The 138728-nt window shown below is 61.6% G+C and overlaps 1 protein-coding gene across 10 annotated transcripts; it reads left to right on the top strand.

The window, feature by feature from the left end:
* The first annotated feature begins 53754 nt into the window (after positions 1–53754).
* On the top strand, positions 53755–137248 carry FBRSL1 (fibrosin like 1). 10 transcript variants are annotated; one of them, XM_082640008.1, is made up of 20 exons: positions 53755–54439; positions 69693–69893; positions 84329–84433; positions 86627–86662; positions 104874–104903; positions 123360–123405; positions 125881–126208; positions 126302–126519; positions 127307–127375; positions 127547–127746; positions 128481–128531; positions 128745–128840; positions 129625–129654; positions 129857–129928; positions 131151–131280; positions 132737–132880; positions 133345–133422; positions 133627–133710; positions 133975–134173; positions 135747–137248. In XM_082640008.1, the coding sequence occupies exons 1-20, from the start codon at positions 54161–54163 to the stop codon at positions 136579–136581; spliced, it is 3231 nt and encodes a 1076-aa protein (XP_082496134.1). In that variant the 5' UTR covers positions 53755–54160; the 3' UTR covers positions 136582–137248. The 10 variants fall into 10 exon arrangements, with proteins under 10 accessions (XP_082496134.1, XP_082496135.1, XP_082496132.1 ...); XM_082640009.1 differs by having other exon boundaries at positions 126299–126519; positions 129860–129928; XM_082640006.1 differs by having other exon boundaries at positions 126299–126519.
* The last annotated feature ends 1480 nt before the right edge of the window (positions 137249–138728 follow it).

The raw sequence follows: 138728 nt of genomic DNA, 5'->3' as shown, positions 1-138728 counted from the left end.
CAACACTCTTAAAGCCGCACGGTTAGTAAGGGCAGAGCAAAAACTGGAGGCCTGAAGCCAGGCCAGGCTCAGCAGGGAGGCACGGCCCAACCCGAGTCCAGTCCCAGGGCTCTGGCTGCCCTGGCTCTGGTCTCCCACTGGTGAAACAAGAGAGGCAACGCCGGGGGCACAGGCAGAGCCAGCCCCCCGCAGCCCACCCAGGCGGGACCCTTGCTCCAGCTTCACTCCCAGAGTCCGCAGCACCTCATCTGCAAAGTCTCGGCATCCCCCCTTGTAGACCAAGCTCCCAGCTTTGCCGAAACTGAGAGTGTCTTGGACTCCAGTTCTGGATACACTTTCTCTGTTCTACCAGCTCCCTGACCCCTGGCTGATATTCTGCTCTCAGTTTGCAGGACAATAAGTTAGGGACCCAAACAAAGCAAGAGGGAGAAGGTCGCTCCACAGGCTGGGTCACCTCGTCCTAGAGCAGGAGCCATTGACATTCTGCCGGGGTTTTGGGGGCCGTGGCTGGAGCAGGACTCCGTGGGGCGGAGGGGCCGTGCCTTGGGCTCCTGGGGCAGGGCTGCCGTGGAGGCCTGCGGGGTGCGGCCCCATACGGGACCTCGCTTGTCTGGCAGGAAAGGGAGGGGTGAGTTCCTCCAGCCTGGGCTCCTTTCCTGCTGGGATGGAGCCATGATGAAATATTCCCAAGGAATCTGGGGAGATGCTATTCACAGCCCCCGTGGGCAGGCTTTCATGTTCCAGACTGCAAATGCTCAGGCCACTTCTGACTGTCCCAAGGGAGACTGCGCGGACATCCTGTGTATCTGCCCCCTGCCCCTGCCATGGCCCGTTGCCTGTCGGGAGCCCAATAACTTTTTTTTTTTTTTTTTGCGGTACGCGGGCCTCTCACTGTTGTGGCCTCTCCCGTTGCGGAGCACAGGCTCCGGACGCGCAGGCTCAGTGGCGATGGCTCACGGGCCCAGCCGCTCCACGGCATGTGGGATCTTCCCGGACCGGGGCACGAACCTGTGTCCCCCGCATCGGCAGGCGGACTCTCAACCACTGCACCACCAGGGAAGCCAATGCCCAATAACTTTTCATCAGAAGTCAGGCGTGACCTTCTCTTTGTATCTCTTCTGTCAATCATCTACCGTCTCTCTTCCTCCCTCCCAGAGTCTCTACTAAGACAGTAAGTTCTGGGTTGGGTTTTGGATTGGGTTGCCAGAGCCCTTTTCCTCTGTGGCAAGATCAAGTGGTCTCTCCATGAGGCTTGTCCATGTGGCTTTGTTACCGAACCCGCCTTGGGTCTGCTCACCTGACGCACAGCAAAGCCAATCTACTGACACAGGTTGTGGTGAAGGAAAGGGCAGTGTTTACTGCAGGCGCCCAACGTGGGGCCCAGCAAGGAGCAAGGCTGGCTAGTGCTCAAAAGACACCAACCCCCGATGGCTTTCAGGGAAAGGTTTTTAAGGACAAAGTGAGGGAGGGGGGTTTCCAGGTGTATGATCACTTTGTGGACCTTCTTCTGATTGGCTGGTGGTGAAGTCATCGGGAGTCGGCATCATCAACCTTCTGGTTTCAGTCAGTCTGGGGTCTATGTACTTGTGGGCAGCAGACGGTTAACTTCTCCCACCTGGTGGGGGTCTCAGTATCTGCAAAACAGCTCAAGGACACGGCTCAGCATAGTATCTATAGCCCTTGAGGAGGAACTAAAGGTCCTTGGCTTTGTTTAATGACTAAACTATTATTATTTTATGTTGTTTGACTGTTTTCCTTTCTTTCTGCATTTTCTCACTTCTCTGATTAAATTTGTTCTTTGGAACGGGGGGAAGGCCTAGCAGGCTAAAGTTTTTCTACAAACAAGAGGCAGGTAGAGGGCATGGGAGGGTCTGTCCCGGGAAGGCCCCGTAGGGTCCTGCTCAGTAAAAATTCCCCCTTTTCTTTGATACTCCTCAGTCTTGAGGGGGAACAAGCACAGGACAAGAAAAGGAATAGTTTTGGATAGAGAGGTTAATCATAAACTCGACAGAGGTACTCGGTTTTAGGGGGACTTGGCTTCAGCTTCTCCACCTGGTCTCTCCACGTGGTCTGGGTAGCTGAATTTCTTATATGGCAACTCAGGGCTCCCAAGAGTGTATGCGTGGAAGCTACCAGAGCTTCATAACTGGCGTGGTGTTGCTCCCTCCACCTTCTTTTGCTTAGAGGAGGGCTGCAACCTAGTAGGACTCTCCAGTACCTTCCTGGGACAGACCCTCCCCCACATCCTCTGCATTAGCTCCTCTCTGACGTACCCAGATAACAGCATCTGATGCACATTCCTGAGTTGTTTTACAGATGCTAAAACCCCCACCAAATGGATGATGTTAACTGCTTGGTGACCATGAGCACGTAGCCCCCAGACCTACTGGCATCTGAGGATTGATGGTGTGAACACCTGTGACCCCTCCCTGTTACCTCACCATCAACCAATCAGAGAATCGTGCACAAGCTGATCACACACCATGGGACCCCGTTCCTCAGCTGGCCTTTAAAGATACTCACCTGGGACTTCCCTGGTGGCGCAGTGGTTAAGAACCCGCCTGCCAAGGCAGGGGACATGGGTTCAATCCCTGGTCTGGGAAGATCCCACATGCTGCAGAGCAACTAAGCCCGTGCGCCACAACTACTGAAGCCCGCACACCTAGAGCCCGTGCTCCGCAACAAGAGAAGACACTGCAATGAGAAGCCCATGCAGCGCAATGAAGAGTAGCCCCTGCTTGCCACAACTAGAGAAAGCCCGCGCGCAGCAACAAAGACCCAATGCAGCCAAAAATAAATAAATAAAAATAAACTTATATATATATAAAGAACTGCTCCCCTGAAAGCATTTAGGTGAGTTTAGGGGTCTCGAGCACTAGCTGCCCTGGACTCCTTGTTGGGCGCCTGCAGTAAACACTGCCCTTTCCTTCTCCACAACCTGGTGTCAGCAGATTGGCTTGACCGCGCACCAGCGAGCAAACCCAAGTTTGGTTCCGTAACGGGCCCAGTGATGAACAGCCTCTTCATGGCAGACTGAACATCCCAGGAGTCGGGGCCCCCAGACCCACCTCAACCACTCCTGGCCCTTCCCCTCCCAGACTCACAGGTTTTCCAAACACTCCCAGGACGTGGCTGTAGCATAGGCTGGACTTTGTCCTGGGTGGAGCACACCCAGGCACTTGCCTTCACCAGGGAGGTGCTTCGGGGTTCAGCTTTTCTCTAAACACACATGAAGGAGGAAATGAACAGGCCCAGCGAGGAGAGCGCAACCAGGTCTCCTAAGCAACCACCCGTCTGTTTGGCTCCGGCCAAATCCTGAGTGGCGAGACTCATGAGACCGCCTTGGGAGCTCGGGCCGGGGAATTAGGGTGTTGCAGCTAAATGCCTGCGCTGATCTCCCCTACCTGAGCCTCTCTGTCCGGTGCTAATTAAGAGAAGCCATGATGTGGCAGACAGGCACGCAGGTAACACCTCTCTCTCCAGGCTCTTTGAACAGCCTTGGTGACCGTGCGTGCAAGTTCCACCAGGAGTCCCCCGCCCCGCCCCACCTGCACCCCTACACACCTGCACGCACACAGGCAGAGGAACAGATGTTGACTTCAAAGCACTAACAGTCATGCAAATGTTTAGGCAAAATAGAAGTTACTTTAAGCAGAATCTACACCATATGGCAAACGGGGACCTGCTAGGTGAAGTGTGCTGTCAGCAGGCAACCAAACCCTCGTATCAGCTTATGGAAAGGAACAAAGAGCAATTTGGGTCACGTAACTGTATTCAAAAGAGAAGAGGAAAACGGGATGCTGGCATCTGGGAGGAAACCTCGTTTGCTGTAAGGTAGAATCAACACTTAAAAAGAAACTGCATGGTTCCTCATACCTGAAGTGTAAATTCGAATCCACTGCAAATCTTTTTTCTATTTGTAGGTTCAGAGCCTAGTGAACCACGGGAGGGGCACCGGGCGCAGAAACCAAACTGTTACCATTTTGAAAACAAGAGTTTCCCCCGAACAGGGGAGATAAACCGTAACTTCTCTTGGAAAAAGATGGAAAACCTTCCACGCGACCAAGGCAGCTGGGATCTGCCTTCCGTCTGGTTTCCACCCAGAGCTCCGGAACCCGTCCCTAACCTGGACAGGCCTGGTTTAGTTCCTTCATCACTGTTGCTATCAGATGAACCAATTGTCTCCCTTCCCGTAAGCCGAGCTGCGCGAGCTGGGTCGGGGGAGCAGCCTGGAACAGAATGCCTGGGCTCACTGTCTCTCTAGCCGTGTACCTGTTTCTTCATCTAAACGTAGAGGATGAGCCATGGCACCCACGGTGCCTGGGCTCTATGGGGTGACGTGTGCGATGCACTCAGCCCGTGCTTGGTCCTGCGTGTCTGCCGTTAACACTGAACTGACGGGTGGCCCAGGCTCCGTGAGCCTCCTGCATTTGGCGGCCCGTGAAAAAACCCAAAGGTTGGCTGGTAGGGATTTGGATTGGTTATAACTGACAGAAACTCAACTCAAACTGCTTCAACAAACACACAAATAAAAGCCAAGGGAGAGATCATCTGCATCCTGTATGAGGGGCAAAAACATCAGGACCTGTCTGTGTGTCTCTGCTTCTCTTTATTTCATTTTTCTCTTTTGAAAACAATATCTATGTGCTACTGTAGTAGGGAAGAGCTAAGTCAGACTCCATGTTCGATCTATTTCTATGACCTTAACGTTTGCTTTACGTTGCTCTTACTACTATAATCGTATATAATGGCCTGCCTCGGGGAACCCTGCCCACCTGGGGATGGCTGCAGAAAAGAAAAAACTAACACGTCCCCTCCCCGAGGCTGGACATTCCAGGAGATGTTTTGCAAGACTGGTGGCCCTTTTACTTGACTTCCTCACCGCCTCTCCCTCTCTGACTCTATAAAAGAAACTGTCATCCAGACCCAGATGAGATGGGTTTTCGGAGACACTCGTCTGCCATCTTCTCAGTCTGCCGGCTTTCTGAAAGAAGTCGCATTCCCTGCCTCAGCACCTTGTCTCCGATTCATTGGCCTGTCGTGCGGTGAGCAGAGCGAGCTTGGACTCAGTAACACCATTAGGAGATGGCTGTAAACTCCAACTGACCTCCTTCTTATAGCCTTTAATTCCAGATGAAGAGACCTAGGTAGCCGTGATCTAATCTCAGGGTAGACCCTGATTGGTCCTTCTTGGGTCAATCAAGAGGAAGGGGAGCTCTGATTGGCCACCCTGGATGTGAGCCCACCTGAAAACTCTAGGAAAGCGATGGAGGGATGACCCTGTTCCCAGAGCAGGTGAGCAATTCCACAGACATTAAAAATACCACCTGCCCTCTGTGTCAGGGGAGTGGGAGAGAACTTGACAGTGAGGAGGGGGCTGATGCTCCCCTGGCATAACGAACCCTGGTGATAACAAACCCTGGTGACTGCAGTAGGAGGAATGTCTCTCTGGACAAAACGAAGGTTTTCTAAAGAAATTGATTCCTGTAGCTGGAGTGTGCTCATTCTGTGAACAATTGCTGAGGATGTAAAAACCCAGGACCTGGAGGGGCAAAGTCAGGCTCCGCCACCACCACACACCCACCCCCCACTCCTGTCCTTCCTCACCACAGACTCCATCTCCTCCTCGGCCAGAGAAAACAGGGAGAGGGAACTCCATTGATTGAGCAGACCCTGGAGGCGCAGAAATCACATCAGAGAAGGGCCTTGGGCCTTAATTACCAAGGAAGGGGTAATGCTTCCTAGAAAATGAGAGAAGCAGGAACTCCCTGAGGATGAGGGCTTTAAGGAGACGGGAGAGAAGGAGCCTTGCCCCGGAGAGGCAGTGTTTGCAGGGGTGGTGGTCAGCTCCATGCCTGACCGCTCCGCCACTGAGCACCCACTCAGAGGGGCAGCCATAGCTCCGCTGGACCCTAATGGTGCATCCTCCCAACTCCTTACTAGGGTAAGTTAGCCCATCTCTTTGGATGTGTATTGATTAGCTCATACTAGGTTGCGCTGCGGTAACAAACGATCCTCACATCTATAGCTTTATTTCTCACTTCCATTCTATGTTGGCTGAAGGTTTGCTGCAGTTTTGCTCCCATTTATTCTTCATTCCCTTTTATTCTTCATTCCTCAGGCAGGGGAAACAGCCAGGCTGGAGCATTCACTACCACGGCAAAGAGCAGAAGTGGAGCCAGGTGATGGTTCTCAAACCTCTACCTGTAAGTGGTCCATCACCCTCCTCCTCATTTTTCAATAACCAAAGCAAGTCCAACGGCTAAACCTGATGTCCATGGTGGGGAATGGCATCCTCTCATGGGAAGGAGCAGGGAAGATTCCAGAACAGCACAGTCCACCCCAGAGTGGCAGCCTCTTGGCCCCTGTCCCACCTCTAACCTGAGTGGACCCCTTCACAGGAGCCACAGGGTTCCCCAGCCCCAACCTCCCAAGGCCTGAGACAGGGCAGGCATTACCCCATTTCTTCCTGGACATGTGTGTGTCACGGTTCCTCCAGGCTCTGATGGCACAGGGCTCTCCTTTGGGCAACTCCAGACCAGAAAAGAGCTCTGGCCTCTGTCTACTGCTGCAATTATTCATTGCTCTATAAGAAATACCTCAAAACTTGATGGCTTAAAACAGTCATTTTATTTCACAATCCTATGGATTGGGAATTTGGCAAGTCTCAACCGGACAGTTCTTTTGCTCCATGGGCATTGATTGGGGTCACTCACTGGGCTGCATTCAGCTGGGAGCTCGGCTGGGGCTGGAAAGTCCATGGTGGCTCAGAGTCTTCCTACAGGGCCTTTCTTCCTCTCCATCAGGTTGAGTTTCTTACATGGCAGCCAGCATCCAAGAGACAGCATCCCTAGTAGAGAAGGTGGGAGCTGCGGGTCTCTTAGGACCTAGCCTGAGGCGGTCACTTATATCACATTCCGTTGGTCAAGCTCCATAGGGCCAGCCCAAATTCAAGGGGAGGAGAAACAGACCCTACCTCTTCACGGGAGTACAAGGGCTTTGCAGCCATCTTTAATCCAGTATATTCATACATGTCCCCAAACTTTACATGGCATGTGGTGAGAACATTCTCACCACACTGTTCTCTAGCCACAACCTGGGTGGCCTGGTAGGTATCCTCACTCCGAAAGCATGAAGCCAGGGAATGCATGGCAGCCTTCCCTTCTTGAGACGACTTCTCACAAGATATTCTCTCAGAGCCCTCTGACTTCACTTTGGGGGAGGGGATCCTGCACTGCCCCAAACGCCCGTGACCCTGACCCCCTTCCCTCCCCAGCCCCTTTTACATAGACTCAGTGGGCAGGGGGATGGTGATGGTAGGACAGGATATGCCACTCTTGAGCCAGTCCCATCTCTTGGTAGCTCCTTGGTGCTTTCAAATAGGGGGAATTTGGCTCCTCTGTTCTAATCCTTGGGTATTAGTTACTTCTCTAAGACAACAAGAGAAAATTCACCTCAGCATGCTGTTACTCTAGACTAAGGGCACACAATCTCATGATCACCATCATCCTCACCACCACCACCACCATCATCACCATCATCCTCACGATCACCATCTTCACCATCATCATCACCATCATCATCATCACCATCATCATCATCATCCTCACCATCACCATCTTCACCATCATCATCACCATCATCATCATCATCCTCACCACCATCATCATCATCATCACCATCACCACCACCATCATCATCACCATCATCATCATCACCATCACCATCATCATCATCATCATCATCCTCACCATCACCATCATCATCATCATCACCATCATCATCACCATCATCCTCACCATCCTCACCACCATCATCATCATCATCATCACCATCATCATCATCATCATCACCATCATCATCACCATCATCATCACCATCATCACCATCATCATCATCACCATCATCATCATCATCATCATCATCACCATCACCATCATCATATCATCATCATCATCACCATCATCCTCACCATCACCATCTTCACCATCATCATCACCATCATCATCATCATCATCACCATCCTCAGCATCATCACCATCACCATCATCATCATCATCCTCACCATCACCATCTTCACCATCATCACCATCACCACCATCATCATCATCACCATCATCACCATCACCATCACCATCATCACCACCATCACCACCATCATCACCGTCATCATCACCACCATCACCATCATCATCATCACCATCACCATCATCATCATCATCATCACCACCATCATCACCATCACCACCATCACCATCATCACCATCATCATCATCATCACCATCATCATCATCACCATCATCATCATCATCATCATATCATCATCATCATCATCATCATCCTCACCATCACCATCATCATCATCATCACCATCATCATCACCATCATCCTCACCATCCTCACCACCATCATCATCATCATCATCACCATCATCACCATCATCATCACCATCATCATCATCACCATCATCATCACCATCATCATCATCACCATCATCATCATCATCATCATCATCACCATCACCATCATCATATCATCATCATCATCACCATCATCCTCACCATCACCATCTTCACCATCATCATCACCATCATCATCATCATCATCACCATCCTCAGCATCATCACCATCACCATCATCATCATCATCCTCACCATCACCATCTTCACCATCATCACCATCACCACCATCATCATCATCACCATCATCACCATCACCATCACCATCATCACCACCATCACCACCATCATCACCGTCATCATCACCACCATCACCATCATCATCATCACCATCACCATCATCATCATCATCATCACCACCATCATCACCATCACCACCATCACCATCATCACCATCATCATCATCATCACCATCACCATCATCATCATCACCACCATCACCACCACCATCATCATCATCACCATCACCATCACCATCTTCACCATCATCAGCACCATCACCATCATCATCACCATCACCACTAACATCGTTCCATAGCTGAGGAAACCCAGCCACAGGGAGCTGAGTGATCATCACATGATAAAGAGATTAAATTAATCTAAAGCTCAAAAAATCCTCTTTTTCCTGGGTTCTCCTAGGCCAAAAGGAGCAGCAGTGAACCCAGGCTGACCGGTCCTCATTCGGCCAGTGGATGGGATGAGTGGGAGGGGTTCAAATAATGTCATCAGAGCATAATCCTCTCTCTCTTTCGGCCTCTCTCCTCCCGCTCTCCCTCTTGCCCTCCTCTCTCCCCCGCAGCCCTGTTTGTCCCATGGTCAGCTCCATCCTCAGCCAGGACCTCCCCCAGGTGACTTCTGGCAGCTGTCCTGACCCAACCCCACCTGCTTGCTGCCCCCAGGCCTCTCTTCCTTTGTCAGCCCCACCCAGAGCTCCAGGCAGCTCGGATCACAGGCTTGTCCCGCACCAATCAGAGCTCTGAGTGCTGTCACCAGGCCTGGGGCAGGCGCCAATCAGCAGAGCTGGACAGGGGGTGTGTCCAGGCCCCAGGACATCTGGGCTCAGGAGGCAGAGGTGATTCTAAATGGAGACACTGGGGCTGTTAGCAGCAGCTGGGGCAGAGGTACAGTCAGGACCACGATCTGCCCCCGATGGGGTGGGGCCTTTGCCAAAGCCTAGCGGGAGAGAGTCTGAACTGCTCTGGTTGAGCACGGCCTGCTCAGCCACTCGCTGGCTGTATTGCAGGAAGGGGACCCTTCCAGGGCCCGAGAGTGGGCTCTTCTCTAACACGCGAACATGAATTGTCCGAAGAGACCCTCGTGCTGACGAAGCAAGAGACTTTGTTGGGAAGGGGCGCCCGGGCGGAGAGCAGCAGGGTGAGGGACCCCAGGAGAACGGCTCTGCCACGAGGCTCGCAGTCTCAGGTTTTATGTGAGGGGGTTAGTTTCCGGGTTGTCTCTGGCCAATCACTCTGACTCAGGGTCCTTGCTGGTGGCGCACGCATCGCTCAGCCAAGATGCATTCCAGAGAGAAGGATTCTGGGAAGTTGGTAGGACATACGGACTGGTGTTTCCCCTCTCTTTTGGACCTTTCCCGAATTCTTCTGGTTGGCGGTAGCTTGTTAGTTCCGTGCTCCTTAACGGGACCCCCTGTTGTAAGATAACTCACGCAAGCGGTTACTATCGTGCCTGGCCAGGGCGGGCAGTTTCGGTCAGTGGTTCCCCTAATAGGTGTGTTGTCCTGGATAAGTTACCCTCTCTGTGTCTGTTTCCCATCTGCAAAATGGGAATAGCAGTATATCTACATCTCAGGGATGAGTGTGCATTAAATGATGAATGTGTGCATACGCTCAGACATAGCTGTGTGCCTTGAGGTTACCGTTAGGACAGCAGAAGCTTCATCCCACCAGGGAGAAGAATTCACCTGGAACTAATGGGGCTAACTCACAGGACTGGGACACTCCTGACGGCCCCAGAAAAGACACTGGAAAGAGCTCCTCCCACCATACCCCAGCAGGGTGCAGGGAGAAGGGGCCCAGGGCAGACCCTGAGAGGTGAGATGGCCTCAGGCCGGCGGCATCCCGGGACACGACCTCCAGGCCCAGGCCTTACTGTGTCTCCTTCATGCCTAATTGGATTCCGTTGTAAAGAGATAAAGGCCGTTACTTTGTATCAGCAAGGCATCTTTTTCTGCAGGATTGAGTTCCTGAAAGGGGGGAGACTCTTGAGAGAGACACAGCCGGGACATGGAGGGAAAGAGCCGGGTGTGAATAGACTTTGGGATAAAATCCTGACAGACTGAAATTGATTCTGCCGCCAGAGAAAGCTGAGCGCAGAGGGAATTAGATTTATGCCCTGTCAGATGTAACTGTCTCCTGGTGTCTGTACCAAGAGCTGTTAAAGTGGTAATCTTTAGAGATGTATGGAAATTGCGTGTGAATAGACCCATGCTCCATCCGGGGAACAGGCTTCTTCTGTGGGGATGTACATAAGACGGCATCATGATTATTAATGACACGATAAACACGATGCACTGTGGGTGGAATTTAATCAGAGCATCTCAAAGCACAGCAAAGCTGAGGCTCCTGGCGACTTCTCCATGTCTGTGGTCACTCGGGAACTCTGCGGGCTACTGAGGAAGGCTCTGGGTCCATCGCCCCGGGCAGTTGATGGACTGTGGGGTCCCCCAGCTGAGGGTGGGGAGGGCAAGATTCACTGTGCATCCACCAGCCTCAGTCCAGGACACGCTCATGAGAGGGCTCAGACCTGCCCCTCCCTCGTGACGGAGCCCTGGGACCCTCATAATCCCAGTCCTCCAGACCCCTTGCCCCCCACAGCCAGAGCTGTGCCTCCACCCAGCCTTGCCCACACCACACAGAGCACCCCTGGAGCCTTTCTTTTCATTCTCTCTGACACCCTAGAAGTAAGGTGTTTTGAACCTCACTGAGAAGCAGACCTGTGCCCACTCCCTCTGAACCAGGAGCAGAGAGACAGCTGCCTATACATGTTTGGGGGAGTGTATCAGTCAGGCTGGAACAGGGTCTGCTGTGTAACAAACACTCTCCACACCAGCGGCTGAACACATCAAAGGTACACCTCTCAAGAGGGTGTCGGCAGCGCCCAGGCGTGTTGCGACGACTGAAACCGTTCCCACGTGTAAGCTAGAATATTGTCAGCCGAATGGATCGTCTTGTTTCACAGGGGGGAAACAGGCCCCGGGAAGAGGAGCCACTTTGAGGCTTGCCCTGTCATGATTAGTTCATTAGAAGGTTCACCTGTAAAAAAAAAAAAAGGTACACCTCTCGCTCATGCTATGTGTCCAATGTGGGTTAGCAGGGCCCTTTGCTCTGGGTAATCACATGGGATCAGGAAACCAGGCTGACACAAGCTTCCACAATCACCAAAGCAGGAACTAGGAAACACCATAAACTGACCTTTAAATGCTCACATGGGGTTTCCCTGGTGGCGCAGTGTTTAAGAATCTGCCTGCCAATGCAGGGGACAGGGGCTCGAGCCCTGGTCCGGGAAGATCCCACATGCCGTGGAGCAACTAAGCCCGTGCGCCACAACTACTGAATCTGCTCTCTAGAGCCTGCGAGCCACAACTACTGAGCCCGTGTGCCACAACTACTGAAACCCGCGCACCTAGAGCCCGTGCTCCACAAGAGAAGCCACCGCAATGAGAAGCCCGCGCACCGCAACAAAGAGTAGCCCCCGTTCGCCGCAACTAGAGAAAGCCCATGTGCACCAGCGAAGGACCCAATGCAGCCAAAAATAAATAAATAAATAAATTTTTTTTAAATAAAAAAAATAAATGCTCACGTTTCATTGTCCAAAGCAGGTCACATGGCCAGGCCAGACTTCAAGCGAGCAGAGAAGCATAATCTCCCCAGGTGTCTGGAAAAGGAGGCCAAATGATTGGTGAACAGCTCAAACGACTCTGGGCCAGCTCATTCTATTCTCCCTCATCTCCCCAAGCAAGACGACCCCAAAATTCCAGCCACATACAACCAGGACCTCTGGGCGAAGCTTTGTACCCTGTCCACATGGGCCCCACTGCATCTAAAGACCCCAAAACTAGAAAGATAAATCCTTTCCTTCCACACACTCAGTGTTGCATGGAACAGAGACAGGAAAACCACCGTAAGCGGGGGAAGGACGGAGGTGCAGCTGTCGTAGAGGAGGAGCCCTCCCTCCTGGCGGACACTCTGAGCCCCTGCAGTGGGCCTGTTTCTTCCTGGTGGCCAGATTTGGGACCTGCCTGGAAGCCGCCCCCCAGCTCTGCCCGCTGGGAACTTCCGGACTTTCCTCTGGCCTCTGGGCCAGTGTGACGTGGGACTCGGGTGGACGCCGCCCAGGAGCGGCAGTTTTCTCAGCGTGTTCTCTGGTCGCAGGCGGTTAGTGGAAGTTTGTCTCAAACGTCCCCATTGCTCTTTTCTCCTAAACGGGTCTTGTTTTGTCATCACAGCTGTCTCGGAACCTTAGCAGGTGTCTTATTTCTAATCCTGGTCAGCTCTGATGCCAACAGCACCCACAGTTCTTTTGCCAACGCCCGCAGGTTTGCATGGTTGGGCGCCTCGCCCTCCTCTGTCAGCGGGTGGCCACGTTCCCCGCCCCCGCACCATGTCCAAAAAGCGCGTCTGACACGCCTTTAGCCACAGGGAGATTTTAACAGAGGCCACGATGCCACACCCTTAACTTGGCTCTTGTCATATCTGTGTTTTAATTGAGTTTAAGTTGGGGGGTCTTAAATTCAGTCCGCTTTTCCAACTTGGTGGAAGCCCTTTTTTCACTTTCACTCCTGCTTCAAGATGGCCAGTTCTCCTCTGAGTTTGGCAGCTGACAGCTGCCACCAGATACCGCTACTGGCCTCTCGCCCCAGAGCTATGGTTTCACTAGGTTCACGGTCTGAGGTCCAAGTCGCTGCAGTCACGTCCGACCAAACACTTCCCACCGCAGAGCGTGGAGCTCTCTCTCCATCTTCCGACTAAGCCAGTCCACACGCTTTCCAGTGTTTATTTTCTGTTACAGCAGCACCGTTTCTGGGTGTCACTTTCAGTGTTAGTCAGGGCTGGTTAGGTTCTGCTGCACCTACTAAATGATCCCCAGTCCTCACGGATGGAAAGTGACGAAGGCCCACTTCTCACTCACATCACTACCCTCCCAGGACCTCAGGTCACCTGCGCCTTGAACTCACTCAGGGGCCCAGGCTGACGGGCACCCCGTCCACCCATCCGGCCATGACTGTGGGCAGGAAAAGGGGACATGGTGACAGGGTGGCTGCTCGAGGCCTCTGCTGCCCAGCCTGTGGTCCCGTCTCATCTCCTGATGGTGTCTGCAGTTTCCTAACACACATCAATAGGGGAGTTTGGTGGGTAGTTACTTGCTGTTATAGAATTTTTTACAAGAATGATTCAGGCATAAACTTGTGTGGTTAAAAAGTGTTTCTTGTGATTTTTAAGAAGAAAATTGGGAGAAAAAAATTGGAGTGTTGTTGCAAAGTACACATTTGTACAACGCGGCAAAGGGAAAGAAAACAGTGGAGGCCCCCTGCACAGCTCGGCCGGCTGCCGCCAGCCCCGTGGTCAGAGGGCTCTGGGGGTTCCCGACGCCGCGAGCTGGCGCTCTGAGGCCCGCCTTTCTTCATCAGAGCCTTATCAGAACAGATCTAGGTAGTGTCCGTCTGAGGATTAAGTTTCTTCTGATAGGCTCAGAGTTTCACATCCTCACCTGTGTCCTGTGGGACAGATCCACTCAGTACATATGTGTGGGGCACCTGCTGTTGCTGAGCACGAAAGGGCGATTTGCTGCTGGATTCGCTCTCTGCTCCCTCTGTTCATTCATTTATTCAACAAATACTTATTGAGGACCTGCTCTATGTCAGACATTGATCTAGACCGTAGGGATGCTGCAGGGGAGAAAACACAGGCACACACAGAGAAACACCTGCTCTCATGGCGTGCACATCCTAGCAGCAAAAGGGGGAGCCAGGAAACAGAGTGCCGAATGCTGGTGACAAATGTGCAGGAAGGGACAGGGCGGTGGGAGGGGGGTAAGCTTAAGTAGGGGGTCGTGCGAAAAGTGAGAGGGTGACCTAGTCATATAACTCAGGGAAAAGCATCCCAGGCAGACGAGACAGCCAGTGCAAAGGCCCTGAGGCAGCTTGGACTGTCCAAGAAGAACACAACATGCACGGGGCTGGAGGAGAGGGAGCAAGGTGGAGGAGAGTTCAGATCGAGGGGTGATGAATGAGGCGGGGCCTGTGGGCTGCTTCAAGGACTCGGGCCTTTGCTTGGAGTGTGAGGGGGGCCCTGGGGACTGTGTGCAGACAAGTGATGTGAGCAGTCTGGCTGCTGGCCGAGAGCAGGGTGTGGGGCATGTACCAGTTATCTGTGGCTGCGTAACAATTGACTCCAAAATTAGCAGCTTAAAACAACTCGAGTTCACGCCCTCACATTTTCTCAGGTCAGGAACCTGGCGTGGCTTAGCGGGCTCCCCAGCTCAGGGTTCCTGGCAGGCTGCAGCTGGGTGTTGGTGGGCTGAGGCCTAATCTGAAGGCTTCACTGGGGAAGGGTCCACTTTCAGGCTCACTCACAACTTCTCAGCAGGACCAGTCCTCCGAGGGCTCGGCTCCTGGCTGGCTTTCAGCAGGGCCATCCTCGGTCTCTTGTCACATGGGCCTCTCCACAGGGCTGCTCTCAACGTGACAGCTGCTGACTTCATCAGACTGAGAAGCAAGAGCAAGAGAGGGGGAGAAGGTGGAAACCAGAGTCTTTCTACAACCCCACTTAGAAGGGACCTCCCATCACTTTGGCCACTTTCTATTCGTTGGAGGCGAGTCACAGGCCCCACCCACACTCCAGGGGCAGGGATACACCGGGGTGTGACCAGCATCAGGTGAGGCCCCTGGACAAGCTGGAAGCCCGCGCAGGGGGCAGGGTCAAGCAGGCCTGGATGGCAGCAGAACGGAGCAGAGTGAAGGTGGTAGGAAGTGGCCAGATTTGGCCACTTTTGGAAGGTGCTGAAAGTGGTCTTTGGGCTGTGAGACCACGAGAGGCGTCTTGGTCTGATTGTCTTTCAGCTTGAAGGGGTTTTGTCCTGACCTAAGATGGGACTAGCCGGGACCCACTCTGGGCGGGGGTCCCTCCCATACTCTGCGACCCTCCTTCCAGCAGAAGAAGGACGTGAGAAGAACGTGTGGGAAACCCCAAGTCCCAAAGCCCCCTGAGAGCAGATGCCCACCCAGGCCCCAGCTCCAATCACCCCACCCGCTCACATCCCCCAGTTACTAAGTGAGTTAATCGCTGTGAAAAGGGAGCTGCAGAAGCCTCAGAGGCCCCCCTGAGGCCCTAAGCCAGCTAACCCTCCCACTTAATCTGCTTTAAGACTGAAGCCTCAAGGGGAGGACCAGTAATCAGTTTTTAAGGTTACAGACAGCATCCCCACTCCAGTGGTTGCCCAGGGCAACCGTGTGGGGCTGAGCACGGGGCCTGAGATTGGATTACTTGCCTTGTGGATTCATCCTTACAGTTTATCCCGTTCTGCCTGAGGCCGAGAAGGGATCTGTGGCTGTGTCATGAGAGCGCGTGAACGCAAAGAATGTACGTGGGAAAACATGCAGACCGACGACAGGGATTCATCTCAGCCAGTTCTGGCTTCCTCGTGCACCTTTCGGTTCAAAATATTCCCTGAACTGATTGTCTCTGACAAGGACCCGGCCAGCGGAGGGGGTGCTCAGCACCTCCCCCAGGAAGACCGGGTTCTGAAGGAAACCGATCCAAGACCTCAGCCTCCGTTCTCTGGGGACGCAGGTTAAGGCCGTCTTCCCAAGGCTGGAGAAAACAATCCTGCCCCAGAACTCGGTCTCTGAGGGCTCTCGCAGGGAAGGGGACCCCCAGGGGCTTCCACAGCTCCATCTCCCCACTTCCCTGACCACATGCCTCCTGTCCTCTGCATCAGCCATGCCGGCCTCTGCCTCGGGGCCTTTGTGCTTGCTGGGCGATTCCCGCCTCCCCCTTTCACACGCCCGGTGCCCCTCCGCAGGTCTCAGCTCGCCGCCTCTTCCTCCTGGACGCCCACCTGATGCACCGCCAGCACTCTAGAGCCCATCTCAGGGCACTCGTCCCCTCCTGAAATTAACTCGTAGTGAAATTCCTTGCCCAGCACCCGGCTCCCTCCCCAGGATGGATGTCCCAGAAGCTTACTGGCCTTGCGCAGGTGTTCTCCCTGATCCAGGGAGGGCCTGGATGAATGAGTGGGTGGGTGAATGAATGAATGAATCAGGAGGACATGTGGGGTTGGACAGGAGCAGGTTGAGAGGCAGGGTCTTCTCTCAGCCGGAAGTGGGCATGGGCCCAGCACCGATGGGCGGCACCTTAGCGGACCACGCTCGAAAGGCAGCCCAGCCAAACAGTGCTGGGGTCAGGGGCAGATGAAGCCACTCCCACCTCTTCAAGGACACAAGCCCAGTCGCCACCTCAGCCTGTCCTGCCAGCGCCCTGTCCCACGCTGGCTGGGTGACCCCTGCACCCTCGATGAGGAGTCAGCCCAGGCACCCACCAGGGGACGGAGGGAGCTGCCTGGAGTGGAGGGGCTCCTCCCTGGGCTGTGGCGGCTTCGATGGGGTGGCTGCAGGGACATCGGCTTCCTGGAAACGTCCTCCCGTCCGCGGCACTTTGTCACTGTGTTAGGCAGAGGGTCTGGGTGCTTCCAGCCCAAGTGTTCCAGAGGGTCCTGCCCTTCTTCAGTCTCCAAATCCTTCCCAAAGCTCCTGCAGGACGATGCCCAGTAGAGGATGAAGCAGAAGTTGAAGGAGGCTGGGGAATGAGGCGTCTGGGCCAGGCCAAGTCTTGTGACCCGTGAGACATGCCCCTGCCAGCAGGACTCTGGGCAGGGACCACCGCTGAGTCTGCATCCTGTCCTGGAAGAGCCCCAGGTGTGCTGGGGCCAGCCTGGGAGGGCTGGAATGTCCCTGCGCCACTCGGGGCAGAGACCACCAGGTGGCAGTGTGAGAACATCCCGCCTGGGTCCAGCCCCTCAGCCCTAGCTGGGCCAGAAGAGACTTGGAGCGGCGTGGCCGAGAATTGGGGAAAAGTCCCATCTTCTTCCTGCGCAGGTGGTCATAAGGCATCAGCAGACCTCCCACACTAGACCTCGGGCCTCAGGAGTCTAGGGTAAGACATGCTGAAGTGCCTGGATTCCTGGTCCTGACACCCAGCACACCTGCACACACCTGGGTGCACACCTGCACCTGCACCTGAGCACACCTGTGTACACCGGCATACCACCATGCTCTTCTCATTTGGCTGTGGCATCCTCCCAGGCAAGCCACCAAAGCTGAGGCCGCACGAGAAAGCGAAAGGAGTTGCAAGGCGGTGAAGAGCCAGTTGTGACACAACAGGGAGTGGTGGGGACCGGAACATGTCAGACCGGGAGCCCACGTGCGGGGGCAGCTGCTCCACGCAACACCAGCTGACCGTCACCCTGTAGAAATGACCAGCATGCCCACATCTGGCCCTTCGAGAGAAACTGCAAGCCTGGATCTGGGGGTGAAGATCCCATTTTTAGAATCATCCTGTTGGCCAAACAAAACATGTCTGTGAGTTGGATGTGACCTGACAGGCCCTGGAGTGTGACTTCTGTTTCAGAGTCCAGGTGGCATGTGGATTCCACGTCTGCACTGACCACGTCCTGCGTGGAGGGCCAGGCCTCCAGCAGGCCTCCACTCAGTTTTCTCATGTGTCAAAAGATGTCATCCCCTGACCGGGCAGCTGTAGGATGACAGCGATGGTCCAAATAAAACACCTGCACCTGCCCTAGGGCCTGGCACACAGCTGGTGCTCAATAAACCAATTTGTGTTTGAGAGCATGGGCCCTGGATCTAGAAGGCCTGGGTTTGGAACTCACGTCTATTCCCAGATTGTAGGTAGATTGCATCACAAATGGCCAACCCAGTATTTTTCAGTCCCCCACACTCTTCCAGAAACTGCCACACCCCTCGTCGCCATGAGGCGGAGCCTAGTCCCCTCCTTTGAATGAAACTGGATGGGCCCCAGTGGCGGCCTCATTGAACAGAGCTGTCAGAAGGGATGCCGCAGCCTTCTGAGGCTTGGTTGTCTATAGCCAGAGTCTCCACCTGGTTTTCTCTCTGTGCTCGGGATGCTTGTGCCTGGAACCAGCCGCCAAGCTGTAAGGAAGCCCAGGTGACATGGTGAGGCCAGGGTCCAGCTGAGGTCTCAGCCGACAGCCAGCGGACCCACCAGACCTGGGAGAGGACCTCACCCCCGCTCCTGCCAAGTGGAGCAGAGACCAGCTGTCCCCACCCACCAAGCCCTGCCCAAGCTGCAGATTCACGATCAAGATCAATGCTGTCATAGTTGTATGCCACTAAGCTTGGGCTGGTTTGTTAGCTCAACGACAGGGAGCTGAAAATGTCTGCTCCCTCAGGGACCTTGGACAAGTCGCTTAGGGCCTCTGTGCACGTTTCCACGTGTGTAATTACAGATAATAAGGTGCCCACCCCTCGTGAACATCATGAGGATTAAGTAAGAATGTATATGTGATGCACTGGGTTGAATAGTGTCCCCTGAGCATGCAGGCCCCTCCCGGAATTTCAGAATGCGGCTTATTTGGCAGTAGGCCCTTTGCAGATATAATTAGTTAAGGTGAGGCCATCCTGGATTAAGGTGGGGCCTAAATCCAGTGACTGGTATCCTTACAAGAAGAGAAAACAGAAACACAGCAGAGATGCAGGGAGGAAAAGGCTGAGTGCAGGTGGAGGCTGGGCTGGAGGGACGTGTCTGCACAGGGAACACCCAGGCCCCAGAGCTGGGGAGGGCAGGAGGGACCCTCCTGGAGCCTGCGGGGGGAGCCGCCCTGCCCGCACAGTGATCTGGGACGTGTGGCCTCCAGACTGGGAGAGGATAAACTGCCCTTGTTTCTAGTTTGTGGTGACGTCACAGCAGCCAGGGCAGCCGCGCTTGGAGAGACGCCAAGAAAGCATCCGCTGTCACTCAACCTGCACCCAGATCTGCTGCCGGATTCCAGCTGGGGTGAAAATGCCAACTTTAAAGCAATTATAAAATGAATCCCCCCCGCCGCAGGCCCCCTGGCTCCTAACGGGACTCCTGGGATGGAATCTTCTAGCGAGCACCTGCTCCTCAGTGGATGGGGCTGTTCTCGTGACAGGTGGCATCAAGCACGGCGTCCACGGGCATGGGGCCGAGGGCAGGAGACCAGCCCCCGCCGGCCCCGGGCACACACTGCTGCCGCCCCACGCCGAGCCCAGGTCCCCCGCGGGGAAGCTCAGCCACGGGGTGGGCGCAGCCCTGGAGACCCCGTCGCAGCGCCCAGGCCTCTGCCTCCTGGGTCGCCTGGTGGAGGGGGTGCTCGGCACTTGCAGCCCTGCAGCCCGCTCCTGCATTTCCAGGGCTGGCAGCTCAGAGGCTGTCCACCTCGGGGAGATGTCGCCACGTGGGCCCAGGGCAGGGCTGGGCTGCAGCTGCTCGGGGCTTTTCCTCCGAAGCACAGCCTGCCTCCGCTCCTGCCTTGGGGAGTTTTGCCAAAGGCATTTAAGCGTGGAACGTGCCCCTCGCCCCACCCCCAGGTCCTAGCACAGAGCCGGTTGTTCAATCCAAGTGGAGGCAAAGACCGCCCCAGAGGCCAGGGAGCCAGGCCCTGGTGTGCACGGCCCTGCGTCCTCGGGCCCATCTGTCTGTGAGCACATGGGCCCACATGAGCACGCGTGCACAAGGAGATGCAGGTGTGTCTGTGGGTGCACACATGTGTGCCTCTGCTTATGGACGCATGGAGGCCCACGAGGCACGTGCGTGAGTCAGGCGTGTGAGTCTGAATCTGGACGCCCATGTGTTTGTGGGTGTCCGGAAATATGCGTGGCCATCTGTGTCCGGGTCTGCAGCTGGGCCCGGATGGGCATGAGCGCGAGTGTGCGTGTGTGAGCACGCGCGTATGTGGGGGGTATTTGCATGTGCACAGGGTGTGTGACGTGCATGTGCGCATGTGTGAGAGTGTGTGTGTGCAGGCGTGCTCGTGTCTACCTTGGCGGGGTTTCTACATTTGAAGGACACTCGTGGGTCCGTGTGTGTCCTCCTGTCCAAATGCACGTGTGTGCTTGAGGCATGTGCAGGATGGGACAGCGGGGGGGACAGAGAGGACGCACCTGCAGGGGCGGGTCCTCCATGGTCGGGGGTCTGTCCTAGCTGCCGTCGGAGAGCTGGGGTCGGCAGTGTCCTGGGCATGGCCTCTCCTCTGCTGCGCGGCCCACCCAGGGCGGGCGTTTCTCCAGGGGGTGCACAGGTTGGGGTGGGGAGGGGGCACCTGCCCCAGCACCCGGATCCCCCTGCAGAGGTCCCCTGACTTCCCAGGCATCTGTCCCTCTGCCCGAAGCTCAACCTGCAGGAGGAGCAAAGTGCAGAAAAGGGAGAGGAAACCAAAAACCCTCCAGAGAAATGGAGCACAGGTGCCTGAGAACAACTTCCAAGGGGCCCCCGCCCCGCCAGCCTCCCCGAGTCCCTGCTGGTCCAGGCTGTCTCTTCCTCCAGGGCCCGTGTCCTGCCCCAGCCCCAGGATGGAGGGGAGAGCAACCCTATTCACCGCCAAACCCTTCCCATTACAAACTTCCCTTTGGAGGAATTTGATGGCTTAATCCTGTCACTGCAGGGATGGGCTTATCATCAATAAAAGGAATTTGCCACGTTTGAGGCGGGGCTGGCTGGGAGCTGGGGCCTGGTGGGCTGACTCAGAGAGGTTGCTGTGAAACAAAACAGGAGGGCCGGGGTGGGAGTGAGGGTTATGGGAAAACAATAGAACAAATGAATTGGTGGAACCTTAATGCTGCTTCCTGATCTCCGTGTGACCAACCATGCTCAGCGTCGTGGGGTCCTGAGAGCCCAGGCCTGGGCCGGATGGGCCTTCCCTGAGGCCTGAGGTGGGCGCCCCGCTCTAGAATAGTAGGGCCTCAGCTGGGGGACTTCGGAAGCTGGGTCTGAGATCACGGGGACGCTCCTATCTGCCTTCTTTCCACATCACGACCCCGATGCCCCCAAAGGTGGATGGGAACCCCGTGAACGGGGTCCAAGATCACTTTCCGAAAGCACCGTCCCCAAATTTGCTCCAGGTTTTCCCCACAAACGTGACGGGATGCTGGGATGGTCCTTCCTGGGCTGGGTTGGTGTGCGGCCGGTCAACGTGGCACACATCCTCCCTACCGCCCAGTCCATTCTCTGTCCTGGGCCGCCTTGCCGTGCCACAGATGCCTTAACGGCTGCACTTCCCAGACTCCCTGTCCACTGGCTTCTGCACTGGCCGGCCAGTCAGCTCCGTGGGCATCCCCTCCCGGTCCCCAGCGCTCACTGGACTCACGTAACCAGTGCTCGCTGGCCAGTTACTTTGGAGGCAACGCCTCCCGCTCTTGTCAGTCCCTGGGTATCCCAGCATCCCTTAGCCTTGCCTGAACGTCTGCAAATCGTCAATTTATACGGTTTCTTTGTTTGAATTCTGTTTCCTGCTGGTAGCCTGAATGTTACAGGCAGAAACCCAGCAGGGCTCCACCACTGCCTGGAAAGAGCCATGAGCCTAGACGCGTGAGAACTAGAGACGCGTGAGAACTAGAGACGAGGGTCTTCATGTGAGTCCTTTTCCTAAAAACCAAGCAGATAGGGACTTCCCTGGTGGTCCAGTGGCTAAGACTTCACCTTCCGATGCAGGAGGTTCAGGTTCCATCCCTGGTCGGGGAGCTAAGATGCCCACACGCCTCGTAGCCAAAAAAACAAAAGAGAAAACAGAAGCAATATTGTAACAAATTCAATAAAGACTTTAACAATGGTCCACATCAAAAAAAATCTTTCAAAAAACCCAGAGCAAGCAGACATCCGCACTCCCTCACCACCACCACTGTCACCCACTGTCACCAACAGCCACGCCATTATCCACAGCACCCCAAACACAGTGGTACCGCTATTGCTGACACCGCTTTTGGCGTCCCCCACCCCGCCCCACCGCCAACAGCGCCACGAACCAATCATCCATCTACCGTCCCAGGATCAGGAGCCAAGGTCCGCACCCTCAGGTAGCTTGCCTTCCAGTGACATGGGACAGAAGACGAACAAACCTCCACGCAGATACACAGCACTTGTGGGCCGGCTATGTGGGCCCGGTGTAAAAATTGAAAAGCAAGGCCCCTTGCTCAAAACACAGGGGGAGAGGGTCGTAGGCACTAAACTCTTTTCTTTTTTCTCTTTCTTTCTTTCTTCTGCTGTTTCTCTCTCTCTCACTGTCATAGTGTTTTTCACTTGCTATTTAATGTCATTCTAACTAAATAAAATATTGACACTATTTTGCTCTTCATTTCTGCATCATGCAGCGCACATGCCAGAGCATGTAATCTACGGGCAGCGTCACCAAACTCACATGATGTGTGTGGCTCCTCCCTCAGCCGGCCCAAGAGAAAACACAACCTAGACCAAGGGAAGTCACAGGGGGAAGAGAGGACCCCCCAAAGCTTGGAGCCTGTCTGAGGGACGTTGTAAAGCACAGTGTACTGATGGGAATGTGAGGTGCCACCAGGCCAGTGGATCAGGAGACCACGTCCACTCACGGGAGGGGGTTACTCCCAACTCCCAGGAGGAGGAGCCCCGGGGAGGTCAGGAGGCAGATGGTGGGGTGCACCGGGGTCAGAGCCTTGACTGGACTTCCCAGGGGAGGTTGCCACAGGGGAGCCCAGCAGTGGCTGGCTGAGCCATTCCCGGGGCTCTGGGGCACGGGGCTGGCCCTGCCCTGGGTGTGAGAGCCCACAGAGGGGGTCAGGGTGGGGCTCGGGCTGGCTGGGTTACACGTGACAGGGGCGCTCAGGTGAGTGGTTTACAGCCTCCTGGAATCGGGAACCTGGGAGAGGCCGTCCCTCCAGGTCAGTGAGGCCCCAGACACTCATAATTACAGAAGATGGAAGGCGTGGTTGATACCAGGGAGCGTACCAGGCATGGGGACGTCTGTGGGGCCTGTTCCTGCCACACGGGCGTGTGCTCGGACCTGACGACTGAAGGGCCTCCTCCTGATGGTCTGACGGCCAGCCAGGGTCTGGGGGTGTTGGGCCAGGTGTCTCCCCTTCCCAGAGGCCCGCACCCCAACAGACCATGCAGACGGGTGATCCCCCAAGGAATTTAGACTTCTGCGCTGGGACGCATGTGCTTCCCTGATCAGGGTCCCTAGGGGCTTGCGTCCACCAGGCTTGCTCCCATGCTGCCATCCAGGTGGGGCGGCCACCGCCACCCAATGCTGAGACACTGCAGGGTGGACTCCCAGCCTGATCTGACCCCTCTGCCCACACCAGGCCCCGTGGAGGGCAGGGAGCCAGGGCCTGGGGCCCTGGGGTGGGAGAGGGGCACTCTCCTCCATCCCATCCAACCCCACTCGCAAAACAAGCTCAAAGACAAAATCATTAGACGTTTCAAGGCAGGGACCGCAGAGCATTAAACTTAAGTGTGGTCCCTTGGGTTGGGGGCCCATGCGGTGCTCGGGTGACACTCTGTGACGCCAACCCGAGGTGGTGTTTTGATCAGAGGAGCCCAGGGGGAGAGCTGTGCTGTTCAGTCCTGGATGGAAGATGGTTCCCGGCCGAGGCCCTGAGGAGGGAGCGGGGTGGCCAAGCAGGTACAGGCGGGAGGACAGTGTGGCCGGAACAGATGAACAGGGTAGAGGATGAGCTCAGACAGGATGCAGGGAGGAGGGGCTCAGCCGCGGACAGACAGCAGGCCAGGGGAAGAAAAACAGAAGCTGGGGGCTATGGAGGGAGAGTCACGTGTGTAGATGGAAGAGCGCCTAGAGAGAGACTGTGGACAATGCAAGAAAGAGGCAGCTGCTGGGGGGCCACGCGGTCCAGGTGAGGGACGCGGGCCTGGGCGCAGGAAGCCAGAGGATCCGGGCAGCTGCCCCTTACGGGCGGGCAGGCGGGCTCCCAGCAGATCAGGAAGCGGGCGGACGCAGGGTGCGGGGCTGGGGAAGTCCTCTTCCAGCTGCTGGAGCAGGAGACGAGGGGGTGGGGCGAGAGTGAGGATGGGGAGGGGGCACCTGATGTTGGAGAAGGGGAGAGACGGACGCCGGGAGAGAGACCAGGACTGGGAGATGCAGGACAGACAGCTGCGGCTGCACCCGGGGGTCAGTGGCTGTGGATCTAAAGCGAGAACAGCCGGCACGCTGTCCTTATCTCCCCCGCAGCCAACTGCAGCTGAGCGATGCAGAGAGCGGCCCAGGATGATAGCTTCTCAGCAAAGCGCGATGAAGAGAGAGCTGACGGGGCCAGGACACCCGTGCAGGAGGGACCGTGAGGGCTACCCGCCGAGGAGCAGTGGGCAGGAGAGGCGGGGGCAGCGAGAAGGCAGTGGTCCTGGGGCAGCAGAGGAAGAAGCGGGACAGCCGGATGAGGCTCCGGAGACGGGGCTGGAAAGTGAGCTGCCGAAGGACGGGGCGCTGCAGACGAGGCTGAGCATGGGGGGAGGTCAGGGGACCCGGCACATGCCGGAAGGTCACCTCTGTGCACCCTGAAATAGGCAGGGGGGCGACCCAAGTACAGCGGATGGGTGTGGGGGGAGCCAGACCTGAACGCCTCAGGGAGTGAGGGGCGCCCAGCAGTGGGCAGCCCAGACCCCGGCGGGGAGGGCAGAGCGGGAGGGCAGCCCAGGCCCCGGGGAGGCCGTTCAGGAGGGGCCCACGGAGGCTGCACAGTCACACCAGCCGGTCTGACTATGTCGACTTGTCAGGGACGCGGGATGCTGTCCTGCTCCTGCCCGCTCCACCAGGGAGACCCCACGATGCCAGAGCAGCAGGTGGGCACATGCAGGGCGCCAGAGCCCACGTGGCAAAGGCACCAGGCTCCAATGGGCTCAGGTCTCCCGGCCTGGAAGAATCTGATGTCGCTGCTACCCACGTAGCCAGCAGAGAGGCGGCGGGGAACAGGAGTGTCCCCGAAGCCTGCTGCTCTGGGGTCAGAACAAGACAAAGGCAGATCCTACACACACAGAGGCAGATCAGGACCTCGTACCTTCATGTGTGAGACTCTGGATCCATCATTTAACAGTGGATGGACCTCCCGTGACTTGGGGGGGCGGAAGCACCCTCCTGTGTTCAGGCAAGTCCCCACAAGCGCAGGGGTGGTGAGGGGCGGACCCTGTCTCCCACTGTCTATGCTGACAAGTCCAGACGCCGCCTCTCAGCCCCCGCGGCACGGGACCCAGCTCTGGCCACCCAGACACTCCTATGCCCGTCTTTGATGCAGAGCAGAAGTTGTGCTCATAGTAGCCGTGGGCAGGAAAGGGTTAACTCAGAAGGTCCCGCTTGTCCATACTCTGCAAGCTCCCAAGGTCCTTAGGACTGGCCCTCGCCAGTTTCAGGGCAGTGACCTCTGAGCCCTGGGGAGGTCCTGCCTGATAAAAGTGTCTTTGTTTACCTGGGGCCTTGAGCCACACCACACTGTCTCTGCTGCAATGTGATTTATGGTCAGGCCTTTGGCCACACAGCATCAGCTCGACTTCCAGAGGGGCGGGAGGCTAAGAGCAACCACATGGGCAGGCAGCTATGTCTATGTGATCAAACCCAGTGAGAACCCTGGACCCCAAGTCTCGGTGACCCTCCCTGGTCGGCAGCACTGCACGTGTGGTCACTCATCACAGCTGGGAGAATCCAGCGTTGCCCACGCGACTCCCCGGAGAGGGCAGGACCGGGAGCCCACGCCTGGCTTCTCTGGGACTTGGTCCTGTGTGTTTCTTCACTTTGCACGTTCTGACCTGTACCATTTGCTGTAATAAACTGTAGCCCTGAGCATTACAGCTTTTCTGAGTCCTGTGAGACTTAGCAAATCATTGAAACTGAGGGTGGTCTTAGGGACCCCCAGACTTGCAGTGGGTGTCAGAAGTGAGGTTGTCTTGAGGACCCCACACAAGCAGGAAATGTGCAGGTGTTTCCAGGTGCCTGAGCCCCGGCACAGGGAACCTGTCATGCTCTGGCCTCTGACCTCCCCGCGTGTCTTCTGCACCTGGGAGATAACCAGCATCCTCTGTACTAAACTCGTTTCCTGCGTAGATCACCGAGTCCATTTCTGCTGCTCCAGATCCAGAATGCTGACTGATCCAAAGGATGCAGTCTTGCCAGGACCTGAGACGGGACCACTGAGAAAGGTCGTCATGCCAACGGCAAATCCACCTGGAGACCAGGAAGGAGCAGGTGTGCAGCCCTGAGTGGGAACAGGTGTGCCACGTCAGCAATCAGCCGCAGGTGAGATGGCTGGTCATGCTCTTTGAGGCAGAAGGAGGGACAGACATGAAGTCCAGAATGGGGTTTCTCACTGAGACACCGGGAGCCTTCCAGGCCCATGACGGAGTCAGGGACACGCTCGGATGAGGGCTCAGCGGGGCAGCTTCATTCAAGGTCGGCTCAGCTATTTTATCTAATTCCTTCCTTGTCACCTGCAGTTTGGGGGTCCCCGAGACCACCCTCGCCCTAACCCTGATTCTCTCCAGCAATCGTGCATGACGTGCATTTGTTTACTTATGGTCTGTCTCCTGCACAGGGGCAGCCACTGAGGGTGGAGGCGTCCCTGGTTTATGCACTGCTGGGTCCTGAGCGCCTGGCGAGGACTCGGGGAAGGAGGGGTGGGGACGCCAAGTTCCCGGGGCTCAAGACCACCCCCACTCCAGCCTGGTAGGGAGGACTCACCAGGGGTGACAGGCCCAGGCCACGGCCAGAGAAAAGGCCTGGAAGGTGCCCTCCATCACCGGGAACTCACTGAAGGCCCTCTTGACCGGCAGGTGTGGGGCAGGGCTGGGTCTGCTTTGCCAACACATGGTCATGGGGACATGTTCCCGCTCAGCATCACCACGCCCCGGGAGGAGGATGCCCCAGATACCCCCATCAGCCGTGCAGTCTGAGTGGGGCACCTCGGGCGCTAACCCAGGCCTAAGGTGTTGGCTCGTGACACTCCCTGGCCGCGTGACCAGTTCTGGGATGGACACTATGGGAGCCAGTGTGACGAGTGAACCGCAGGACTTGGGAGGCTGCTGGGACAAGGGCTTCCTCTTTCAGGACCCTCCACGCCGGCAGGGCCAAAGCCCTCTCCCTCCCCCGTGCAGCCGCCGGTCACCAGGGCACCTCTCCCTCCCCGCTGCTGCCCTTGGCCCTGCCAGCACTCTGCTGGCTGCCCCCTGCATCCCACTGCTCTGTTTGGACCCCCCAGAGGCTCCTGACTGACAGATTGCAGCCACAGCTCCCACGAGGAGTCCCGACGCCTGCCCTGAGCCCAAGGTCACAGCGTCTCCCTCTCTGTGCTGTTGGCACCCGTCCACCCGCCCCCGGGGCCACCCCCTCGGGTCCTGGGAACACAGCCCGTAAGTGTTCTGCAGAGGACGGCTCAGTCCTGAGCCCCCAGGAGAAGTGCTACTCCACCAGCTCTGCCAAGAGAATCCAGTGTTAACCCACTGGCCGCTGCTCAGAGCACCCACCGGAAGCCGTGGCCCCCATCTACCAGGCGAGCTTTCCAGCTGCATCCTGGCACCCGCTGCTCACGCTGTAGCCCCGGGGCCGCAGGGGACTGAGAGGCCAGAGGACCCTCAGGCGGAGGCCACAGGTGCTGAGTGTGGCCGAGCTGGGCCAGAGGTCCTGCGCAGAGTCAACCTCCCGGTAAATTCTCCAAAGTTCAAGTGTAACATGCTTCCGCTCAGCTTGGACTGGCGACCAGAGATCTCCGGGCGGTGACAAGTGACTTCCTCTGAGCTCACCACCCAGGAACTGGATCTTCCAGCAGGACCACTTGAACGGGAGGGTGTCCCGGGGACCCCTGGGCTGACGTAAGGGGTGTAGATATCTGGGTCTGGGGGTCAGACTTCCCCCGCCCCGGTGTGTGGACACACCCTGTCAGGGAGGGCTCTCAAGGCAGGCACTGCCAGTACAATCCCAGACACCCGAGTGACCCCCATGGGAGGGCCCCCAGGAGCCAGGGCCAGACCTGATTGCCCCTGGGAGACGCCCCCTGGCCTGTGAGAAGAAGCCACGCAGAGCCCAGCAGAGAGGAGGCCAGGCCCGCTGCGCAGCCCTCGCCCAACGGAATAAAGGGTCCCCAGGAGGCCAGGCAGGACTGAGCGGTCCCCGCTCAAGAGGCCAATGGGAGGAGGGTGAGCCCAACCGGCTCGGGATTGCAGGGGGCAGTGAGGGCCACCCGGCACCGCCCGGGAGCCTCCAGGGCCTGCCCGCACCGCCCCCATGCCAGGACCACATCCTCTCTGGTGCCTCCTGCCACTGGTCAGAAGTGTCTGAGTAAAGAGTTCCCAGGGCTCGCTCTCTGGGGGATTCGCTGAGGATTTCACTGGTTTTCCTTCTGCAGCGTCAAGAGTGATCTGAACACCCTCTTAAACAGGAGAGGCTGGGCAGGGGAGGCGGGGAGGGGCGCTTGGGGGGCACACCCATCCCTCCTTCCACTGGATGTGCAGCGGCCCAGGGGACCAGCCAGGCGGGCTCGTGTCGCGGCTCTGAGGACACAGGCCCCCCCAAGGGCAGGCTCAGAGGCCAGGCCGGGGTCCCCACAGGCTGAAGTGCACGGAGGCTGGATGGATGGTGGCCCCAGAGGTCAGGCCCACGAGTCACAGGGCAGGATGTCCACCGCTGGCGAGGAGTGGCCAGGCCTGGAAGAGGCGATTGCAGCACCCGCAGCGGGGCTGTGCTCTCCTGCGGCTCCTCCGGCCCCTCCTCGCAGCCCTTAGGTCCCTGGGAAGGGCATCCAGGGCTGCAGAGCCGTCAGGGGCAGGTGTGGAGCAGGGGGGTGGGGGGGGCAGGGCCAGGCCCAGCCTCACCCCAAGCGGCTCCCACCACGGGGGCTCGTGCAGGTGTATGAGGGGGTGTGTGTGGGTGTGATGGGCCCCATCCCCAGCCGCCTTCCCCCAGGCTGACCCCAGAGCCCCGGTCAGGTTGCTGTCAGGGCAGCTTAGCTCCTACGCCCTCTCTATCAGGGCTGCCGGCTCCCCTTTCTCAGCCCAGAGCCCACGCAGGTTCTCCCTTTTCCAGAAAGTTCTAGAATATGGACACATATACCCACAAGGAGATAATTTCTGAAAGTGAAACCACTAGGTCAGAAGGGTCTGAACCACTATGAAACTGCCCTCAAGAAGGGCCGGGTCCATGTAATTTGTCTGCTGACTTCCATACTGAGCTCCTGTGCTAAGAGACAGAAACCCACAGTGACCGCCCAGCAGGGCGCCCATATCTCTCCCAATCAGGGAGCCCTACTTGTCCCCCCATGGCCGCACCCGGTACCTGCTTGTATGTTTTGTTTTTTTTAATAACTTTACTTATTTCTTAACTTATTTTTGGCTGCGTTGGGTCTTCGTTGCTGTGTGTGGGCTTTCTCTAGTTGCCGCGAGTGGGGGCTACTCTTTGTTGCGGAACGTGGGCTCTAGGATGAGTGGGCTTCAGTAATTATGGCACATGGGCTCAGTAGTTGTGGCGCACGGGCTTAGTTGCTCCGCGGCCTGTGGGATCTTCCCGGACCAGGGCTCGAACCCGTGTCCCCTGCATTGGCAGGCGGGTTCTTAACCACTGCGCCACCAGGGAAGCCCTATTCGTATGTCTATATGCGTGTTTATTCACCCTGCTGACTCTTCCAGCGTCCCGCGGCTCCTGCAATCTCTGCTCCGTCTTCAGGGGGCCTTCTCCTCTCTGTGTCTCCGTCTCTGTCTCTCCTCTTATAAAGACCCCAGTCTTTGGATTCAGGGCCCACCCTAATCCAATATAACCCCATCTTAGTTACATCTGCAAAGACCCCATTTCCCAATAAGGCCACATTCTGAGGTGGACATGAATTTGGGGGGTCACTCTCCCGCGCAGCACATTATGGAACCACAGTCCGTATACAGGCTTTGGAGGCCTGCTCCCTCAGCCACCGGCTCCCCACGCTGTGCTCCGGCCTCGCGTCCCCTCAGGGTGTGGCCAGCATTCCGGCTTCGTGTCCGAGGGCCTTTGCATGGGCTGCTCCCTCTGCCCTCTGCCCCCATGGTCCCGGGGCTCGTTCCTCACTGAATTCTAATATCACCTTCCTGGTCATCCAAAGCAAACCAGCCGTCCTGGGCCTCCTGAGCCCCACTGCGAGGCACTAACCTCTGTATGGCACACAGTGTGGCTTCAGGAGGCCACATGTCCCTCTAACTGGATGGCGCCCCCAGAGCAGGGCTCTATCTCTGCTCACAGAGGCACCCCAGGTGCCTGAGCAGCATCAGGCACGTGACCTGTGTGGAGGGGGTAAGGGTACCAGGCAGAGCCGGCAGCTGGCAGGTCCCCCAGAGCAGGCCCCTCAGCATGCCCAGCAGCAGGAAGATGGCTGATTTAATTGAATTCCAGAATACCTGCAATAAGCTAGGAAATTTATACCTGCAATTTGTGGGGCCGAGCTGAGCAGGCAGACGCCTCAGGCCTTGTTACGCATCCCATAGGAGGATTTACTGGGGCCAAAGTCACTGCAGCCTGGCTCGGCTCCAGCCCACCAGCTCGCTCTGGGTGGCTGAGTGGCAGGTTTAGGGGCACCCGCCCAGCCCTGCCCAGCAGGCCTTGGGGGGTCAGGACGAGCTCCCAGCCAGTCTGGGCAGTTCTCTCCGGTCTGCTCCCTGGCCTGCGTGAGAAGGGGTTAAGGGAACATCTGTCCAGCTACTCAGTTGTGCCAGTGTCATCCAAGGGACCAAGCGGGGACACACCTGCCAGCTGGCAGGGCAGGACCAGACTAAGGCTCAGTCCACAGAGTAACCGGCGTCCCCAGATGGACACGTCAGAGCCCCACGTGAGACCACAAGGCAGCTGTGAGGCCAGCGCCCAGCGTTCGGAAGGATCTGTCCCTGTTCCTAGGCCCAGGGGGGCCTCCTGCCACCCAGGGAAGAGTGCCAGCAGAGAGAGCTGTCAGCACAGAAGCCCTGAGGAGGCCACCTGGCCGGGACACAGGAAGGTGGGGGCCAAGGAGGCCGCGAGAGAGCAGGGCCACCCAGGCCATTTATAAAGACTGGCTTTTATTCAAGTCGGGGGACCGCTCGGAGAAGAGGGAGGGGTGCTGAGCAGTGCAGGGTCTCGCCTTTTATCTGCTCAAAGGCCCAGGGCAGAGGGCAGGGATGTGCTTGGGGGTCAGCCAGGGGGCACCAGGATGAACCTGAAGGGCTGCCCCCCGCCCTGCACCGGCGCTCTGACAGGTGACGCGGGGGAGGGGAGCCATTAATTTGGAATCAATAGGGGTGTGTGTGGTTTTACAGGTTACGGCTTTATAAAGAAGATTCTGGGTCTGTTTGTGAGCATGTGTGAATGTGTGTGCATATGTGCGGGAGTGTGTGGGCATGTGTGTGAATGAGTGTGTGAGCATTGAATGGTGGGTGTAGTGTGTGAATGTGCTGCCTGACTGGGGTGGCCTAAGGTGACGTGTGTGACACACCCTTCCTGAAGTTCAGAACAAAAGAACAATCGAGTGCCCCCCTGGGCTGTGGGGCGAGGCCGCCTGTGTGCCGGCAGACGTGGCAAAGGCGGCCAGGGTGCTCCAGACCCCTGCACCCACGCCCCGTGACTTGTGACAGTCTTCCCATCAAGGTGGTGGGGGGAGGTATACTTCCCCTCCCCGGGAATCAGGGCTGGCCCGTGTCCCACCTGGATGGTCAGATCAGGGAGTGTCATCGCTCGAGCCCCGGACCCAGGCCTCAGGAGGCCCCCGCTTCCGGGGAGCCCCTGGGGAGGTTTCCGGGGTAGAAGACCTGGGCTAGGCAGCCGAGGCGAGAGGCCACCGCTCCACACCCCCCGTGCCCCAACAGAGCCCCGACAGACCTGGAGCAGCACGTGGAAGGGGTTTCCTTCCCAGCACAGCCGAGCAGCTGAGGCCGGGCCCTCTGGAGACCGAGGGGGTGTGCGGGAAGCCCCGAGAGGATGAGAAGGCCGACCCCAGGCCTCCTGCTGCACGAGCTTGCGGCCAACATAGCACAGCACCGGCGGGCGTCAGCACTCATCTAAGGACTTGTTACGGGTCGGAGGCTTGAATGGCCTCTTCCAAAAGGACATGCCCAGCACCTGTGGATGAGACCTCACTTGGAAAACATCTTTCCAACGTGCTCAAGTTAAAATGAGGTCTTCCTGCCGCACTAAATCCCCAGGACCAGACGCGGCAGGGCACGAAGGCTGCTCATCGGCTGACCTCAGAATAAGATGACCCTGGTGATCAGGCGGGCCCAGCGCCACCCCCAAGCCCGTAAGTGGGAAGGGAGGAAGGGAGGGGCTGTACGTAGAGCGGGTGTCACTCCTGCCACCGTGCGTGTAAGTCGGAAATGTCTCTAGACATGCCCCGGGGGCAACGTCACCCCAGTGAGACCCCTGCCCCGCCTGACGTGCCGGCTGGGGTCCCCACGACCCACACACCCTGAGCCACGTGGGGCTCAGCTGCTGGAGGTGAGGGCCCGAACACAGAGGAGGCGCAGGCCAGGCGCCCCGCACCCACCCCTGCGCGCCTTGCACTTACTGAGCACTTTCCCACCGAGCTAAGTGCTTCATGCGGGCCCTCAGTTCTCTGTCGCCACCTGATAAGTCGCCCAAACTCGGTGGCTCAACCCAACTGCACTCAGTTCTTTTGCTCATGCGCCTGCCAGGTGGGCAGGGCTCAGTGACCACACTTGCCTCTGCTCCACACCTGGGCAGCTCGGCTGGGCGGGAGGACCCACTTCCAAGACAGCGCCGTCACATGGCTGGGGGCCAAGGGCCTTGGTTCCTCCCCACGTGGCCTCTCTCCACGTGAGCTGCTGGGGCTTCCTCACAGCATGGCGGCTGGTTCCAAGTGCAAACATCCAGCGTCACACAGCCCAGCACACGGCCCGACGTGCACTGTGCTGTGTCAGCCAAGGCAATCACGAAGGCCGGCCCGGTTCTAGGGCAGGGAGCAGGCCCCACCAGGACCAGAGGAGGGCATGCAAGTGGGAGATGCTATGCTGGCATCTTTAGAGACTCGCCGGCTACACGTGGATCAAATCACTGTAACCCTCACACCCCCATCTGAGGCAGATGTGTGCTCCTGGTGAGCCACCGAGGATGCAGCGCGGTCAGTAAGTTGCCCAGGGCCACGCACAAGGACAGCGGAGCTGGGATTGACACCCAGACCATCCGTCCCCAGGGGGTGGGCATTCCCTTGGTGCAGCTGAGTGGAATCTTTTGGACCATCAGCACGATTACAGCCACGAGGTTGATGAGTGTCCCCTAAGGATCCTCGTCCACCTTCAGGACTGGCGAAGGGGCGGCCTGGTCGGCACACCCCGTCCGTCCCCAGGCGGCAACCCGCGGTCCAGCGGTCACTGTCTCCTTCAGCATCCAGCCTTGTTTGCTGTTCGCCACAGAACAGGTTGGAAGTCTGGCCAAACGCTAAAATTCACACATGTTTCCCCAGCCGCCTTATTCCTCGCTGGTCTAGCACGGGGGTGGGGGGCAGAGTCACAGCCCCCAGAGATGCCAGGTCCCAAACTGTGGGATCTGTGAATAGTTACCTTATAAGGCAAAAGGGCCTTGGAAGAGATTATGAATTAAGGTCCTCAAATGGGGAGATTGTCCTGGGTGATGAGGGTGGGCCCAGTGTCATCACAAGGGTCCTTATAAGGGGAGGTGGGGGGTCAGTCAGAGAAGGTGACATGACGGCGGAAGCAGAGGTTGGAAGGATTGGCTCTGAAGTTGCAGAGGGGCGGAGCCAAGGGTGAGGACAGCTTCTAGAAACTGGAAAAGGCAAGGAAAGGACTCTCCCCGGAACCTCCGAAAGGAATCACCTGCCCAGACCTGACCCCCCAGACTGGGATTCGCGGGGAGAAGAAGGGCGGGTGGCTGTGAGCCACGAGCTCGTGTGATTGTTGTCATGCAGCAGGGGAGCCTGCCACCCGGTCACTGTCCCCTCTCCCAGGGCCTCCAGTGTCCACTCAAGGTCTGCCCTGGAGTTGTGCCCAAGACCACATCCACCTCAGAGGCCCGAGGGCTTGGCCCCCATCCTCTCCACCCTTTTGGAAACTGAAATCTCACTTTGTTTGGTCCCCAGCCTCCTCCCCTGGCCGCAAGGTCTCTCCCTGAGCTGCTGGCTGGGGCGCAGTCAACACCGCCAGGCCAGAGGTGCCCCTGGGGAGGGCTTCGTGGAGGGGTCAGGTGTCTCTGGCTATCAAACCGCGTCAGTCCGATGTTTGCTGGGAGGGCTGGAGGGCCGGGCTTGCATCCCATGGTCTGATGGTCACAGGCTGGGGGTAGTGGGCAGGAATCAGGAGGCAGAGGCAGGGAGCCAGCCCTCCTCGGGGCCCCAATGCGGCAAGCCTGGGACCCCCATAAAGAGGACTTCCTCTCCCGTGCCGCCAGCTCTCCCAGGCCAGCAGCCTCCTGCACCTGCAGCCAGGCCACCTGGCGGCCAGCAGCCACACCCCAGCTCCCAGACCAGGATTGGCTTTGGGGGACGTCGAGGTGCTGGTGTTTGCACCTTTCTCTCCTATTTGTAGGTCACACTTCGAATTTAATTTTTAATCTGCATTTAATTGCCATCATTGTCCAGATATTATATGCTCAGAAATGAAGTCTAAGATGGAACAAGATGAAAATCGGGGTCATCCCCCCGACCTCCGGCATCCCCATCTCTCGTCCCATCCCTGAGAGGCCCTAACAGAGGTGGCTCTTGATTTACAGTGAAAGCAGCCTCCCCCTGGTGCTACCCGTATCACGCCTGCATTTACGAATTCATTTATTCCTGGGCTGGGGGACTCCCGTCCTCCTGAATTCCAGCTCTCTCACTTACCATTTGGTGGCCCCCAAAGGTCATCAGATGAGAAAGGGAGGGGACACAGAGAGGTGGAGGTGACGTGATGACGCAGGCAGAGACGGGGGCAACGCAGCCACCAGCCCAGGACAATGAGGATGCTGGCAACTCCAGGAGCTGGAGGAGGCCCGGCCCAGATTCGCCTCGGAGGGAAGGCCCAGCCCTGCAACCCCTGATCCCAGAGTTCTGGCCTCCGGGCTGTAAGAGGACAAAGTCTGCTGGACCCAGCCCGCAGTTTGTGGCTACTTGTTGCCGCTGCCCAAGGTGACCTGCCCAGCTGGATGGCGGGTGTGAGCTGGGTGGAGAGCAGGTCCAGTAAGTGGTGCAGCCGCGTCTGGACGATGGGCTGTGCGTCTGCACTGGAACGTTCTTTCGGCTTCCCCGTGTGATCAAAAATTTTTCATGACAAAGTGCTGGGGAAGAAATGAAATGTTAGCAAAGTAAAAAGCTGTCTCTCCCCACCACCGCTTAACAAAATCTGAACAAATGTTTAAAGACTAGCAGTCTGAAGGACAGCTGAACTCTGGCCAGCGGATCCAGGCCACCTGGACGTCCCCGTGCTACCTGTGCAGAGGCCTTCCCCTCCCCGGCTCCACCTCAGCTTGGCCTCCCACTCCTGCACCCCAGCCTGCCTGACCTCCATCGGGTCACCCGTCCTGGTGGGGCCTTAGCAGGAGGACCCTATTTCTCGCCAACGTGTGAGGCTGGACATTCTAGGGACGGAGGGCAGGGCCACGTCCTGCTCCGCTCATGGCGGCCACCCCGAGAGCCCTGGAGCAGGACAACCCCATGGGAGCAGGGCCTCTCCGTGCCTGGGCTCTGCCTGCTGCCAGCGCCCAGACCAGGGCCTGACCCACAGGCCGCAGTCAGCACTTGCCCATTCAAGTGACAAGTGAATGAGAGCGTCAGCCACCACCCCGCCGTTGCCTGGCCTGGGGACGCCGTGGTGGACACGAGGGCTCTCACAGCCACTTAGGTGAGTCCTTGTCTCGGGCGGAGAAAATATCTCTTAGCTCTTTTCATGTCATTGCTGTTGTTATTCAAGCAGAATAAATATGACCAGCCACCAGCTGGAGGCTGGCCTCCTGCCGCCCCAAGGAGCCGGTGGGCCTCCACCAAGAGCGGCTCTGGTCCTGTCCCCTCCCCTTTGCGATACGGCCTGGGAGCAGGACACAAGCCTCTGTTTGGACCTCAGCGCCACAACCTCTTGCTGAGCAATCTCAGGCAAGTCGCTTTGCCTCTCTGGCCCCCATATTCGTCATGAAATGGGTACAGCGCCACCAGCCTCGGAGGCGACCTGAGAGCCAGGGGTGTGATGCACGTGAAGTGCCGTAGAGAGCCTGCAACCAGCTGAGCAGCGTTGCTGTTGCAGGTGCTCAGATGGCCACCTGGCGTTAGACGTTTTCTCCCGGAACGAAGTCCATGTTGGGGTGAAGGAGGGGAAACCCCTGTCGAGAGACAGGCCACACCCCCACAGACAGATCCAGGTCTTATTCCCGAGCCCTGGGTAAGTAAGCAAGATGCCTGGGAGGGGCCTGCACCCCGGAGAGGAAAAGGGCGGGAGGAGGGCTGGGCAGAGGAAGAAGTCCAGGTGGGTGCAGGTCAGAGACGGGAGTGATGGGGCCACAAGCCCGGGGCACCTGGGGCCCCCAGAAGCTGGAAGAGGCACGAAGGATCCTCCCCTGGAGCCTCTGGAAGGAGCGTGGCCCTGCACACACCTTGACTTCAGACTTCGGGCTTCCAGAATGGTCAGAGAATGCACTCCTGTTGTTTCTGGTTTGTGGTGCTTTGTTACAGCAGCCCCAGGAAGCAAGCACGACACCCCGAACCTGCCCCTCACACAGCGCCCCCCCCACCTTGAGAGACGACTGCTCCGTCCTGGTTTCTTAGGTCGATAGGAGGACCTTCACGCCTTCGCATATTCCTGTCCTCCCGGCCACGTCCAGGACATTGGCACGTGTTGGCGCATCACCGGCAGCTGGGTGCCGGTGCGCACAGTGGTCCAGGGACACGGTCTCGGAGCAAGTGCATCCGACCAGGATGAGAATGACTCGTATCCAGACGCACGTCCCCAGCCCCGCCTCTTCTGCCTAGGTTTGCAGTGGCGTTAGCCGGCCCCCTGCTTGTATTCATTCATTCATTCATTCTAGGAATGAGCTCACGTGATTATGGAGGCTGGGAAGTCCCACAACCTGCCGCCTGCAAGCCGGCGGCTCAGGACAGCCGGTGGGGTAGATCAGCCCGCGTTCTAAGGCCTGAGAACCAGAGGAGCCGACGGGGTGAAGCCCGGTCCGAGGGCAGGAGGAGATGAGACGAGGTGTCCCTGATCGCCAGTGAGGCGGGCAGAAGGGCCGCGTGCTCCTGCCTGCACCTTGGGTGCTCTTCAGGCCCTTCTGGATTGGAGAGGCCCTACACCCGCGAGGCCTCTGCGGCAGGGGCCCGCCCTCAGAGGCTCATCGCTGACCCTGAGCGGTGTTGGGTGTGGGCTCCAGGGCCAGGCGGGCTGACACACGAGGCGCTGTCTCCGCCTCTCCTGCCTCCCGGGTCTCACGCCCTCCCCGGCGCCCCTTTGGCTCAGAGGCCGCGTCACAGCAGCGATAGGGGACGGGCCTGTGCACACGCCCCGCTGCTTCCCCACTGGGCAGCCCGCTGGCCCCCGCTGACCTTCCCCGGGCATCACGTGGCTGGCTCCCTCACCCCCTCCAGATAAGGCACCTTCTCAGCTGGCCCTGCTCTGCCCTTTGAGTACCCTCGTTCCCTACCCTCTTCCTGCTCTATTTCTCTGTGTGACACTGGACAGGACACACAGCAGGCCAGCTGCGTCCTGGGCCCAGAACATCAGCACACAGAGGGCACCCAAGCCGTGCCACCCGAGGGAGTGACAGCTGGAGCCCGAGGCACAGCGCTGGGGCAGCGCGGAAGCCCCACACCATGTGGCCACTTGGTGTGCCCCTGCCCCCGCCCTGGCCCAGAGCACGGGGACGGGACCCAGAGGGCACTGTTGGCAGTTGTAGCCGTGAGGCTGTGCCTCACGGAAGGACTTTGCGTGGCAGGTGGCACCTTCTGACCCCGCCTCGGGGAGTCTCCGTCGGCTCCAACCTCAGTCTGCTCCAACCAGAGGCGCTTTGCAGAGACTGTAGAGCTAACCACCCCCCAAACTGAGGGCTGGACTTTGTCCGGCTCCAGGAGGGACCCGAGGCCCCGGGCGTCCTGATGGGAGCGCCGTCTGCGGGGCCGCGGCCTGTCAGAGTCCCCGATGGGGGTCACGGCGGGGCTTTGGGCTGAGTGGCATCTGCTCCCCCTCCGGAGGGGCTGGACACTGGGGGCCGCCACGTGGGTCCCACAGCCCCGGTAAAAACGGGACGCCGAGGCGGGGAGCCCCCGGCGGGCAGCACCCCGTGCGTGTGTTGTCACACGTCAGGGCCCACGAGGAAGACACCGGGCGCTCGGGGTCGGGGATCTCCTGGGTCTGTCCTGCGCCCTTCCCTTGGCTGAGGCTACTTCACGCCCCCGCCCTGCAGTGAAGCAGGACCGTGAGAACAGAGCCCTGAGGGGGCTCGGGTAGTCCTCCCGGGGGGTTGTCCAACCCGAGGGGATCTCCGGGGCCTTGGACTTGTCGTCGGTGTCAGAAGCAGGGCTCTTGTGTGCACTGGGCTCCCCCTAACTTTGAGGGTGGCTAACGCTCACACAATAGCCAGCACAGCTGCTTCCAAAACTCACACGGGGGCACCTTCTGTGCTCTGTCGCGCTGCATCCCAGTAATGAGAAGAGGGCCTGACACAGAGCAGGGGCTTAATCAGTATCGGTTGGAATCAGTCAATTGCCCGGTTGGATGTGAGGGTGGGGGACAAGCAGGGGTGCCTTCCAGATTCCAGGAGCGCTGTCTGGGCCTGAGGACCCAGGCACTGGGTCACAGCGACAGAGAGAAAGGCCAGGGGTCAGGCTGACCCCTCTGCTAGCACCTGGCCCCTTGCTGCTTCCCCGGGAAAGCGTTGGCCCTGTGAGAGTCGGAGATGACCTTCTGTCGCATCTATGTGGACGGCGGGTCCTCCCAGGCTGCAGGGGCTTCCTGCTCCGAGGGCTCCGTCCCAGTCCTGGGAGCGCCAGGTGGCCTTTGATGAGCCAAGGGTCCCTCAGTGCACGGTCTGACCTTGACCCAGGCTGCAGTTCACACCCAGGTCACATATGCTGAGCCCACTGGGCGCTGGGCCGTCGTCCCCTTGTACTCACAGCCTCTGTCCTTCACCCAGTTGTGGCCGCGTGTTCACGCGCTATCCCCACTGCCACAGCAGGGGCCGCTCCTCAGGCCTTCACCCAGGCCTCTATTTGATGCCACCCCCGCCCCAGCCTCCTTTTTAACTGTGACCTAAGCCCCCTGGGCCCTGTCTTTGCCAGCCCTCACCACCGACTGTCACCCATCTGACTCACTTATTGTGTCTCACTGGGGTGAGGATTGGGGCCTGACTGCAGGCAGCCCTCAAGAGCAGGGCCAGCCGGCTGCCTGGGGCGCCTGCCGACTCCTCGACCCCTTGGCCCCCGTGAGACCTGCGTCGGGCTCCTGGCCTCCAGACCAGGGAGTGCCTCTGGCGTGGCCCTCCCTCTGGCAGCCAGGAACCCGCACGCCCGGTGACAGTTGTGAAAGCACATTCATCCCACGGGCTTTGCCAAAATCAATCTGTTTGAACAACAACCCTCTGACAGAGCCCTGGGGTAGGGGGACAGACGGAAGCAGCTGTCACCAACAGCTGGTGGGTGCCAGGAGCCTCCCCCAGGGCCTCCCCACAGCCCCAGGATGGCCCTGGGCCGTCCCCACCCTCTGGCTACATCCCTGCTTCTACTCGCTTGTGGTCGCCTGGAGGCTGTGGGGTGGAGAAGGCTTGCATTTGTTAGATGAGTAACGTGGCTGATTAAATTTGCTGGGCAGGCTCCTGGCACACCACGTCGTCTCTCCCTGGTGGGCAGAGCATCTGTTTGAGGTCGTTAAAAAGACGGTGATTGAAACATCCTGAGGACTAGGTCCAGCCCTGAGAGAGCACAGCTCCCAAGGACAAGACCCTGGCCCCGTCACTTAGGCTCCAGACCCCCCAAGGTGGGGCGGGGAAGTGAAGCCCAGGAACAGAAACAGGCGTCTAGCAGCTCCCGGCTACTGGGAACGGGGGCAGGTCACCATCTGTGCCTTTCCTGGAATTTCCCTGCCCCACACTTCCCCATCCTGCCGTGGGCCCGGAGAGGGCAAGTCACGGGCTCCCTGCCCTCCGGCCACCACTGAGTCCAGCCCAGGGAACGTCCGCAGGAGAGCAGGGCCAGGGGCAAGAGAGGGAGGGCCCCTGGCTGCCGCCCTTGACCTACCTGGACAACAGCTCCTGTGGGCATCCTGCCCACGTAGGGTCCCCTCCTCTCTCCCTCCCCGTGTGTCTGTCTCACTCCCTCGGTTCCCACGTCTGTCCCCTCCCCTCCGCCCTTCAGCCCCAGGTGGGACGGCTCCTCCTGTGCCAGCCGCACCTGTGGACGCCCACGCCCCAAACACACCTGTGTCCCTTTGCAACACGGCAACTGTACTTCCTGTAAAAAAAAAATGTTTGGTAGTTGCCCTAGAGTTTGCAATGTACATTCACAACCAATCCAAGTCCACTTCCAATAACACTGCCGGGCTCCACAGGCATGTCAGCACCTTCATGGAACACTGCTCTGTTCACATCCCCATAAGCTATAATCACCCGATACATTGTGCCGGTATCATTTTGAAGAAACTGTTACGTGTTAGGACAATTAGAATGAGAAAAAGCGAAGATTTTATTCTGCCTTCATTTATTCCTTCCCCAGCTCTCTTCTCTTCTGCAGACCTGAGTTCTGGCCTAAATCGTTCTCCGTCTGCCTGAAGGCCGTCGTCCGCCATTCCTTTCGAGGCAGGTTCCTGGCGTCTCTTTTCTATACCTTCCTCAAAGGGCCCCGGTGGAGGGTGCCTGACTCGTTCCATTTCATTTAAACCTACGATTTTCAACAACCCTATGACATGGGCATGATTTTTCGTGTCCTACAGGTGAGGGAACTGAGGCCCAGATTGCTGTGTGCACAGCGTTGGAGGTCATTCACCCACACGATGACTTTAAAGTCAGGCTCTGAACCACTGCACCTGTGCCCAGGAGACTGCAGGATGGGTGAGAGGTGAGCTTCGGTTGGTCCAGCCCTGCCTGGCCCTCCTGGGAGCCCCCAGCCTCCTTCCACCTCCTGCCAGCCGTGTCGCTAACGCCGCTGTGGGCCACACCCTCAAGCCTAGCTTCTTCCCTCATCAGGATGCAGGACACGGCCTCATGTCCTCTGAGAGGCTCGTGAAGTGCCTGCCCAGCTGCCAGCTGGCCCAGTTGTTGCCATGGAAAAGCCCAGAGCGTGTGGGCCGCCTGGCAGCCCGACACCCGCTCCCCTGGGACCCCCCGGCCAGGCTGCTGGCCCAGTGCCCAGAGCACACATGTGGCTGGGGACCTGCTCCCAGCGGGCCTCACTGAGGAGAGCCAGGGGCTTTCCCTGGAAGGGACAGGCGATGCTGGGCCCCTCTGCATCCGTCAGGGCCAGGGGAGCCCCACTGCGGGGGACAGGGCTCTTTCTGCCTGCCTACCTCCCTCCCCCTTTTTGCTAATGGCACCCCAGCCTGCTTTGAGGAGCAGCCTCCCCCTGTGAGTACAGACTCAGGGGCCCCACCCTCACCTTGGTCGAACCCAGGCCTGGCCAGTCAGCAGGTGTCACTCCCCCTACCTCTGGCCGTGTCACACAGGTTGGTCCAGGTCTGGGCAGGTAACCTTAGTCAGACCAGTGATACTCCTGGATACGTGCAAACACCTAGCAAAGGTGAATGGCTGAGCACCGAGCCAGAGAGACTCAGATGTGTCGGCCTGGGTTGACCTCTGGTTCAAGCCATACCTGAAACCAGTATCCCTGGCATCTCCACTTGCCTGAGGTTGCACAGTTCCATTTGTATTCATGCCTGATTGGGTTGGGTTTTTGTCATTTTGGGGAGAGCCCTCACTAACACTCTTTGGGTCCTAAAGAGATCCCTACAGGTAGGCTGTGTCCTGGCTCCACCCTGACCCACCTTGTGTGCCTTTAAACAAATCACCCCCCAGGGGCTTTGGTCTCTATGTCATGGGGACTGGGTGCTCACAATGGCCTCTCACGCTGAGCATCCTCCACTCTGTGCCATCCGGAGAACGTCAAAAGAATCTCCTGTGACGTCAGCCTTTCCCCATCTTCAGAAAAATGTCAGGGCACCCAGGGAAGCAAGAAGGGCTGAGCGTTATCTCTTTAACAGAGGTTTGAGCTGCCTGCCTCACTGCAGCAAGAAGAGACTTGTCTGTGCGTAGCCAGCCAGGAGGTTCTTTCTTGTTTCCACCCTTGTGTTCCAACTTGTGCCCAGCTCTTTGCCCTGGGACTCATTCCTTGCCCATTCCTGACCCTGCAGGTGGGGCCTCCCAGGCTGGCTTCTGCCTGGGCTCAGCCAGGAGCCTTTGGTGGGAGACTGTGTGTCCATCACCCTGGATAGGAACACACGGCCCTCAGCACTTCCTGCAAGACCTGGTGTGGGTGTTCCAGGTGGGGCTTGAGGGACTGGGAAGGAGTCACTCCACATCCAACTCTGCCTTCTTGGAGGAAAATTCCACAACTTTCCCCAGCTGTGAGCAAGTCCTCATGTCCCCCCAGCACCTCACATCTATGAGTAGTGACACTGCAAAGAAAGGGAGCCTGAAGCCAATATATTGGTCCTTCAGCAAAGGCTTGATATTCCCAACGTGCTTCCCTGACCCTCCCCATGCAGGCAAAGCACTCTTGCCTGACATCTGGGCTGGAGACCCCAGTGCCAGAGAGGTCTTCCCTGCGACCCTCACCACTATCACCACCTCCATCTCCACTTTCACTCTCAGGATGCTGATGATGGTGGTGGAGACGATGAGGAGGAGGAAGATGGTGAAACAGGTGATGAAGAAGGTGATGGTGGTGATGAGGAAGGTGAGGTAATTTGGGACCCATGATGCCTGGCTCATGACTAAAAGCTATGTGACTTCTAGGTCAAGTTATTCAACCTCTGTGTGCTTCAGTGTCCTCAGTGATAAAATGAGGATAAAAAAGGATTGATCTCACTGGGTTGCTATGACAATTAAATGTCTAGGTAGGAAGATGGAACTCTGGCCATTGATGAGCACTCTAACTGCTAACTATTAATGTCATTGTCATCATGCCCCCAGTCACAGTGTTTGATCAAGGATCCCCACGTGAGTCCAATCACAGTGAACCCTGGGATTTTACTAGGACCGTCTCACTGGGGTCACTGCCCTGGTAGAGTGTGATCGGGCAGCTTCAGTTCCGGGCCATTTTTCCCCAACCTGCACCCCAGGGTGTGAGCCTGGCCAAGAACAGGGCCAACATAGGGGACACCGGAGCTGATGGAGGGAGGCAGGGTCTTGGCAGATTATCTGAAACCCTAGGTCAAGCTGGGTCTGCCCTTTTCAGCAACATGAATAAAGTCCTTTCGTTCTACGTACGCCAGTTGAGTTGGGTTTAGGTTCTTCACAACAGCAGGGGTCCCAATGGATCCTTGTGAGCCTCTGCTGAGCCTTGAGCACAGGTGATAAGTGAAGGATGAGCCATGTGAGGTCTGAAGGGTGAGGGAAGGAGGGAGAAGAGGACATGGCCATGGGCAGCAGCTTGAGCTTCCTCACACCGTGGTGGCCAGGTTCCAGAACTGGCCCATCTCTCATTCCCTTCCAGAAAAGGGTCGTCGTGTACACCCACACAGGTTGTACACTGCACAACTTCAGGAGACGCCAACCTTCAGCACTTAGGCTTTCCAGCCTGTATTTGGAGTGACAATTTTCAGCCCAAATCTCTAAAGGTCAGCTCTGGTCAGGTTAATCATCAATTCTCTGGATCCACCTGAAACAAGGCTTAAAGAGTAACCTGGACAAGCAGATAAGGAAATCCAGGGGCAACAGATATCTGCGGAGACAGGCAGGAACCAGATGAGCGAAGCATCTGGTGGAAGGGAATAGGGAGTGGTAAGGATTGTGGCAGGGAAGCACGGACTCTGCCTAAAGGTGTTCAAATGCCTTGACCTTCCACCTGCCCAAAAAGTGAGCCCACAGCAGAATTCAGATCAAGTTCAGAATCTTTGAAATAAAGATGCTATGCCTTAAGCAAGGATGGAGTCTTACGTTGTCCCTCAGAGAGCCCAGCAGAGCAGGTGCTCGGTGATAACACGGACCTGGGGTAACCTGAGACTCGAGACCTCGTGTGATCTCTGAAGGACCAGAAAATAGGGCTTCTGCGTACGAGTCCAGAGAGTTATAAGCGCAGCAGCTGGTGCGTATCGAGCCCTGTCTACGCTCCAGGACTCGTAAACGCTGTTGGAGAGACATCTACTGCTTACAGATACCTGTGAGCTCCTCTCACTTCCCAGCCCCCTCGTGTTTGGGGGACCCATGTGGCTGCTCTGCCCTGTGTCACTTCAGGGCCACCGCACGACGGGTTGGGGCCTTCCCTCCCAGCACCCTCTTACACGGCTCGGGCAACTGATACCGTTCCAGACAGTAGACCCTCCACCGGCCTGGGTCCCTGAATGCCCACGTGGATAGGAGTAGAATGAGCCTGTGAGAAGCACTGCACTTCCAGCTCCAGCCACACCGTAAGCTAGCCTGTCGTGGCCTAGGCGCTCACCAACAGTTCAAGGCAATGGAGAGGGCAACAGCGCCAAGAGCAGCCGCCGGCCCTCGGAGCGCGCGTGGACGTGCGCCCGAGCCCCCATCCCGGTGGCTCCTGAGCGCCCCCGCCCCGCCCTCCAGGGGTGATTTGCCCAACCTCCCTCCCGTGTCCTCGACGTGCTCCTCCGGCCCGAGTCAGTGGAACCGGAACTTGGGTGTCTGCCGTTTGCAAGAACAGCCAAAGAAAACCCGACAAATCCAAATCCTGCTCTTCTCTGGATTCTCCATAACCGAAGGTAAGTTCTGGAGTTCCAAGGAGCTCAGGAAACGTTTGCTGGACAAACAAAGAAGCCGAGCGTGGCACGGGTGCCTGAGAGCTGCCGGGGCCGGACTCCTCAGGGGCCACTTCCTGCCTGAGGAGGTGGTGGGTGGCATCAGCCCTGACTGAGGGGCAGCCAGGAGCCTGGGAGGGAGTATCAAGCTCCAAGGCACAGGGAACCAGAGAACCCGGGCCCCATCCCCTTGGCTGGGGTTTTCATGCGCTTTTGACAGGTAACGGGGTCGTTTCAGATGCACTCTTTCAGCAAGATGTGCTTGTGACAGAAGACTCAAACTGGATTAAGCCAAAAGGGAATATATTGCATCATGTGTATGTGAAGTCCATGCATAGCACTGGCTTCAGGTACAGCTGGATCCGAAGTTAAAAATGTCGTTAGATCTCAGTCCCCTCAGTCTCCTTGCTCAGTTGTCCTCCATGTGGGATCCAGTCTCTGGCAGGCACTCCCCTTGTGACGGCAAGACCCCAGCTGACACCTGCCTGCCCCCAAGGCCTGAGGGAAGGAGGGAACCTCCCTTCCATGGTCATCACCAAGGCCCTGGGTCATGTGCCCACCCCTGGACCAATCACTGGGCACATAAGTGAGATGTTCCAACTGGCAAGGCTTGAGTGACACACTCACACCTGGAGCCAGAGATGAAGTTAACACCTCCTTAATTTCATGGACTGAGTACAGGAGAGGAGGGATTCCCCAGAGGAAAATCAGGGTGCCAGCACCAAAGACATGCTGCACAATGTATGATGGACAATGCTCACTGTCCACCAAATAGCCATCCATGCCCCTCTTCCTGGCTCACAGAGCCCCATTTTGTTCCTTTAGAGGCAGAAACCCCAGGACCACAGGACAGTCTGACCCCCACCCCCAGCTTTATGACAAATCATATTTGGTTGAAGACTGTCATTAGTAAATCCACCCCGCTTTGCCAGATTTTCACTTTCCCAGCTTCCTTTACAACAATTAATGGCCATGAGACACACTATTCTGGTGATGAGGACTCCTGGGACTTGGCACCACTGTTGCTTTCCTCTCCTCATGGGGTGCTGGAGTGAGGCCATGATGGCTGGAACTGCAGCAATCATGTTGTATCAATAAAACATCAAGTAAGATAAATAAAAGCCAATGCTGTAAGTAGCGTTCTACTTCTTGATTGTTACATGGGTAACACGGAACACATAACATTTTATGAGAATGTGTTGAGCCCTGCACTTTTCCAGCTGGAGACAATTAAGAATTGCAATTAAGAATGGCAACCTGTAATAAGAACACCTACAAAGAGCCTTGTGTTAGCTCAACTAAGAGATTAAATGAGTTAATGCAGGAAAAGGACTTGGAACCACATCTGATAGGTACATTCTCAAAAAGCGATGGCTATTAGTGTCCTTGTCACCATCACCACTGCTGCGCCACCGCACGGTGCTCCCTCCATGGGGAGCTTCTCCCGGCCCCACCTTTCTCTCCAGGTACCGTCCCACACCATGTTCCCCTTCACTGTCACACTCACTGAAAGAGGTGCCTGTGCTTCCTAACCTCACACCCACAGCCAACCAGCCACGGCAGAACCTGGTAACTTCGAGTGTAATGACTTGCTAACTACCCACCTCCAGTGCTGACCGCAGGCCCCCGCAGGCCAGGTCTGTGCCCCTCGAGGTCACACTGCCTTTGCTGCACACACAGATGTCCTGAAAGTCACTGCAGAACCAACAGCTGGCTCCCACAGGCTGGCAGAGCAGAAACGTTTCAGTCCCTGACCGCTGGTCTCATCACAGTCCATGCCTGAGGCACCAAGCTGTAGCTGAGGAGCTATGTGAGGTCTTTTCTGAGCCTGGCTGCACATCCCCTCTACCCTCCTCATCCCCATCTGCATCAGTCAGCTAGTCCACAACATGCTGAGTAACAAACAGCCCCAAGATCCCAGCTTCTTTGGACAAGTGTTTATGGTTCATGTGTTTGGACATTGGCTGGACTGCTCATTTCAGCTGGACTCACTCTACGATGGGCATGCCCAGCACTGTAGCCAGGGCACTCAGTCCTGGGTGTGTCTCACCCTTCCTATCCTCCTGGGTCCAGTGGGCTAGCCTGGGCACAGCCTTCTCACGGCCCTGGCAGTGGCGTAAGAGAGCAAGTGGAAACACACAGGGTCTCCTGAGTCTAGGCTCAGAATGGGCCCATGGCCACTTCCATCCCTTCCATGGACCAAGGCGAGGTTGTAGGGGGCTCAAGGAGGGGGTGCTGGTAGGGGAAGCAACAAACCCCCCTCAGGGTAGCAGCCTGTAGTCATTTCTTGTGGCCACAAAATGGGCAGCTTAAAGCAACAGAAACTCACTCTCTCCGAGTTCTGGGGGCCAGAGGTCTTAGATCAAGGTGCCAGCGGGACTGTGCTCCCTCTGAAGGCTCTGAAAAGACTGCCTCTTTACTGTTGACCTGAACTTAGCAGGATGAGACTGCTGCAACCCTCACCTGCCCAGGTGAAGCCAGTCTGAGTCCAGCCCGACCTGAGGCCCAGGTGCACATCTGAAGCTCCACAGCAGAGGAAGCCAGGCTGGGTTTGGGCTTCTGTCCACTTCAAGTGGAAAAGCCCCAGGGGTCCCCGTGGCCCCGTCCTCCCTCCCACAGGCTGCCACCCCCAACCTGCTGTGCATACCACTCAGGGCCATGTTGGGGACACAGGGACAGTACAGACAGGATCTCCCTGCCTTGCAAACACCCCTTTCTTTCTTTTTTAAATAAATTTATTTATTTATTTATTTTTAGCTGTGTTGGGTCTTCGTTGCTGCATGCGGGCTTTCTCTAGCTGTGGCGAGCTGGGGCTACTCTTCATAGCAGTGTGTGTGCTTCTCATTGCGGTGGCTTCTCTTGTTGCAGAGCACGGGCTCTAGGCACGTGGGCTCCGTAGTTGTGGCTCGCGGGCTCCAGAGCGCAGGCTCAGTAGTTGTGGTGCACTGGCTTAGTTGCTCTGCGGCATGTGGGATCTTCCCGGACAAGGGCTTGAACCTGTGTCCCCTGCATTGGCAGGCGGATTCTTAACCACTGCGCCACCAGAGAAGTCCCCAAACACCCGTTTCTTGCATGAGCCTTCCACTCCTCCAAGGCTGGACCTGCTGGAAGACACCTTCCAAGGAGAATCAGGAAGCCAGGACTCCTGGGGCACCCCAGACAAAGGATACTCAGGGCCCCCAGTATGTGCCGGCACGGAGTCAGGCCCACAGCTGCTCTTCTGGAACTGACGCACCCACGAAGGAGAGGATACCAAGATGGCAGGAGGGAGCCTGTGCCTGGAGAGGCCTCGGGGCCAGGGAGGTGCACTGCCTGTGGGACTGGGCACCGAAGCCTGGCCTTCCGCGATGGGTGGATAGGGGTGGCGGGGACAGCGCTACGGGGTGTTGCCTGTGTGTCTCTAGCATGGCCAGGAGGCTGGGCAGCAGCTGTCAAGATAGAGCCTGGACAAACCCGAGCTCCAGAGGGACCTCTCACAGCCGTCCCAGGGAGCCAAGCCCTTCCTCGGGGCTCCAGGAGGGGCAGGAGATGGAGGAAGCCCCCGGGGCTGCAGCCCAGAGCTGCCTGAGCCTCTCAGGGACGGGGGCTGGTGGATCCTGACTCCGTGGGTGACGCTGGCAGGCCGGGCGCCTTGCAGGGCCCCCGGAGGTGAACTGACGGCTCTCGCTCTCACTTCTGCCTGCCAGAGTGCACGGACTTCTCACGTGGGCAGCCCTGACCGGCCACTCGGGGAGGGGAATTCTGAGAAATGTTCCCACTCAGCTGGGCCGACCCAGCACGAAGCGCCCAACTGCACTTCGGGAAGGAGTGACATCTGAGTTAGGGCTGATGAAGAGGGAGGTTGTGGACGGGGGTGGGGGGGCAGTAGGGGGTCAGGACAGCTGGGAAGCCGCCGAGCAGCAGTGGCTCAGAGCCCAAGCACAGAGCAGGTCCCGAGCAGCAGGAATGAGTGGGGGGGCACGCTTGGGATAAGCACATCCAAATCCCAATCCCCTGGATACCCTGCTCAAAACAGATTCTAGGGACTCCCCTGGTGGTCCAGTGGTTAGGACTCTGCGCTTCCACTACAAGGGACGCAGGTTCCATCCCTGGTGGGAACTAGGAACCCACAAGCCTTGCGGCGTGGGCAAAAAAAAAGACAGAGTCTAATTTCAGAGAGGCCATTGGATTGGCGTAGCCTGGGCCCCTGCTGTGACATATGGGAATATGGTCTCCAAATCTCTACTTCCTTCCTGTAGCAGGGCCACACACACACACACACACACACCCGCCATGAGAATACAGTGCCACCCTCCCCTCCCCACACTGGAGCGGCAGGCCTCAACTTCCTGCCCCATGGGTGGCAGTCTTGGCCGAGAGACTTGCTTTGGACGGGATGTGAGCAGACATGATGAGGCTCAAACATAGACTTTCAAAGTGCCTGTGCGGTGTGGCTTGGCCCCATGAGTTTTGCAAAGAAAATGCCTCAGGTAGCTCACCTCTTGCAGCCTGGGTCCCAGAGAGAGTCCCTTGAAACAGGCCTGAACTTGACCCACAGTCTGAAGCTGAGCCCCTCCAGGAACCTGCAGCCCCACCGGCAAGAAAGAAAGAGTTATGTTCCAAGTCACAGAGATTCCAGGGGCTGTTTGTCACGCAGCAGTAATATGGCAGGAACTAGGACACCTGCCCGTTCCTGGGCTAGGAGAGGGGGGAGCATGCAGTGAGCTGTCCACCCCTCCCAGCCTGCGCCCATGGAGGTAGGCTAAGTGTCCAAGTACATTGAGGCGCTCTGGCCAGAAGGAGGTGGAACGGATGCCGGGAAGGTGGAAACCAACATCATCTCTCACTGTGCTGGAGCAAACAGCTGTTCACAGACGGGGCAGCAGGAGCTGGCCTGTTAGCAGGAGCTCATTTTCTGGCTGTCACCCTACAAGCGAAAAGTATGTTTGAACCCCAAAGGAACAGCCGACTCGGATGATTTATAGGGCCTGAAGCGGCTCTGTGAGGGCAAACTGCATTCTGAATACAATTCCACACCAATTAACTCTGCTCAGAGCCTGACAGAAAAGCGGTGACTCTAACGCAAAGCCAAACAGCGGAGACTGATGGGGCTGACAGGCCACCCTGGAAGCAAATAACTTGCAGCGATGCCTCTCAAAGCTCTGCTGGGGAGGGCACTCTGCTGTGTGTGGTGACCAGGCGAGGGCCTGGCTCTGGGGATGAGACCAGGGGAAGGCTGGGCTTCTGGCCTCACAGCAATGGGCCAGCAGGCTGGGGGTGGGATGGGGGGCTTCTCTCTGGCATTGTCCTGCCCTTGGGGAGGGTCCCCTTTCCCCTGTTGGACTGGGAGGGATGAGTCCTCAGGGATGGGATGAGGCAGGAGAGACCTGGCCTGGCTGCATGCCAGAAAGCTGAGCCCCAGGGGCCTGGAGGGAGCTCGTGGGAAGGCAGAGAAGAGGGAGGAAATCCAGGTCATCAAGAGCCAGGTCCCGCACAACCTGTGATCCCCAGACCCTCAGCCCAGCTTGTTGGAAAGGCAAATCTCCAGGACCGGATGAGTCTCTGGTAGGTTAACAAGCCTCCTGCCCCTGTGTCACTCGAGGTGAAGCTCAGACCACCCACCACAGGGAGCATCGTCATCACGCCCCCACCCAGGGTTCATGGAAGGGACAGCTGATGCAGAGCAGTTAGACCACCTGCCCACAGTCCGATGACAGAAGCTGAGGTTGGAGCCCAGGTCCCAGATGTGCCCTGCCCAGCAGAGTAGCCACCAGCCACAAGGGGCTATTTCATTTCAGATTAAAGTTAATAAATAAAATGTACAATTCACTTCTTTAGTTGCATGAGCCACATCTCAAGGGCTCAAGAGCCTTGTATGGCTGGTGGCCACTGGACTGGACAGCATAGATCCAGAAAGTTCCCATCACTAGCATGGTCTAGAAGCTATCCCTTAGCCACTGTTGGTGTCCGCACTCCAAAGCCCTGCCATGTCTCTCCAGGAACAAGAGGGCAAATGTGTGTGCAAGCAAACAGGTCAAAACGAGAGGCACAGGGGCCCTGCCACCCGTTACACCAGCAGAGAGTGGAGGAGTCAGGCGCTCAGCTCTGCAGGGCTTCTGCGAACCCTGAGAAGCAGGTTTAGAGCCCTGGGAAGGGTACCCAGTCATTCTGTTACGATGTGCATAGCTGGGGGAAAAATGAGCACAAGGCAGGCAGCAGGCTTCGGCCTCAGATCGCCCCACCCTGCCCCTCTCCAGAGGGGAGGTTCCCTGGGCCCAGAATCCTGAGGAGATGGCGGCAGCTGGTCCCTAAGGTGCTGGCTAGCCACCTGGAAATGAATCGAAGGAGGGGGGTTGCTCCCCAGGAGACCTAAGAAACTCAGAGAGGGGTTCCCACAGGGGTCTACAGAGACCCCATCCTTCACCCTGAACGCACATCCAAGCGTCTTCAAGAACAGATGAGCAGACACAGTCATTTCTACACTTGAAAATTTCAACACTAGAACCTGGACCTTCCCAAGCATTGCTCTAGGAGGGTGGGGAAGGGGTGACAAGGAAGGGCCCATAGGAAGCCCCTACAGTCCCCAAGGTCAGTTCAGCAGCCCAGGCTGCAGGTCTCTGAGGCCTCCGGAGCAGGTATGGGGCCTGGAGGCCCCTCTGGGGATGGGCAGGCAGGCCCAAGGGCCTAGATCCAAATGAAACCCGAAAGCATTTCCCCTGGGACCACCCCCCAACACAGGTTTTCTGGCCTTCTGTCCTCAGAGGGGAATTACGGGAGGACGAATGCAAAGCAAGTTTTCTGTGTTCATGACAAGGCTCTTAAAAATCAAAAGGGATGCTGCTGGGGGAAGTCAGAGTTATAACAAAATCTGGAATGGGAAGAGGGGGAGGGGGACCCTGCCCCCACCCCAGAGAGGCTAGGAGAGGCTGCGGGGAGGGCCCAGAGCAGAGGGAGCCTGGCAGGATGGGCCTGGGAGGACTGGAGGATGGTCTGGAGGCCTGAGCTCCCCACCCCCTGTATCCAGAAGTTTGCAGAGCAGCCTTCCCAGCCACCCCCAGGGACAACCCTGCCAACAGCCTGTGACAGCCCGGACCACACAGCTCCCTGCCCTGTGCACGCTGGGGCCCTGGTCTGGCTGCTGGCTGGCCCCTTCTCATCTGGTGGGTCTCAGCTCCGATTGCCACTCCTCAGAGGCCTTCCGGGACCACCCCATGCCCACTTCCTATGACACTTCCCTGTTGGTTTTCTTCAAGTCACCCTTCCATATTACGTTACTCGGCGCTGTGTTCATGTCCTCTCTCACTTCCAAAAGAGCCATCCGTCTCGTCGACTGCGCCACCGACAGTCCCGGGATGTAGGGCATTTGGTAAACATGTGCGAAATGAATGGATGACCTTAGGGTCTGAGGAAGACAGCTGGCCCCTCCCCACCTGCGGTCGGTCCTCACCGCAGCCTCCACCGGAGAAAGAGGAAGGTCCTCCTATACCTAGCTTTCAACTCTCAAGCTGCCCTTTCTCACCCGTTCCTGCCATGATGCAGCCCTGGATGGGGAGCAGCCCCTGCACCCCAAACTGCTGTCTCTGTGCCAACCAGGCACGCCCGGGGCCTCCCACCCAGAGGGGTGAGGTGGGGAACTTGACCCGGGAGAAGGGAGAGGGGCTGCACTTCGTGTAGAACTCCCCCTTCCCAGACTAGAACCCAGAGGTCGGGGTGCCTGGGCAGGGGCCGGTGGAGAGCACAGGGAAGCCGTGGAGGGGCAAGACCAGCCTGCAGGAAGACCCCGGGGGAAGAGGGTCAGGAGACACGTGAAGAAGTCCTGGACTGGGGTGCAGGGTAGTGAGGGGCCTAGAAACTCTCACCCGACTTTCACACGCCCCCACTATGGGCGGAGGTGGTCTGTGCCCCTCCACAAGCAGAGTAAGACCCTTACCCTCCCCTGTATCAGGAATTGGCGGCGAGGACGCCCCACCCTCGGCCCTCGCATCAGGGCTGGGACGAGGACGCCTCATCCATGCTCACCCTGCGGGGGCGGGGGCGGAGGGGGGTGACGGTGAGCGTGGAGAGGCCCCCACTTTTCTGCTCATGCGCTCCCATTTAAAGATTCTTCGGAACGAAGCTGCGCCTGGGGAGGCGCAAAGACGCCCCCCCACCCCGCAACTGAAACAGCGGGCAGCGATCCACCACCCCACACCTCCCACTTTCAGGGACGCTGGCCCAGGTGCAAGCGGAGGGGCGGGAAGGGGGGGCGGCCTCCCAGCTCCCTCCCCTGAGGGGCGGGGTGAGAGCTGGGCGGAGCGCGGCTCGGGCGGGGCGGGGCCGGAGGCGGGGCGGTGGGGCAAAGCCGAGGGGCAGAACGCGGCCTGGGCGGGGCCAGAAGGGGCGGGGCCAGGACGGGGCCAGGGCGGGGCGGGGCTCGCGTCGGCCCTGCTGAAGCGCCCATTTCCTCTGGCGCCGGCTGCCTGGCGGAAGTACGTCAGTTGTTATCCGCTCGGGGCGCCGCTGCCACCGCCGCCTCACGAGCCCAGGCGCCTCATCCCCGGTCTGCGCCCCGCCCGCCCACCGGGCCTCCGCCCAGCCTTCGCCCGCCGCCAGCTGCCCGCCGCCAGTCGCGCATGGGGCGTGCCCCCGGGGCCGCGGCCGAGGGCCGCTGAGCGCCGGCCTCCCCGCCGATGCGCGCGGCCTCCCGAGCCGAGGCGCCCAGGCCGCGCCGGGCCCGGGGCTGAGGCCACCCGCGCGGCATGTCTGGCCCGACCCGCCGCCCGCCGCCGCCCACGGCCGGAGTCGGCGCGATCCGCACCGAGCCCGGCGGTGCCGCGTAGCGCAGCGGCAGCGGAGCGGGAGCCCGACGGCGCGGTCGCAAGGTCACCGCGCGCCATGGAGGCCAAGGTCCGCCAGAGCCGGCGATCGCGCGCGCAGCGGGACCGCGGCCGGCGCCGGGAGGCGGCCCGCGACGCCCGCGATCAGAGCGCGTCGTCGGGGGACGAGCCCGAGCCCGGGCCCGGCAAGGAGAACACGGGCCTGCCCCGCGCGCCCCCGCCCCGCGCCGCCGCCGCGCGTCCCCCGCGCCGCCGCCGCCGCGAGTCCAGCTCGCAGGAGGAAGAGGTCATCGATGGCTTCGCCATCGCCAGCTTCAGCACGCTGGAGGCCTTGGAGGTAGGTGGGCCCCCCGCGAGTATGCTGCCGCGGGGTCGCGAACGGGAAGCCCCTGGGGCATGGGCACACCCACCCCTTAGGGCTCCCCGGGCTGCGTGGGCCCCGCGCGCCCTGCGGGTTGCTCCCGGAGGACCCGGCACCCTGCGTTGGGTGCAGGTGTGTTTGTGTCTTGAGGTGCTGGGGAGAAAAGTCTCTAAATTACACTGTCCGAGCTGGGGGCTGTCTGGCTACTCAGCCGGTCTTTTTTCAGTTGTGTTTCTGTTGCCAAAATATCACTTGATTCGGTTCAGGATGTGCTAGGGAGGTGGACACTGCTGGACTTGGTGGAGGCCGTGATAAAATGGATACATGGGGAATTCCTTCTGTTCCCCTCCTCCTCCTGGAGGTTTCTGTTCAGACGGGGAGAGGGAGGGTCATGTTTTATCCCCCTCTCTGCGACCGCTGTTTGCTGCGTGGTTAATAGGAGGGCAGAAAACTATTGTTTGTCTGGTTGAGTTATCATGGACAATATTTGTTGAGCAAATGCTTCCGTTCTCGCCTGGAACCAAGTGAGTGGAGAAGGAAATGGATGCTGTCAGAGTTGGCAAGTGGACTGGCTGGGGGCTGCGGTCTCCTAGAACCGGCCTGGGGAGGAATGCCGCCTGGCTGCGGAGTCCCGTGGGCCCCAGCCAGCTGGCCAGCCCCTCCCCCCTCCAGGGGCCCCAGGCAGCACTTATTTTGGGGGACCGGCACCCGCTGGGTTTGGGGCCCCAGGGACCGCTCAGTTAACAGCTCCCCTTTTCCTGGGGGTTGGGGGCCAGTGGCCTAGGACTCACCAGTCGCAGAAGCTGAGCTTTGGGGGAAGGGAAGTCCCCACAGTGCCGGTCTCTGCAGTGAGCCCCCTCCCAGGGGTGCCCCGGGTCCGTAGAGAGCCTCAGGGTCAGGTGCTGGCAGCCAGGGAGAGGTGGCCCAGGGACAGGTTTGCCCCTTCTTGTCTGGGCACATGGATACACAGAGGTGGGGCGCCTGTGTCAGAGCTTGTGCGAACGCACAGCCCCAGGATCGTCTGTTGTGCACATCTGGGGGGCCTGAGATGGCTCCTGGGCCTAGGGGTCCTCAGCGAACGCGCTTTGGTGGGGCGTGGTGGCACGTGCCTTGGCTCCGTACTGGGCAGGGGAGGTCCCAGGGCTGTTTTCTGCCTTTGTACAAGCCAAGTCCTGCCCTGCGGCGTCTGAGAGGGGATACACCACCCACCTTCCAGAAGTGTCACCGCTCTGCCCCGTGGGGAAAAGACAAAACCCCTACTGCGGCCTCCAAGGCCCTGCGTCCCATCAGCTGGCCTCTGCCACCTGACATCCTCTCCCACCAGCATATCAGCCCCTTTCAGGTTTTGCCTCAGGGCCTCCGTACTTGCTGTTCCCTCTGCCTGGGTGGTTTGGCGCCTTCATGTCTCCGACGCAAATGTCACTCTGAGAGGCCCTCTCCGGGCATGGCCTGAAGCAGCATGCCTTTCCCCCCAGTGTCCATCTCCCCGTTTTATTTCACAAACTTTCTTTGCTGTCAGTTACCACTCTTTCCGAAGCTGTCTGCTCTGTTGTGAAGCCCTCCCCGCCAGAACTTGTAGCTGAAAGAGAGCAGGCACCGTGTCTGTGTCTGTGTGTGTGTGTGTGTGTGTGTGTGTGTGTGTGTGTGTGTGTCCCCTGCGGGGTCCTAGTGCCCTATACGTGTTTGTGGAGTGAACCAGTGAGAGGAGAAACTGAGGTTCAGGAAAGCTGCGCCCAGGGTCACTCAGTGCACCTGTTGGGTCCACACGCTGCCTGCAGTGGCTCTGGCTGCACCCCTTCTGCATCAGGGGCCAGAAAGTGCAGCCTCGGCTTTAGGGGACTTCTGCAGGCTCAGACCAGTCCCGGCCGGGTCATAGTGAGACTGAGCTTGCTTTCTGCTTGGCATTCACACAGCCGCATCACCGCAGGGCCACTCCATGCACCTTTCTCTGCCCTTCTGAGCCAGGGAGGAGTCTGCCTGCCTTGGAAAGTACGGGGCTTCTGGACGAGTCATAACTTCTAGATCAGCCCCGCTTGTTTGGCCTCATTTCTTGCTAAAGTGTAGTGGTTTTCCCCCAGAGTTCAGATAGTTGATAATGAGGCTGATAGTGACAGCTAGCACTCAGCAAATGAGTGCGCTCTACCAGGTGCTGTTCTGAGGCCTGCTTGTCCCCACGGCACAGATGAGGACACTGAGGCCCGGCACCATGAGCGTTGAGGCCTCAGCCTGCCTGGTCTCAGAGCTCTGCCAGGCCCTTGGGAGTCCGTCTTGGCCTCCATGCGGACACGGGCTACCACCTCTGGAGCATAACCTAATGTTAGGTGTGGCCCTGCTCAGGAGGTGGGACCTGTGCGCGGTGCCAGTGTCCCTCAAGTCCTCCTTACCTTTGTCCTGAGGATGCAGGCCCCCTCACCTCTGCCCGGGTAAGGCCTTCCTGCCCCTTGCGTCCCGGGCAGGTCCCAGGCACCCTCACCCTCTACCCTGTGTACCTGAGTCTGCCCCTGAGGGAGGATGAGACCGATCCCTGCCTCTAGGGTAGCTGAGAGGATCACCGCCACCTCTGTTAGGTGCTGTGGACACAGCAGGAGCTCCACAGTGTGGCGGTGATGTCGGCTGAGGGCAGCACCTGATTTGGCCTGGCTCAGGATGTGTCCACAGTCCTGGGGATAGAGTTGTCTCCTGGAATCCTGGGTCGGGCGGCTGGAGTCCAGCGTCTGAGCTGAGGGTGTTCAGAGGCCACAGTCTGGACAGGGGGTCACACACCTGAGCCCTCATCCCCATCGGCTTTCTGAGTCTCTATCTGTCCGTGTGGGGGCACTGAGCAGGTAGCAGCGGGACAGCAGTCTTGTGGTTGGGGCAGGATGGGGGCTCTTTCTTCTGTTCTCACTGACCAGGGACATTTGGGACAGACTGATGGACAGCCTTTGCTGTCCCTCTGATTCCTGTGATGTCACCACCTCCCGGTGTGTTGACCAGAAGCGATGGGAAGGCCCTTGAGGGCAGGCCAGAGCAGCACTGTGGTTCTCTCCCCAGGTCCTCTCAACCTTTCTTCCCTATGGCAGATCTGCCCTCCGACCGCAGGGCAGGTTGTGCGGGCCCCGAGGTCTCCCGGGAGGTCGCCTCACGGGCAGTCAGGACGTGCCCAGCAGACCTACTGTGCACCTCCTGGGGCTTTCCCTCAGGGCCGCCAGCCCTTGCCCTCAGCACCATCTCTGCAGGTCTGGAGAGAAAGCATTTGCCGCTAGAACCACTCTTCTGGTTGGGCATCCATATGATTCTTTGTTAATTTGCTTTTAAAACAGCAAAACACTTTTACGTGCTTCAAAAGTCAAGCTTTATGACAAGGTGTATTTTGAAAAAAGTCAGCTCCCAACTCAGCCTCCTTCAGTGACTACTCTCGCCAGCCCCTGGCTTTTCCAGAGCATGTTGTGCAGCTGTAACCACGCTTTCAGTCTCGTGTCTCCTTTTTTGCAGCAGGAAAAGGTTATTTACCACATCTGTACACATGTCTGGGAGGTGTGTACCCGGGAATAGAGATGGAAAGGAAAAGACCCCACATTTTAGCTGTGGTCACAGGTGGCTGCCTTCCTCTAATTCTGTTTCCTACACGCTGACCAACACGTGTTACTCTTATGAGCACAGAGCACACCCCGAGGCTGCACGTGAGCTGCTGCATGTGGAGTCGTGCCTGCGGAGCCCTGCCGCTGCTGCACACCACGCGGGGGCTGCCCAGGGGCTTGCTGTGCATTTCCCCTAAAAATAATGGCGCTTTTCCAGCTTGGGAGGCGAGCCTCACGCCCGCTGAGCGGTGGGGTCTGGTCTGGACCTGGCCCCGTGGGGGGTCGGGGAGTCGGTGAGGGGTGCCGAGACGCCCCCTACCCCCGGCTACATCAGGAGGCTCAGTGGTGGCGGTCTGTCTTTGGGCCGGGTTCAGCGGCCCACGGGGGCGGAGAATGCGTGGTCTGTGCCGGCTCTGGGTGCTCAGGGAGCTGGGGTGTAGCCCCCGTGGCCCATGGACGGAAGCCCATGCTATTGGTTTGCCTGGGGGGCCACGTGTCCAGCCCAGCCCTCTGACGGGGAAGCAGGGCTGAGACCACGCAGATGATTGGGCTCTGTGAGGAGAGCCAGCAGCCAGAGAAGCCTTCAGCTTGGAGAGCGTCCGAGCCTCCAGGCCAGAGCACCTCCTCCAGGCTGCCTTCTAGTCTTCAGATGGGGAGACTGACGCTGGGCGGGGGGACAAGTCCTTGCCCAGGATCTGCCCGCCACAGTCCCAGTCCACAGATGGGAAGAGGCAGGGGGTGGTCCTGCGTGACATCGAAGGGGCGGCCTTGTCCTGTGCCGCAGGAGCACCGCTGTGGCCCGGGCCGGCTGTCCCACCTCTAGGGAAGGGCCGTCCCTTCTGAGCACCGTGGGGACCGACGCCAGACTGCAGAGCCTGAGGCTGCAACAGGCTGGGAGGGCTCAGCTGCGTCCCCCGCGTCGCCATGTATCCATCACGGGCAGTAGGATCACAGAGTGAACACGCAGAGGTGACACCCAGCGTGGAGGCAGCCACAGTCCTGACGGACGGTCAGCTCATTACCCTCGCCTGCCCCTGAGCACAGGTGAGGGTCTTGAGCCCCGTGCAGGGGGCCAGGGCCATCTCCTGCGCTCCGGCACGCTGGCCCACTCCCCTGCTCCCATGGCTGGGGCTTGCGCGCACAGCACTTGTGGCCCCTGGGCCTTGGTTCCCCTGTGTGTCCCACCCACACTGTGAAGGCCGGCGGGGGACTGATGACAGGAAAGGTGGCGGACGTCTGTCTCCCCACGGCCGCCCTCTCCCAGGCGCCTGGAGGCTGTGCTGCGCCTGCGGCAGAGCGCCGTGGGCCCCCGCGGCCAGCAGCCTCCCCTTCCCACAAGCTGCGTTTGCCCCAGTGGTGCGGCCCGGGGGCAGCTGCACCCCGCTTTCCCTTTGCCCCACCCTGGCTTCTGGGCAGTGTGCGCATGTCTGCGCCGCGGAGGGCTGGGGACCCGGGTACGTGTGTCAGGCGGGCAGAGTCGGCCTTCTGTAGGAGGGATGCTGGCACCTGGAAACCACCCTACCATGGGCGTGGGGTCACTGTGAGCTGGGGGCCACCAGTGACAGCAGTGGCACTCAGTGAGACACCTGCTGGGGACACCACCATCCTGGCCCTGACCCGTGTGGTTCACGTGCTCTGCGCGGAGCCCTGGGAGCGGGGAGCCATGGTCACGGGGGCCCTGTGCAGATGGGGAGACTGAAGCATTGGCCTGGCCTCTGCCACTCACCTGGGGCAGGGCCCAGGTGCCTGCTGTGGTCTCGCTGCCCAGGCCGTGCTGCCCGCCGGCCCGCCGGCCCGCACTCCTCTGCCGAGAGCCCCTTTCTGCCTCCTTGGTGACCGGCGTACCTGCTGGCCCTGGTGCCCCTGAGGACGTGTCCCCGGGTGCAGTCTTGTGAGGCCCCTGGGCAGCCGGGCCGCCTCCCAGTCAGAGGTTTTCAGCACCGTGGGTTGCGTAGCCGAGCCGCGGCCCCCCTCAGCCAGCCCTGGCGGCCCCCCCACTCCTGGACGCCTGCTCTGGACCGTCTCGTCGCTCTTGCTCCTTGCGGCCCAGGCAGTGGTGACCCCGAGGCAGGCGAAGGCAGGCTCGCATGAGTCTGCCGGGCCTCTGGCAGCGACCGCCGGCCACCAGGGAGGGCTCTGACCCGTCCTTCTCTCCTGACTCACTGAGCATCGATAAGCAGTGCCCGTGCCGGCTGCAGGCTTGGCTCCAGGCAGATAGGTGACTAGACTCGCCGGAGGCTGGGGGGAGGTCACGGGCTGTCGTGACAGCGTCCGCAGTGCAGGCCAGGCGGCTGCTGGGCGGGAGCCGGCACGGGTGGGGCTCTCAGGTGGAGACGCCTGGGGAAGGTGGGTGAGGCGCTCGGCAGCTGGGGTGAGGGTGGGGACATGGGTGGTCACTGGGGTCACCTGAGGCGCTTTCTCCCTCGGGAGCTGGAATCTGAAACCTTCATGGGGTCAAGTGCTTTGGGGACTTGGGCAGATGTACTTGGCTCCAGCTGGGTGTGGAGAAGCTTCCAGTGCCCTGGTTTCCCACAGTAGTCCTGGAAGGAAAACACGCTGCACTGCGCTGCTCCCTTCGTTCAGCTCCCCAGGCCTCTGTGGGAATGTGGCGGGCGAGCTGATGGGATCCCGGTGGGCACGGCAGGCACATGAGGGCGGGGACTGCCGGGTCACCCCCTGGCCTGGGGAAGCGTCTCAGTGGCCCAGGCGCTGCTCCCTCCTTGGAGCAGCCGTCTGGGGAGGTCGCTGCCCTCTGGACACCGCACGGAGCAGCACACGCTGACCGGCCGCGGGTGCCTGCAGGTCCCAGACAAGGGGGGCTTCTCTGGTGAGAGCTTAGCGTCAGCCAGAGACTGGTGAGCGGAGCCGCCATCTGTGGAGGCACACGTGTGGCCCTGGCAGGGGGCCGCCGCTCACACGCCACTGCCAGGGAGGAGTGGGCGGCCCGAGTCCGGCCCCGGCTGCGGTGATGCCAAGTCACCGAAATAGGAGCGCCGGCCTTCGGGGCCTCGGCTCACTTCATCCTCCCAGCAGTCCTTGCAGTGGGTGCTTGCTGTTCCATTGTATAGACGAGAAAACTGAGGCATGGGGGTTAAGTCACTTTTTGAGTCTACATGGCTGGCAAGTGGCAGAGCGGGATGGGAACCAGGCACAGGGCGTAGGTCTGTGCTGCGCCTTGGGGGCTGGGGGTGGAGGCCATGTGACCAGAGAGCGGCAGGGCTCCCACCTGTCCAGCCTGGGCTTCACCTTTCTGGCCTAGGGCTGCGTGTCTGGCCACCCTGCCTTTCCTGTCCTTGCGAGGGAGGGGCCTCACAGTTTCACGCTGAGTCAAGAGTTGACCCTGTGAGGATCAGGTTCCTGGTGGGTCCTCCAGACCAGCTTCCATGGGAGCTCCAGCCCTGCGTGGCCATCAGCCACGTCCTGAATCCTCTCCCCTGGCCCTGTCCCACTGGTCGCCCCCAATCTGACATATTGTGCCACCTCGGGTGCCTGGCAGCTGCCACCCTCCCTGCAAATTCTGCAGCCTTGGGTGGAGTGTTCTTGTGGCCCCAGGGCTCCCGTCTCTGTACGAGCCAGTCCCCACAGGGACCGTGGGTCTGCCACGACCCCATCACTCAGCTGACCTTACACACCACAGCTGTCCCTTCTGCCCCCCAGCCCTGGACCCACATGCTGGTCCTCAGACCCTGGCAGGCCCCTGGCCGATGCTTTTCCCACGTGCTGCCTGGCCTGCCCTCAGCCCTGGCTCCGCCCGCGGCCCCAGTGAGGATTTGTCAGACAGGAATGTTCATAGACTCGTCTGGATACAGCCAGGGGCCCCTGGCTCCGGAGATCACATCTCTGCCTGGCCCAGATCCCCTAGGGGTCCCTGTCTGTCATCTGTGGAATGAACCCATGTTCCCCTCGAGGCCTGGCCCTACCCATCTCCTCACCTCAGTCCCTGCACCCAGGAACGCCTGCCTTGGGGCCTTGGCCCAGCTCTCGCCATCACCCAGGAGCAAGTTTAGGATGCTTCTTCCGAGGCCCTACCAGCCAGCTGAGGTGGCCAGTGAAGCTAGTGAGTGTCTCCCTCTCCTCACGTGTGGCCCCTGGCAGCCCTGTGCCTGCTCCGGGTCGCAATTTCCTCGTCTAGGGAGTGACAAGGTGGAAGTACCTGCCGCGTGGTCCTGCGCCCTCCCCATCGCCCCCTCGAGGCCCTTCTCTGAGCTTGTTTCTCTTTGTGCCCCGCCCGGACGGAAGGCAGGCACGAGATGCTTCAGCAGCAGCGGCCCCGGCCCCCGCAGCTTCCCCTGCCGGGCCAGGCAGGCCTCGGCAGCAGCTGTGCAGGTTCTGGGGCCGAGGGGGAGCTCCCAGGGCCACGAGCTTGAGAGCGGCTGTGGCAGTCGTGGGCGAGTGTGGGATGTGCTGTCTGGGCGCGGAGGAGCTGGCGGTCAGGCCGAGAGGGGCCTGGACAGCCTGACCTCGCAACGCCACCGTCAGGACAGCGGCTGTGACCGTAAATCCCAGGCAAGTGTGGGGCAGAGGGTGGCCCAGGCCATCGGCCAGGGTCACGGTGGGAGACCCACACGTGGACGTGGTCTTGGGTGGTGGCTCAAGCGGATCCACAGGGCGCAGACCTGGGCAGGCCGGCCGCCTTCTTCCACCAGGCGTCGTCTGGCTTGTCTTCAGCAATGGGGTAGGTCTGTGTTTTGTTTCCAGGTGACTCTTCTTTGTCCCGGCACACTGCGGGGGCTCACTGGATATGTGAAGGGGTGGGTACAGTGCCTGGGAGGCGCCTCCCTCCTGGAGGGGCTCCCCACTTGCATGCAGGGGGCTGGTGCTCGGGAAGCACTCCAGATGCCGTGGTCGTCCCGCTGGAGGCCCGGCTCCCGACTCCCAGCTCCCTGACCATCTGCCATCCAGCCATGCCGGCCTCACCAGGTGTTCAGCGGGCCAGCGGGAAACGGACCCAGAGGGACCAGGGTGCAACGAGGCAGGTTCCGGAAGCTTCTGGAGCAGCTGAGGTGTCAGTGAGGCCTTCAGGAAATGGTCCTCAAGGGCCAGGTGACTCTCAGGCAGGATGACTTACCTGCGGGGTTGGCACACTGGGCGTGGGGTTGAGGAGAAGACGGGCAACGGTGCCTGTGCGGTGTGAGTGTGACTTAGGCGATGGACGGGTCAGGGAGGACAGTTCTGTCCCAGCAGCATAGCTGGAGGGGGCGACTGGACCTGGTCCCCACGCCAGGGTGGGGACAGCCGGGCCAGCTCCCAGTTCAGCGTTCAAGCCCGGAGAGAGGTCAGCCGCAGGTGCCGGAGGTGTCCCCGGCCTTCCTGTGCCTGGAGCAGGGCCCAGGGTGGGGGTCAGGCCAGGCAGAGGGGCCTTCTCACCCTTCCATCCTGGCCCCCAGCCCACAACGTGGGCAGGGAGGGGCTCTGGCGAAGGCTGTCTAAATGAAGGAAGATGCTGTCGTCGTGGTTCACGGGTCCTCCCCAGTTTCTCTAGGACTTCCCTGATTTTGGCACTGAAGTCCCACGTCGTCGCCAGAACTTTCTTAGTCCCAGGCAGGCATGGAGGGTTGGTCACTTGGGGGTGTCGGGCACCAGTTGCTGGCGGGTGGTGCAGAAGCTGCCTCCTATCTGGCTAGGGCGAAGGGGAGGGGTTCCCGCTTCGGGAGAGACCCTGCGCTAAGCCACCTGCTGCCCCGACCACAGGAAAGGAGCACCTGCACATTGCGTCTCTGAGGCATGGGGAAGGGGGGGCGGGGCATGGGGGCTGCGGTTTTACCCTGGGTGGGGTAGGGGGAGTTTGAGCCAAAACTTGCAGGTGAGGGGGAGTGAGCCATGTGGGTGCCAGGGCAGAGGGAACAGCCGCGCCAAGGCCCTGAGGCAGACGTGCTCTGAAGGGCATCCGGGTCGGGGCATGACAGCCTGCCCAGTGAGCCATGGGTGAGGCTCTGAAGGTAGAATGGGTGGGGCCGCACTCAGACTGGACGTGGGTGGGATGTGGCATGAGCTCCTGGAACCATGGAGAGCAGGGGCCTGAACCATGAGTCGGGAGGGCTGCTGGGGCCCTCAGGTCCAGAGCTTCTGGGAGAAGGCAACCTCCGCCACCCGCAGCCTCCTGGCCCCTTATGGGGACGGGTCTCCAGGCCCAGGGTGACATGGACATCCCACAAAGCCTTCCTCCAGGAGGTGGAGGGACAGTGGTGAGGGCTCAGGTGGGCCCTCTGCCTTCTTGCTCCTGGCGGCGAGAGTTGCCCAAGTTTGCTGACGAGGGGTGAGCTCTATGGGCTGGGGCCCAGGGACTGGGGAGCAGACCCCAGCGTGGTTCGCAGAGTAGAGGGGCCTCGCCTGGTCAGAGGGGTGTGGCCGCGCCTTTGCCTGCAGGGTCTGGGGACCTGAAAGGGCCTGATCCAGGTGGGAGCAGGCAGCCTCAGCCCCCAATGAGGGGAATCGTTCCGAGTCTGTGTTTACTAGTTGTAATTGCTTTTATCTCTCCATGGTCGGTTTACAGAAGCGAGTGAGAAACTGTATCGGTGCTGCATAGCAATCGTGTTGAGGGGAGCTACAGGTGGTCACGTAAAATCGCTGCGGGAAGATCTAGTCTGATTTCACAGCAACATGCCCACCCCCGCCCCCGTGGTCCGGGAGGGTCAGAGGGCCTGGCTACTGCCAGGGGCTTCGCTGCAGGGCCATTGCCTCAAGTCAGTGGCGGCCCGCAGTGTGGCTCAGAAGTGTGGCTGTGGGTAAAACCCCCGCACGCCTCAGCCTCGCTTCTCCCTGCAGGCCTGGGCACAGCCGCCGCGCCAGTCTACAGATGAGGAAACTGAGGCCAGTGAGGGCAGAACTCTGGCACTGCGTGTGCCCAAGCACGGCTGAGCCTTCAAAACGGGCCCAGACACCCCCCCACGGGGCTGGCGTCACAGGCGAGGGCAGCCCCAGCCTTGGGCCCCAAGCTCAGGCCTGGCTCGCGCTCACCAGCAGTGTGGACTGAACAGAAGCCCAGGGAGCCCTGCGCTCATTCTCACGGCAGCGGCTTGGGGTGGGAGCGGCTGCATCTGGACCCTGGTAAGCCCTGCTCCAGAGAAATCCTCCTTCCAGGAGAGGAAACTGGCAGGGCCGTTGGCTTAGAGTTCATCCTCTCGAACCTTCAGGCGGGAAACACTATGGGCCTCTCTTGGAGCCGGGACGTGTGCAGCACGAGGCCTCCTGCCTGCGGAAGCCAGGAGAGAGCCCGCAGTCCTGCCGTCCCCTCCGTCTGCACAGGCCCGCGCCTGGTGCACCTCAGCCCGGCCAAGGCAGGTGGCTTTCCTGCTCCCCCCATTCTTCCAGATGCAGAAGGTCCTGCCCTGGGCCCCACCTGCCACTGTGGGCTGTGGCCAGGATGGAGCTGGACTGAGTCCAGGCCAGGGGAGAGGCACTGGTGTTTCAAAGATTCTGACAATCTAGTTGTTTTTAACGAAAAACAACAGAATGCCAGGTTTACAGGTTTACAGAAGATGTGACGAGTTAGAACAGTCTCTGGTTGACAGATGCGTCCTTTTTAACCACATGAACGATGCGGTGGCCGGATGTGTCTGGAGAGATGACCTAAAATTTTCCTGAGGCCCTTCCAGAACCTGTGGAGGGGCCGAGGTGGGTCCCGGAGCGCGGCGGGGGCGGGTCTGTCTGAGGCGCTCACCACGCGAGTCAGCACCACGCTTGCTTCGCTGCACGTCTGCCCTGTCCTTCTTCTTTGTTCACAAATGCTTGTTAGAAAGGTCCCGTGTGTCCCCCCCGGGGCAGGCTGCCCCTGTAGATTCATGGTTAGTAGTGGACACGTTTTCTGTGTTTGCTCAGACGCACCACGGGCAGCCCTGTTCTGTTCCAGGGCTCAGACATGAGAGCCCAGAGGTTATCCCCCGGGCTAGAAGCAGTCTTCGTGACTTTAGCCAGGTAGGTCAAAAGTGGCCTCGGGTGGCCCTAGAAAGACCGAGGAGGGTTCTTGCTCCCTTCCTGCCCTGTAAAGGCAAGGCTCACCCTGCAGTGCCGCGGGACGTGCGCATCTTGGGACCAGGTCACACGGCGGCAGGATGGCTAGTTACTCTTTCCGGAAGGAGGTGGCCCATGGGGAGGTGGGGAGAGATAACTTGCCACTTTCTGTGGTGATGAGAAGGTCAAGGTGGCCCACGGTGGGGGGGCTCCGAGGTGGGGAGTCGAGAGGCCCGTTGTCAGGGCAGGCTTGGGCCCAGGGCCTGACCAGCATGGCCACAGCCCAGAGACTCACGTCCTGCCCGGGGCCCCAGGGTCTCCAGGGTCCCGGGTGTGCGGGGCGGGGTTGCCTCAAAGCCCCGCCTCCCGACGCCCGCCGACGCCTGCCCGTGCCAGCCTGGCCCCAGACGGGAGGCCGTGTGGACGGGGCTTCATTTCCACCGCAGACTGAGTGCGGCAGGCGTCCCCTGCCTGCGGGCGGGCCTCGTCCCGTCTGCTGAAGGCCTGTGTGGAACCGAAAGGCCCGTCCTGCCCCGAGGAAGAGGGGAGTCCTCCTGTCTGACGGCCTTTTCCTCCACCTTCGGACTGGAGCTACTCCCGCGGCCCTCTGGGCTCACGAGGCCGCCTGCAGCGGGTCTCAGGACGCCGGCCTGCACGGTCGTGCCGCCGCCTCCTAATCGAGCTTCGCCTGCGTGCGCACGCTGTGGGTCTCTTTCTCTGGAGGGCCCTGACTGACGCATCCCTTACAGCGTGGTGCCTGGGGACTTTCCTTGTGTCTTCCCTGGGGCCTCTGAGCGCAGCCTGCTGGGCCCACCCTCTGCACCACGATAGGGCTGGGGGGAGGTGGGCACCCACAGGTGGGCAGTGAGGCTCTGAGGTAACTGATCTGCAGGCTGGCGCCCCGTGGTCAGGAGGTGACATTCAGGGTGGACAGGTGGGGACTCTGGGGGCCTCGCTGCTCTCCAGGGCCTGTGTGGGAGCAGCCTGTTAACAGTGAGACCTTGTGGGCTGGGTGACCAGGAATATTGCTGGACCTCTCTGGGCCTTGGCCTCTGTCTATAAGGGGGATGACAGTCATGTGTCATGGGCACACCAGGAGTCAATACGTATTAAGTACTCTGCGTGTGGAACGTGAGCCGTCTTCACCAGTGCTTCCTCATCACCGGAGGGACAGCCTCAGCGTTCTTCTCCAGGGAAGCCCGTGGCCATATGCTGGGCCAGCTGCTGACCAGTAGAACCTCCCTCCTGGCATCACCGTCCTGAGGAGACGGGCACCAAAGAGGGAGCATGGAACTCCTCGTTGCCTCAGGGACTTTGCACTGGCTGCTCCCTGAGGGAGGCTCCCTGGGCTCTGACCAGGGGTCCTCCCCGAGCATCTCTCAAGTGGCTCCTTCCTTTCCGCCTCCCTGCCTGTGTTACCCTCCCGCCTTTTTGGGTGTCGTGACAACTCGCCTGTTGGGCCAGCTCCCTCCTGATCTGGTCCCAGGTGCCTGGAGCCAAGTTAGCATAGAGTCAGCGCTCACTGCCAGTTTAATGAGTTGGCCTGTGGGCCGGGCAGGCGCTGGGAAGTCCTGGGGTCAGCAGGGACTCTGTCGGCAGGGCGTGAGGGAGAGTGACCCCCTCGGGCTAAGATGAGCTGGTGCCCTTGGGTGTTCTGGCAGTGGCCACGGAAGTGCAGATGACCTGTGGGTGTCCCTGGGGTCTGATAGCCCAGAGTGTGAGCATGGGGAAGGGTCAATCCTGCATCCAGGACGTTGGGGTCCCACCTGCTGCCCAGGTGGAAGCCTGTGGAACTTTGGGCCGATCCATGTGTGGTGGGAGTGCTTCTGTGTGGAAGGGTGTCTGACCTCATAGATGCACCAGGACGAGCGTCCTGCCCGCGGCCTCACGGTTCAGCTGACCTTTAGGAGCCCCCAACCCCACTGGCACAGCATCCCTCTCTCTCTTCCTGGTTGACGCTGAGTCAACCCCTGAGTTGACACTGGGGACAGGGCAGGGATGCAGGGCGTGCAGGAAGGTGAGTACGCCAGCCCTTGGTGTGGGGTCAGAGGTCAAGGGGTGCCACATGCCCCCTCTTGGGAGGCCGTGGATGGCCCCTCCCTCCCCAGGTCCTGCTTGGGCCGCAGGTCTGTGTGCCAGTGGATTTGGGCCTGGGAGAGGAGAGGGATCTGCCGGCACCGCCTGTGTAGCCACAGTTGTGTGCAGCCGCCGAGGGGGGGTCAGTCAGCCTGCGACTGGACGTGGCTGCTCCCAGGCCGGGCCACGGGCCACACCAGGCGGGGCAGCTGGGGGGCTTCCGTGCCTGGAGGGACAGCCCGTCTGGCTGACCTCATTGGCACTCCCCTCGAATTCTGGGAATTGTGGGCCCCCTTCACTGGACGGGAGGAGGGACGTGGGGAGTCATCTGGAGGTAGCTGCTGGCTCCAGGTCAGAGGACCCCACGCGGGAAGCACAGCACATCCCTTCCCCTGCTGCCCGTCCAGGGGACCACAACAGGCTGGGACGTTGGTCCTTCCTGCCACCTGCTGAAGTGGCTTAGGGACGTTTCCTGGGGGGCCGTGAGGGTGTCACCTGGGATGAGTCACCATTGCCCTCGTTCAGGCTTTCCTCTTCCCCTCCTTCTTGGGCAGATGCTTTCGGAACCTTCTGGGTCCCTTGTTGGCATTTCCTTAGCTCTCTCTTCAGCAGCCCAGGGGCGCTGGCGCTGCCCCTGGTTCCCCCATGGACCCAAGCAAGGGGCCGGTGGGTGCACCTTGCCTCTTCACCACCAGTGAATGCCAGGCACCTCTGGGCACTTGGCAGAGCTGCAGGTGGGGCGGGTCCAGGCCCCCTTCGCACAGTAGGAGCTGTGCAGGCAGTGCAGAGGCCTAGCCGCCCATGGGGATGGGAGACCATGCTGCCGTTGTCGGCATCGTTTTAGCACGTGCTTATTAAACACCCACTGTGTGTCAGGCCCGGCTCCAGGCACTGGGCACAGCTGTGAGCAAGGCAGGCCCAGGTCCCTTCTCTAGGGATGACATCTGGGGTCGCTGAAGCTCTGCACACCTGGCTGACATGGAGACTGCTTTCCCAAGACAGGTTCCCATTGGGTCAGGATGCCAGTTGGGCATCCTGGAGTTGGGCTGATAAACCCACGGGTGGCTCAGGACCAGGAGATGAGGCAGCTGGAGTTGCAGCATCTCTGCCTACAGCCAGCCACTGCGGTGATGGCCCTCAGCCCAGGGCTCGCCCCGGTCTCAGACCAGGAATCCAGAGGGCACCCCCAGGATGGGCCATGCCTCCTGAAGGCCAGCACAGCTGCCAGTCTCAGCAGCTGCTTCCTGCTGAGCTTAGGTGAGGCCTCACACTGGGCGAAGGATCAGGGCCCCACGTTACTGGCTGGGCTCCTTGGGAAAGTCACCCCAGTCACCCTGCCCAAACCCCCAGTCCTGACAGGCCCACCCACGCTCATCAGACCCGTCTCCCGCCTCCGCATTCATCCACCTCCCTTCATTCCCCTTCATGTGGCCCTCCCAGGATGGGAGGCTCCTTCCCGAGGTGTGGCAGCCTGACAGCCCACTGCGGGGGGGGTGGGGAGAGTGGCACCCCCAGGTAGGTGCTGCCACAAGCCCAGGGCCCCACCTTCGGCACAACGTGGTCTCTCATGGTGTCACTGGTGGGAGAACACTTGCAATCGTGTCACCGCCGATTAACTGGCTTTGTCCATCCTCACCCCACAGAAGGACATGGCCCTGAAGCCACACGAGCGGAAGGAGAAGTGGGAACGTCGCCTTGTCAAGAAGCCCCGTGAGTCAGAAAACTGCCCGTCTGCAGAGCCTGGTGAGAACGGGCGGCCCCTGGAGGCAGGCAGCTCCGAGCAGGACCTGGAGCCCACCTGCGACCGAGGGGAGAAGAAGGCCCCGCTGCAGCCCACCAAGCAGGTGAGCGCTGGGCCCTCCCACTCCGAATCAAGGGCTCCCGGGCGGCCTGGGGGCCACAGCAGCACCTGGACACCACCCATCGGCATCTGGGCCTGCCTGGCAACGTGCTCCATCGTTGTTGGGTGTGGGATTAGGGGCACACGTGGATTGGGGCCGGGGGCAGCCGCCTGCCTGAGGGTTCTGAGCGGAGGCAGGAGACACCCCGGGGTGGGGGTGGTCACAGCCAGAGAAAGGCAAGCCAGGCCAGGAACCCAGGAACTGGGGGCAGGGGGTGCTTGGCTCAGGCGGGACTGGTGGGTGCACCCGCTGATAGGCTGGCCCCGTTTCCCCATTGCGTCTGTCAGGCTCCGCCGACTATGGGGTGTCCAGTGTGTCTGTAACGCGTGGGGACCAGGCGCATTGCTGGGTGCTCTCCATGTGCTACAACGTATGCGAAACGCGGTGGGTCTGCGAGACAGGGAGGGAGTCACGTCAGTTGTGGTTGGTGGACCAGGTGCAAGGAGCAGCCCCGTTGGGAGGGGCCGTCCTTACTGCCACCCAGAGCCCAGCTGGCATGGGGCAGGGAGACTGGGGCCAGGGGCTTTCTCGCAGGGTGTAGGGTTCTGTCCTAGGTGTCGGCTCAGCACTACAGCTGTTTTCCTCTCCAGGGACTCACTGATTTGCGCCTTCTTTTCAGAGAGGGGTTCTTCTTGGTGTTTCACACTCCACTTTCAACTCCCTTGGGGATTGGAATGCTGGTGAGGGGGCAGCATGTCTCAGGGGCCTGGGCTGGATGGGGGGTCTACAGGCACACCTGCCCAGGTGGACACGTGCTCTTTCTTCCATGCAGGTGTGCTCCCCAGAAGGGGGGCCGCTCCCAGCCAACCACTGGGACCAGAACGGCCCGGCCCAGCGCCAGCAGCAGCTCCAGCCCAGCCAGCCCCAGGGGTCACTCCCAGCCCCGTGTCAGCGCTGCCAGCCCCGTCGGGCTCTCCCGGACCCTGGGCAGCCCTTCCAGCCCCAGCGGCCACTCCCGGGTCAGCGCAGCTGGCCCCAGCGGTCACTTCTGGGCCCAAGACAGCCCAGCCAGCCCCGGCGGTCACTTCTGGGTCCAGGTCAGCCCTGCCGGCCCCAGCAGCTGCTTCCAGCCCCAGATCAGCCCTGCCGGCCCCAGCGGTCACTCCCGGCTCAGCCCCGCCAGCCTCGTTGGGCACTCCTAGCCCCCAGGCAGCGCTGCCGGCGCCTGCGCTCCCTCCTGGCCCCGTGGCAGCGCTGCCGGCCCCTGCGGTCCATCCTGGCCCCGTGTCACCTCTGTCGACCCCTGCGGTCCATCCTGGCCCCGTGGCACCGCTGCCGGCCCCTGCGGTCTGTCCTGGCCCCATGCCACCTCTGTCGGTCCCTGCTGGCCCTCTGGCACCGCTGCTGGCCCACGCGGTCGTGGATGGGCCCGTGTCTCCGTGGCCAGCCCAGCAGGGCATCCTCAGGACAGCGGTGCCGGCCGCTTCGGTCACTGCTAGCCCAGTGCCAGCGGTGCCAGCCCCCACAGTCACTCCTCATGCTGCGTCCACGCCGCCGGCCCACCAGCTCGCTCTCAGGCCAGTGCTGCTGCCCCCGGCGGGGGTTCCTAGCCCCATGCCAGCCCCGAAGGTCCCTCCTGGGCCAGCCCAGCCGCCCCCGGCGGTCCCTCCTGGGCCTCAGTCAGCCCCAGCAATTAGTCGAAACCCCAGAGCAGCCTGGCCCCGCCAAGCCTTCACTGCTGGTCCCTGGACAGCCGTGCCAACAAAAGCGGCCACTCATGGACCCAGAACAGCCTCACCCGCCCAAGCGGCCACTCTTGGGCCCAGAACAGCCGTGCCGACGAAAGCGGCCACTTCTGGGCCCGAAACAGCCCTGCCAGCCCCTGCGGTCACTCCTGGGTCCGAGCCAGCCCTGCCAGCCCCAGCCGTTACTCCCCATACCTGAGCGCCCGTCACTCCTGGGCCGGCCAGCCCCACCCCGCCGGCCTCTCCTGGGGCCCCCGAGCCAGCCACGGCAGTCCCTGCTGGACCTGGTCCGGGTCCATCAGCCCCAGCTCTCCCTCCTGGCCCCAGGCCAACCCTGCCGGCCCCTGAGGTCACGACGGACTCGATCCTCCACCCCTGCAGTGGCCCGCCAGGCCCCATCTGTGAGCCCCGGAGCCTGACACCCGTTTTCCCAGACCACCCCAGGTGTGGCTGTGCTGGGCTGGGCCGAGGCCCCCTCAGCCTGTGGCCCGAGGTGTGTTGTCAGACTGGCCGGAGGCCTTCTCCGGACAGGCCGGGCCGTTTGCGGCTGGAGGCTCGGGCTCAGCAGAGACAGGAGCCCCTGCAGGGCCACCACCGAGCCGAGGCCCCCCACGCCGGGAAGAGAGGAGAGGACCGCAGCGCCTTCCCACCTCCCGCCAGGCTGGCCCCCGCCGTGCCCACTGCTTTGTGACGCGCACGCCCCCGGGAGAGAGCACACAGCCACCCCCAGGGGCTCAGGCTTGTGGGGTGGGGGGGTCCTTTAGCATCTCTCTGTGCCTCTAAAGTGCCCACATGTCCTTGAATGTTGGACTTCCGTGCCCAGGTGTGCTGCCCAGCCAGCGTGTGAGTTTGTGTGTGCATATACACGGCGTGTGGTCTGCACGTGTCTGCCTGTGCGTGGAGTGTGTGCGTGTGTGATTTTGGGGGGCGTGCCAGCTATAGGCCTTGCCCTCCTTGGGCCCCACCCCATCTGGCCAGTGTGCATTCCCGTCCCCCACCAGGCAGAATGTGGGCACACCCAGAGCCAGGCCTGAGGTCCTGCTGCTTCCCTCTGCAAAGGGTGATGTTTGTCCAGCTCTAGAGTCCTGTGACTGTGGAGAGGGGACACGATGGATGCTCAGGGCTGTCTGTGGTTGAGCAGCAACTGCTGGTGAGACAAGAGGCTCCCCCTCAGGACTCTTCTTCCACCCCAGTGACTGAGCACTGAAGCCGGGGGCAGTCTCCTGTCCACCCCCCCAGCTTTGGACCAAGAAAGCCTGCAGGGCCTGAGGCCACTCCCAGAACGTCCCCTCCCAGCATCCCACTCGTCCCCTACAGCTTTCCGGCTCCGGGACCCCTAGGACGTCCCCAGTCAGGACAGACCTCACACTACAAAACTTTCTCTGCTTCCCCCCCACTCCCACCCGACCCGCACCTGTGCTCAAGGGTCACCACCCCTTGCCCCTGACCTCTGGCTCAGGGCAGCCCCGCACCTAGTGCTCCTGGAGTCCTGGGCCCAAGGTGGGAGAGCAGCGTCGGCCCCCAGGGGTGCCCTGGCCAGGCTCCCACGCAGTGCTCTGTGCCCAGTCTCATCCGGCTGCGACAGCCACCTCTAATACCGACCCGGCTCACGGAGGCCACGGGGGTGCCCCCCGGTTTCCAGACCCGAGCCTTCCTCCCTGCTTGGTCATGAGGACCCTGGCCCTCCGGGGGTCCTGACACCCAGAGCAGAGCCTACAGATCCCTGGTCTCCCTCCCAGAAACATGGGGCTTATTTTTATGATTAAAGAAAATAAAAAGTGCTGTGCCATTATTTTTATAACAGCATCAGTGTTTGTACTTTAACACAGTATGTGTCGTGCTGGACGCGCTTTGCTCTGACAAGGGGTTTTCTGCACACCTGGACTTGCCTGTCGTTCATTCCGGCTGAGCTGCAGAAGAGCCGCCGGTGGTGGGGGGGTGGGGGGGCGGTGCCTGGCCGGGACCTGGCTCACTGCGTCACGTGGTGTGGGCTTGGGGGCACTCGGCTCGCCATGATCACCCTCCAGGCCCCCCTGGCAGCCTCCTTGATGGACCAGCTCCACCTGACCTGTTCTGGAGCCCCGGCTCTGGAAGGGGTCTTTTTCTAGATGCCACTGAAGGCGCTTCTGAGGTCTTGTTGACCCTTCACGTTTGTTCCCACTGTTCCCTGTCGTCATGCGCTGAGGGTGGCAAGGCTTCAGGCCACCCCCTCCCTCCCAGTGCCCTGAACTCCCAACCCGAGGGGCAGCGTGAGCATCTCTGCCCCGCCCACGCCCCTGGCCCCGTGCTCTTGTCTGGGCGTGGCACGGGCAGGCCAGAACTGGACGGGTGCAGCTGCTGCCTTTCTAGGCCTTTCTGCTCTGGGCATGTTGGCTGCAGTGCTTGGGTGCCACTTAGTGGAGGAGACAGGACTGTCGGGGCACCCTCTCTGATGGCAGAAGGGGAGTGGGGAAGAGGGCTGAGTCCACAGGGACACCACGGCTGGGGCCGCCCTCCTTCCTCCCCTCCGGAGCTCCGAGGTGACTGGGGTGGGGCTGTTCCCTGTGTGATCGCTGCTGAGGAAGGGGCTTGGCTTCCGCCTGAACCTGCAGGGGCCCTCTAACCCCTATGGGCCTCCGCACGGCCGCGGCTGGCCTCAGGTTCAAAGTACTGAGACCCTGAGGGATGTGCACTTTGGCAAGGCGCCCGCTGGCCATGGAGGGGACTGGGCTGCGTGTGTTGTGTCCTGGGGGACCCGTGTTGCCATGAGAAAATGTAGGTCCAGTGTGGCCAGATCTTTGTTTCTGCAAACAACTGGAAACCTGGGTTTTTCTGTGGATTCAGGGATTTTTGAAACTTTGGTGGCTAATTCTAATTTGATGACTCACCTTGTTGGCCAAAGGACACAGCTGTGTGGGTTCTGCATGGCCTGGTGGCAGAGGTTGGGGCCCTGGCAACTGACCTGGCCCCGAGGTCGGGGTGTGGGGTGTGGCCCACCCCGTCACAGGGAGAGTAGGGCAGCCCAGCCTGGTGGGTGGGGCTGGAGTGAGTCTTTGGGGGTGTCATGGAGCTCTGGGGGAGGCCCCATGCTGCCCCAGGGAGCCCTCGGACGGAGACCAGAGCCTGGGCACAGTGCTCTACTGGGACCTCTCCTCCGGCCCTGCAGCCCACCCCCCCTTCTGCAGACTGGGCCGTGGGGAGGGGACAGGCACCTTCTGGGCAGGAGCCCCTGACTCGGTGCCTGGTCCCTGTTAAACCTGTGATGGGCAAGGGCAGTGGTGCTTGTGATTTGCTGCCAGGTTAGATCAAGCAAAAAAGAACACAGATTACCAGTGTTAGGAACGAAAAAGGTAATTCCCCCGCAGGCGCTACAGACACGGAAAGGATGGCACAGGAACGATTTTATTCCAGTAATTGAACAACTTAGGTGAAATGAACAGATTTTTTGAAAAATACAACTTGCCAAAACCGACATAAGATGAAATAGGTGATCTGAATAGTCCTGTACCTGTTAAAGAAACTGACTTTGTCACCGGACGCCGAGCCTGCCTGTCACGGCCAGCCCACCACCATCTCACCAGCAAAGAGAAGCTGACCTCACAGTCGGCCCAGGGACTGTGTCCAGCGACCACGCCTGTGAGGCAGCGTGTTGCTAGTGCCATTTTCAGATGAGGGCACTGAAGCAAAAGACAAGCAGCAACAGCAATAACACCACGAGGAAGCATCTCCGTAACTTGCCCAAGACAAGCGGGAAAAGTGGCTGAGCCGGAATTCAAACCAGGTGGCTCGGCTCCGGAGTCTCTGCCCTCGACCCTGACCTTTCCGTGGTAGACAGCTGCAGCTGGGCGGCTCCGCCTCCCTGCCTGTCTGCAGGCAGCGAGGTTCCTCTCAGGAGCTCACTTGAGCATGCCCTTCCCTTGCTGAAAGCGTTCTGGAAGGTCCCCTCCACCCTCGGGAAGTCCTGGCTCCTGGCTATGGCCTGAGCTCCCCCTCCCCCCACAGCCTGCCTCCCAGCTCACTCACCCTGTGGCTCAGCTCCCGCACCGCCCACCCCTCCGCGCGCGCCCTCCCTCCCCTGTGCCTGTGCCCCTCCCGCTTTTTTTTTTTTTTTTTTAATTTTTATTTTGACTGTGCTGGGCCTTCGCTGCAGCACGTGGGCTTCTCTAGTTGCGGTGCGTGGGCTTAGTTGCCCCGCGGCATGTGAGATCTTAGTTCCCTGAACGGTGATCCAGCCCGCGTCCCCTGCATTGGAAGGCAGATTCTCAACCGCTGGACCACCAGGGAAGTCCCCCATTCCCCTCTCTTTCAGCTCACCCTTCTGCGGTGTGGTGATGACCCGTCTCTCATCTGCACCCCTCCATCAGGCCTGGAAACCCCGAGGCTAGCAGAGGGCTGGGCCCCTGGAGCCTCAGTAAACGCCGAGAGTGAGACAGAGAGTCGCAGAGTTCTGGGTGCACTCCACGCTGGCCCGTCCGTCCTCCTCACCATCACACCTGTCGGCTGGGCCCATATTTGTTTGCCAGTCTGTTTAGGGGTTTTCTAATCACTTACAAGACAGTTTCCAGACTGGGCCGGGTAGAGTCCTTCCAGAAGATTCACACTTGGCCTCTGGCAGATGAGCATCGTGGTGGGGAATAAGCTCTGACACCTACTAGCGGTGTGGCCTTGGGCAGGTGACTGCCCCTCGGTGCCTCAGTTTTCTCATCTGTACAGTGGGGTAATGACACCCCTCCGTAAGGGTTTTCGGTGAGTCAATTTAAAGTCAGAACCGTTCTGGGTCCTGGCTAGCTGCTGTAAATGCCTGGCTCCTTTAATGTGGATGGTTTCTCCCACCTCCACCTGTTCTGAGGCCTGGGCTGCAGCTTGTGGGGAGGGGCAGCCGCGGGGGGCTTTCCTGGGTCGCTCCTCATCCTCTCCCCGCCCCCAACCGTGCCGTCATCGTCATCCTCAGCTCTGCGCCAGCCTGGCTGGGACCACACACGCGGAGGTGCAGTTCCGGGGTTAGGGGCCCGGGCTCTGCAGTGGCCCCAGGCAAGGACTCCTTCTTTTAGATGGCCTGTGTCCTCTGTAAAGTGGGGCTGTCAATGCTGCATGCGCCTCAGGTTGCTGAGATGAAAAACTGAGTTGGCGTGCACGGCCCATGCTAGATACGCTTGTTTGCTGCTCTTATTGTGGTTACTGCTTTATCGTTATTCCCTGTAGAAGGGTTCCTCCTGCCTCCTGGGTGAGGCCTGGCCGGGCGAGGCTCAGCTTTGGCCTCCTTGGCAGGCTCACCTGGCCCCATCCTGCGGGGGGAGTCCGGCGGCCTGGCAGGGCCTAAGGGCAGAGTGCTTGGCCTTTCCGTGGCTTTGGCGCCTGGGCCCGGGGCCTGCAGCCTAGGGAGCAGTAGGCTGGGTGCTGAGGCGGCCTGCAACACGGGCCCCCACCCCAGACAGGACCCTCACGTGGACGGAGCATGGGGGACTTGCTGAGGGGCGCTGTTGGGAGGAGGGCGGAGGGGAGTGGACGCCTGGGGCGCGGCCGGCACCCACCCCACATCCCCGGCCCGCCGTGCTGTCACAGCCCGTTCGGCGTGTACTTCTTTGGGCTCTGTTGTCAGTCCCTGTCTGGGTCCGGGAATGCCTCGGTGACTACGACACCCGTTGGAGTTCCAGACAGGCGTGACAGGAGTGGGGAGATTTGGGGGTGACAAGAGGCCTGCCTGGAAATGGAAGGGGGCTGCTTTAGACCAGGGGATCGGGGCGGCCTCACCCAGGAGGTGACCCGAGCTGAGGCCCGAGTGACAAGGAGCCAGCTGGCCAGTACCCTGGGATAGGGGTGGCACAGGGCCTGGGCAAGTGTGAATGCCACTCGCCCACAGAGGGGCCACTGGGGGGGTTTAAGCTGCGCAGTGACGTGAGCTGAGTTATGTTTTTCAAAATTCACACTGGAGGAGGGCTGGGCAGCTGCAGGGAGGTGCTTGTGGCTTGACTCAGCAGACAGATGGGGACAGCAGTGGAGCAGGCTGAGTTGCTCAGCCAAAGAGTGGAGGTGAGATGGAGCCCAGAGGACCCTGCTCTGGTGGCACACGCACCCAGAGTCCACTGGCACGACTGGGGGCAGGACACGGCACACCATCCCGGTGCCCCAGCAAGAGGGGCCACACTCAGGCACAGGCAGGGTGTCGCGGACACTCACATGCACTTGCTTACATAGAGCTCCCAGAGCCTGCTGGCTCCTCGGGTTGTAGCCTCAACTCAGCCAGCATCCCGTACACAGTCTGTTGTACGTCTCCATCCCCCATCTGTCCATCCATCCATCAGTCACCCATCTGTCCATCTGTCCATCCGGCCGAGTCCCAGGGGAAGGACGTGGAGCAGCGGGAGGGGTGGCCGGCCTCCGAGGGCAGCAGCTCGCCCCCTGACCCTGTGCTGGCCGTGGGACCCTCCCCACTGTGCCGGGCCCCATGCCAGGTAGTGGGGACTTAGGACGGCCCCTGCCGATTGGGCACTCGCGGTCCAGCGACCCTGCTTCGCTCTCAGAGGGACACCTGGTGACGCAGGAGTGGAGGGAGCGTCGGGAAGGATTCCTGGGAGAAGCAGGGCCCACGCCCGGAGCCCGGGCTCCTTACGGCTGACTCCATGGCTCTGGAGCCTCCACCCCTTCGCAGCCCGGAGAACCGCCCCCCTCCCTCCCGCTTCCCCGGGTCACCCGGCAGCTGCAGTACCACACTTCACCAGCAGGCGCTGCTGTCAGTCGCGGACGCCAGCCTGCAATGCTGCACTCGGGGTGACCGTCCTCCACGCGGAGCTGTGGGGGTGTGCTGTGCGCATGCGGAGGAGAGGCCGTGCAGGCCGCCTTGTCGGGTGGGGCGGGGGCCCTGGCCTTCCTCGCCCACCCCAGCGTCGGACCCTCCCACCAGCCCCCTCGTGGGTGTGTTGGCACGGTCTGTGAGCAGGGCCCCTCCCTGGGCCAGCCTTGCTCTGTGGCCCTGCCCGAAGCCCGCGCTCCCCAGAGTGGGAGGTAGAGCACAGACGCGGAGCTCGGAGGGCGGGGCCGGGGGGCGGGGCGCTGAACAGAGTAAAGGATGTGATGTCCTCACTGCTGTCCCATGCCAGGTGCGGCGGGGTGCAGGTTCACTGGGGTCAGGCGGCCCCCTGAGCGACAGGGAACGGGGTACAGAGCAAGTAGTCGGGGCGGCAAGGGGCTTCCTGGGCAGAGCTGTGGGTTTACAGCCCTGGGGCACTGATGTAGCGGGGGTGACAGAGGGGCTAGGGGGCGGGGCACCATGGGGCAGGGGGCCCCATCCCCGGCACAGCCTGGGCCTCGGACCCTGCTGCAGTCCAGGCTTCAGGTGGACCGGACAGGCTGTCGCCCCCCACTTAGCCGTGCCGGGCACCTGCTCCGGGGGCTCATGGAAGGCTTCGGAGCCCACAGAACGCACTGGGCACTGGGGATCGGCTGGAACGAGCAGGGACCATGAGTGGGGGGCGAGAAGGCAGATGGGTTCTCATGGGTGAGCGCAGCTCGGCCTCCCAGTCCAGCCCGCGGGGGCCAGTCAGGGCCATGGGCTTGACCTATGGCTGCCCACTCGTCCTTGAGGTGCCCAGGGGAGTCACCTGGGGCGCCCAGGAAGGTCTCTGAGACCCAGACCCACGGTGTCCAATCCCTGAGGAGGCCCAGAAGCCCTTGGTTTGCACGGGGGTGGTCCCTGAGAGGAAATTGGGGTGCTGGGAGGAGTGGGGAGTGAAGGAGGAGGGGCCTCCGCCGCAGGCCTGGGTTGCCATGTGGCCCCGGCACGGAGAGGCCCGGTGTGTGCACACTCGTGTTTGTGTGTGTTCGCTGAGTGGACACGGGGTGGGGTGCCTGGGCTGTCGGGAGCCTGTTTCTGCAGGGGCGTCGTGGAGTTGGCCATGGCGGCACTGTTCCTGACTCCCTTCTCGCTGGGATGTGCCTGACCCTTGCCCCACCCCCCAGAGCCTGTCCCCTGACTGGTTTGAAGGAGGCTCTGGGTGGCCTCCGCCGCGGCCCCCTTCTCAGGGTCCCCCAGGGTCTGCACTAGGCCATCCTCCACCCCTTCCCCTCCCAGGCCTGCAGGTGTGGAGGCCAAGTGGGTCTCTCCGTATCCTGGAGGCCAGTGCAGACCAGCCGTGGGTCAGAGGGCACCTCCCACCCCTGGGGGCGGGGGGAGAGGCGTGGGGCAGAGCCCAGAGCCCCTGAGAGGGTGTGTGTGCTCGTGTGCACTCCTGAGAGCTCCACGGGCTGATGCTCGTCTGCGGGCAGAGCCGTCTGGTGGGGCGTGGGCTCCTGCAGGGGCTGTCGCGTGCGGCTGTCCGGGTTGTGCACTGCACAGCTCCAGGGCCGCCACCCCACTGCCTCCAGAGGGGGCGTGTGCACCTGCACGGGCGCAGCAGTCGGGTGTGCGGAGGGAGGGCGCCTCTGCCCCGTCTGCGCGGCAGGGCTCTAGGGGTCGCGGGGGCCCCGTGTGCGCCCTGCTTCAGCCAAGGGTCTCAGCAGGGTGGTGTGCATGCGGGGCACCGGGCAGGTGTCAGGAGCAGGTGGGCGATGGTCGGGATGTGGGCAGGAGAGGCCTGGGTGGGTTCACGCAGGGCCGTCCAGGGGTTCTCAGTAGCCCTCGTATCTGTGTGCTCTGGTGGGTGCTGGTCTGTGAAGGGTCTGGAGTCCCGGTGAGCCTGCTCACTGCTGGAGAGAGGGGTGCTGGGTGCCCCCAGCCAGCCCCAGGGCATCCCAGGCCCAGGGCGTTTCCTCTCCCCACCAGGGGGGAAGCCACCTGATGTGCAGCTTGAGGGGCAGCCTGGGGACACCGCTGGGTCCCACCTCTTGAGCCCCTTCTCAGCCGCACCCCCTGGACTGGCCGCCCCCTCCCCACACTCTGTGGGTCTGATCACCAAGTGGAACCACATGCTGCCTCTCTGTGGCCAAGTGCGTTTGGCGGCCGGCCCGGGAGACAGACGCTTCCTCCTGGGATGTGCCACAGAACCCAGGGCCCCAGGTGCTCTGGTGGTGTCCCTAACCCTGCTGGTCTGAGGGAAGTGTCCTCTCCCCACCCTTCTGAGGGCCGTGCCCTGACCCTGCCAGCTGGAGAGCAATGCCCTGCTTCCACATATCCACCCGTCTAAAGGGGAGTCCTGGCCCCGCCAGCCTGAGGACATGTTCTGGTGGTGTGCCACCTTGCACGAGCCAACTGTTACGTGTTCAGGAATTTTGCACACCTCGCGGAAGCCACCAGTGCTCCCCGTTAGGGCTCTCCTCTCCCCCAGGGAGCCGCACTGCTCCCAGGAGTGCCACCCCCCTGCCCTCCCCAATAGCCTCGTGACCCACCTCCTCACCTTTCAGAAGTGTCACCTGCTCAGTGAGGCCCTCCCTGGCAACCCTTCTTTACTCTTCTCTGCTGTTGTCCTTCCAAAGCACCTGTGGCCATCTGCCGACCGTGTGCTGGCCTCTCTGTGGGCTTCAGGAGGGCAGGGGCTTGTGTCTGTTTGTGTTCATCGCCCAGAATAGAGCCAGTTCATAGGCACTCAGTAAGCCTTGGGTGGGTGGATGGATGGATGGGTGGACAGGTAGATGGGTGGATGGATGGATGGATGGATGGATGAATGGATGGATGACTGGGTGGATAGGTAGATGGTGGATGATAGGTGGATGGGTGGATGGACGGGTGAGTGGATGGCTAGATGGGTGGGTAGGTGGAAGGGAGGAGGGATGGATGGGCAGATGGATAGAGCACAGGGCCCAGGGGTGGGCACAGGCTCAGGGGCTCCCAGCTGCCCTCCCAGGACAATCAGTGCCCAGGGAATCTGAGCTTATCTCTCCAGCTCCAGCTAGAAATGGAGGCATGGCATCCCTGGCCTTCTGGCATAGCTGGCTAGCAGCATTTCTGAGCCGCTAGGAAGCGGACAGGGCTACAGGACAGCCAGACCCCAGCTTGGGCTGTTTGGGGTCCTGGCCTAGGAAGAGAAGGTGACCAGCCATCCCAGGCCAGGGTTGGGGTGGTTCCCAGGGCACAGGACTCAGTTTTACAGGATTTTCTGGGAAATGGGGCCTTCAGAGCTAAAACCGACTGCCTGAGGAAGGATGACAGACCCCAGCCTGCCCGCCTCTGCAGGGCACCACCGAGGAGTCAGGATAAGGCATCCTCTCTGAGGCCCAGCTTAGAGAGGAGACAACTTGTGTGAATGTATGAAGTGGAAGGTGGCATCCTCCCTCCTCACATTTCAGCTGTGTGTGGGTTGTTCTTCAGCCTCTGCTTCCCCTCCTGCTTCTCTGGGTGTCCTTGTGCAGTGAGCAGCCTGCACAACTGTACACAGCGGCCCTGCGCCAGGCCTTTCCTGTCCTTGCAGTGTCTCTGGGTCCAGCCTTCTTCTTCTTGGGCAGGGACCCTGCTCCGAGCCCAACCCAAAATACCGTCCCCCAGCAGTGAGTGTGGGGCTTATGGGGGTGATTACTAATGATCAGAGCTGTGAGTCTCAACTGGAGCTGCAGCAGAACCCCCCAGAGGGCCTGAGGACACAGCAAGTCTGAGGTGGGGCCTGAAGGTGCGCATTCGCACTGCTAACAAGCTCCCGGGTCCTGCTGCTGCTGCTCCTGCTGGTTCAGGGACCCCACTTTGAAAGCCACTGGACGAGGTCATTTGTTTTCTTGCAGAGGCTCCTGCCAGCAAGGCAGTGAGCAAGGTCCCCCAGGTTCCCATATTCCCTCCTTTTGGTGAGACCTGTCACGGGGTCCAGAGGCAAGAAAGGCCCATCCTTGCAGGGCAGTTAGAGCCCACTGGGGGCAACAGGGACAGCTGGTGGCTTCTCGGTGCTGGAGAAGGGTTTCGGCTCACACACAGAACCTCTTACCCCCATAGTGCCTGTGAAGGGCTCTGTCGGCACCCCCATTTCACAGATGAGAAAACAAGCTCAAGCACAGTCAGAAGAGGCAGCGCTGGCCCAGGGGCTGCGCATTCACCGCTTGGCTGAGCACAATGGAGCTAGTGAGGCTGGGGTGCCACGGGCTCACGATGGGGGTGCTCCTGCCTGGGGTAGGGCTGGAATCCCACCCTGGGCCTGCCTTGGGGCCTGCCCGGGGGTGGCTGTTCCAGCTTCCCAAGAGAGGTTGCCCTCTCCTGGGTCCTTGCACCCGGGGCCCGGGCTGTGGATGGACACTGGCTCTGTGTTTTGTCATTACACTCTGCGGGCCACACATGTAGGGGCCTGTGGCTTTGGGGAGTTGTACCCCATCTCAGGGCTTAGGTTGGCCCTGGGGAGCAGGGGCTCTGAGGGGCTGCCTCGAGAGAGGCTTCTGGCTGAGCCCACCCTGGGGTCTGCAGGAAGAAGGGCTCAGGCCATAAGCGGGTTTCCTGGGGACTCGAGAATATTCCAGAGCATAGCTGGTGCACCTTGCTGACCCGTCCTGACCTTCCGCCCCGGCTGGGGTCTCTGGGGCTGAAGGATACTTATGACAAAACGGCTGGGTGTGGAGGACTGGGCCTGCCTGACCCTGGTCGTGGCACAGGTTCTGAGCGCCCCTGAGCTACGCGAGCTTGTGCACTGGGCTGGGAGGCCTGTGCGTAGAGAGGAGGGCAGGACGTTCGCACGCCCTGCACGCCCCCCAAGCTGCCCCACAGGGACAGTGGCAGCCCCTGGAGCAGGGGTCATCGGGTGCTAGGCAGCGTGCAGGCCGAAAAGCACAGCCTCGGTGTGCTGCTAGGAGACGTCAGACACGCAGACAAAGGCTTGGGCTGTCAGTGTGTGTCCAGACGAAGCTGTAGGAATGTTCCAACACGGGGAGGCTGGAGAGACCGGGAGGTGGTGGGATGGCCGAGCTCAGTGGGTCCTGCCAGGAGGGCACCAGGAGCTGGCAAGACATGGGTGGAGGCTGGCCTGGTTCAGGGGTGGTGACTTCCTGGGCCTGGGAGGGTGGAGGTCTGGGGCTGTGATGTGCGTCCCTGCCCCGCAGTTTTGTGAGGTTTGAAACTATTTCCGAGTAAAAAGAAAGATGCAAGCAGGATGCTGGGTCCACTTTCCACACTGTCACTTAACCTCTCCAGGCCTTGGTTTCCTCCTCTGTAAAGTGGGCACAAAGCATCTAACAGGGCTTTTGTGTGAGGAGCAAAGAGCTGAGGGCCCGCCAGGTCTACAGAAATTCCGGCAGGTATATGACACAGCAGCGCCCGTCCTAGTGAGTACTACTTGCTTCGTTCTGCAGATGAGAGAACTGAGGCGCAGAGAGGTTGAGTCATGGCCCAGGACACAGAGCGGGCAGCGGCTCTGCAGGCCTGGCAGCCCTGACTGCCCACCTTGGGTTGTGGTGCGGACTGAAGGGGCCCCGGAGCGATATGCATGCCGGGAGCGGGGGTGAATCGCCGCCGGCCTGTCTTGACGCCCCATGACCGGCCCTGCTGGAGTGGAAGAGGGCAGGGCGGCCCACCGGCCCGCTCCCCGTCCAGGACTCTTCACGGTCGTCCACTGGGCCAGCGGGAGGAGAGGACAGACAGAGCGGGCAACAGTTTAGGCTGCTGAGGGCTCGCCCTTTGCTCTCTGAGGCGTCTTTCCCCTTCTGGGTAGGAGTGGGCGGTGGTGGGTTGTACACGTTCGACTCCGCCCGTGCCGCCCCCTCCCCAGGTTTCAGCCCAGAGGGACCGGGTCGAGGAAGGGGGAGGAGGCCGAGCCTGGCTGTGCCCCGGCCCCACCCTGCAGGGTGTTTGCTGAGCCCGTCTCTCCCGTTCCCCAGATGAAGGTCACGGTGTCCAGAGGGGGCGACCACAACAGTGACGGCGACAGCGTCCGAGAAGCCACCAGCTCCCGGAGGAGCAGTTCTCGGGACCAGCTCAGTGATGTGAGTAGCCCAGCCGCTCACCGGAGCATTTCTGGGTCCCTGGGGTGACTGCCAGACCAGCCCCCAACCTTCAGACACTGCAAGCCGTTTGCTTAGGGCCCCAGAGTCTCAACTGAGGGTTCTGTGCTCACAATTAGCATCTGCCTTCATTAAAACATGATTTTTCACTAATTAGGGCTTCCCCGTTAGGAGAGATTTAAATGAGGAGAAACCATGAGGCACTGGCAGGGGCCCGTGGAGGCGACCGTGCTGGGGTGCAGGTCCTGTGTCCCGCTGGGGGCAGGCTCTGGGTTGGTGCCAGGCTCGCAGCCGGCAGGGATGTGGATGGGGAATGACTCCCACAGATGTGTTTATTAAGAAGGGCAGGGGGAGCGTCTCTGGCCCGGTGAGTAGGTCTGGAACTGCAGGGAACAAGCTGGAAGCACTCCCACCCGCCCAGGCGGACCAGCCTGTCAGCTCAGGCTGGCAGTGGCATGGGTGTCCAGCAGTCCAGCTCTCTGCCTGGATGCTGAGGCAGCCGCTGGGGGCCACACGGAGGGGAGGGTGCCCCACCGAGGCGCAAGCCGGCCTGGGTCTGGGGACACCCTTCGGTGTCCTGCCTAAAAGACGGGTCCCTGAGCTCAGGTCCCGGGGTGGGTGTTCTTGGGGCCCAGTGTGGGGATGACCCAGGCAGACAACACACAGGAGCTCCCGCTGGGATTTGGCCCACAGTGGGGGTGCTGGGTAGCCCTCCAGGGCCCCCGGGTCTCCCTGGACCGTGGAGAAGGGGATGGGCAGGTGATGTAAGGGCTAGGGGTGGGGACAAAGGGGCCCCAGGGGGAGGGAGGGCTCAGGCAGAAGGGTCCCCAGGAGGGGGCACTGCTCCTGGAAGAGGCCTTTGTCTTCTTGACCCCCAGCTGCAGAAGTGGCCGCAGAGCAGAGGTGGGTTTTCTGCAGGGCTAAATGGAACGAGTCGTCTCTCATTATCATTTAAATGGGGGCTGGGGAGGGCGGGCACGGGAGGCCAGGAGGAGGGCCTAATTGCCCGGCTCCGATCTTGTTGCCACAAGATGGGAAAATAGGCTGGTAATTGTCTGGGGCCGCGGGGGCCGCCCTACTTCGAGCTCCTCTAATTGCCAGCCGGGGTAAATGAGCGGAGACCGATTCTGAGCACAGCGCCAGCGGCGTGAGGGCGCAAGCTTGGGGGCAATTATGGCACCCTACCCCCCTCCCCGAGCAGCAGGGCCTGGGACTGGGCCACCCCTGGTGGTGAGGGACCCCCACTGCAGTGAGCTCGGCCTGGCAGACCCCCAGGGGCTGGCCCGGGCGGCCAGGGTCTGCCTGGGGAGGGGAGGGGTGGCCTGGCCTCAGCTGAGCAGAGCAGAGTGGTGCAGGCTGCAGTGGTCACCCTCCCAGAAGAATCTTGGCATCTGGACCTCAGTGCGGTCTGGACCCTGGTCTGTGGGTCCCACACACCTCAGACAAGCCCGCCCTCGCTGACTGCGCCAGTGTCCCCCGCACACACACCTGCCCGGTCACCATGTCCTGTCCGCCTGGACCTCAGGGCTCAGCCCTGGTGACCACCGCCAGCCCTGGGGAGCTGGTGAAATGCACTTGACTGGTCTCTCCCATTGGATCCGAAATGCCCTTTTGAACCAGAGGGAGCTCCATCAAGCATTGTTGGGGTCACCCTCACAGGACCTCTGGGGTGGCTGCCAGCCTCCAGGCCACAGCTGACCCCCACATCTTGACATCTGAGGCCCCAGTTGCCAAGCTCCTCCTCCAGGAAGGCTTCCCGAGGTTTCCCGCTGGACCCTGTGACCTGGGAGTCTCGTGGGTGGTGAGGGCAAGGTCGACCTGAGCACAGAGAGGGGGTCGACCCCTGGCCCAGAACCCCATGTGGAAAGGTGGGGTTGGTCCTCTGGGAGGGGCTAAGATCTGGCCAAGGGCTGAGCCCATCCCCGAGGAACGTGGGGAGACCCCGCTGGGCTGGACCACATCTCCAGGTCTGGGGGTCGGAGGCTCCTGGTGCGGGTCTTCAAGCCAGGCCCCAGGCTGATCTGGGCTCCATGGTGTTTGGCGTGGCCCCAGGCCAGAGTTCCAGCAAAGACCCCAGAGGGGGCTGCCGGGCTCTGCCGGCTCAGGTCCTCGGAGGAGAGGGTGGCCATCAGGGGCGGCCAGCGGTGCCTGACTGTCCTTCTTCCTTCCCTGCAGAGCTCGGCGCAGGCGGTCTCAGGCAGAGGTTACTCCGTAAGTCTCCCGCCCTGCTTCTGCTGTCTGCTCCCCCCACCCCGGCCCTCAGGAGCCCCGACTGTGCCAGGCGCTGCCCCCAGGCTGGAGGGGGGGTTGGTGCAGGTTGGGGGTGGGGCCAGAGTGGGCAGAGGCTCCAAGGGAGCGTCCCTCCTGGGGTCCTGCCCTGCAGCCCTGGCCTGCGAGGAGTGTGGGTGGGCCGGACACTCTGCCTCTGGGTCCTGTGGGGCAGCGCTTGGTGTCAGGGGTCCCACCCGTGGAGCAGCTGCCCCCCAGCGCCCTGACACCATCTCCCGGACCATAGTCGGCTGGGCCGGAGAGTCTGGACCGAGGTGTGAGGCCCCAGCCCCTTAGCTGTCGTCTGGGGCCCAAGGGCAGGAGGGGGACGGCCTGCTGCTGCCTGATACTCCAGCCAAGGGGGGGCCCCATCCCTGTCCCCCAGCCCCCTCCTCACGACTTTATTTCATTTCCTCTTAAGTATCAGGAGGACTGTTAATGACACCATAAATCCCAGAGCTCCATAAAAGCCATTTCTGCAGATTTACAGCCGTTTCGGCTCATTGGAGGGCAGGGTCCTGGGCTCCGCCCGCCTCATCCCCACATCCCCTGATTTACTGCGAGTTGCAGAGTTCCAGGGTTTGACAGTCAGCCTCTCTAAGTCACAGGGGCTTTTCATAGGGTGTGTAATTAACCCATTAATTCCCCGGGTGGCAGGGACAGCCCTCCTGTGCTCGCCCCCAGCTCCCCGACCCCCAGGGTCCACTGGCCCAGGCAGCTCTGCCTTCCGCCTGTAGCCCCGGGCCAGGCCATAGCTTCTTCGAGCCTTTGACCTGGGGGGCTGGACACTGCTGGGTGGCGGTCCCGGGTGCCGCCGAGGGGTGTCTTCCCGGGGAGGCCTCTGCCCTCCTGGGGCAGCCTTGGTGCTCTCATCCGTGGTCACGGTCATGGCTGGTGGCCTGTGCTGCTCCTTCCTCCCGTGGGCCTGGGCGGTCCTGACACACCAGCCTCCCCTGGAGCTGACTGTGTTGGCAGTGACATTCAGGCCAGGAGCTGGGCCAGGACCAGGGCTGTGGGAGATGGTGGGCAGTGTGGTGCAGGTCGGCATGGGGGCGAGCTGGCACGGGTAATGGGGACAGTGGGGGCCAGAACGCCCACCGGCCTGCATCGGCCCCAGAGGGTCCAGGAGTCCCGAGAGGCTGGGCCCAGGGACGCCTTGTGTGGAGCCTCCCGCTGGGTCTGAGATGCTCAGGGCAGCTGGGGTCTCCCTGCCCCAGGTCTCCTTGCCAGAGCTGCTGGGCGGCCCTTCTGCTTCCAAATCACCATGTGCCATTCGTGATTTCTCCCCAGAACGCTGCTTTGAATGTTTCCTGGAGAAGAACCTGTAATTAACATGCCAGCTGCTTGCAGCTTAGCTCCGTACCGCCGCTGCACGGGAGTGACAGATGGTGGCGGGCAGGGGCCCAGCCTGCTGCTCAGCCGTGGGGTTCCTGAACCATGTCTGCAGACGCCTGTGTGTGCGTACCAGGCCCTGGTGTGAGCAGATGTGTCCACAGGTCCCTGATGTGTGCCGGCCAGCACTGCAGGGCATGCATGGTCAACCCGGCCCTGGTGGCCCTCTTGCCTAGTTGGCATGGTAGCAGGTGGGGCTGCCCCTGGAGCTGGAGGAATGGAAACGGGCCCAGAGGACCCTTGCCCAGCAGGCAGCGGCTCGGGGCTGGGGGCAGGAAGGCAGCTCTGCCAGGAGCCAGGGGGCTGGGGTTTGGAGGCCAGCTGGGCTGAGCTCAGGGCGGCTGCAGTCCTGCCTCTAGATCCAGATTTCACTGTGGAGGCCTCAGACACACCTGAGGGTGCCACTCAGGTTGGGGGCCGTGTCTGTGTGTGGCTCTCAGTGAAAGGGGAGTGTGTGTTGTGTACCCCTGTGTGTTGACATATGTCGGTCACATGCACGTGCCTTGAGGCAGTGTCTCTGTGTGGCCATGCGGCTGCACGCCTACGCCTAGAAGCGTTACGTGTTTCTCTGGCCATCTGCGTGTGTGTCTGGGTCTTGTCCTCTCGAATGTCTGTCTGGAGGTGCCCGGATGTGTCTGTGTATGTAGCAGGTGGGTGTGTGCCACACGTGTGTATCTGCATGTAAGTGTCCATCTGGGAGCCTGTGTCTGGACGTGGCATGGGTGCATCTGTACATGTACAACTGTGATTCTGCAGTACGTGTGTGTGTGTCTGGCCACGTGGCACTGCGTGTAGGTGTGTACCTTGGCCTGTGTCCCTTGCCGTCTGTGCATGTCTGTAGTTGGGGCCTCAGGCCCAGCAGGGTCACGCTTGTCCTTGCCTCTACCCGACAGCGTCCCCCCACCCCCATACTAGGTGACAGGGCGGCGGTGGGGGGGGGCATTTGTCATCTGACCTGGTTTATAGACCATACTTAAAAAAGTTTAATTTGCCGATATTTATCCCCAGCAAATCCCCAATTATCGTTCATCCTCAACAGCATCTGTCCCGAAAGCGTGCAACCTCCCCTGCCCGCCGTCAGAGGTTCGTTAGTGCCATAAAATTACTTAGAAAGTAATTTTCCTAATTTGGCTGCTTGCAACCAAGGACACGAGGATTCGTCTCCCGCCGAAGCAGGGGACTTGGGGCTTTCCTCTATTAAAGAGAAATGAGTATCTAGACTCCTGCCGAGGCGGGAGGCCGGCCCTGCCCCCACCCCGAGTGTGCTGCCCGGGGGCGGGAGCGGAGGACGCTGAGCAGCAGTGACGCCGCGGTGACCCGGGCAGGTGTCCCACGGCCACCCTCCGGGGTGAACGTTGTTGTCCTGGCGATGACTGCCCACCCTGTAGATGAGGACGCCGAGGCACGGGGGCAGAGAACCCGCTGCAGCGCCCACTGTCATGAAGGGTCTCTGCTAAGGGACCCCCGGCCCTGGCCACACCCCGGCGTCCCTGCCGTCCCCTCTCACCCAGCCCTGCCCCCGCCCCGGCCCCTGGTTGTCACCGATGGGAGGAAGCCTGCCCGCCACCTCGCCCGCCTGTGCCCGAGGCACAGCACCCAGCTGGCTGCCTTTGGCACCTCTCCCGCCCTCATTGGCCAGTCTCAGCGGAGCCGCCGTCCTCCCGCCCTCCCCTGGGCTTGGGTGCATTTGTTTCTTCCCTCCTCCCCTCAACACACCTGGGTGGAGCGTCTGCTCTGCACCGGTCAGCGAGCGCCCTTCACGGGGCTGGAAAGGAATCAAACAGCCAACGCCCCTGCCCTGGGGATAAGTAGCGTCCCCCGTGGAGGTGGTGAGCGCTGCGGAGGAGTTTGCTTGGCGTGGCGGGAAGGCCTCCCCACCTCGCCCTGACACCGGAGCGGCCCCGACACGCACAGGCACACACAGGGAGCGGCCCTTGCGTAGGCCTTGGGCCGGGGGGCCCACGTGTGTCGTGTGTCGGGAACAGTGCGGGGGCGGCCAGTGAGCCTCTAACTCTGGTTCCCAGTAGAGCGGCGGAGGGCTGGGAGGAAGGGGCACCTGCCTGCACCCCGGCCTCCAGGATGCCCAGGCCCGCCTGGGTCGGGCGGGGCCCCACCTGCCAAACCTGCCGGGGTGGCCCCCATACACACATACACACGAGGCATCGTTAGCTGATGGGCGTGACTGCCTCAAGGGGGTTTCTGGAAATGAACTCTGAGCTGTTGGCCGGGCTGCAGAGAGCCTGCCAGTCTCACAGCACCCGCACTGCAGCACCAGCCCCGGGTCTCAGGGACCTCCACACCTCGCGTTCCTGGCACAAGTGGGTGAATAAGACGTGTCAAGGCCCAGCTGGCGCCCTCTCCCGGGGCCACAGAGGGGGCTGCTGCGGCCTGTGGCGCGCCCCTGGCTGGTCCCTTCCCCTCGGAGCCTGGGCAATAGGGCGGAGTTAAAACTAGCAGCTGGAGTGGCCCAGACAGAGCCGACACGAGGGCTGGCAGGGCCCAGGCTGGCGCTGTGCCCAGCCAGCTGTTGCCGAGGGTGTCTGTCTGGAGGGGTGGGGAGGCGGGGCGCCGGGGCTCATTGTCGAGGAAACACCTCGACATCTGGGGGTCACGGGAGGCTCCTTTCCTCCCCCGTCTGGGGCTTGGTGCCAGCTCGTGGTTGGTGGCCTCAGTTCCTCTGACGTGGGCCTCCCCCGGCAGGCTGGTTGGGCTTCCTCCAGCGTGGTGGCTGGTTACCGGGGTCCCGAGAGCTAGGAGGAAGCAGTAGCGGTGGTGTGCCCTCAGCTCCGGGTGGCACGACATGGCTTCCTGAGGCTCTGTTGTCATAAGCGCCCCTTAGGCTCGTGGGGAGGGACTGTGGATGCCTCCCCTCTCTGGTCGGAGTGTCAGCACCTCATGAGAGGGGTGCAGGCACCTGGGCAGCCTGGGGAAGCACAGGCTGCTCACTAACCGGAGCCCCTACGCACTCTGACGAGGCCTCTCACACTCGGGGCACAGCGGCTTCTGCCCGGGAAGTCAGCCGTGCATGCGTGTGTGACAGGTAGCATCAGCCCGCGCGCAGCCCTGTGAGGTGTGGCGGTGGCCGAGGCCAGCTGTGCTGTAGCCATGACGGCAGGGCCATGTCCCGTGCCTCGCGTGTGCACGTGCCCGCCGCCCTGCGGCTCCTGCCGGCCCTCCCAGACGGGCTTCTCGGGGCTCCCGGCTCCACACTCGGGTTTCTGCCCCGCCACCCTCTCTGGCAGGAGCAAGCGGCACAGCCCTGCCTTCTGGGAGCCCCGGTCTGGGGCTCGGGAGAGCAGAGCGGTTGGCCTCTGGGAACGGGGTACCTGGTTGGCCACCTGCAGGTCACTTGCCCGCTTTGCCCGTAAGCCAGGGGCGATCGTGGCTGAGATGAGGTGCAGCACGTGGTGGGGGACTTGGCTCTCATGAGCCTTCGGGGCGGGAGGGCTGCTGGATGCGCGCGGCGGAGCCCTGCAGGCTGGCAGAGGCGCCCGGGGTGCCCCTGGGCCGTCCTGAGGCCTGCCTGCCTGTCCCCGCGCCCACCGCGGGAGCGGCTCAGCGCCCTCAGCCCCCGCGGTGCCCCCTGCACGCTCTGGCGGCCTGGCCTCCTCTAACCTGCCCCACTGCCCCCACTCGCAGCCTGCGGCAGGCTCCGTCTTCATGAGGCGGGTTTACGACATCCGTTACCCTGCTCCTTGGGCCACTTCCGAGCAGCCGTAATTTGTACAAAAGCAATAAAAGCCTGTCAGGCTCTCCCTGGAGCCGGGAACTGCATCCTCGTCCCACCTCTGAGCACAGGACAGTCCTCAGCCGGCCGCTGGGAAGGGGTCGCCAGGGACGGCGGGTGTGCGGTGGGCAGTGTCCTCACCTGGGATGCAACCCCAGCCCGTGCCCAGCCAGCCTTCTGTCAGGAGGCACCGTCTGCCCATACATCCATCCGTCTGTTCGTCCATTCTTCCATCGTCTGTCCTTCACTTAGCCCACCTCTCAGGGTCCTGGGGTGCAGCTGTGCCCCACATTTGACCAGGTGGAGGACACGGAAGTCCTTCCCTGTGGGTTGATAGAGAGCCTGTGTCCCGCTGCCCCTGTCATCCGGCACCTCTCCTGGCCTGGCTTGGGGCAGGGGGGTCAGCACCGCCTCCTCGGCCAGTTGTGAGGGGTTCTGAACGTGGCATGTGGGTACATCCGCGGTTGTTATTCCCAGGGAAGCAGACCGTGATGTGTTCGCCTTGGGGGCCTTCGCCTTTGGGAGGAGGGCCAGGAGGGGAGAGCGCCCAGGACAGCCGGACCGTTCGTCGCTGACCTGGGTCAGTGGATGTGGCACCAGGAAGGGCGTGGCCCTCAGGGCCTCTGCTCAGCTTCCTGTGAGCGGGCACTGGGTGGGGGGCCTCCCTAGGCAGGGGGGCAGCAGGTTCTTCCTAGAAGGGGTCTAGGCCCCAGATAGAGCAGGGACAGAGTAAGTGATAAAGAAGAGAAGCAGGTGACGTGCGCGGTGCTGTAGACGTAGGTGCTGCTGGTGGGGGGGGGGGCTAGCTTTAGCGGGGGTGCTGGAGTAGACGGAGGAGCCGTCAAGGGCTCGGGATTTTACCGGCACGGGCGGCCCCGAGTGGAGCCGTGCGCACCTGACAGGTCTGCCTGCCGGGGCTTCCCGTGGGTGCGCTCTGGGCCCCTCTGTCTGTGGCCATCCTCTGCAGGCAGCTGGGTCCTTGGCCCCTGACTCTGCTGTCCCGCACAGAGGTCAGCCTGCCAGGGCGGGGTGTGCAGCAGGCAGGCCAGGGCAGCACACCCTCCCCCTGAGGGCTCCAGCATCTGGGCCCCTCCGGGGTCCTGGGGACCTGGCCTCCCGGCCAGGAGACCTCCTGCAGCCACCCTCTGTCCGGCCAGACGCTGGGGTGGGAGAAGGAGGCGTCCCGTGCTCCCCGGGGGTCCCTGGCCCTGAGCCCGCGTCACTCCCTCCGCCCCACTGCTGGATGCTGCTCGCCCTCTCATGAAGCAGCGCCCCAGCGTGTGCTGTGGGGAGGCCCACGGGTCACAGTCAGGTTGGGGTGGCACAGACCTGGACAGCCACCTGCCTCTGGGAGTCCTGGGCCTCCAGGCCCCTTGGCCTTCGGGCGCTTGACCCAGCAGGATGGCTTGGCCCTCCGGGTTGGTGAATGTTCTGGCTCCTAGCTCTGCTCTATCAGGAACACCCTGGAGCCACCTCCGGGAAGGTCACGTGTGGCCCCCAGGTGTCGATCAGGGGAGAGGCAGGGATGGCAGAGCTGAGGCCACTAGCCCCTGCCCGCCTGGAGGCTGCACTGCCAGGTGAGTGGCCCACTGGGCAGGGCCTAGCAGGGTCTCAGGTCGGGAGAGGAGGTGAAGCCGCCGGGCTGGGTGCCACCCGGTGCCCCAGCCTTCTCATCTGTAAGACAGTGGAGCCCCGGAACCCGCCCCACAGGGCTGCGGGGAGAATCCACGAGCCCGCCAGGCACCTGCTCTTACTCTGTGCGCTGCGCGGCGGGTCGTTGTCACACTCCACGTGTCTGCCGAGGGCATCCCTGAGGCCTGTGGCCTCTGCGCCGCCCGCCCTTGGGGCCGTGCTCCACTGGGGGCACAGCAGAGCGAGTCTTGGGGTCCCTGCCCTGGTGGGGAGATGGTGGGAGAAAGCAGATACATCAGCGGCAGGTGCTTCCAGAGAGTGCTGGCTGCTGCGGAGGGCATCTGGGGGCAACTGTGCCAGCGGTCAGGGGCAGCGTCCCAGGAAGAGCTAGCAGGGAAGTCAGGCCAAGGGCAAATGCAAGCTGGGGTGCAGGTGCGCCAGGGGCCCGAAAGGAGGAAGGGAGGGGCCCGCCAGCCCATGGCTTCAGCAAGGCTCGTCCCAGCTGCCCAAACACATCAGACGTTGGCGCTCCTCTGGGTGGGTGGCTCCATGGGAGCTCTGGGGAGTGGTCAGCAAGGCGGACTGGAAGCTGGGAGGCCCTCTGCTCACTGGGGGCCTGAAGCTTCAGGCTGGGTTGTCCGGGCCTCGGGGTTGACATGGGTGTGTCACCCGTGTGTATCTTGTGCTGTCATCTGAGCAAGGGTCGGATTTAGTGGCAAGAGAGCATTCATTCGTGAGAAAACCTCGAGTCTCCATGGCATTTTGCAGCCATCTTTAAAAGGCTCCCCCCCACCCCCCATTATTTTATTTCAAACCGGCAGCAGACCCACAAAGAGGCATCAGCCCGCTGCAGAGGTAGGAGCTGAGACGCACGCACCAGCCCGCCCAGCGTTATGGAGCTGCTGACGGGAGAATACCCGCAGCCGGCACTTGCGGGGTCAGGCCTTCAGTGGGCCTTGGATCTGGGCCCCCCTTGGGCACTTTGCAGGCACTGCCAGGAGAAGCTACCCCGGACACCCTACCAGCCCCTGCCCTGCAGGCTCCTCCATCCCGATGCCGAGCCCCTGGCCTCCATACGGGGTCCCTCCCCTCCCCGGCTCTCCATGTGGAAGGCTCTGGGACATTCCAGAAACCACTGGCCCCCAGAGCTGCATGTGTTCTAGCTGTCTTGTCGTATCCCACTGCTTTGTGCACTCAGCTCTGGACGTTCTGCCCCCGTAGCTGGGTGGCAGGCCACAAGGTGGCCTCACTCACACCCCTGGCTCCTGGGTGGGCATGGACCCACCCTCTCCGTGGCAGCTCGAGGCCCTCCACGGGGGTCTCCCTGTGGGATAGTGGGGCGGCTCGGGGCTCTCAGGGGGCAAGGCAGCCCTGGGGCTGGCCTGGTGGCACATGTGCCGCTTTCCGTTGGTCGGCTCAGCCACGCCAGCCCAGGTCCGAGGGGAGGGGATGGGCCTCGGCCCTCGATGGGAGGGCGACTGGGACCGTGCCTGCCGCGGTGTGGCCCTGCCACCTCAGGACCCCCCTCGCTAGGCCAGCGAGCTTCTTCTCACTCGTGTGTTTGTCATCGGTTGCTAAGTAACCAGTTGCCCTGACTTAGTTGCTTAGGGCAGCAGCATTGACCATGACCGTTTCTGAGGGCGGGCATTCAGGGGCGCTTGGCTGCGGACCTCTCCAGAGCGCAGCCTGCGGGGTGGGGGGGTGAGGCCCAGCTCTGGACAGCGTGGTCACTCTGCAGTGCGCTCTGGGAGGGCTCGTGGGGGCCACCACAGCCCCCTCCCCAGGTTCCTCCCCCGCCCCTCCGGGCAGGCGGCAGCTTCTGCCCCCGGCCCCACGCCTCCCTCCCCTCTCTGCCTGCTCCCACCCCGGGGCGGCTGCAGAGGCGGAGACGCAGCGGGCAGCCGCCCCTCCTGGCCCAACCTGGGGTGCGGGCAGACCCTGAGCAATTCAGGCCCCTGGAGGCCCCGCCCCCCTCGCACCTGCAGGCAGCACAAGCCAAGGACTCTCGTCCAGTCTGGTCCTGTCCCTAGAGGCTGGACGCCGACGCTCTAGGGAGCCCCTCAAGGCCACGGCCATGTGTGCCAGGAGCCATGGCTGGAGGGACGGTCATTTCTGGGGAGCGGGTGGGTGACGGGCAGGCCGCTGGGAGTGAAATTCAATTATGTGGAACAGGCGGGGCTGCCGGGACCCAGAAGGTTAGGAATTAATGTTAACACCGTTCTGGTTAAGACTTCTTGTGTTGATAAATAATTCATAAGGCAGTTAGCGCTTTGACTCTGACAACAGGAGAATATATTAATACAGTCGACTCCAGAAAGGTCAGCGGCGGGCGGCAGGGCCGGGGGCCATCTTCTATTCATTCCTGACGTGGGATCGTTCATCATTCCAGCCCAGCGCGGGCTGCGGGGAGAGCCGCTGATGAGAAAAGGGAGAGCGGGTTTGGCGCGACCCACCGTCCTGGGTGTGGAGGAGGGACTGGCCCCAGGCCCCAGCAAGGCCCCTGAGATGGAGCCGAAAGCTGCAGTGAGGCCCCGCCTGTTCCCCTGCAGCTCAGGCGGGGCCGGGGGTGGGCGGGAAGTGGGTCCTAAAGCGGCGACTGCTGGCCGTCCCCAAGTATTTGTGGCGCCCTCGCTGTGGGCCAGGTACCACTCCAGGCCCCAAGGTCAGAGGGTCGAAGAGAGCCCAGAAGTCCCCCCTGTCGTGGAGGCCATGGAGGGAGGGGCAAAGGGGGGAAGCGAGTCAGAGGAGTGTCGTGTCAGCAGAGGTGCACGGAGCGGGTGACGCAGGAGGGGGAGAGGGTGTGGAGGGCGCCCTGCGGCTCGGGGTCCAAGGGTGCCACCCGAGGAGAGGCTCGGGGGAGGGGCCCGGCCGCTCCGGGTACCTGCGGCATGGGCGCTCCTAAGGGGAACAGTGCCTGGGACCCTAGCCATCACGTGAGCGCTTGTGTGTCAGTGTGTGTGTGCTTGGGCATGTGTGCACGTATGTGTACAGGTGTGTGCATGCACACGACAGCGTGAGTGCACGTGCATGCATGCAGGTGTAATTACAGTCACGATGTGGCCAGCCAGCGGCGGGGGGATGTCAGGTGAGCTGGTGGCCCCTGAGGCCTGTGGAGAGTTGGGGCCATCACGTTTGCCCTGGGAATGAGGCGGATGCCACTCTTGGTCCTGAGCAGTGATGTGGCTGCTGCTCTGTTGCCAGGAGCTGCTGGTGGGGACAGATGAGGCATAGAGCGGAGGATGGGGGCTGCAGGGACAGACACGTTTGGCCCAGCTGGGGGCAGCAGCTTTGCTAATCGGCTGGTGGAGCCTGCGTGGAGGGCTCAGGGAGGGCTCCCCGCAAGGACGGGGCTGCCCTCTGCGCCCACTGTCACAGCATCCTGCGTCGCCCCTCACGGTGGGACCACAAAACCCCAGCATAGAATTAGAAAGCAGAGGGTTCGGCCCTTGGTGAAGCTGATGGGAAGAGAAGTTGCTGGGGGAAAACGACTGGTTCACGATGTGAGTGCCAGGCCTGGGTCCCGGCGTGGAGGCGCAGAGCAGAGGCCATGGGGCGCCCGCAGCGCATCCTCGTCGCTCTTGGAAAAGCTACCCACAAGGAGATGCCCCAGTTCTCCTTGGTATCTGTGGGAGCTGCACCGGGAGAAAATGAAACGTAACTTTGCGTTTTTCATAACAGGGTCAAGGCTCTGGTGATACTGAGCAGGTTGTCGGCTTCGTGAACTTTGTCTGACAGAACATTCCAGAATTATGTGAGGTGCTAGGCAATGCTGTGGGGACGGCCCCCCTCTCTGTGTGACACCCAAAGGACCCTCTGGATGCCGACCCTCGAGACCCCGTGAGGGGAGGAGGAGGAGGGTGGACCGGTCAGTTGTCAGGGCCTAAGCCATCCACCTGCTCATTCACTCGTTCCCTGCCTGTGCTGTCCGGGGTCTGTGCACCCCCGAGTCATCCATTCAGCCACTCATTCCCTGCCCACGCTGGACTGCAGGAATGAGATCTTTGTACTTTTCTTTTTTTTTTTTTTGGCCTTGCCGCGTGGCATGTGGGATCTTATTTCCCCGACCAGGAATTGAACTCGCACCCCTTGCATTGGGAGCACGGTGTCTTAACCACTGGACCACCAGGGAAGTCCTGGAATGAGATCTTTGTTCTCAGGGAACTTGGGTTTCACTGGAAGGACGCTGATGATAAACAAATTAGCAACTAACTGAAGATGCCTGCAGGGTGAGGTCAGGGCTGCATAGGCGGCTGTGGAGCACTGCGCCCGAGCTCAGCTCAGGGAAGGGCGGGGAAGGCCAGCCTGGCAGGGGTATGGGGGGCGGGGCACAGGCCAGTCGCACAGGCCAGGCGTGGGAAGGCCTGGAATTCTGTTCCAGGTCCTCCTGAGGTTGGCGGGTTGGGAGGGGCGGCTTTTGCTGTGCCCGCCTCCCCTCTCACTGGGCACCGGCTCCACCCCAGACTCTCCCCACTGAAGACAGACCACGCGCTGGCCGCTCGGAAGCCGCAGTGTCCACAGCGACAGCTCAGGCTTGGGGCCTGGGATGACGCTGGGCTGCCAGCAAGCCCCGCACCGTGTCCCCGGTGGCTTCCCTCAGAGGCAGCTCTCAGCTGCGTCTGAAAGTGCAGGAGGGGCCCCAGCCCCCCTCACCCCCACCCCGTCTCTCAGGCCCCGCGAAACCCTCGGCCCGGCTGCAGGGCCGTCTCTTCTCAGCCAGGCTTGGTGGCCGCTGTGGCCCTCAGAGCTCCACCCACTGCCACCTCTGGCTCCCTGCCGGCGAGGCACAGGCGCGCAGGCAGGAGCGGGGAAAGGGGAACGGGCAGCGGGGCTCAGCCCTCCTGGACCGGAGGGGCCTGGGGCAGGCAGGTGGGCCGTGTGGGCTGAGCACCTGGCCCAGGCGGACTCGGGCCCCTCTGTCCCCGCTGCGCCCACCCCGTGACGGATGGCGTCCCCACAGCGCATCCCTGCTCGGTGGTCTCCTCCCCACCTTCTCTCTGCTCACAGAGGCAGTAACTTAATTGCTCGTTAATCGAGTCATTAGTGCTTTGTCTTGCTTTAAAGCCTAAACACTCACAAAAAGTGACTTAGCTGAGTAAACAAGAATGGGATTTTCAGGATCCACCATCCAGGCATCATGCCTCATTAATCAGGGCCGACTGTGACTTCCTGGGCCGAGGGGGCCAGGGGCTCTTTGAGGGGCAGTACTGGGACCTCAGTCCAGTCTTGGCCACCACGAGGGAGTCGCTGGCATGGGGCCCTGACGCCATGGGCCAGGTTAAGACTGTAGGTTCCAGAGCCCTGCTCACCCTCCCTCCAGCCGTGCCCTGGGAGGACTCCCAACCACTCTGCCTCAGTTTCCCCGTCCCTAAGCAGGTAGGTCTGTGGTGGGGACTAGTGAAGTGTGTGGAAGCAAAAGCCCAGTGAGCAAACGCAGTGGCAGCCCCACGCCCTGCGGTTTTCTGGGCCTCTGCCTCTCTTCTGCCCCCACTCCTGCCAGCCCTGCGGTCCCAGGGCTTGCCTGGGGTTCTAGGGCAGGTGGACCGTGGCACAGGGCCATTTGGGGCCTGGACCCAGCTCACGGCCCCTGCTCAGTGGGCATGTGGCCACAAATAAATCCCTTTACCCTTTGAGCCTCTGCTTTCTCATCTGTGAAGTGGGCTTATGCCACAGTGAGCACTGGTGGCTGCAGCCGCCCTTGAAAGGAGGGTGGTGCCAGCCTTCTCCAGCCATGTGCCCAACTCCCAGCACTTCAGACCCGGTCACCCGACAACCCCATGGGGACCCCATTCCGCAGATGAGACAGCGGAGGCCCCAGCACTGCCCTCCTCGCACCCCCGCCCCCGAGGGCCCCCAGGGTCTACTTCTGACAGGGAGGGGATGCCTGGCTGAAACCCTCAGCCGCGGTGCTCCTTTACGTGATGGAGGTGCGCATACAAGGATGAGAAGTGGCCTTCCCACTCCAGAGCGTAACCAAGCAGTGCTGCCTCTTCCCAGGCTGCCCCCTGCCCAGCCGGGGTCCACAGCTCCTCGTTTGGCTCCGTATTTTAGCTGAATCACTTAATTGGCATGTGTTGTACATCCCCATAGAGCGTTTGCAGCAGAAACGAAGGTGACATTTCCGCCTGGGCTGGGGTCCCTCTGCTCTCCAGACAGCGACGCCCCTCTCTTCTCCCCCAGTTCTTCCAAAGCAGCTCCAAAAAGCAGAGTGTTTAATAAGCTGGAGCTGACGTGCGGGCCAAGGGCGGGAGTCCCGTGCGCAGACACGGACTGTCCACACAGCCACCGCTCCTGGGCCTGCGTGGCCCCGTGGCAGGTCGTCTGACTGTTCAGGGGCCACACACTCGTGGGACATCTGGCAGGACACGCTAGGGTAGAGCAGCCCTGGACAGGGTGCCGGGTGCTCATGTGTGAGATGCCTCGGAGCACGACTCCCATGTCTTGGCGCTCAGGTGTGCACAAGGCGCACATGAGCCATGAGGACACGCCCAGCGAGCGCTGCCCGCGCCGAGGACTGGTGCCACCTGGGCTTCCCAGGGCGTCCCCCGGCACACCTCCGGCCACATGGCTATGACCCAGGGCGGGAGTCAGCACCAGCTGCCCAGCAGCTCAGCCCTTCCTCTCCACCACGCTCAGGTGGCCTGAACAGAACGTCCTGTCACCTTCCGCTCACGCACAGACCACGGATCCTGCCTACTTTTTCAGTTCGCAGCTGCTCAGGCCTTTGCAGGTGACGCTGCCCGCTGGGAGCCCGGCCCTGCCAGGGGGAAGGGCCGGCCCTCCTTGGCCCCCAGCAGCTCTGCAGTCAGGGCCTCCGCGGGCCCTTGTGCAGCTCAGGCCCTGCTGCTGGGCACGGGCCCGGCCCACCCCCGTCTCCAGGCGCCAGGCCACACTGGCCCTGAGCCTGCTGGGCCCCTGGATGGATGTGGGGCCGCCTGAGTGAGAAGGGCCGGGGCGGTTTCACACCCTCCTTCCAGCAGCCGCCTGGCCGCCCCTCGACCTGTGTCTCCATTGCACAGTGGAGACGCCGCAGCGATCAGGAGGGACACCCCCGCCCCCATGGGTGACTTTGGCCCAGCCCTGGGTGCTGGCACGTCTGCTGGGGGCACAGGCTCAGCGCAGGGCTCCCTGCCCATGAATTTTTCACGCCTTTGTTTGGGGAGTGGGAGCGGCAGCCGTCCTCAGCGCTGCTGTGCCGCGCGGTAATTAACGTTCGCTCTGAGGGCAGGACAAGGCCTGTCTCTGCGGCTGCTGAACAGCCGTGTCATCTGTGGAGGCCACTGAGCAGCCCTCGCCCCAAGCAAGTAGCTGCCCAGGTTTCTGGAAGGGTCTCGGTGACGGAGGCCAAGCTCTCCAGGCCTGCTGTGCAGGTGGTGCCCCCGGGGAAGCAGACACTGTCCGGTGACAGTGTCTGTGCCCAGGGCCATGGATGGCTCAGGTGCCTCCAAGGGCTGGTCGGGTGATATGGAAGAAGGAGCTGCGGCAGATCACGGTGACGGCGAAGGTGACAGTGGTGATGATGAAGATGCGGTGATGGTGATGGTGACGATGATGATGGGGGTGACACTGAGGAAGGTGGAGATGACGACGACAGCGGCTCACATTTATGGAGCCCAGACTGCCAACCAGCTGCTGCTCTGAGCTCTCCACCCACACCGACTAATTGAACCAAGCCACCGCAGCACGGAGGCCCCCTGTCTCGGCAGACGAGGAACTGAGGCTCAGAGAGGTAAAACGAGCAGCCACCATTACCGAGAGTGAAGGCACGATGGAGCCCCGGGCTCCAGGACCCACCGTGGGGCTATGTCCCCAGCATGCGACGAGGGCCAGCACTCGGGCCCTGGACGTCAGGAGAGGTGCGGAGGGGGCCCAGTGGAGCCCTGCCTGGCACTGGGCAGGGCTGTATGTGGGCATGTGGCTCCACATTCTCAGTAAGACGCAGGGTCTCATGAGAAATCTCCAGAGTTTTAAATGTTGGTAGCGAATTTTTTTTTTTTTTTTTTTTTTGCAGTACGCGTGCCTCTCACTGTTGTGGCCTCTCCCGTTGCGGAGCACAGGCTCCGGACATGCAGGCCCAGCGGCCATGGCTCACGGGCCCAGCCGCTTCGCGGCATGTGGGATCCTCCCGGACCGGGGCACGAACCCGTGTCCCCTGCATCGGCAGGCGGACTCTCAACCACTGCGCCATCAGGGAAGCCGGCAGCGAATTTTTTTTTTAAAGTTAGGCCAGTTAGGCCAAACAAAGCCTCATCCAGCTTATGGCTTCTCAAGCTGTGTCTCAAGGCCATGTCCACCCGTGGATGGGTGCCTCATCACGTCACGTCCATGAACGTGGGCGACACGCAGCTAACCCTTGGGCATCCCCACGTCACATCTATTAGCGTGAGTGACACGGTGGCCTGCGACGTGGAAGAGCTGAGCTTTGGGGCTTTGGGATGCGGGACCCCGAGCTCACATCTGCCTCTGACCTACACTGGGTGGTCTTGAGCTCCCAGCGGGGTGCCTCTCCCTAGCCACTCATTAGAGTCACCTGGCCCAGGCTTCAGGCTGACGGGGTCTGAGGTCCCTCGGGTGAGCTGAGGTGCACTCAGGACTGTAACCCTCTGGGCTGACTGAAGGATGGGCAGAGGAGATGGTCCTGGATGAGTGGTCCTACTGGTTCATTGTTTGCTGGCTCGACCAGGCTGGGAGGAACTGGTAGGCAAGGTAGCAACTGGTGCTACCTCCTGAGTGGGATTGGGGCTGGGGGCAAGCAGGGGAGGATAGAGTTGATACTGGGCTCTCATCTGGGCCAAGGAGCGCTCCCTTTCTGGCCACCAGCCATCAGGGTCAGGGGCAAGAGCCGGCACTTCCAGGGCTGAGAGACACCTCCCCGAAACTCTCAGGTTTGGGCCTTCAGCCATTCCAAAGGGGAACCCCTCATTCTCGGCCTAGTTGGAAGACAATAATAATATTGAGTGTTGATGGTGGTGATGATGGTGGTGGTGATGGTGGTGAAAATACAACCACACGGCATATCGTGATGAGTACACACCAGCGCTGTCCTAGTGCTTTGCATGTATTCACTCATATAAGCTGTACAACAATCCTGTAGGTGGGCCGTTGGCTCTGTTTTACAGAAGCATAACTGAGGCAGAGAGGTCATGGCACTTGCCCAGGGCTGCACAGCGTCAGAGCAAGCAGGCGTCTGCTCCAGAGCCCAGGTCTTGGGCTCCCACCATACCTAGCACATCCCTTGGGGCCTAGGGTCTGTCCCCTGCTCTGTGGACTCCCCTCCTGGACCCCCACCCATACCAGGATGACGCTCTCCAGGACCGCCCAGCCCAGCCCAACCCCGTGAAGGTCGCCTCGCTCAGGCAGCTCCCACAAGACAGATGTGGCTCTTTTTCCCTCTTTGTCCTGATTAATTGCCTCATTCAATTCCAACTCTATTGCAGTTAAACATTAATTCAGTAGGACTTAATAATGTGAATTCATTTGCAATGCAGCCTGTGCTGGCTGAAAACGGTGAGCTGTTTGGTTAATTATAGGCTCCATGGACTCGCTGGAAAGCACCCTCACCCCCTCCTTGATGTCAGATCATTTAGCTGTCACCAGTGGCACCGTCCGAAAGCATGGAAGGGATGAAACCGGGCCTGGGGTGGAGCAGGGCCAGGCCTAGGGGTGCTTCCAGGCTGCACAAGGGACAGGTGTGCTGCGCCCAAGGCCCGGCCCCCTGACGGTTTCATGGAATTGCAGTCTCCACCTCAAGGGCTAGTTAGGCATAAAGAGGTCTGATTGGGGGTGTCTGGCAGCTCGGCTAATTCTGCAGCGTCAGAGGGGTTCCCGTCCCCCACAGCCCCCCTCCAGGCCGCGCTCCCACAGGCCACGACCCCCGGTTCCCCCCACCCCTCCCTCCTGGCACAGAGAACATCCGGAAGTGCCGGTCATGTGGCCGCACGACAAAGCTCAGTCCCAGCTTGCTGCAGTGAAGCTTTGCATGTTCCAGCCACTCGCCTTTCCAGCCTCGTCTCCCACGTCCCCTCCTCGCCTTCCTGCTCTGTCTCTGGGTTTCGGCCACCCTGCTAGAGCCAGCCAGCCATGAGGGGCGGACCTGGCCTCTCACCGTGGTTGTACGGCCAGGAGACTGGGCCCGTGGCCCCTTCTGCCATTTGTGAAGGGACACCCGCCCTGGAGGTCTTGGGCCAGGCCCTGCAGGGTGCAGTGTGAGGCTGGGGGGCAGAGGGTCCACGGGGCTGCTGTGAGCCTCAGGAAGATCCCCCCAGATGCCCATTCCCCCTGTCCCCAGGTCACTCTCCGCCTGCGGTGAGTGGCTGATAAAGCACGAGGCAGGTGGCCACAACTCGGTAAACTCTGTCGTTGAACCCACCCCGGCCCTCGCCCCAGGGCGGGTCTGGTGGAGGACCCCACAGACACAGCACGTGTCTGTGGAGCACCTCCACATGTCTGCCTGGGGCCCATCACCCTCCTGTGCGTCCCGGGGAGATGTATTTTCAGCAATATAATTCACTTGACATAAACGTGTCACAATTACAGTTGCTGGGAAGAGATTCTTTATGGTTTATATTCTTTTAGGGGGAAAATTGCTGTGGTTTCTAGAGCAGGCTTTCTTTTTAAAGCTCTGCTCACTGAAAATGGAAAACAAGGATTTGTTTGCACGATTTTCGCAATCTTCCCTTAACCAGCTGCGCTAACACGTGGAGCGGTTTCTGCTGGGGCATCTGCAGGGGCGGGCGGGGGGAGCAGGTGGCCCCCACCCCGGCAGGCGGCACCTGCGGCACAGGCTGTCCTGACGCTTGTCTTCCACGGTCCCAGCCCTCACTGCCCCCTGCCCTCCCTGCGGCCCTTTCAGGCCACCCGAGGCTGGGCCTCTCTGTCTCCCTGCCCAGGCGGTGCCCAGAGTCCCTGCCCTGAGCCCTGGTCCGTCGGCCTCATAAGCAGCCAAGGGCCCCTCGCATCCCACCGCGGCCCCCCCACTGCCTGGAGAGCTCAGCACCTGGGGGGGAGCCTGAGGGGGCGGGGGCTGCTCCGTGTGTTTCCTGGGGTAACCGGGTAGCTCCGGCCTGCTGGGGCGTGCGGGTGCTGGTCTGCATCTGCCTGGGCACATGCACTCCTCGGTCTCACCTCTGCCTCGCCTACCCCCACGACCGGCCCCCTGCCCAGGTCCTCGGTGGAGCTCCCACCAGGGCTTGCCTAGGCCCCCAGATCCCTCCCAGCTCCCGGCGCCTGGGCCCCTGGTCCTGCTGGCTGGGGACACCCCCATCCCACACCTGAGGCCCCGAGTCGCCTCCTCTGGCCCTCCCCCCCAGCCCAGGCCCCTCCCACACTCTCACCTTCTCAGCCCCTAGCACCCGACCGCCTGTGGGGCGCTGACTCACCTCTCTCTCTCTCTTCCCCCCACTGCAGTGCGACAGCGAGAGCGACGGGGATGACAAGGTAAGCCTTACCCCCCTCACCTGCCCCTCCTGCTGACCTGGACCGCAGGCAGAAAGGTCGTGGTTCTCCTGTGGGGTGTGCGGGTGACGGTCGCCTCCCTGACCTGGCTGAGGACAAGATGCGGTAGACGTCCACGCTGGGACCTGGGACGCTGCCCGGGCCCCTTGGGACTGCAGGACCGAGCCTCAGCTCCTGGCCTGTCAGCAGCTGTCTCAGTCCAGGGTTCCCTGGGATGGGGGAGCCGTGGGCAGAGCGGGGGCCACACTCTGTTGCGTTTCCATGCTGGGGGCTGTAAACATCACCCCAAAACGGAGACTTCCGCTAATAGCAACAGCGCCTGGCCCCTCGCAATTCCCTCCTACCCCCCCGCTTTTCAGGAACAATGAAGTTTCTGCTAACTCGGGATTTACGCAGTGGGAGAGTTAGCACAGGGACAGCCAAGGGGCCTCCGGGGGTGCCGGCATCCTCCTGCGTTCCTTTCCGCAGCTCCTGCCTTGGCCCTTGGGGTGCAGGAGACCTTGGTCCTGGCCCTCTGCAGGGCCCTGTGTGTCCTGGGGGAAGGGGAAGAGCTCTTGGCTCAGAAGTTATTCGCAGAGTACCTACTGTGTGCTGAGCTGTGTGTGGGCAGGGACACAGCTGGGGGCACCACTGGGGACTGGCTCTCGGGGGCAGCGACCAGAAGCAGCAGCAACAGGCCTGAGACCCAGCGGGTGCAGGCGCCGGGCACTCACTGTCCCAAAGCCCTGTGGGGCAGGAACTGTCACTACCTGATGTAGAAGTGGAGACCAAGGCACAGAGAGGGTGAGGAACCTGCCCGAGGTCACACAGCTGGAACCCGGGCAGGCTGGGCACGCCGTCCTTGGTGAACGAGCTATCAGCCCACCTGAAGAGCCTTCGGTGGTGAGACTGGCAGGAGGTGGCCGCGCCGCCGTGGTGGAGCCCCTCGTCCTCGGGGTGGGGCCCCCCGGGGGTGGCGCTGGGCACCAAGGAGGACAGGTGTCCAGCGGTGGGGCCAGTGTGCCCGAGGGCTCTTCGTGTGAGGCGGGTGGAAGGGCACTGAATACCGACTGGCGTCTAGGCAAGTTTCTGTGAACTGGAACATGGTCCCGTCGGGGGGTCTGTGCAGTGTGAGAGCCTCAGTTGCTGCCTCTCTGGTGTGTCCTGGCCTGCGTGGGCAGGAGCTGTGGACAGCCAGACGGCCAGCCCCCCTCGTACAGGCTTCACGCTCAAGCACAGAGTAGCCTATGAGCACATGAGCAAGTGTGGAAGGAACCCAGAGGCCGGCTAGCAGGGTGCTCAGGGTCAGGGCAGGCCTGCAGAGGATGCCTGGGGTCCGGATGACCAGCCTCATGAGGTAGGGCACTGGTCTGGGCTGGGCGAGCGGTTATCCCAAGGGCCAGGAGGGGGACTGGAGTCGCGCGGTGACTGGAGGAGGAGCAGGTGTGGACGGGTGAGGTGGGGGTGCGGGTGCGCCGTCCAAGGTGAGCTGGCCCAGAAGCCCTGTGTGGAGTCCTTGCTGCGGTCTAGACTGTCCTGGGAAGGTGGCCAGAGGGCAGGGCAGCTAGGAAGTGTCTGTGGTCCCGAGTGCTCCCCCCTCAGCCGTCCTGTGAGTGGGCAGGGTGTTGGGCAGCCGGTGGGCACTGGGACAGGTGCCGCGTTTCTGCAGGAGCTGTCACTCCTGATGTCTTTTTTTTTTATATAAATTTATGTATTTATTTTTTGCTGCGTTGGGTCTCCGTTGCTGCGCGCAGGCTTTCTCTAGTTGTGGCGAGCGGGGGCTACTCTTCGTTGTGGTGTGCGGGCTTCTCATTGCGGTGGCTTCTCTTGTTGTGGAGCACAGGCTCTAGATGCACGGGCTTCGGTCGTTGTGGCTCGCGGGCTCAGTAGTTGTGGCTCGCGGGCCTAGTTGCTCCACGGCATGTGGGATCTTCCTGGGCCAGGGCTCGAACCCGTGTCCCCTGCCTTGGCAGGCGGATTCTTAACCACTGCACCACCAGGGAAGCCCCACTCCTGATGTCTTTAATGTATTAGATCGCAGCACCTGGGAAAGTGCTGCACTGGGCCATCACCTTCAGCACCTCCTTTAATTGCAAATCTGCAGGAAACGCTCTCTGAGGCCACGAGCTGCTTTGAAGGGGGTGTGGGGAGGGGCTTCTGAGACCCTGAGGCTGCTGACTGCTCTGTCCAGGGGCCCCTTGGTCAGCACTGGTCTTGGCATGTTTCTCCCTCCACCCCTCAGTCCACCCCTCCTGCCGGAGCGAGGACCCTGGAGTGGAGACCAGGCGCTGGAAGGGCCCGAGCCAGGGCACAGCCCCACATGGCAGCTCCGACCAGGCACGCCGAGAACTTCTGCCCAGGGCCGTCAACCCCGGGCACCGAGGCCGGCAGGCTGTGACCGAGGGCTAGCCGGAGGCCGTGGCTTTGGCCTCCTCTGCATTCACGCCCACCCGCGCACTGGCGGTGGCCCCGAGCTCAGCCTAGCCAAGGACTGACGGGCACAGCAGGCACGGTCACTGGGGGTGGCCCGGGTGGCCCAGGAGCTCGCTCTGGTCGAGCCTGGGGTGGGGTCTGGAGCCAGCAGTTCCTTCTGGCGATTCCCTGTGCAGTGTGAGGGAAGAACCCTACTCTGAGGGTCTTTGGGAAGGCCAGGGTCCGAGTTCCAGAGGCCTCTGCTGGGAGAGACTGGGTTCTGCGCTGGGGCTGACCCCGTGGCACTTTCACCGGGCCTCGGCGGCCGGGGGTCCTCAGGAGGAGGGGCAGACCCCGGTCTTCCCCATGGTGACTGGGCCCCGGCGTGGCCATGGCGGTGGGCCCCCAGTGGGCTGCACAGGCGATATGGGCATGTGACCGCCCCTGGCTCCGTCGCGGGCAGGCCTTAGTGGGGCCCAGGCAGGGGAGGGAGAGAGAAGCCTCCCACTGTCGCCACCTGCTCCGTGAGTGATGGGGTGCCTTTCCTGGGCTATGGTGAGCTCTGAGTGGGCTAGCACAGGGTGACTGAGCCTGCCATTTGTGGGGCGATGGGCCCCCTGAAGTGGGCAGAGCCGGGCCATGCTGCAGAAAGCCTCTTGGCTGATGAGCCAGGGAAAGGTACAGGATTCCTCCCCGTCACCCGAGTTTGCCTTCTTCATGAGCACATGGGGCTTCTGGGACACTAGGGTGTGTTCCAGACAGCTTGAGATGCAGGCCAGAGGCCAGGGCCGAGATTCCATGCAGCTGACCATGGTGCCGCTCGGAGAAGGGGGCCTGGACGGAGCCCAAGAGTTGCCTGGTGGTGGGGAGGTCTTGGGGCTTCCCAGAGCAGCCCCCTGGGATAGGGGCCCCCTCTAGGGCCCCAGGGCTATTCACCAACCAGCATGGACAAATCTTGGTATTTCTGCCGCCGGGACGGGGATGTGTGTGGTCAGCACTGGCTGGGCTGTTGTGACTCGCCAGGCCCTGCGTGGCTGCCTGGGCTGTAGGTCTGGAGGCTGCAGCTGCCCTCACCCTGCCCTCAGCAGCTCTCCTCTGGGCGTGGCACAGTTTCCTTGCTCGCCAGCTCACATCTCTGCCCTTACCAGAAAGATGCAGAGACCTCTGCTGCCTACATGATAAACTCCCTACCCCTGTCCTGGCTTTCAAGGTGCAGACACCAGCTGTCTACCACATGGCCCCGGGTCAGGGAGGAAGCTGTAATGGAACTGGACTAAAGAAGGAGTTTGCACTTCTCACCTAAAGGCCGGGATGTGGACCCTCCCGGCTGGCATGGCCTGTGTGTGGTCATCAGGCTCCTGTCTCTCTGCTTTTGGCCGTTCTTGGCATATGGCTCCCTTCCTCATAGTCACCTCTTAATCCACAGAAGCAGCTGTAGCACCAGCCATCTTATCTGCACTCCCCTTTCCCACATCATTGATCTTACAACCTGACTGATCACCTCCTGCGTGGTGAGGCAGGGATGATGTTGATGTAAACTGTCCAGTGGGGCCGAAGCAGAAGGAGGGAGGGAGGGAGGGAGGGAGGGAGGGGATGAGCTCAGAGAGGCCACATTGTAAACAGTCATGGCCAGAAATTCAGCTTTTGATCCAAGTGCGGTGGGGAGCCACCATCCTGGGAGGTCCCTGGCACACAGCCTCACCCTGGCAGTGCTCCCCAGGGACACTAATTATGCACCAAGGCTATCACCTGCGGTCCAGACCTCTCTGTTTCCTCCATGGCAGGGACACCCGGTTACTCGAGGCTGTTTGGGTCTGAGTTGGGGTGGTGGGTATGGAGAGACCTTTGGAGTCCCTTCTGTCCTTTACCCGAGCTGGGTTTCTGGGCAATGAGTAACTTCCTCTGGGCCCGTCCAAAAGCAGGCGCAGGTCAGAGGGCCAGGGTGGACACTTGCCTGGGACCTTGGCCAAAGTTACCATCCCCCGCCTTCCCCACCCCATAGGGCGGGGAAAGCAGAGAGAGGCATCCGCCCTCTGCGGCGCTCAGGGGCAGAGCCCTGCCTTTCCGAGGCCGCGAGAACACAGGTGGCAAGGAAAACACTGTCCACCGACAGCAGTGCCCTGGCCTCCCTGGAGCCTGGCCGCGAACAGGCTGAACGAAGCTGGGACAGGCTTGACTTGTCACGCTCCTCGGTGCACAGCAGACTGGAAGCAGCGGTCAGAAGCCTCCCGGGCTGCTCGGGTTGGCGAAGGAGACGCAGCTGGGTGTGCAGGTGGGGCGGGAGAGTGAGAGCGGAGCCCCGTGTGCGGGGTCTGTGGGCGCTGACTCCACACCCGTGCTGGGCGCTGGGGATGGCGTGCCAGGCAGGCAGCCCCAAGGAGGCCTCCTCCTGGGCAGGGCGGCAGGAAGACCAGGGCTCCGTGTCTCCCGGCCAGTTTGCTCCCCCCGCACCCGCCAGCGTCTGAGGTCCAGGTCTGAGGGCAGCTGCACCTCCTCCTGCCCTGCTTGCCTCCCCGGCCCCGGGCTCCTGCCGGCCCGCCCGCCCTTGCCCGCCGGCCTCGGGCTCTGCCTCTTGGCTTGAGGTGCGGACACGCTGAGGACAGTGTGCCTCCCAGACACGGACAGACAGTCGGAAACCCGCGAGGCCTCTCCAACCAGCCCAGCCCCGGAGGCTGACACGCAGACAGACAGACAGATGGAAAACCTCTCCGCCGCCTCCCCTTCTGTGGGACCAGGCCCTGCCCTGGGATGCAGGCTCCCCGCCCTCTGACATGCTCCCCTCGCCATAGAACCCCTACGTGCTTCCCCACGCCCCACCCCGGCCCTGCTCCGGGCGCTCAGTGCTGGCGGGGAAGGCGGCCTGAGCTGCCAGGAGGCTCCGGAGCCGGGCGGCCAGATGGCTGCGGTTGGTGTCTAACTGCTGTTTTATTGGAAAAATACGGGGTGAAAAATTGTGTGGGGCTCGTCAGGCAGCCTGCTGGTCCGGGCCGGCTGCCGTCTGCCTGAGCGGCCCGGCCAGCACCCAGGCTTCTCTTGAGGGGTGTCTGTCTGGCCTGCCTGCCAGGCTCGCCCCTCCAGCCCGCCAGGACGTGTTCCCCGCACTGGGCTGCGGGAACTGGCAGGGCTGGGGATGGGGCTGTCGATGGGGCCGTCAGGCGGCTGGCGGGGGGCCGGGCGTCCTCGGAGGGCAGCCCTCCAGCCCCGAGCCTTGGTCTCCTCTTTGCTAAGCGTTGCGAACGGGGGGTCGTGGCGGTGCCTGCGGCTCGGGGTGGAGGCCGGGGCTCGGGGGGTCGGCGCTGGCTGCTGAGATGGCCGGGCGGGCATCCGCCCCCCCAGGCCCCGGGTCAGCCTCGCTGCTCGGGGCCCTCGGTCTGCAGTGAGCACAGACGCCGGTCCAGGCGCCTCCGCCCGATGCCTGAGGGGGGCCTCCTCTGAGACCCCGCCTTCTCGCCTCTGACACGAGGCTCGCCGGGCCCACCCCTTAGGTCCCTGTGGCAGCAAGGAAAGGGCACGACAGCCCGACAGCAGCTCCAAGCAGCTCCCGGCATGCGTCCCTGCCGCCCGTCTCGGGGCAGCTCCCCTCTGCATCCCGGGCCCCGCTGGCACTTGCCTTCCATGCCACCGCCGCCGCACCCAGTTCCCGCGGGACGCCCCTGCTTGCCCTCGGAGCGTCCCTGCTCACAGAGGTTTCCTCCGTGTGCCGGCCCAGCCCCACTCCTGAGAACACCTTCCGGTAGTCTGTAGGAGGCTCACCCGTCCTCCTGTCTCCCAGCCGCGGGCACCCCTCCAAGGCCAGGTGCTGGGGGGACAGAGGTGCAGGGAGCTGGTGCTCCCCGGTGCAGGGGGTCCTACACAGGCGACCTCACCGGGGTGTCCTCACAAGGGCTCAGGGCTGTGCACCGTGACCTAGGGCTGCTCCACCCAGAGCGTGTCTTCCCACGGGTCTGCCCGAGGAAGAGGAAGGGCCTTGGCAGTTTGCTCACTGAGGGTCCCAGGCAGGCACTGGGGCGGCACATAGGTCCCAGCAAGGACCACGATCTGATGACTGAAATGTAGCCCGCGCCTCCTGGGCCCTGCACGCGTCAGCTCAGTCAGCCCCAGATAACCCTCTGAAGTGGCATCTGTCCTCCAGCCCCACCCTCAGCGAGGAACCCGAGAGACAGCGTGAGGATCTGCCAGGACCGGAGGCCTCAGGGGAGTCAGGCACCGTCAGGCTATTGTAAGAGTCCCAGCAGGCGAGGGCGGAGGCCTGGGCTGTGGATGCAGGGGTGGGAGAGGCACTTGTGTCCTACGGCTGCTCTAACAAATTACCACAGACTGGGTGGCCTAAAACAGCTCAAGTTTATAGTTCAGGAGGTCAGAAGTCCAAAATGGGTCTCCCTAAGCCAAAACCAAGGTGTCATCAGGGCTGGTTCCTTCCGGAGGCTCCAGGAAGAACGTGGTTCCTTGCCTGGCCGGCTTCTGGAGGCTGCCATGTTCCTGGGCTTGGAGCTTCCTCCCCTCGTCACTCTGAGCTCTGCTTCTGAGGTCACGTCTTCTTCTCTGACTCTCCTGCCTCCCTCTTATGAGGACCCTTGTGATCACATTGGGGCCATCCAGGCCCATTAGGGCCTGTTGGCTGGGACGCTAGAGCCCGCTGATGCTTTCAGGACCCCACTGCTCACCTGGGACGGCCCTGGGTGCGTGGGGGCCCGCAGGACGCCACGGGATAGAGGTAGGGGAGGGTCTCAGTCTGGGAGGTGCTGGGTCTGAGGAGCCTGAGGGGTGTCCCAGCATAGGTGAGACAGGTGTGATGGCCGCCAGGGACAGAGAATGGGGGGCGGGCACTGACCCCAGGGGCCCCGTCCACGAGCGCCGTGTAGCGTGAGGCCCAGCACAGCAGCGAAGGTGGGAGTGCCCGCTGTGCTCAGCAGAAAGCTGGGTGCGGAGAGTTTAACTTCCTGCTGGGGTCACACAGACCTAAGTGCCAGGCGGGACTTGAACCTGCACCTTCCAGCTGAATGGGCAAGCTGAGGCGGAGGAGCAGCCAGGAGGCTGGAAGAGAAGGTGGAAGACCTCCACGGTGGGGGCCGTCTGCCCCTCCCGCCTCCCCCACCCTGGCCTTTCCGGAACTAGCTGAGCAGGACCCCAGGCAGCTCCCACATCCACCTCTAGGTCTCCCCGGGCTCCCGCAGGGATGCACCGGGCTGCCTGGGCGCTTACATGGGGGTTGTCCTCTGGCCCTGGTGTGTCCATACCCCTCTGTGCCCGGAGGGGTCGTAGCGCCTTCAGACCACACCTGCCCTGCTAGCCTGGGAGGGGACCCCACTGGGCGGGGACGCCAGGGGCCTGGTGCAGGCTTCCGAGGTGGGTGGTCCTTATCTGGGGGCAGGTGAGGAGGCAGGTGGGAACCACGGGATCGGTCAGGGCAGAGGCAGAGGCCAAGCGCGCAAAACAAGCAGATGCTTTTTCAGAAATGGTCAGAGCTTGAGGACCAGTCAGGTGGACGGGGCAGGGGTTAGAGGGCGGCTGAGACCCCCACCCTGTCCCTGCACGCCCCGGCCCTGCCACAGCGGAGAGCTGGGTTAGCGCCACAATGGCGCTGTGCCCCCAGGTCCCCAGCAGGACCAGAGGCGCCGCCCTGAGAGGAAGGGCTTTGCCGTTGTTCTGGCTGAAGTGAGCCAGGCCTCCGTGGCCTTCGTGCAGATGCAGACGCGGATGGGGACAGGCAGCCGCCGCACGCCCCTGCCCTGCGTCGCACGCACGCGTGCTCCCACGCGCGCACACGCACGCCTTCACACCCGCACCCGTGCGCGTTTGCCCACAGTGTCACACGTGCAGTCCGCGGGCACTCACGTGTGCACATACACGGGTGTGCTCAATGCCCACACTCCCCTCCTGATACCTGGAGCTCGTGGCTTCTGCTTTTGACACCGGCTGAGAACCCACTCCCCTCAGGGATGGGCTGGTCAGGGTGCCCACCGCACACTCAGCGGACCCCAGTACCACACACTGGGCAGCTTAAACCATAGGAAGTTGTTCTCCTGTGTCCCAGAGACCGGGAGCCTGGCATCCAGGTGTGGGCACTCCCCTAGAGGAGGTTTCCTGCCCCCGGTGGCCTCAGGCTTCCGTAGCTCGTGGAATTGCTCCCATCGCCACCTCCGTGGTCACGTGGCCTCCCTCCCCCACCCCCGTGTCTGTGTCTCCTCTGTGCAGAAGGATGCAGTCATAGAACTTGGGCCCCCAGTCCAGGGTGCACTCACCCCGAGATCCTGAATCACAGCCGCAAAGGCCCTAATTCCAAATACGGTCACATCCTGAGGTTCTGGGTGTGCATGTCTTTGGGGGCCACACTCAGCCGCTGCAGCACGCTGCCCTGTCCTCCTGCTCGCAGCGGCCTCACGGACAGCGCAAACCGCAGAGGGTTGTCGTGGCCGCAGCGCTGAGGGCTGCAGAGGCCCCGGGGCCTCCTGCGCCCTAGAAGCCCCGCTCAGCCTCACTCTGCATCCACGCGGCTGTTCTCCCAAGCCCATCAGATCCTCCCTCCTCCAAGGCTTTCCAGAGGGTCTTCTCAAGTGCACGAACTCTCACATCTCTGGCACAGTCTGCAGTCACCCCTCTGCCGTTTTGCACTGAACTTGCATTTTCTGGTCAGCCAGGAGGGCGAGCCAGCGTTGAGCGGGCTCTGTGTTTACCCTTGGTCGGCCCGTTACTGAGCATTTGTAGATTTTTCTGGCCTTTGCTTCTTTCCCAACACTGGACACCAATGATGGACATGCCCAGCTAGCGAGGACCCTCTGGACCCCGCCCCGCCCCCCATGCCCTCCCCTCCGCTGAGCCCGCCAGCCTGGCCGAGAGGGTCTGCACTCTGGTCCACAGCCACGGGGTCCCTCTGTGTGAGGCCACAGTCGCAGCTCGGCAAGGATGAACCGAGGCTGGGGAGCCCAGCCCAGGAAGCCTGGCCCCCATCCCCCCAGCCACACTGGCCTTCTCACACGCATGGGGCCCTGTCTTGGCAGGTGTCCTTGTCACACGGCCCACGGGCCTTCGTCTGCAGCCCCTGCATCCACTTGCCCCCCCGAGAGGCAGCCACGAGGGAGCGGGCCAGCTGTCAGCGCCTTAGCCCAGCCGAGGGGAGCCCAGCGATTGACGTGGCTGATTGGCAGTGCGGTGGGCACTCCCAGTGCCCCCGGCTGTGGGTGGGGCCCCCTCCATGGCCCCTGTGACGACACCTACCCCTTGCTCTGCATAAGGATGACAGATGTGGTTCTAAGATTGGTTGTCGGCCCTGCCCACCACGTGCGGGCGCTGAGTGCATTACCTCCGTCTGGCCTGGAAGTCGCTCAGGGACGTCCCTGCACTCTCTGATGGCGGCCTTCGTTCAACCCGGTAATCTAGTCCCGCTCCACTTCCTTCTAGATCTCTAACCTCATTAAATCTTTCATATCACAGCCACTTTCCTTTCTAAACAGAATTAAAGCCAGTCCTGCCCAAAGTCTGATTTTACCCCCAAACCGGAGGGCGGGGCCGTGGCTCAGAGGTGGCATGGCAAGGACTGCGGCCTCTGCAAGGACCATGAGTGCCCAAGGTGGTCTTAAGAATGATGTTTGAAGTGAAGCCGTGTCATTACAGGAAGACAGGCTCCTCCAAGGTCAGGCTGTGGTGGGAGAGGAGCCAGGGGGCACATTGAGACCTTGACCGTGACCTGATGGTCAGACTCAGGGGCTTGGTCTGGACCAGAGTGACGAGGCCGGGCTGGGGCTAGAGAAGCTCCTAGCTGCTCCCGCTGGCTCCCGGCGCTGGCCCAGCCCTCATTTGGCACCTGCTCTCCCCACTGCCACTGGCTCCAGGAACCTTTTACTGCCAGGGGTGGGATCTCCAGGTAGCTGGGAGAGACTGGGTGCAGCCCGGCTGCTCATCTGGAGGAGACGTGATTATGGAGCGTACCTTTGGGGCCCCGAGGATTCAGCAGCTCAACTGGGGGAGGTTGCCTGACCTGGTGCACCAGGGTCACCGCCCCCAGAGCTCCAAGCTCCATAACCAGCTGCCAGCTGACATCTCCAATGGGAGAGTCCCTGTCCCCACCTCTGGAGGGGCCCCACCACCTACCCCCTTTCATCCCCACGCCTGCTTGTCGCTGCAGCGCCTAGCCCAGCTCCTTGTGCCCCACCCAGCCCTGTGGCGGATCCTACAGAGGGGTCTTTTTAAAGACCTCATCACCTGTCTCCTCAGATCCCACACACATCTCCTCCTGTTGCTCAACACAAATGCCCAAGCTCCCTCATGGCCCTCAAGGCCCTGTGCCCCACCCCACCTCCCCGGCTGGCCCTGCCAGGTTGTTCCTGCCTCAGGGCCTTTGCACTGGCTGTGGCCGCCCCAGAAGACTCTTCCTTGAGCTCCCCTCAGCTTCGCCTGGTCCTTCTCACCTTTCAGGTCTCAGCTCAGACGCCCCTCCTGGGAAGCTCCCCCAGCTGCCATTCAGATCAGTGCCCGTCACTGCTTTTCACACTGCCCTTACGGTCTGTCCACCCCATCTGCACTCGTATTACCTGTCTCCCTGTGTATGGCCCTTCTCTCCCACTAGGCTGTGAGCTTGACTCAGGCCTGCCGATGGGGCAGCTTGTTCTTCTGCATTCCATCCCCTAATCAGGGTCCTGGCTGTGAGTGTAGTTGAGTGTGGCTGCGGTGACAAGTTGTCACCAACTCGGCGGCTGAGTACTACACTATTATCTCTCAGTCTGGAGGCCAGAAGTCCCACAGGAGTGTCCCCGCGGGAGTCAAGCTGTGGGCTGGGCCGGCCCCTCTGCGGCTCCAGGGAGAATCCCTTCCTGGCCTTTCTGAGCTTGTAGAGGCGCCCACATGCCTGGGTTCCCGGCCCCTTCCTCCATCTTCACAGCCAGAGGGCAGCGTCTTCCCATCTCTCCTCCCACTAGTAAGGACCCTGAGATTAAGCTGTGCCCATAGCATCGTCTCCCCATCTCCAGGTCAACTGACCAACTTTAATTCCGCTTTGCTATGTAAGGTTCACAGACTTCTGGGCTTAGGGCACCTTTGCTGCTGACCCCAGAGGGGTAGAACAGGACACCCCACTGCATGAACACCTTTCCCCTTCGCTGCCAGAGGTCTTGGAGCTGGGCCAAGTGCAAGAGCTCACGCCCTGCTGGGGCACGGTGCAATGGGCACGGGGGCACATGGGCCCGCAGACACCCACCCCTGAGGTAAAGCCACCCCCCAGCCTGGGAGTCAGGGTTCTCCCGCCAGAATCCCCCGTCCCAGGACCAGTCTCTGCTACTCTCCTAGAGGAAGAGCACGTCTCGGCTAAGTCCGCGGACCCCAGGGTCACACTGCCGGGTTTCCAATCCCAGCCCTGCCCCATACCAGCTCCATGGCCTCCAGCATGTCACCTCACTTCTCTGTCTCAGCTTCCTCATCAACAAAATGGAGATGACAATAGTATGTCCTCAGAGGATAGGCGTGAGGGCCCAGTGATTTCATGGTTAGAAGCCATTCAGCACGGTGCCACATACGTGCTGTTTTTATGGCAGGAAACAGGGTGTCGTGGTATGACGTTTATGGGGGCGGGGTAAGGGTAATATATGTAATTGGTAAATAATTCAAACAGAACAAAAGGACTTAAAAGCCCCACCTAGAGGCTGGCACCGTTGGCCATTTCTTTTTTACGGTTGGAGATTAACTGTGGGCTGTGTAAGTGCATGTGTCTGCTTGTGTTTTGCCGCCTTTTGAAAAGGGAGCGCTGGCCCAGTGCCCGCGGCTCTGGAGCTGTGTCCCAGGGTCCCGTTTGAATGGCTGCGCGCTTCCCCGCTGAATGGACCCGCCTCTGATCACCCAGCTTAGGGCAGGCCTATGCAGGCCCTGAACCTGGGCTCTAAGCTGTGGGTCCCTGGATGCCTCACCAGAGCTGACCTCCTGGTGCCCCTAGCTCCACAGCAGCTTAGAGGTGGGCTCTCAAACTCCTTCCAGGAGCCCCTAGGCCCCCTTACCCTCCGTGGATTGTTTTACAGCAAGTTTCATGATTGGGAGTTGTGCTGCTGGCGTCCTGGTGTTGAACCTGCGCGCTCTGGAATGTTAAGTGCCACCCCGTGGGCCTGGATCGGTGTGGGGCATGTACTCGGCCTTCTCAAGGGGCGGTTGTTCCCCCTGGATCTGAACTCGGTTTGGGCCCACGGAGCGGCCAGGTGGCTCCGGAGTAGTGGTCAGGGTTGGCGTGTACTGCGCAATTCGCAATTACAGTAACTACTTGGACCCCTTCTCCCACTTTGCATCCCCATTTCGCAGATAGTGAAACTGAGGGCGGAGCTTACATCGGACAGATGTGGGGGCTCTGTTTTCCTTCCTTTAAGTCCCAGCTCCTCGACCTCGCCGCTCCGTGACTCAGTTTTCCCCTCTGTAAACTGGGCGTAGGAGCCATCCATATTCGTTGCTGTGAGCGTCGGAGGAGCCGGCCCATACAGCGTTCGGTACAGCTGACACCGCGCGCTCTGACCTGGTGACGGGGATGGGACGGCGAACGCTCGAACCCAAGTCTGCGGCCCCGTGCGGGCAGATCCGCGTCTCGGGGCTGGATTAATCGGGCCTGCCCGCGCCCCGCCCCCGCCCCGCCCCGCCGCGCTCCCTGGCCGCCGCCTGCGCGCCCGCCAGCAGTTCGCCTGCCGCCGCCGTCCCCGCCGCTTGTGGGCCCTTTGCCGCGCCCGACGGCGTCCGGCAGCCCAGTGCGCCGAGAGCCGCCCGGAGCGCGCCGAGTTGGCGCGGCGGACATGCGTGCCCCGCGCGCCCCCGGCCTGGGTTCCGGCTAGGCAGGGCGCCACGGGAGAGGGGCCACCTCGACGGGCCGAGGCTGGCGGTGGCCCGCGTCCATGCCGCCCAGCTTCGACTCCGGCTCCGGTACGAGGACTAGCGGCGGTCGCCTGCAGAGCGCGCCGGACCCGGGGCGCCCGCGCGGTGAGTGAGCGCTGGTGGCTCCGGGGAGGAACTCGGGACTTTAGGGGCCGGGGTTGAGAGAGCAGCCGCCCCCTCTAGAGGAACGGGGAGCGGGAGAGGCCCCCGGCGCTCTGCTCACTCCGTCTCTCACGGGAGCCGGGCGCGCGGAGACCCCACGTACCTCCGCCTGCGCCCCTGGGGCGCACGTGGCGGCAGACCCGCAGAGAGTCCTGGGCCTCGGCCAGGGCGCTGGGGGGCCCGCGGCGGAGGCGGGGCAGGGCGCTGGGGGACGCGCGCCTTTGTCTGCGCCCTGGCGCGGGCTCGGCCGCCCGGGTTCCCGGCCGCCGCCGCGCTCACCTGCCCGGAGTTGGAGCTCTTTGTCTGGGGCGGGGCGCGGCCGGCGGAGTCTGTGCCGCGTGTCTGGGCCGAGGCTGCCCCGTAGGTTGGGTCCTCGCAAACAAAGCGCGCCTTGACCTCCGCCCGCAGCCGGGATTGCGTATCTCCGGGGAAAGAGTGCTGACCCTGACATTCTCCGTACGGAGCGGGCCCCTTCCACGGGGACCCTGAACTTGCAGCCCGGGGACCTCCAACCTGGACTTTGGCCTGAAGTGACCCTTTCGTTTCACACCCACACCGGTTCAGTGCCAGGATTGGAGGGTGCCGGCGCTGCCTGGGTCAAGTCCCAGTGGATAATCCTCGGGAAGTTATTAGCACAGATCTGGTGGTTGCGCTAGGGCTGCCCACCCGCCTTGGGTCTGCTGGCCGGCTCCGGACCCCTTGTCCTGGAAGGGAAAGAACCGAGGGACCTCGACCTGGGCCAAGTCCCAGCAGGGGTGGCTTTGTGCCTGTGCTGGGAAGGGCTGGAACCTGAGCCACGGCCCCGGGGGACCTGGGAGCTAAGGGTGCCTGTGGGTGTTGGTTGAGAGCCTTGTCCAGTGGGCCTGGCTGTGCCTGGCCCGGTGTCCCGGCCCTTGCCGTGCGGTGGAAGCCTGCCAGGTCCCTGCCCACGACCCCTGTGGGGACTTGGATCCCTCAGCTTCCCTGAGCAAACTTTAACTTGGGCAGTGTGGCTGTGAGGACCGGACGGACGGGGACAGTGGCCTTCCCACCTGCCTCCCTCCTTTGCCCGGGCGGCATCCCGGGGCTCGGCAGGGCCAGGGAAGAAGCTCCCCGTCGCTGCTCCTCGCCCCCCTCCACTCCCTGCTCTGCTCGCCTTTCACTTTCCCAGTGTCTGGGGCGCCACCTCCTGGCTCTGGGGTCCGGTGCTCCAGCCTGGGGCCTTGAAGTGAAGCAGAACGGGCCTGGCTGGGCCTCCCGGGCAGGGCAGGGGCGCCTGCAGCTTTAATTGGACTTGACTGCTCTTCCCCCCGCCCCCAGTCTCGGACCGAGGGCAGCCCTGCCCCACAGGAGCAAACGCACTTTCTCACAGTGACGCCTCTACCACGTTCCTTTGCGACACCAGCCTTGGTGGGTCGGGGTGCCCTGCTGTATCAGAGGAGGGCTCCGGTGAGGGCTGGCACACACGGTGCAGCTGAGGCAGGTGCTCGAGGCCGACCTGCCATGGAGTAGCCCCCTCCCCCTCCCAGTGGCCCAGCGACCACACCCCTGGGAGCTAATGACAGCTTGCAGGCTGAGCTCGTTCATTGCACCTGCTGATGGCACGCGATAAGGCACTGGGGTGGGCTGCTGGCACGGTCAGCACCACCCCCAGGCCCAGAGGGGCTGTCGGTGCCTCAGGTAATGGAGACCTTAAGGGGGCGGCCTCCGGAGACCAGAGTGGCTGCCCCTGCTCTGGCCCATCTCATGTGGGGAGGCGCCAGCCCTGCCCAGTCACGCCCTTCTCCCGCTGGTGCAGGGCAGCAGGCGAAGAGGATTTCAACGTGCGCCAGTGGGGGCGGGGCACCCGCAGACTGACGGGGTCTGGGAAGGCCTGTGGGGACTTGGCCGAAGCCACTGGGTCAAGGGCCCAGACAGGCCGGCCGGCCACACCCTTGTGGGGGCTGGGGGAGAAGCTCACACTGTAGTTTGGGGCAGTGGGAAGGCACTGGAGTGTTTTCAGTCCAGGGTGACTTGTTCTGGTTTGGTTTTTAAAGAGACTCTTGGCTGCTGTATGGAGAATTAATTTGTGAGAGTGTTAACGAGACCAGCTGGTAATTAAGCAGCTGTCACTCGGGCTGTGTGGCCTCAAGTGGGAGTGTCAGCAGGACCCCCTCCTGGGGTCATGGCCAGGGTCCAGTCCTGTTAGGCCTGGGGGTCTTTGGGTGGGAGGATCGGTGACTCATGGGCCTCTGCGGGAGGATACAGGGCTCTGGGGGCCCCTGGCCGGAGCTCCCAGCAGAGCTGGGGCCCTGCCTGGTGCAGGGTGAGCAGGCGTGAAGTGTCCCCATCCTGGCCCTGAGCGGTGGGCGGGCCGGCGCTGCTGACTCTGCCGTCCTGACCCCGCGGACCCCCAGCTCAGGTGGACCCCTCACCCCCCCATCCCCGCCCCCCCCCCGGGTCTCCTCGGGCGAGGCCACGATCCAGGCTGCTCACCACGCAGGATGCCTCGGGAACATCCTTAGGAAGAGGTCAAGCCACAGCCTCCCTGCAGAGGGCACGCCCGGCCTCAGCTCCCTGCTCCCCTGGGCGGGGGGACCCTCCGCTGGGGACTCCAGCGCATTAGCAGACTCCCCTCTGGTGCGGGTCCGAGTCCAGCCCGGGGAGCGTGGGCCTGTGTTTTCGGGCTGCGTTTGCCACCTGTTTTCTTCCCAGTGCGGGGTTTCGGGGCGTGGCTAGGCAGGAGGCTCCAGCCCAGCACGAGTGTCAGGGGCACAGCGGTCTGTTCACGGTTCGCTCTGCACGTTGCCGTCAGCAGGCCTGGAGCGACGCGGGCCCGGGGAGCCTCGGTCCGCGCAGCTCCTGCCCTTTCCCACAGGCCCGGGCCCGGCCTGTGCCGGGCGTCCCGTGTGCGTCACTGTCTGGGACTCTTGTTCCTGTTCTGTTCACCTGTCAGTCTGTTCTCGCCTCAGTCCCCTTCTCGTGATTGACTTTCTTGCACCACAATTCACATGCAGCAAAATGCGCCTGTTTTGAGTGTACAGTTTGGTGTGTTTCGACAAATACATACCACTACATACCCCCCACCAGAATCCGACAGAGAATGTTTTCCTCACCCCAGAGCTCTTTCATGCTTTTTTCTTTAAGTTTTTTATTTATCACGGTGAGATACACATAACAAAACGACCATCTTGACCGTTTTAAGTGTACAGCTCGGGGCATTAAACACATTCATATCGTTGTGCAACCACCACCACCATCCAGCTCCAGAATTTCTTCATCTTCCCAGACTGAAACTGTCCCCATTAAACACTAATGCCCCCTCCCCTCCCCCGGCACCCACCAGCCTGCTTTCTGTCTCCATGGATTTGCCTGCTCTAGGGACTTCATATAGTGGAATCACACAGGATTTGTCTTTTTGTGACTGGCTTACTTCACTGAGCATAGTGTCCTCAAGGTCATCCACGTTGCAGCCTGTGTCAAAGTTTCCTCCCTTTTTAAGGCTGAATAATATTTCATTGTGTGTATACACCACATTTTATTTATCCAGCCATCTGTTTATGGACACTTGGGTTGCTTCCACGTTTGTTGTTTTTTTTTGTTTTTTGGGTTTTTTTTAATATTTATTTATTTGGCCCGCAGCGGGTCTTAGTTGCGGCACTTGGGATCTTCGTTGCCACGTGTGGGATCTTTTTAGTTGCGGCGGGCGGGTTCTTAGTTGCTGGCATGTGGAATCTAGTTCCCTGACCAGGGGTCGAACCCAGGCCCTCTGCATTGGGAGCGCGGAGTCTTAGCCACTAGACCACCAGGGAAGTCCCTGCTTCCACGTTTTGGCTATTGTGAATAATGCTGCTGTGATCGTGGGTGGACGGATACATGTTTGAGTTTCTGCTTTCAGTTCTCTGGACATACGCTCACCAGTGGGATTGCCGCATCATACGGTAGTTCTATGATAAGATTTTTTGAGAAACCTCCGTACCGTTTTCCACAGCGGCTGCACCGTTTTCCATTCCCACCAGCAATGCACAAGGGTTCCAGTTTCTCCACATTGTCCTCGCCAGCCCCGGCTGTTTTCTGTCTTTCTTGATCGTGGCCATCCTGGGGGGAGGCCTCATGCCCTTTGGTACTCAGTCACCCCACGCCAACAGCAACCACTGTCTGCTTTCTCCCCGAGGAAGTCCACGATGGGGGCATCGGGAGACACTGGAAGCAGAGTAATGGTGCCCAGGGTGGGGGGAGATGCGAGGATTGGGGTGATAGCTGAAGGGCATGTGGTTTCTTTTTGGGGTGCTGAAAATGTTCTAAAACAGGTTGAGGTGATGGTTGCTCACAGCTGTGTGCCTTCAGTGGGCGTGTTGTATGGTATGTGAATCACATCTCAGCGAAACTGTTTTAAAACAACACCAGCTAGGGAGAAAAGGTCTGCTCAGAACAGCCTTACGGGCTTGCGGCTGTGAACCAGTGGGTGGGCCACATCCTCATCCTGACTGTCCTCACCAAGGCCCTGCACACACGGGGGCGTCTCCCCAGGAGGGGAGAGGCTGAGCGGCCCAGGGGCCCATCAGAAACTGCCACGTTCCCTCCTGCAGTGGGTTGACCCCACTCCACCCTGGACACTCTGTGCATCATGGTGGCCGGGGTCCCCAGACCTGTGACTCAGCATGTCTGGGGCGTGGCAGGTGATGTCCTGCAGCCTGGGGCTGGGGGCCGGGGGCATCCCAACTCTGCTCCCCCCACCCTGCCACCTCCAGTGCCAGGCCCAGCGGAGCCCTCAGGTTCCTGGCGCCCCGATTACCAAGTCCTAGCTCCCCACCCAGCAGGGCCACGCTGAGCCCCTGCACCCCTGCTGAGTGGGGCGTCCTTGGTTCCCTGATCACAGGCCGAATGACCTGTGTCCGAGTACTTGCAGCTGGGCCTGGGCGTGGTCACCCTCCTCCATGGGGGCTGTGGGCACAGAAGGATGTGTTCTGCCAGGCTGGGCGGCCCTTGTGTGCGCAGACCTGTTTCCTGGGTGCCGGGGGCAGGGGCTGAGGGCCAGGTTCACCTCAGCCCTGTAGGTCTCTCTGGCCCCTGACCCTCCTCTCTTTCTTCCAGGCGTCTGTGGGCTCCGAGAAGCTCTTTGCCCCGGCAGCCGATAAAGGTAAGTGTGTCCCTGGGCTCCTGGCCTCTAGGAAGGGACAGGACACATTCCTGAAGTCCGTGGCGGCCCCCAAGTTAGGCTCTGTCTTGGGTTTCAGGTGCAGAGCCTCAGGCAGGAGTTGGGTGCTGTCATTTACTGAGGGATGCAGCCCGCGCCCCCGCCAACCCCCTGGGAAAACCACAAGGAAACAAGGGAAGCTGGGAACGGGGCCCGTGTCTCGGCCAGAGCTGGGCAGTGCTGGAGCGGCGGTTCCCAAAGTGGGATCCCTGCACCACTCAGGACCATGAGGAACGCACTTCCCCGGGCTCCCGGGCTCAGGTGCTCTAGGGTGGCCAGCAGCTCCTGGCTCGGGATGCGGCCCCGCCAGCACACCCAGGCCCTGGCCAGTGTGACCCCCGAGTGGCATGGCACACATACCCAGCATTTCACTGTCCCACAAAGCTCTTCTGGCCGGCACTGCTCTGGAGGGTGGATGCCTGGCCACGGTCCCATCAAGGCCAGGATAGGCCTTTGTGACCCAGCCTGTCGGCTGTGGGCTGTGGCCGGGAAGGGGGTTTCGCTGGACCCAGCGCAGGGAAGGGGCCCTTTTGCTCGGAGGGCTCCCTCAGGATATGACCACACAGGACAGGCCTTCGGGCACCCGCAGCCCCGTGGGTCCTGCTGGCCTGGTAGCCAGGCACGGCCTCTACGTGCCTTGAACTCGAGAAGCCCCTTCCTCAAGTCGGAGCATTGCAGCCGAGCAGATTGCAGCCTGCTGGGGAGTCTGGGTAAGGCGGCCCACCAGAGGCTCCGGGGAGCCAGGCGCACTCAGCTGGCATTTCAGACGGAATTAATGTAGGGCGTATCAGTTTCAACAAATGACCACAAACCGCACAGCTTGAAACACCAGACGTTCACCCGCTCATGGTTCTGGAGATCAGAAATCTGGAGTCAAGTGTGCGCAGGGTTGTGCTCCCTCCGGATGCTCCAGGGGAGGGGTCCCTCCTGCCTCTTCCAGCTCCTGGTATTGCCTGCAAACCTGGGCATCCCTGGGCTTCTGGCTGCATCCTTCCCATCTCTGCCTCCGTCTTCACGAGGTCTCTTCCTCTCTGTCCCTTACAAGGACGCCGTCACTGGATTTGGGGCCCACCCGAGTCCAGGCTGATCTCACCTTGAGATTCTCGGCTTGATCACGGCCGCAGAGGCCCTTTCTCCAGATAAGGTCACGGTCACGGGTTTGGAGGTTATGGTTCAGCAGAGTTCAGGGAGCTCTGGGCTTTGAGGTGCCCAGAGAGGTGCCTAGTGGCGGGGGGTGGGGGGTGATGAGTAGCAGTGCTCATGCTTTTCCAGTGGCAGGAGGCTCTAGAAGGTTCCAGGCGTCTCCAGAAGGGCTGGGGCACTGGTGGCACACGTGGGGTCACGTCCAGGTCTGCATGGCCCGTGCCTGCCTCTTTCCATTCTGATGGCTGCTCTTGCTTTGTGAGGGCCTCGTGTGGAGATGTGAGAGAGACAGGAGGGGAGAAAGGGCTAGCGTCCCTGGGCAGCTGTGAGCAGCAAGTGGGCTGAAGCCAGCGGCCCTCTGTTCCTGTCCTCGTTGCAGGAGTGGTGGCAACGGCCTCCTCTGTAGGTGCGTCCCTAAGCAAACAGACCCAAGGCAGAGGGAGGTGTTGCCCTAGGGAAGCAGACTTCCCAGAGGGTCCAGACCTCTCACCTCTCTGCCAGCCTGGGTCACACTGCCCTGCAGCCGCAGGAGAGGCTGTGGCCAGTTCTTCACTCAGCGAGCGTGGCAGCCGCGGGGTCAGCCCACAGCCCAGCGACCTGAATTCCCACTCCTGGGGACTGGGATGCTGCCCCTGCAGGCAAAGCAGCTCGCATGGGTGGTGCTGCCCTCCGCCTGGCTGCTGGGGCTGTGACCTGAGGCCTCCCTTGTAGCAGTTTCAAAAGGAGGGTCTGAAGTGAGCCGGCGGCTGGCTGGAGCTCACGGCCCAAGGGCAGGCCCGCAGCTCGGAGGGGAGCGGAGGCTCTGGGCGGCGAAGTGGGGGCAGTGTTGGCCCGCAGCAGCTTCCTCCCGACAGACCAGGCAAGGCTGGCCATCCGGGAGTCTCCCCCAGGGCAAGGGCCCACAGAGGGCTTAGGTCAGGGGTCACCCGGGTGGGACCCGAAGGAGCAGCCACTAGTACAGGTGAAGCTCCTGCCAGAGGAAGGAGGGGCGACGGAATGAGCTGGGAGCCCAGCGCCCCGCCTGGCCCGGCTGCCTCGTGCACCTCCGTCTCCCTCTGTAAAATGGGGCCGGGACAGCCCCTGCGCTGGGATCTCCGTGGGCAGGAGGTGCAGGACACTCCCTGCGGGTCGGCCCTCGGCGCAGGCAGCCTGGGGGGCGGGATACCGAGGTGTTCTGGGCGGGAGCTCCGCGCCGCGTGTCTCCCCGTCGGAAACAGTCCTGGACAGCATTCAGTGAGCCGGGACCCGGGCTCACTCCGGCCCCTCTCTCCGCAGGACCCACGCTGGGCGAGAAGTCTGAGGCCAAGGCCGGGGCGGCGCCCAAAGTCTCGGGCCTGGAGCGCAGCCGCGAGCTGAGCACCGAGCCGCCCTTCCTGCCCCCTGTGCGCAGCCCCGCGCCGGTCCTGCCCTCCGCCGGCCCCGCGCCCGGCGCCCCGTCCAGCCCACCCGTCAAGAAGGAAGCCCCGGCCCTGCCCCGCCTCACGCCGCAGCCGCCGCCCGCGCCCCTGCAGACCCGGGCTTCCCTCCCGACGCACGTGCCTCTCCCCCCGGGCGCCTTCCCGGGCCCCGGCGCGGCAGCGCACAACGGCCTGCACAGCCTCAGGTGGGCGCGGGGCGGGGCCTGCAAGCCTCAGGTGGGCGCGGGGCGGGGCCGCGCAGCCGCCGGCCGGGCACTGAGCGCCCCTCCCTGCAGCAGGAGCAGCAGCGCCAGCAGCGGCGCCAGCCTGGGGCTCGCGAAGCACGCGTCCCTGTCGCCTCACGGGCCGGGCCCCCACCTCTCTACCTCACACTTGGCGCTCCGCTCGCAGGCCCAGCACCAGCACCACGCGGCGGCCATGTTCGCCGCGCCCCCGACACTGCCCCCGCCCCCGGCGCTGCCGGCCAACAGCCTGGTCATCCCAGGACACCCCGCCGGTAGGTCCGGGCGCCGTAGGTGGGGCAGCAGGGTCACTGTTCCCCTGCGCCCTGGGATCCTAACCCCCGCGGGGAGGGACGCGGCCCCTGGGGAGGGGGCCAGCCCTGGACGTCTTTCCTTAGTGATCATCTGGCTCTCCAGACCCCACCCAGCTGGATGGCAGCCCCCAGCAGCCCATAGCGCTAGCAGGCCACCTTGCCCAGGGCAGAGAAAGCTTCCTGCCCGGGCCTCGGTTGTGTGCACACGCACACACATACACGCACACACACACAGAGAGACAGGTGCTCACACACGCGTACGCGGACACAGACATCCCTTGCTCCATTCTGAGCCCTCGCCAGGCCTGGTCGGGCAGTCTGAGGCGGGGAGTTGGCGAAACCTGGAGCGGCTCCGTGGTCATGGCAGTGAGGGCTCCCAGGCCTGCCGTGGCTCTTGCCATCCACCGTCCCTGGGCTGCTGGGGGGGCGGGGGAGGGGAGGAGGGTTGAATTGTGGAGGAGAGGGGCCCCAGGTGAACAGCAGCTGGCCTGGCCCAGCCTGGCCTCTCCCTGCCTGCCTGATTCCAGCAGGGGCCCCCTCACGGCCAAAGCTTAGGTCACTAGGGATTTCTCTGTGGGTCTCCAATTTTTTTCTAAATCCCGTCAGCCCACCTTGGGCTGGGGGCAGCTCAGCGCCCCAGGATGGGACCAGGACCCTGGTCTGGGGGTGCTGGGACGGGCAGGGCTCCCCTTCAGGGCTGTGTCCGGGGGCGCCCAGGGTGGCTCATGGTGTTCTCTCTTGCCTTTAGATGCCAGCCTGTTGATCTCATTCAGCCAGCCAATCATGTACTGCCAGCCTCATTCGGGGATTCTGATTGGTACTTGGTCACAGGCACCTCTCTTATCTCCACCCTGGGGCCCGCACGTAGCGAGCGGCCGCCACGGCTTGGCCTGCCGAAACCGGGAGTGCCAGCAGGTGACTATCCGCCTCGCCCCGCCGGGAGCCCGCGGCCGACGCGCCTCTCTGTGTCTCTCTTTTTCTCTTGTAGATCACGAGCTGCTCAGGCAAGAGCTGAACGCGCGTTTTCTGGTCCAGAGCGCCCCGCTGGGCCCGGGAGCTCTGCTGCGGGCGGAGTTCCACCAGCACCAGCACACGCACCAGCACACGCACACGCACCAACACACACTCGCCCCCTTCCCTGCCGGGCCGCCCCCGACGCCGCTCCTGCCGCCCGCCGCACCCCCGCCGGTGCGTAGGCTGCGCGCGGCGGGCGGGCGGGCGGGCGGGGGCGGCCCGGGCGCGGGACACGCAGCAGGCACACGCAGACGCTCTCTGCACGCACGCAGGCTGACACCATCCCCGTCCGTCCGGCTGTCCGTCCAGCTCCTCCTCTCGTCCCCCCGCCCCCGCCCCGGGTCATGCCATGAGGTTCCCCACCCTGAGCCGTTGTTTCGGGCTTGAGGAGCACCGCGTGTCCACACGGCCGTGGGGCCAGTTCCACCCACGTGGGGTCCTCCGTGTCCGCTGGCAGCAGGGCGGCAGGTCCGGAGGCCTAACAGGACTGAGGGGCCACGGGAGCCAGGACTCTTCTCATGTTCCTTGTCCTTGAGGTCTCATGCCCTGAGCCAGCTGCTGTGGGCAGAGTTCCCTCTGCTCCCACCCAGCTTTGCTTTGTCACGGACTAGTCTGCCAGTGGCCTAGGTGTGTCCTGCAGCCTAAGCAGCAGCCTTGGGCTCCATGCCCTCCCCCCGCCCCAGTCATGGCCACAGACACCGGATGGGCGAGTCGGCGCCTCCCGTGCTGGGACCACTAGAACAGGGAAGGCCAGGGGGTAGCACCCTCGGGAAGCCTAGGGGACAGCTGGCTGGAGGCCACCAGCCTCGTTCTGGCCACTGCCTGGCCCGAGGGCGCGGGTGGGTGCTTGGCCAGCAGAGGGCGTCAGCGTGGCCGGAGGCCTCACTCTCTGCCTCCTTCCCTTCCAGTTTGACAAGTACACGCCCAAGCTGGACAGTCCCTACTTCCGACATTCCAACGTGAGTGTCCCTGCGCGCTCTGGGCTTTCCAGGCAGGGTGAGGGGTGTGGAGGGTGGCAGGGCTGTGCCATGTCCGTGTAGCCTCCCACCCAGTGCAGGGGTGATGGGGCGGGGACCGGAGGGCTGGGCCCGGCGTCCCTGCCCTGGGCGCCCAGGCTTCCTGCGAGGCCCCTGGAACGCCCCCCTGCCCCCCCACCCCGCCTTCTCTTGCAGTTTTTCCCGCCCTTCCCTCCAGCCGTCCCAGGACTGCCCGCCCTGCTCCCACACCCAGGTCCCTTTGGATCCCTGCAGGGTGCTTTTCAGCCCAAGGTACCAGCTGCTCCCAGGAGGGGGGTGGGCACTGTGGGTGGGGTCTGCTGGACCGCCCCCCCCAGCCAGCCCTTCCCGTCCTGGGGCAGCTCCAGCCGCCTCACACGTGGTTGTGCGTGTCGTGCTCCCGGGTGGCCCCCAAGGGGTCTTCTCCTCAGTGCAGAATATCCTGACCCTTGGTGGGGCCCTCTGTGCCCCATGGGGCCGGGAGAGCCTGGCTTCGCTCGTTCTCACCTCTCCCGCTGGCAGCGCTCGGGGTTGGGGTCTGGATGGCGGCAGCGGGGTCATCCTCGCTGCAGGAGGCCCAGGCAGGAAGCGCCCCCTGAGGCCCCAGGACCAGGGACTGGCCTTGCTCTGCTCACCTTCCCTGAAGCGGGGCTGCCTTGGCCCTTGGGGAAGACCCTGGCCCAGGCACGTCGATCAAGAGCCTTTTCAGAAACCTCCGGACAGGATATGGTGGGAGGCCAGGCCGCCCCTGGGTGGCGCCTGGGGGGTCTCGTGCCGCCTGGGCATGGGACCTGCAAAGTCGTCTCGTGCCCTGTCCGTCTCTCCCCCTCAGACTTCAAACCCACTTGAGCTAACAGGCCAGGCCAGTGCTGTTCACGCCCTCATACAGAGAGCCCCCGGGGTAGGTGGCAGCGGTGCCCGTGCCTCCCTCCTTCTCTGGTGGGCATTCCAGCCAGCGTGGCTCCTCGTGGAGGCCACATGGTCCTCTCCCCCGACCCCCCGGGGCTGGGCTGCTTGCAGAGCCCAGGTCTAATGCTTCTTCCTCTGTCGATGGCAGGTGTCAGACCCATACCGGACGGCAGTCAGGGTGAGTGTGTGTATGCCTGCTTGCCTCACCTTGGGAGGAAGGGGCCTGGCGGGACCTCAGGGAAGGTCCAAGGCCAGGGAGGACTCTGGGTGCCTCTTGAGTGGCCACAGGGGGTGCACTGTGACAGCAGGAATCTGGAGTTGGTGGGGGGAGTGAGGAGGTCCTGGCCTCAAAGCTGAGCCCGTCGCCCGCCCTGTCGCAGAAGCCCGGGAAGTGGTGTGCTGTGCACGTGCAGATCGCCTGGCAGATCTACCACCATCAGCAGAAGATAAAGGTGAGCCTGACTGCTCATCCTGCCGGCCAGGCCTGCGGTTCAGAGGGTGCCCCTTGCCCAGGCGCTGTGCCGGGCTGTGAGGGGTTGGAGGTGGGGAGGGGACAGGACAGCAGTGTGTGGGGAACTCAAGGCCACTTCCCACCTGGTCACCCAGGGTGACGCAGGCAGGGGTTTGGGAGGAGCTGACTCTGCGGGCCTCCCCACCCACAGTCGAGTCCTCCCAGTGGGCCTTCGGCCCTGCCCCCTTCTTCCCCCCAGGTGTCTATTAGCACTTGGGCCTGCTGTGTGCCTGGGTTTTTAGCCAGGGGCAAAGACGACCAAAAGTGCTCATGGAGCCTGCGTGCTCCTTGGGGGGGCAGACAGGTGGTGAACAGGAACCCAGCTCGAGGCCGTCCCCCTCCTGGCAGGTGGTGCCAGGCACCCTGGCCGAGTGACGCAGGGAAGTGGGAGACCTGGGGACCCACGGCTGGGGCAATGGGCCGGGGCACTGAGGGTGCTGGGACGGGGGCCCTCGTATTGCAGAAGGGTCTCCATGGTCTCGTCTGCCGTCTCAGATGACACGTTACCCCATGCACAATATTTTTAACTCATCACGTCCTAAATATGCTACAAAAGACCAGTCACAGAAAGGGATTTATGACAGATTATTGTGCGTTTCAACATGCAGATGCTCAGACAGGGCCACCTAGAAGGCACAGTGAAGGAGGTGGGGTAGGGTCCCCAGCTAGGGCCCAAGCACCCGCTCTGTCGCTGCCATCTCGGCAGGTAGAACTCACCTAGCCCCATGCCTCCTGCGGCCCTTGTGACCCAGGGACCGGCTTCTTAGATTTGTTTAACTTTAATAAATTTGAATCTTAATACTTAAGCTAAATTTAGTCATCGGAAAACTGGAACGACTTGGGTATGGGAATGTACTTTTCCAGCTCAATTTTACAAAATCTAAACAGACAAACTATTTCCAGTGAAAATGTAGCATCTAAATTGAGATGTGTTTTAAGTGTAAAACACACCAGCTTTCAAAAAGCGCATGAAAAGGAGTGAAACACCTCAATCAGGACCTTCATGTGTCAGTCACACATGGCGTTCAGTTATCCTGCATCTGCCGAAACGTCAGGATAAATCTTACCTGTCCCTCCGCTCGCTGGGCAAGGCCAGCGGAGCAGGTGACGTCCCACCTTGCTGTCAGCTCACTGGCAGCCCCTGTGCACACACTGTCCTGCAGATGCAGCTGGGCCCTCACAAACTGGACGCGGGCGCCAAGCTGGACTTGTTCAGCAGACCCCCTGCCCCGGGTGTGTTCGCCGGATTCCACTACCCGCAGGACCTGGCCCGGCCCCTCCTCTCCAGCTCAGGTAAGGCGGCCTGGTTCGTGGGCGCTGGGGGCTCGGCCACCATGCAGGCCAGGGGGCAGCTGGGCGGAGGCGTTCTCGCCTTTTCCCTCTGGCTGGTGCGGGTGCCAGAGGGCTCCGGCTGCTCGGGCAGCGTTCTTGTTTCTCCGGCTGTAGCTGGTGGAGTCTGGCAGCCCTGCCCTCCTCGAGCTTCTCCCCCTGTGGAGACTCCCCCCCCACCCCCGGCCCCTGACCTGAGCCCTGCATGGACTCTGTCCAGTATGCCCTCCTCTCTGGGGCGTCCTTCCGATGTCCTTCCCAGGAAGGGTCTGGCTTTTCTCCGAAAGGCGGGAAATAGCTCCCGGAACCCGTGTGCTTGCCCCCGCCAGCAGCCGCGCCACGGCCTTGCTGTGTCAGGGTCCCTGGGACTACCCCCAGGCTCGCAGTGCTCCCAGGACTCAGCACAAGTCACACTCCAGCCGTGGCCGTATGCATTGCAGCCGAGGGACACAGAGCATTCGGCAAGGAAGAGCGGGAGGGTGGAAATGGGCGGGGCCTCCTGAGCCCTGCCCCGCGGGCCCCAGGATGCACTTCATTCCCCCGAGGAGCCATGACAGCAGGGCGAGGCGCTGTCTCCCAGGGAAGCTCGCGGAGACCCAGCGCCCAGGGTTCTTACTGGGGGCCGTTCACGTAGGCAGCTCTGCCTGCATGGACCAAACCCGGACTCCCAGAAGGAAAGCAGGTGCTCAGCACAGACCACCTTGTTTGCGCAAGCAACCTGAGCGTCCGTGAGGCCTTCCTATCAGAGGGAAGCGAGAAACCTGCTGGAACCCGAGTTCCCAGGCGCTGGCCGAGGGCAGCCGAGCAGCAGGCCTTTCCGAGGTCAGCGGCCTTGAGCCCTCGCTCTGAGGCTGCTGCTGCTTCCTCCCCAGCTGTCAGGCCCTCAAAGGACGTCACCTCCTCAGAGAGCCCTCCCTGACTGTTCCTCGGACCACCCCCCCACCCCCCCGCCTTCCTCCAAGCTCATGTACGCTCACACCCACCCACTGCCCCTTGCACATGGACACGTGGTCCATGCGGGCAGCCCGTTGGCACACTGGCATGACGGGTGTGGATGGGGTCACGCTGGCTGGCTTGGTGAGCATGGCGCCTCTTCCCAGCCCCAACTCCACCGCCCTGATGGCCTCCAGACCTCAGCCAGGCGTCAGGGCCCCTCAGAAAGCAGAGGGCCTCCCAGCTGGGCCAGAGCCCACAGGCTGTGGCCTGGACCCCTCTGTGCTCCACACCCACCCATGGCCCCGTCGATACACCATCCTCTTTAGCCCTGGGGCCAGCTGTCTTCCTAACTTTGACTTAAGGTCACTTGGAGGCGAGGTCAAGTTTCTAGCTGGGAGCTCTCTGGGGACTGGAACCTGCCTGTGTCTGGGTGGAGGAGCCCACCTCTGACGCACACAGCGCGCCACTGTTGGGGTCCCCACAGGTGGAGGGACACGAGGGGGCGCCCACGTCACTGGTCTCGCCCGGCGCTCACTTCTAGGCTACGGGGTGGGGCACCCTGAGCAGCAGAGTTGGCCCCTGACTCAACAGCTCCGTCTCCAGACTGGGCCCACCGGCTGTCCTCCAGGTTCGGTCCTGGGGGGCGTCGGGGGAGCCGGGGCTGTTGCCACCGTGACGTTTGTGGGCTGTGGCCTGCAGCCAGGGGACGCTGCAGGAGGAGCTGTGGCCTCTGGCAGCCGTGACTCGGGCCAGTGCCCGTCAGCACCCAGGCCGCACCCACTGTTAGGTGACCGGGACGGTAGCTCTGGTCGGAAACTCCAGGGCCGCTGGCTTCGGGAGAGCCCCCTGAAGGCTCGATCGCAGGCCTTGTCTCTGCCCTTTTTCCTCTGGGGGCTCCACTGCTGTCAGCACCTGCCTCCCTGCTCCGCCCCCTCGGGGTCCCCCAGGCTCCAGGGAGATGAAGGCCCACCTCCTACCTGGTCACGTGCTTGCAGTGGGAGGAGCAGCCGCGAAGGGCGCGCCCACCCTTGGAAGGAGCGCCGCGGCCCCAGGTGCGCTCCGGCCTCCATCAACCTGTCCCCCCTTTCCCAGGTGCTGCCCATCCCACCACCAACCCGTTCGGACCCTCAGCCCATCCTGGCAGCTTCCTGCCCACTGGTCACTTGATGGGTAGGTGCCCCTTGAGGTCCATGCGGTCTGGCTGGCCTGTGCTGGCCTCAGGGCTGGGGGGATGCAGGTGGGTGGGGAGATGACCCCAAGAACCCGGATAGCCCTCCGATTGCAGAGGTGGCACCTGCCAGGTTCGGGAGCCGCGGGGTGGGGGGAGGGTCTGGTGCGCACGTGGAGACCCCTGAGTCCTCGTTGCCCCCACAGACCCTTTCAGCAGATCAAGCACCTTCGGGGGCCTGGGGAGCCTGGGCAGCAACGCCTTCGGAGGCTTGGGCAGCCACTCGCTGAGTGAGTGACCGCGCCCCCGTCTCTCCCCGCGCATGCGCCCTCAGTTCGCGCATGCGTCCTCCGCGCACGCGCCCTCACCCTCACTTTGCGCATGCGTCCTCCGCCCACGCCTGCGCGGGTCGGGGCCGCCCTGACGCCGGGCGCACGGTCCCTCTTCGCCGCCTCCTTGGGGAACGTGGGGGTCTGAGGTCGGGACTCTCCGTGTGCGTGTGTGCGCCTCCCTCGCAACCCGGCCTCACGTTCCCACCGCCACCCATCCCCCAGCTCCCGGTGGCGGCCTCTTTGCCCCCAAGGAGGGCCCCACGCTGCACGGCCTGCCCAGCCCCCGCGAGGCCTGGAACCGGCTGCACCGGGCGCCGCCCTCGTTCCCCACGCCACCCCCGTGGCCTAAGCCTGTAGACGTCGAGCGGGTCTCAGCCCTGACCAACCACGACCGAGAACTGGACAAGAGCAGGGAGGAACGGTGAGTGGGGACCCTCCGCTCTCCCATCCTGCCGGCTTCCCGCCCCCGCATCCCCTAGGCAGCTCCGCTGAGCCCCGGGTACCCGCCCGCGGGGCACGCTGAGCTCTGCCTTCAGACTCCTTGGTTGGGAGGGTGTGAAGTCTGTACCCGCAGGGCCAGGAAAGACTAGGGGAAGGGGACCCCGGGGAAGGGGACCCCACAGCCAAGCACCCTCCATTCTGGCCGCACAGAGGATCCTTGCGGGCGCAGGGTCTGGCCAGACGCCATCCAGGGCGGGGGTTCACTCCCTCCGAGGCCCTGGCGGGGACCGTGGGCTTGTGGACCACAGCGGGGCCTCGAGGGAGCTCAGATCAGCAGGGCAGAGAATGCCGTTGCACGCTGCAGGGGGCTGCTGAGCCACCAGGGGGACCGAGTCTGGGAGGTACACCTGTGAGCAGGTGGATGGGGGCTGAGCTTGGGCGTGCCCCCCCGCCCCCAGCCCCATGGGCTGCGGAGCTAGGCCAGGGCAGGGGGGGTGGTAGCACGTTCTCAGGTCGGCGGCAGAGGCTGGGACTGGAGTGTTCTTGAGGAGTTGCGGCCCGCCACGTGGACGGGAGCAGGGGGCTCCCTGTCCGGCCCTTACACGCACGTCCTGTCCCCCCCACCCTGAACGTGGGGCATTTCACTCACGGGCAGTGCCGCGTGCCAGGCACTGGGTGCACAGGTTGGAGCTTGAGACAGCAAGGAGAGAGGAGACGACCTAGAATCAGCCTGGGAGACGGTGGGAACGTGTGTCACAGGGCCCAGGGAGGGTGCCAGGGAGCAGCCCAGGGCCTGCCCAGCCAGCGCTGTCACCACGGCGGGTCAGGAGCCCGGGGGGACCTCAGGGTCGAGCGGGTGGGGCTCAAGTAGAGTGATGGGGGGCCAGGTGCAGCACTGAGGGTTGGTCAGGGGCTGTGGGACCTGGGGACTCCCAGGGGAAAAGGGAGCCTCGGAGCTGGGCCACTCAAGCCCAGCTGCCCTCCCAGCGCCTCATCAAGGTGGGGGCCATGCCCACCGTGCTCCCAGCTCAGGGGCAAAGGACTTTAAAAAGTACAGGGTGGCGCCTCGGATGAGAACCAGACTGCGATGGGGCGGGTGGAACTGTGGTGACCGCAGCCACAGGCCACACTGCGCGTGAGGAAGGGTTCGCAGGCCCCTGTCCGTGCAGCGGGTCTGGGGCCTGGGTGGAACTGCCCTAAGCTCTTCACTGAAGGACTTGTCCTGGCTCAGGGGCTCAGCGGCCTGGCTCCCCGTGGAGCACTCTGCGGTTCTGCTGCAAAGTCGGTCTCCATGGTGCTTGTGGAGGGGAGACACGTGTGGGGTAACCCTCGTGGGGATGTGGGTTGTGGTCACCACGTGTTGACGGGGTGCCACTAGCAGTGATTCCACGGGAGACTGGGGTGCTAAGCGGACCCCACACACGCGCACGCAAGGACCTTGAGGTCACTACGGTGCGTAGTGGCCTCGCCGCGTTGAGGTGGGAGCTTCGTGTCAGGGGAGCTCGCTGCAGGGTGTCCCGCCAGGCTGAGGGGGGCTGTCTTGTTGCTCCCAGGGACCTCCTGGAGAAGACGCGCCTGCTGAGCCGGACCTCGCCCGTGGCCGCCGTGGGCCACCCGGGCAGTGGCCTCCTGCTCCGCGGCCAGGGCGAGCCGGGCCGGCCCGGGGTTCCTGCCGAGCGCGAGGCTGAGCCTCGCGTCAAGGAGAGCCACTCTCCGGCCCGGGAGGACAGCGCCAAGCCCAGCAAGGCGGCCCTGGGGGACGGCCTGCGCCTGGCAGGCCTCCTGGGCCGTGAGCCGGCGAAGCCGCTCGAGGCGGCGGCCGAGCGGCCCCAGAGCGACGTGAAGGTCAAGGAGGAGCGCGGGGAGGACGGCGACGCGCCCCCGCAGCCCGGCCCGGGCCCCGCGGGCCGCGAGCGCCCAGCTTTCGTCTGGGAGCCGCCGCGGGAGGCCTACCGCGGCCCGGAGCCAGCCCGCCGCGCCCCGCTCGCCCCGGGCCCTGCCGCCCTCCTCGAGCCTCCCGAGCGACCCTACCGCGACCGCGAGCCGCACGACTACAGCCCCGAGCGCTTGCGGGAAGCGCGCCGTGACGAGCTGGAGCGCGCCCGGGCCGCGCACCTGGACGGCGCGGCGCTGCTGCCCGCGCTGGGCGCCCTGCACTTCCCGCGCCTCACGCCCGCCGCCGCCGCGCTGCACAACGGGCTCTTGGCGCGGACCCCGCCGGCCGCCGCCGCCTCGCTCGGCGCGCCGCCCCCGCTGGTGGCCGCGGCTGGGCCCCCCACGCCCCCGGGGCCGCCGCGGAGCAGGACTACGCCGCTCGGGGCCCGCGCGCCCGGCGAGGCCCGCGACTACTCCCCGTCGCGCAACCCCCAGGAGGTGGAGGCGCGGTAGTGGCCGCGGGGCCGCGGCCGCCGCGTGTGCGGAGGCCCCTCCACGAACGCACGCACTGCTGTCGACTAACCTAAGCGTCTGTTTCTAGAACTTAAGCACAGTTCCATCGGCCCTGGGGCGATGCTCGCTCTTCCACTCGCAGCCTGCGGAGTTGGGGGTGTCATACACAGCTTTTCTGGGGGTGATCTTTTGTTTTCCGAGCTTGAGATGAGGCTACTGGAAAAAAAATTCAAGTTTGTACCTTTTTTCCCACAGGTGAGAAGCGTTTTTAATAGATTTGTATTTTTTTCAACTTTATGCTCTTTAGACATTTAAATGAAACAAAAAAGACTTTTGCTTTTTAACTTTTAGTTTGCTTTTGCGATTTAATGGCCTCAGAGCCCCAGGGTTTTTTTTTGTCTTATTTATGGAGAAGAAAACGGTCATTTTGTCCAGCGCACTGTGAGGTCCCCACTCAGGCCCGGCCCTGGCCCTCCCTTGGTACTTGGAACCGAAGTTACAGATATATATTAAGATAATTAATAATGTACAAAAGTTTATTTGCCTTATTATGCAGAAGTGTAGAAGGGTTTCTTTCTCGGTTTGTTTTTTTAAAAAAAAACACAAACAGTGTAAATAGTCTGTTAATACAAACATATGATGTTATTAAATTCTTAACCTATAGGGAGACTTTATAAAAACGGTTTCTAGAAACTCCTCTGGTTATCTGTTTAACATGGTCACAAAAACCCACCCGCTGTCAGTTGGAAATGCCTTCGGACGTTTAACTGCAGCACCGTCCCTCAACTATGCAAGCGCTCAGGGCGGCCGGGCCGCGGGGGGACCACGGCGCGGCCCTGGGACGTGTGCGCACCTTGTGCTCACTGTGCGGTGTCCGCGGGATCCACCGCAGACGAGTAGGGTTCGGGAGGGGAAAAGGCTAAAGGCACAAAAGAAAGAACTGCGGTCTCTTCTCACGGAGGACAGCAGCAGACGGTTGTCTCATGTTTTGCCACCGGCCAAGGCCTTGGCATGATTTCCGTTTGGTTTCAGTCTTACTTTCATAACCCCGTGACTGTCACCACGCCCTGTCGTCGGCGTCCCTTGTTCCCTGGCGTCCACACCTGTGTCCTCGGCGTTGGCGCCGTGGTTCGGCCGTCTGTAGCTGTTTGCTTTATTCCGTTCTGTACCTTCGACCCTGTGTTTCCACTGTAGACTCCGGTTATTTTAAACATTCTGTTCTCACATCAACCAGTGAAGGTAAATACAGCCTTGATTTTTGATGGACAGGTGGTTGAGTGTTTTGTGGGGCTTTGTGACAGCTGGGGGTCGCACACCCACCCTCAGTTCCTTCCCGCACCCTTGCTTCCACCACCAGGGCTGCGGAGCGCCGTCCTCGAAGTCGTCGGCCTCGCCTCGCTCCGCTCCCCCAGGCCGTTCCGTTCCCCCAGGCCGTTCAGGCTCTTCCCTCTGACCTTTGCCTGGCACCTCCAGCTTGGCCTTCAACTCTGCTTTGGTCACGTGGTCCCCACCCTTGTCATCTGCCACATCACCCCTGTATGGAACTTGTCCGCTGGGTTGGTCTTCTCTGTGCACTGGCTGTTGGGGTGCACGTCCTGGGCGGGGCGGGCCTTGCCCCCCGCTGCCCCAGCAGAGCAGGTGGCGGCTGTCGGAGAGGGGAGAGCTCAGGAAGGAGGAGAGCAGGGGCACAGCTGGCTGCCTCCACCCGCTGGAGGAGAAGGGCAAGGGGGCGCCTGCCCTGTAGGGACCGCAGGTACTTGAGCACTGGGGCCTTACTCCTGCCCTGGCCGTGGTTTAGAAATGGGGCCCCGGCACTGTACCCCAAGTGGTTTGGCCTCCTTGGGTGAGCAGCCAGGGCCTAAGCAGGGCGTCTGAGCCCATGACGGTCCCCACGGAGAGTTGGGGGTGCCCTTTATCCCCAGGGAGAAGCTCCTGGTCACCATTGCGCCCTGGAGCACCAGCCAGGGGCTTCTCCAAAGGGGTTTGGTTCCCGGGGACCAGCCCCACCGGGCCGCAGTGCCTTCCTCTTGCACATCTTGGTTTTGCCTGGTCTCAGTTGTAGCCTACACAGCAGAGCTTCAGGGGCGCCCCGTCACCGAGTTCTGTGATGGACTGGGGAGGCTCATGGCCACGCCCACCCTGGGCCG

This window comes from Mesoplodon mirus (genome assembly GCF_964341445.2).
Source record: "Mesoplodon mirus genome assembly, chromosome: 13".
Lineage (NCBI taxonomy): Eukaryota > Metazoa > Chordata > Mammalia > Artiodactyla > Ziphiidae > Mesoplodon > Mesoplodon mirus.
Note: the sequence above shows the minus strand (reverse complement) of the source record. Positions and strands in the feature narration are given on the sequence as shown.

What these genes read in the sequence shown, in the direction of transcription:
- FBRSL1 (XM_082640006.1), top strand. Translation starts at nt 54,161, where the DNA reads ATGGAGGCCAAGGTCCGCCAGAGCCGGCGATCGCGCGCGCAGCGGGAC. An exon ending in TCTCAGGCAGAGGTTACTCC is followed by an intron (nt 86,663 to 104,873) that starts GTAAGTCTCCCG and finishes CCCCCACTGCAG; the next exon opens with TGCGACAGCGAGAGCGACGG. An exon ending in GCCCACCGGCTGTCCTCCAG is followed by an intron (nt 132,881 to 133,344) that starts GTTCGGTCCTGG and finishes CCCCTTTCCCAG; the next exon opens with GTGCTGCCCATCCCACCACC.